The sequence below is a fragment of the Scomber scombrus genome, chromosome 21 (assembly GCF_963691925.1).
Source record: "Scomber scombrus chromosome 21, fScoSco1.1, whole genome shotgun sequence".
Lineage (NCBI taxonomy): Eukaryota > Metazoa > Chordata > Actinopteri > Scombriformes > Scombridae > Scomber > Scomber scombrus.
This window is the reverse complement of record NC_084990.1, coordinates 20,661,830-20,777,532: the sequence shown is the minus strand read 5'-3', so window position 1 is coordinate 20,777,532 and position 115,703 is coordinate 20,661,830. Positions and strand designations below refer to the sequence as shown.

Below are 115,703 nucleotides of genomic sequence, written 5' to 3'. Positions count from 1 at the left end.
TTAAATGTAGAGGGCAATATGTCAGTTAATGCTTTATTTGTATGTGTACATGTGCTTTATTTGGACACCAAACATGTGCAGTAATGCCATATTTATTGCATGTATGGTTGGTGGAGAAGAGTCATAAATAGCAGAGGAAATATCTTCACTTTACTTCCAAGTAGCACCTTTTTTAACATTTATTTGTATATATATATATTTCAGCTATCTTTTTTTTTTGAAGACAATGCCCTCCTGTGGTATCTTCTTTTTCAGCTTTTTTCATGTCGTTTCTTATCTGCCCTTTACTCTAGTGGTGAGTATGAGAAATGTCTCCCGCCTACCAGCAAGCAACACGCACACACACACGCAAACACATGCACACGCACACACACAGCACTTCTATGTTTGTCAGACTCAAATCCGAGGGAGAGGAGCTAGCCGCCATTTTCTAAAGCGTCTCTCCCTAAAACGAGAGAAAAGGGCTCACGACAAAAACTAACCATCGGGATTACATTTCTGCTCGCCGAGAGTCTGGATTTTTTGTGCGGGGGTGGCGTTGAAACCCCTCCACATGTGAGGTGTTTCGGAGTTAGAAAAGGACTGTTTTTTTCACGGCCCCCTCGTCCTTTATATATTCCGGCTCGTAAGCAGCGAGGGCGAAGCTAGTAGCAGCAAAGCAAGCAGCAAAGCAAAAGCGAGGTGTAGCTGGTTGGAGCGGCTGATACGAGAGCTGGGCCTTCTTCTCTCCTTTCTGGTTGCACTTAATTTTTAATTTTTTTTCTTTTTCTTTTTTTTATGGGGACCTGTTTAATGGCTTAGCAATCGAGTCAAGACGTTGTTTTTTTTTGGCGTTGTGTGTGATTAGCAGCAACCCTTCATTTTTTTTCCAACCCCCCCCCCCCAAAAAAAAAAAGCTGCAAAGGGGGGATTGTTGCCGAAATTCCCTCGGATAGTGCAACCTCGTCACGTGGTAGGTTCCTCCTTTTTTCTTTGTTAGCAGAGCTAGCTCAGACACTGACTGGCAGAGGGTCTACTCCCTACCACACGCACAACTTCACACGCTGCTTATATATGTATATATATATTTGTGTGTGACATATCTGCATTAACGCTAACGTCACTGGTTTGATTACACAACCCTCCCTGGCTTTTAGCTTTATTATTATTATTATTATTATTATTAGTGTGGTGGAGAGGAGGAGAGGGGGAGCAAATGACGGTCACCATACATTTACAACAACAGGCTTCCTGTATGTATTTCCTTGAATTTGCAATGCATAACCATGTCTCTCTCTCTCTCTCTCTCTCTCTCTCTCTCTCTCTCTCTCTCTCTCGCTCTACTTTCTGTGTGTGTGTGCGCAATAGTAATGTTTTAAAATAAGTTGTGGGTGTTATTGTAAAAGGGAGGGAGAGAGGGGGTATTAAGATTAAGGCGTGCTATGTTGCAGTATGTGTGTTTTAACATGTGTGGCTTTAAAAAAAAATGTTTAGTTGCATTTTTTTTAACATTGGGGCGTTATTGACTTGAAACTATAGCAGCAAGTCACTTAACATGTTTACTTGTCTTTTTATAAATGAGGGTTTTGTGTGAAGCTGAAAAACACAAATCACCAAGTTGGAAAGGAGAAGCAGGGAGGGAAGGAAGGAAGGGGTTGCTAAAAATGAAAGCAACTCCTTTGCTCCATATATATATATATATTTATATATATTTAAAAGAAATCACCCATATTATGATGAGAGGTAGTGTTAACACTGCAGTTTGCACGCCAGCTTGCGAGCAGGTTTGTGTTTCTTGCATCAGCAGCTTTAACCGAGCTAACATTAGCCAGGAAAGGCACAGCATAAAGGGGGTTATAAAGCCACATAATTCATCTTTTCGCTTTTTGCTCGGTTGATGTGGTGATCGGTGGTGGATTTCTCTATTCTTCCTTGACACGGTTCACTGACACAAACACAAGTGTCTTGGTCGGTTCATGGGTTTTTTTCCGCGGAAGCTGTTGTGAGGACTCAAGGTTGTGAAATAACGTTGTTACGCAGTCTTGATCATAAGCTCCACTCGTCCTTTTTACATTTTTATATATATATATATATTTGACATTTGTGGTGATTACGTTATGGTTGGCTAACAGTGGATGTGGACGGGTTTTTTGTCGCATCTCCAGCCAGACACAATCTTTATGGAGTATACTGTAGTCTGTAGTTGTAAAAAAGCATGTTAAACCACGGTTATCTATTCACTGACGATAGCTGTTTCATATTTCCTCTTTTTATCTCGTAAGCATGAACGGGCTCTCGGTGTGTTTGGAAGCGGAATAGGCGGCTTTTTTTTTTTCTTTTTCTTTTTTTAAGGTAGATGAATTGCATTGCATAATCTTGCTTCGGAAATACCAACATGGCGTAGTGCGCGCTGACTAGAAACTGCGGTGAAATACTGAGCCCCCCATTCATCCTGACCCTGCAGACGGATACACGGGAAGATGCAGCTTCTCTTTCATCTGGCGTTTTGTTTGAAGTCGAGCTTTTTTTAATGATTTTTTTTACAACTTTTATAGGCGAGCCTCTATTGCTATTGCTGATATGTTAACTGGTGCTTCACCTTTTTTTAATCATGGCGTTTGCGTGCCTCATATAGTTATATAACATACTACATGAGATAGTATGCATAACTTATCTCTTTTTAACCATATTAGCTGCTAATAATGATTGGTAAATTAGGAAGGTGTAATAGGTTGAGCTGAAATTGACACAGGGACCTAGAAAGGATGACATCATGTGCTTTGGACTAATGCTGGGGCCTAAATCCACCTACTTACACTCCCTGTGTGGAGCCCTGCTGCACACTGACTTGCCAGGCCACATGTAGGGCAGTGGGGTTTGGACAATTTGCATTGCATTTTCTGCTTCTTCCTTTTTCTTTTGGAATTCCTGAGCTTATTCTTTTGTAGAGGAGCCTTGTAAGTACAATTACAATGAAGGCTTGTTCACACATGCATGGGTGTAAAGTAGGGGGGAATTATTTATTGGCCTGGGATTTAGCTCAGATGTCTGCTGTTATTCCATCTTTATCGTAATAGCATCCCACACCAACAAGGTTAGAGCACATCATAAGTATTTTTGTATTTATAGGAAGAGGATGTTTGTAGCCCTGTAACCCTGATCCATTATTGTGATTACAAAGGAATCAAATTACTCTTTCTGGGTTTTGTTTGTCAGCCCAGGTCAACAAAAGTGTCACCAGTTCATTTGATTAGGCTTTTGTTTTTAGCTGCATGAGTCGTAGACATTTACTTTTATGTGTGAGTTAGTCTGTGAGACTCAGTTTTAAGCAGTGGTATTAATGCATTTACACGGTTTATATTTGGTGTCAAATGTTTTTAACAAATGCTCCTTTCTTATGTGTTTGGTGTTTAGTAATTTTCCATTACTCACTCTAAAAGGCCCACAGAACCTGTAGTACAAGTATTTTAGTTGCATGTTGTTGTTGTTGTATATAATGGTACAGCGTGACTTCATGTTGCTTCTCATAGATTTTCTACTTGAAGGAATGATATGTAATATTATGGAGACACATTTGTAGATAAATACTTCATATTTTTGTGTTAATTTAGGTTTTTGAATCCTCTTGGTCACAAAGCACTTTCATTGTGAGATCAAGCTGTTGTATTTTATATAAATAACATATATTTGGGCTCTCATGTTAGCTATCATTTCTAATTCAGTTGTGTTCTCAATAATTGTGAGTGCATTAATACAAATTAGATTTAGGAAGAGCTGCTGGATTCAGTATTAAATCAAGATTTTAACATATTTAAGGGAGTGTCTCTATATGTTTATTTACACTATGTAGGGGTGTCCATCATTGTGCAAGGTTGGGAATCTTATCTCTGAATTGTTGATAGGAAAATATCTCCACCCGACACCGTCCGATGCCAACTGGGATCAAAATTTGATGCAATAATGTTTTATGTAGACTCAAGTGTTTGGGTTAATTAGATTACTCTGTTAAACTTTATTTTTTGTCTCCCCTCTCTTCCGGCCCCCCTCCTTTCTGTTATTCCCAGGCTGTCCTCTGGGGCAGTAAGCGGGTGGTGTGGAGCAGGCCGCGGTGCCCGTCCCTCTGCACTGCATGGCTGCGATGGCGCCCGCTCTCACCGACGCCCCAGCCGAAGCTCACCACATCCGCTTCAAACTGGCTGCCCCATCCTCGAGTCTCTCACCGGCCAGTGCAGAGAACAACGGTAACGCCAGCAACATCCTCATCCATAGCAGTGGCCCAGCTAAGTGCAAAGCCGCCCCCGAAGAGTGCCCCCTTGACTTTTGCAGCGACCAGGAGCAGCAGCAACAGCAGCCCCAAGCCGACTCCGTGGCCCAGGCCTCGGCCCTGGGCAAGCTCCAGCCACTGGTGGCTTCTTACCTATGCTCTGATGTGACACCTGTCCCTTCAACTAAGGAGTCAATCAAGCTGCAAGGAGTCCTCATTAAACAGTCTGTGTTAAAAGGCCACAGAATACTGCCCAGCTCCCTGCTCAACGGCGGCGGAGACTTCCTTTTGAGGAAGAGGCAGATAGAACTGTCTGGCGGCCAGCTCAAAAGCCTCATGAGTGGCAGCACAAACGGAGGTGGCCAGCCCATGGCACCTGTCAATGGCCTGGCCAAAAAGCTGGCCACTATGTCTGGCTCTGGCTGTGTGATGGCAGTGAATGGTGACAAACCTTCTGCCACCACAGACTCCCAGTCCCAGAACCTGCCCTTGGACTCAGAGACCTTGACAGCTACCTTATCAGGGCATATCCCGGTGAAAGGAACCCTTAAACAGAAGCATTCCTCTGGGGTTTCTCAAAATACAGATGGAAAAAACCTTGAACCACCAGTGCTTCAGTCCGCTGCACTTCCCCCCTTTGCCCATGACAACAACCCTAACCCCTCTATACAAGTAAATTTGGAGGAGGCTGATTCACACACGCCCACCGGTCAGCCGCAGGGTTTGGACAGAGAGAGACCAGGTAGCAGTCAGCAGGGCTCCCCCTCTTACACACCTTCACCGCAGCCTCCCCTTCCTTGTAGTTCTTCCTCGGACAGCCTCGAGGCCCACGTGAGGGAGCGCACCCTCCTCAACACCAGCCGCCAAGCCGAGATCGAAAGCCGGCTGCGGCGCCTGCGCAAACGTCTTCAGGTGGTACAGGCGAAGCAGGTGGAGCGGCACATCCAGCAGCAGCTAGGTGGCTTCTTGGACTCGGCTCTCAGCCGGCTCCTGGCTGGTAACCGTAAAGAGCCGGCGACCCCCACGGCTACATGGAGGACCGGACGCCACTCTTCGTCAAACAGCAGAGACGGTCTCGGCCGCTTCCTGAAAAGTGGCGCCATGCCCTTGGAACTGGAGAGGCTGTATCTGAGTGGGACGGCCAACCTTCACTCAGCGGAAAGCGCCTTTGACTCAGATGTAACAGAAAGTAGCTCTGGAGGGGACTCTGACCTGGAGGAGGAGGAGCTGACCAGAGTGGACATTGAACAGCGGCATGTCAAAATGTAAGTTTAAAGCGTCGCTCGTTTGCTGAGATGTAAAGCTCGCTCAAAGCTATATACATGAGTGCATGGAAAATTCACTCCAGCATAGAATTCAGCATTTATGTGGAGGAAAAGTTGTAAAAATCCACTACAGGATTCAGTAAGAGTTGATTAACTATATTAACTCATATTACTCTCATAACCACGGTGCTTTTAGCTCAACTGTCCTGTTAAAAAGTCCCTGTGTTTCCAGGCCTAGCAGGTGCTCATGACAATTATAACTGCCTGATCTGCCCCAGTAGTGGTTGGTTCAAACTCCAAGGGGTAGGGTAAAGATATCATTTGCCCAGCGAGCATGTTATAGTCGTGTGGGTGGTATCTATCGTCCTGTGGAGAACACAAAAGGCTCAAATGGACTCTTAGTTTAATAAACAACAAAAAAAGCTCCCTCTCGTCACACAGTGCTTCCTCCTGAGAGGGGCCGAGGCTGAAACTGAACGTTCTGTTTATCTGCAGAGCGAACAAGTGAGCGCCCACAGAGCCGGTAAATATTTTGATTTTTAACTGAAACCAAGAAGAAACACTGAGTTTTAGGGGGAGGCAGTGCTGTCGGGTTGTTTTTTTTTGTTTTTGCAGAAGGTGTGAGTTTTAGGTTTCTACATGCATACCTGTTGTGATGTCAGGTTTCCCCTCAGCAGGAGCTTTGCAAATGTATTCCATGGGAAGTTCACATCACAGTCCTCGTTTCTGTGTCATTAGTGTCGAGGAGAGAGGGGAAAAAAACAACAACCAGCAGGTGGGTCAGTGGCGTTAATGGACTAACTGACCTGTGTAGGATTGGGTAGATTATTAACAAAGTGGCTGAGAACACTGATTTTTTTTTTATGATCCCTTTTTCTGTGTTGACTTTAGACCTTTGACCTAAATATTTTTCAATACTAACAGGAAGCTCTCTGTGTGTGTGTGTGCGTGCTGCATGCATGACACAATAGCAAAGGCAGAGTTGCTTGTGTAGTGACTTGTTCATACTTCTCTTATCCCCTTTTAAAGATCAGAGGAGGTATGAGATGAGGGCATTGGGTGTTAAACAGGCAACGTGCACCAGGAGATACATGCATATATACATTTTTTATACCTTTTTAATAGGGGCAACATCCATAATATACCAAATATTTTTTTAAATGAATGGTCGAAATGTTTACTGAGATGCAAATGGGATAACTAGTAACATCACAGTACTTAAAAACAATAATTTTCAAGTAAATTTCCACTCCTGCCTGTTTAAGGGTTAAGGTCCATTTATAGAAAGTTAGTAGCTGTGCAGATTTATTAGACTACTATCCTCCATGATTCAGATATTTTTGTGTTTTATTGAATCATAAATTAGAATTTGACTGTATTTGTATAAAAGCCCTACACCGGCTTTAAAGCCTTGAGTTGGCTGTTATGGATGTACAAAATTAGTCAGACTGATCATTAACATCCACATCAGTCAAGCTTATATATATATATATTGTTTGTCCCTGTAATTTTGTGTCTAAGGATGTCTTAATTATATTTGTGTGCCCCTCAACTGGACACAAGCTCTTTAAATATTGAGTAATTCTGATTAGGATGAGGATCAGTTGAGCTATTAATTATAAGTAAAGGATAAGTGATGATATGAGCGTCCCCCCAATTATAATAAGAACAGCATGGTTCTGTTGTTTTCTGGTAGTCAAAGATGTACTTATCTGGAGGGGCTTTGAAAATCGAGACCCCTTGGGAATAGTAGGTGTTTTCCCACCATTAACAAACGGGTCTTTCAAATACAGTGAGAGCTATAAATCGGTTTATTTCTCTGTGTAAGAGTGAATGTTTGTCAGAGGGGTCGGCTACATAATGCTTGTGATGAAAAAATGGGCAAAGCAGCAACATTTTAAACAGTCATTTCTTCCTAATTTGAGTTTTAAACAGGACCAAGAGTATTTATCATGTGCATATTTTGTGAGCATGTATCGAATAATTAAAATCTCATAAATATAAATACCCTACTAAGGACAAAGAAGTTAAAGCCTGCATTAATTAAAGGCCATCAAGGTGTTATGGTGGGGTGGATGCGTGGGGGGATTGATTTATAGACGTAGGATTTAACCCTTTGTTGTAGCCCTACCTCAGCACAGTCATACATTATGAAGCAGTATTGTGTGTTTTTTTCTCTACATACCCAGAGCAATGTTCTCCTTTCTGTTTATATTCTGTTAAAATAATCTGACTCTGGTTGTTAGCTGTGACTGAGACCAATCATATTTCTCGTAGCCTCTATACAATCCATGTGGCATTACATTTCTTTTTGAAAAGGCCCTCCTGAAAGATGTTTGAGGTATTATTCAGATTTAACAGCAGGGTTACGGGAGCTGCCTCAATGGTACAATGGTAATATGACTCCTGCCTTGGCTTATTACAGTCATTGATGCTTTTGATGCCATTTTGAAAACATTATCAGTAGTATTTTTTTTCCCTTACCTGCTTCAATCTACTTATGTATTTCTAATTTATTAACAGGTAGGATACATGTAGGCTTTGTTATGTTTAAATTAAATGCAACTAATGCCATGAACGTAGCACTTCCAGCCTCAGCTAGTATGCAGTCCGTCTCCCTCGTCTCATTTCCATAGTCGAGCGTGGAGGACTGTCGGTCCGAGCGCTTGATTGGTTTTACTTATCAGGTCTGGTGCTGGATCCAGATACCTCAGCCGTATATCTCCACTCAGCAGAAGCAGCAATAGAAGTAGTTTGTTTAAGACACTCTATGTGCTGTATTTCCTCTTGTGTTACGTTTGGCCTGTGCTTGTCACACCATGCTGATTTGTTTGTTTGCCAACAGGTGGAGTAAATTGTCCTTTTAAAGAGTGAAATTTTTGGCAGAGTTGTTTGATGTTTGTTCCTCTCTAATGCATAGGCGTTGTCCAAGTGTAAAAAAAAAAAAAAAATTACAAACAAGTCATAAAAGCAGGCATACACCCACCTCTCTCTGTCTGTAACTTTCTCTTTGATGGTTTAAGTTTTCCTTTGAAACAGGATGAGATGAAGATACTCAACAAAACGCACCAAAGCAGACAAGAAAGCGCAAGTAATGGTGGTTTACAGGGTAGGGCTGGGTGACATGAAAATGGTTATATTAGTCAGAATTGATAGTTACCACAATAAATGCCTGATCATTATAAGTTTAAAGGCTGAATGTTTGAGGTCAGAACATGAAAAACAACAAAACATGTCACAATTTTGAGGTAAAACATTACTAACAATTAAGGTGATCTTTGTTTTACATCAAAATATGCATGAGTAACATTGATTAAAATCATTCTTCAGCCCTTTTTTCTCAACAAAATGAATATCTTAGTATAAAAACTAAGTGCAGTGTAATACAGCACACATGTAAGACAGCTCAGACTAATTTATACAAATGAAAACAACCCCGGCCACACAGCCTACAGAAATCACCTGACATGTAGTGTGGGAAGCGGCGTGTTGTCTCATTTCCTGTTGCCGGTGTGTTTTGTTTTTTTTCTGTTACAGGTCGTGTTTTGGGTTTTTTTTCTTTGCAGCTCTCGCCCCAGTTAATTTTGCTGTATTCATTACTGCAGCTAATTACCTGCTGTACATTTAAACTTACACCTGTTATGCTCAAGCACTTACAGCTCTCTCTTCTTTTCGTTTAGCCACTTTCTCACCAATCCCACGGTTGTTCTCACACTATTCAGATCTGCTAATTACTTTAGCTTTGCAGTTAGCCACGGCCTCTCTCTCTGTCCCCCCCCCCCCCTCCCTCTCACTCACTCACTGTGTCTTATGTATAGCTAACGGCCTCATTTTAGTTGATAAGCATATATGTAATAAATGTAGTTTTATTCCCGGTGAATTAGAAGTGTGGCTCGTCACCATGGAAACCCAGTCATTACCTGCTATACTTAGCCAGCTCCCAGTAGCCGGTGTCTAATCGAACCAGTGTAGATCTGCTAATTACTTAGCTTAGCAGTTAGCGATGGCTTCACCCTTTCCCTCTGTTTAATTTTGTTATATTTCTATCGAGGAAAATTATATCTCGATAATTGGTAATCGTTTCATTGCTCCCAGCCCTCATGTAAAGGCAGGTGTGGAGCCTTTAAAAAACTAAAATAATGATGATAATAATAACTTAATTTATATATCCCCTTTTTAAAAACAATGTTTACAAAGTGCTTTGACAGACAAAGTAAAAAGCAGTACAGTACAAAACAAGACACACAACATAGAGAGCAGTAGCAAGACCGACATTGACAAGATGAAGGAATAGGACAATCAAATACAGTAAGGAGATGATGAAAATATGTTATAAAAGTATATCAATAAAATAGAATGTGATAAAAGACAATAACAATAAACAAACTTCACATAAAAGCTAGTCTGTAGAAATGAGCTTTGAGAAGTGAAGCTTTCGGCACCCATCTTGCCCCATGCATGATAAGGTTGTCTTCTCTTACAGCAAACATGATGCTTCTTGTTGACACACTAATGCGAAAAGCTTCCCAGCAGCCAAATATTGTGTGAGTTCTTTTTTTTAAAATGTGAAGCAGCTCGAGTATCTCTTCACTGTTATTGTCAGCTGCTAACTCCTCAGTGTGTAGCTGAAGGTCTCCGTTCATGTATTGATAGTTTTTCTTAAGTGGATAAGTTGTGTTTTGTTTTTATAATGGTATCAATATGAAATATCACAGGTGAAAGTGAAAGTCTATGACGAGTTTGTGCAAACATCACACTTTTGACATTGAAGTTTTAAAGATAACAATCGTAGGTTTTACTTTCAGACTAAATTTTCCCCTACCACCACTGCACGTGATAAACAACCCAACCCAACCAAACCAGATGCACTAAGCATTTCTGTTTATAGGGGTAAATGTAACACACCACAGTAATTTGATAATGAATCTAATTGATTGGGGGTTGTGGGGATCAGATTAATTACTATACTATATAACTATAATCTATACATGTAGACCTATATAATGTCCTCCTGAAGCAAATATTGAGACGCTGCCTGCTTCATAATGCTTCTCTTTCCACACTGTCACAATAGCGCACCTCATTCATAGGTTTTGTGAGTGTTTGCCAAGCGGTGGCACATTTAAGCCCCTTAATAACTCCTCTTGTTTCGACGGGAGTGAAAAGCTGCCATTGGGAAATTTTAAACCTGTCCGTCTGTAACGCCATCACGAGCAGCTGCCTGATGCACAATTTTATAATCATTCATCATCATCATCATCATCCAACCGGCAACAAGTTTTAAAAAAAAAAACTGGTTCTCAGCTCTCTCTCTCTCTCTCTCTCTCTCTCTCTCTCTCTCTCTCTCTCTCTCTCCGAGCCCGACACAGGAGAAACCTTACCTCACTGTGATGAACATGGTAGTTTTCCAGGAAGTAGTCTCTCTCTCTGTGTGTTTGTGTGTTTGTTTGCGTGTGTAACCATAATGCCACATTTTCACAACTGAACATTTTAGCCTCAGTCACCAATTAATGGCTTACAGCACCGTGCCGGTAAACACCATAGAAAATGTAACGCCGTCTTCTTCTTTAAGGCGAGTGCCACCTCAATAATTTAACGTCAGCTGAGTTGACAGCCGTGTGGAAAAACAAACAAGCAAACAAACCTATTTTGCATCGCTTGTTTTGGATGCGCCGTATTGCTTACAACTAATCCACCCCCTCCTCTCCCGTCATCCCCTGTCTGTCTATAATGTATACATGGTTTCCCGTATCTTAGAGGATTGGGGGCCGGCCAACATCTGTTGCCGTGCTTACACTCGCTGAGGCCTTTTATGCTCGAGCCAGTGCGTCTGTCTGACTCTGTGTGTGTGTGACGTCCATAATGGCCTCTAGCAGGGTGTGGGTGCTGCTAGCCTTTTTTTAAAATGAATGTAAATATGCCAGTCTCCTTTTCTTTTTTTATACTAGCATTAGAAATACATATTAATGGAGAGGCTGTAATTTAGGCATGTTACAGTAGTTGAGAAGAGAGTGGGCACAGTTTTTTTTCTTTTTCTTTTTTTTTTTTTTTTCTTGTTTCTGAGGCAACAATAAATGCCCATCAGGAAATCTCAGATCTTACATAATGCCTCTCATAGACTTGAACCAATGAAAATGTCTGGAATTGTTATCTGACTAAGCTCTAAAAATGTGCCGGGGGTTCGAAGGGCTCGAGTAGGATCCCAGGCTACGTGTTGCTCGTATGGTCTCTATGCAGTAAGGCTGTTAAAATGCCTGTCTTCCTGCTGCTCTTGAATTAGGGTAACTGGGTTGGCTGAGAGTACAGCGTGCCTTTCATGCTTATGGCTCAGCATTACTCTGCAGTCTGAGTAGCTTACCCATGTTTTTTTTTTCTCTATTTTTCCTTCCTTCTCTTTCCATTCCTTTGTGAGTGTGTGTGTGTGTGTGTTTATGTACGTACATACATATGCGAGCGGCTGTATAGGTTTCTGTCCTGTTTGACACATCTGGATGTGTTTAGCTCAGGCCCAAGTTCCTCAACACGAACCCACAGGCGTTACATAACCCCCCTCTTTTATGTAATGACTGCTGCAGCTCTATCTGGCTGAGTTTGCTCTCTCTCTCTCTCTCTCTCCCTCTAGTTTTTCCTGCCCCACACCCTGTCGGCCTTGCCTTGTTCAATCCTCGACTCCTGAGCAGTTTCTTCCTGTTAAAGAAAGAAACAAAAAAGAGACTAGTTTAACCAGCTGCCCTGTGAAATTCCTACCAGTCCTAATCTGAGAGATTGTCATTTCAGTCCCACCTCCATTACCCCCCTTTCCTCTCCAAAAAAACCCCAATAACCTTTTCAGTATTTGGATAATTTTCTGCTCTTTTTAACATGCTTTTGAAAATCCTTGACTCCAGAGAACAAAGAAATTAGAAATGACAGCTGCTGCTTTGATTTCCCTTGTTCTTGTTACCGAGCATGAATGATGACTGAACGGTTAGTGGAGCATAATTGCAAAGTGGAGTTTTTTTGTTTCACATGGAAAAGCAAAATGTCTGCAGGCTTTTTACCTCTACTCATTACAAATGTTCCTCTGGCAGATTTTGAGCTCAATTATCACAATGTAAAGTGGAAATTATAGAATTAGTGGTCATTTAATGCACATAACAATACAACATAACTACCTTATGTACTGACAGGCTAACCACTTTTGAGTATTTGTCATTAATCCTAATAGACTAGGTTGTTTTCCCCCACTCATAATGTCCTTAGCTACACAGTGCACCATTACAGCCTGAATTAAAATGCCAATGTAGTTTAGATTAGACACATTTGACAGGCCGATAGCTCACTGCTGTGCTTTAATGGCCTATTATAATCCTGTTCTTTTTGGTAGTCCTCAAGAGGAGGTTTTGGTAAACCCTTAACTTATCTTAACCCCTTCCTCCTCTTCCTCCTCAGTCTGACCAATACATGGACTTTCATATCCTGTTTTCAATCAATGATGGCACATCTGCGTAACATTAAAGGGGGACTTATTATGTTCTTTCCTTATTTTTAGTCTCATATATATAATGTTGGATGTTTATTTTGAGCATGTGGCAAGTAAGTAAAAAACAAAACAAGAAAAACAAATAAAGTGAGCAGTAAACATCCTGCAAACTCTCAAAGATTTGGATAAACATCATACATATTACATGTTGGAAAAGGATGTGTAATATAACTAAATTAACGTAATATTCATCATATATATTCAAGTTACAACCAGCTACTCCAGTGCAGTTATTCACAGCCCACATATCCACCCAGTGTTAATCAGATACAATTTAGACAATTACCTCATACTTCATCCTACCCACCCTTCCTCATCATTATACCTCTTATGTCTTTTGTTTTTTCTGGTACATATTTTTTGACCTTATTTATATTTGGACTATGCTTGAGTTCAGTATCCAAACCACGTTCATATTAAACATGATCCTCAGGAGGAGGAGGGGAGGGGGGCTTTTTAAAGAGGGGCTACATAAAGGGGCCAGTATAAGATAAATAGACTCCCAGAATAAAAATGTAGAGCTGGAAATGAGCATAATGGAGGCTAAAAACTCAAACTGTATGTTGTGTTAGAAAGTGGCCAAGCGCAGGTAAATTCACAGAGGCAGCAGCAGCAATAAGTGTGTGATGGACATACACATTGCACGGCTGTTTAGTGGAATTTATGCTGAAAGGTTTGCTTTGTTTCATTTATATTTTGTGGAAGAGGTTTATTGTATTAAAAAACTGATTTATAAGAGTAGCAAACTGATAAAAGAGCACGTCATGTCCATCTTTTACTAAACTGTCTATATTGGAGTGTGGGATACAGTATAACGAGCATGTCGAGCTCTTATTTCTGAATACTTGTCTCTCGCACTCTGCTCAACATGTGTTTAACCTTTAACTTTGTGAGATCACGCCAGAGTCCATCCTGTCAGGCTTCACAAGTTGTGCGCTTGTGCAGAGTCACCACGGATCCTTAAAGTCTTAAAATGTCTTCAATTGTAGGAGAAAAGGCTTTAAATTTGATCTGAGCTGGAGGAGAGTTAATGAGTGTGATTATATGTGTTCAGTTTATTTTATTTCTCATTATTTTACATAACCAACCAATCAACTTATTAATTAAACTTAAAAATAAGATGGAACTATAATGAAACTATATATAGTTGCAGTCCTATATAAATGACTTCAAAATAAGCTTAATTTCAACCTACTACTACAGTAAATTCCTGCTTTTGCATAATTATTATATGTATGTTAGTCATTATATGTGCAGATACCCTGTTGTGGCCTAATAGTGGTTCAGACCACTCAGCCTGTCAAGAACTAACAGCAGCTACAGACGCAGTTTAAATAATAATACTAAAGAATTTATGTAGTATAGCAAAAGAAATAAATTTGTTTAAATTCACAGTTTAAACAAAGCTAATAAAAACATAAAATCGATGAGATAGAAGCGAGAAAAAATATTTAAAAAACAGATTAAAACAAAGAAAACCATAAAAATATAAAAGCAGTCTGTAGACTTAGATATGAAGACAGCGAGAAACTAACATATTCTGACTCATATTTAGTCTTTACACCAATTCACATTCATACATTCTCCATCAGTCATTAATAAATGTTTGATTAATCCTTAATAAAGCTGTCAGAGAGCACAGAGTGTATTATATTTATTTATGGGGCGGGGAAAGACATTTGTAATCATTATTTTATGGTCCATGAGAACATTTTATGCAATATGATGAATGCAGCTGCACAAAAGTGTTTGAATTTCTATTTGTGTATATACAAACACATTAGTAAAGGTCCATCTAGAAGAAATGTGTATGTTGTGTTTTTACAGCTCTCAAATGTAAAAAAAATAAAAATCTAATTTGACCCCAGAACAGTATGTAAGGGTTAATGTAGATGCTGCTTTAGCACCACTTCTATCAGGCCTGGAGGTTTTTTAATATAACTTCATAGTGAGCTCTAATGATTTTGCTTGCTAGCTTTCAGAGTTCATCTGAAACTGCAGCTTGTTGTTGTTGTTTACTCTTTGGCTCTCTCTTACTATGTCATATGTTTTCTTAATCTAATTGATTGAAGTTAGCCTGTTTATAGACAGATGATTCATCCAATTACCTGCCAAGTGTTTTTCTTTTTTTTCCTTCTTTTTTTAAAGTGACCTTTTTCCAGTTTCCAAAGCTCAGTGTTAAAAACCATCTGGTGTGTGTGTGAGGTTATTTCAGCCTACGTTTACCCTCCGTTTTTGTTGCGCTGAGAGATGAAACAATAACAATATATCAGTTTATTTGCCTGAACAAACGGAGAGAAATTAAAATCAGCTCTGCCATTTTTTTGGTAAAGTGCGCTGCAGAATACAAGCGTGTGTGTGTGTGTGTGTGTGTGGAAAAAAACAAAACACACCTCCACAGCTAGAAATGCTAATCTCCTTCCACCAGGCAGTAGTGTCTCCATATGGAAAGGAAGTCCACCACCGCCCTTCCACCTCTCTCTCTCTCCAGTATTAACAAACACACTATGGAGGAAAGGAAGGCAGGAAGATGAGTGATGATGGAAGATATTTCTTGTGTAATAGCCAGCACAGTTGTGGAGAAAGACAAATCTGTAAAAGTGCAGGTTTAACCAAAAGATGATGAACTTTTTGACACATAAATTATGATATAAATGTGAATTTTGTGCATCTTATTGTGAAGGAGCAACCACTTGTCTCTTCCCTTTTCTTGGTAAATTTCCAGAGGAAGGAGAGATCAGGTGAAGACATGTGGCCGGGCTGTCAGGACCACGTTTTTTGGGGGTTTCCCCCCACCAAAGTGTTAATGTTAGTTTTTGGAAAGGGTCAGTATGGTATAGGCGGGGGTTCCCAGTACACCACACCATACAACATATGTGCTGCATCCAGAGAAGCACCACAATGGAGAATGTGCTGACAGCCAGAAAAACGGTGGCTGTAGTGATTGCCGCCGGTGCTTTTGTGTGTGGGAGTCGGGGGTATGGTGGGGGGGGGTGTGGAGGGGTGGTGAGAGAATGAGGAGGAAAATATGTCCTGGTTAGGGGAGGGGGGTGGAGCTCCTACTGTCAGGAGGAGGAATTTCTCAATGCTTCACACTGACTCCTCCTCCTTCACTGTGATGATTAAGGTCACTGGACTCGTAATGGCCTGTGTGTGTGTTTATATTTATACTAACTTCAGATTTCAGCTCTTCCTGCAAGACTTTCACTGTCTCTATTAAAGCTCACCAGCTTTTTAAATGGATCCTGGTGCTGATTTTTGCATTTAAATTAACTTTGCACACATAATCCTTTGTTCAATCCAGCTTCCGAAGTTTAAAGTGTCTTTGCAGTGTAATAATCTGAATGTACAGCCCCGTCTATCCAAGGGATCATGACTCTCCAGTTCACATTACACCTGGCCCCTCTCTCTTTCTTCCTCTCTCTCTCTCTCCCTCCCTCCTTCTCCAGATCGATAGTCCACCCACTGCTCCAGCTCACACTGTAATAATCGGCGCGCTAGACTTTGTGCGCCACACTTTGCGCCACCACCGGTGTTGTTGTTGTTGTTGTTTTCTGCGAGTCTCTGCAGGGACACGCAGATGCAAATGCACTCGCCAGTAATGCATTGATCTGATGCACCAGCCCCACGGGCGTGTTCGGAAGCAGCAGCGTTGCAGTTGTTTGTGAACACTCACCGGTTCACTGTTTGTGCAGAAAGGAGCCAGAGTCTTTAGAACAGCAATAAGGAAATGTTATTTTAGCAGGAAATGCTGCTGCAGCTGTGTTTTGCAGCACTGTCCTTGATGCCGTATTGCAGTGAGAGAGGGAGTTAGAGAGTGAGTGAGCTGAGTCGATTATGAGACGAGCTAAATGTTGCATGTGAGAAAAAAAGGAAGAAATCAAGACGCCTCTCATTGCACTGATTGGTCGCTGATGTCTGCGACAAAAACCCCCACAATAACTGTCCTTCCGCTCGGCTTCACATTAAGACAGGATTCCTGGTTGGATTATTGGTTATCCCAGTGTCTGCTGCACTGTTCTCTGACCCAGCCCCACCCCCATCCACCCCACCTCCTCCTCCAGCACCCAGTGGCCTGTAGATTGCTTTTAAAGCCCGTCTGTTCCTCTCCAGGCTGCCAGAGCTTCCCGGTCCTTGTTGTCCTTCTTTTTTTCTTTTTTCTTTTTTTTTTACGCCCCTCCTCCTCCCCCTTTCCCACCCTCCCTGACGTCTCCTCCTCTCTCTCTCCCTCTCTCTCTCTCAGCAGTAGCTTTTTTTCCTCCACTTCCTCGTCCACGGTGGAGCGCTGAAAATTGAAAACAGAGACACGGGTGTGGGGAGGAGGAGAAAGCACAGAGGAGTGCAAGGTCTATCTTTGTCTGCCATCTGACTCATTATTTTCATTGTTCAGCCGTGGTCACAGAACCAAAAAAAAAAAGAAAAACCTCCATATTTTGATAAAATGGCGCCCTCTGTGGTCGCTGCCACACAGTACAGGAGCAGACATTTTCCTCTCATGTCTGCCTTTGAAATGCCCATTCTGTGTGTCATACTGGTAAAATGGAGTACTCTGCTCTCTGTTGGCATTCATTTCTTTGCCCGTTGAATAAATCTGTGAAGCCGTAACCTCCTAATTTTTACGTCTCTGCTGCACTTCAGATACACGTCTGATCATGTAGTGTTTTTTTATTTTATTTGAAGGCTTTTACAGGCTGCCTGCAGTTGTCGTTGCTGGGAGCTTTTTGTTTAATGCTGATTCACTGACCTCTGCAGTCTGACAGGGGAAATGCTTGGATGCTCATTAGAAAGTGGGTTTTAAATGATCAATTATAGTGGTTTTTTATCAGTATTTTGTGATGAATTTCAATGCCTACTAGGACATTCACCACACCGGTCTGTACACTGTATTACAGCTGTTTAACTCCATTAAGGAAAACATGTAGATATAAACATGTAGAACACATATTTGTTGTGTATGGATGGTTAGGACTGATTCATGCATCGTTTCACCAAGTATGTCATCTGTTAAACTTGAATAAGCATTCACACCCTCTTTTTTTCCCCTTCTTTTTTCCCCCTCCCTCAGATGGAAGCGGGCGGAGAGCCGCTACACAGTGGAGAGAGCTGCCATCATCAGCCACTGGAACTGGCTCCAGGCCCACATCTCGGACTTGGAGTACCGCATCCGACAGCAGACCGACATCTACAGACAGATCCGTGCCAGCAAGGTCAGTATTTGTCTGTGTGTGTTTGTGTGTGTGTGTGTTTGTGTGTTAAATGTTCAAATGTCATTCAGCTCCCACACTCAGTCCTTCTACCAGTGGTTATAAGAGTAGATAGAGTGCTGTGATGTAGATTTTCTCTCATATATCACAGTACATGTCTTCAGGGTGAGATTATGACACTCAGGTCTTGACTCTGCAGGGCTCAGTAGAGTTAGGAGGCGTCGCCCCCAGTGCAGTGCCTGCAGGTGGGACAGAGGTGAAGGCCGAGCCTGTAAACACTCAGGTAAGCAGAGTAAAGGTGGACAGAGGGCGTGTTTTCCACCTGTGCTGTCGTTGTCTCTCGGGGCTTTAAATGCAAACCGAATGATTTTTATGAAGTCAGTGGTCTGTGAGCAGTCAACAGTTCGAGGTTATTCTTAGCTGTCATATGCTTCAGTATTGTGTGCTACATCTGAGTCAGGAAGTCTCACCAGGATATTGTGGAGTGTTTTGTGAATGTTGATCCAACAAAAAAAGGACATTGTGCTCATGTTTCACTTGTTTAAATAAGTGTTAAAGAGAAGAGAAGTTTAAATGATCTTCTTAAACCTTCCTGCAGCTGTAATGTATGTGATCATATTATATTATAACAAATGCTCAGCAACAAGCAGATAAAAGAACATATGTAAGCTGCTGTTTGAGTAGCATTTCAGCCCATTTACCTACATTAACAGAGAAAGAAAATATTAATAATACTTGTAACGAATGAAATGAGAGGAATCAGCCTTCTTTTTGTAAACCTGTGAAGTTCACAGTAAATATTTGATTAAACCAGACTTCACTGAGCACTCCAGTTGTCTGAGAGTTGAATATGAGCTGTTAGACTTGTCAGGTCGACTGTCTGGGTTCATTCACAGCTGCCTGTTAATCAGTGAAACCTTCATGTTGCTTGTTCTCGTAAATCAAAGCATCTGGTGGAAGTTAAATGCTTTTTTTTATTTTTTTATCTGCCCCTCAGGTCTGAAAATTAATCAGACAAAAGAGCTTCAGTGTAATATGCTGCTTCAGCTTCCACATTCAAATAATTGCCAAATAATTTACAACAGGAACGAGTCTGTCTCTGGATACGTCTAAATTGTTTATATTAAAGTTTATATTAAAGTCAGACTAGCACATCTGCAGGTGTGGCTTCTTATCTCGGTTGCTTACATTTAGACTTTGGTATTTTTGATTAGTCATGCAGTCAGTTTTCACTTTCCATCAACTTTAGTTAATGATTTTACTGCTTTGCTGTTGGTTTAAAACCAGAAAAAACAGTTTTCTCCAACAGATTTCTGTATAAACATTATAAAAGAAATAATGAATTTGCAAGCATGGAATTAGTGAGATATAATTAATGTGAGACATCTTCTAAATTGTGATGGCAAGAGCTAGAATAAATTATGTTTGATTGGAAACTATTAAATGTGTTCATTTGTGTGTAAAAAGCTTATGAAGAAGGAGCTCCATGCCATGCCTCTTGATGACAGTGCAGAATAGCGTTTTAAAGTTCGGGGACAGCCCCGGCCTCGCTCTCACGAACCCAGTCTTGAATAATTCAAGGCCACAGGACTGGGATGATTCAGTTTGTCTATTATGTAGTTTCTTTAAATATCCCGGGGTCCGCTAAGTGCCCTCGGTCAGTCTGTGTTCTCATGCCAGTTAACACGAGGTGTAGTCTCACTGGCTTTAGTCTTATCTGTCGATGCAGGATGTCGGTTCAGAACGGCTGGAGCACACAGGCTCCACCCACGTCGCCAACGCGGAGCCCGGCCCCTGGAAAGGTCAAAACGGACAGCCAGTCAACGGCGTCCTCAGCAGGTACAGCTGACGATGATTACCTCTATCTCAGGCTCCCAGAGGGGGAAGCTGCTTTTCTGAAATTCTTGATTAAAATTGATTTTACTGCTGCTACAGCCGGGGTCCCACCGTGGATCCTTAAAAAGTCTTAATGTTTTAAATTTTTAGTTTTTGATATTCAAGGTCTCAAAATGTCTGTAATTGTAGGAGTTAAGGCATTACATTTGATTTGATGCAATTCTATTATGTTATTTTTCATTATTTTCTGATTATTTTACATAACCAACAATCAACTTATTAAATAAGAAAATAATCAGCATTGGAACTATAATGAAACTAATCATTAGTTTCAGTCCTATATAAAAGATTTTTTAATTATATGTCACAGAAATGTTATTATTTTGTCCTTTTAACGAGATATTAAATTAAAAAGGGCTACAGCATCTTAAACTGAAATGAAGTCATCAGGATTTAAATTTTGCATATCTAAATATGATCTAACATGCTGACATAGTGTAAGATGTATAAAGAATAATAATGAGGGACTCTTTCATCTCATGATTATAACTCATGTTGACACTTTTCAGAAAGACAAAGTAGACTTCTACGTGACTTCCACTAATATCTTACAAAGTGTTTGTATTTTATTTAAAAATCTGCTCTGTTGTTTGTCCTCACCACAGGATGGCAGAGGGCGCCGACGCCAAGCACCAGCAGCCGTGTGACAGCACATGTGTGGCTGCACGCACACGACCACTAGTCAGCTGTCGTCGGCGGCGGCTCATTCAGCCCAACACTGTGCCCAACCTCAACGGCAAGGTGAGTTTTCATCGGCCGTCCGTGTGGGTTCACGCATGCTTAAAGGTCTCGTCAGAGCATGCATCAAATGTCTCAATATTAAAAATTCACACATTCAGTACATTCACCTTTTTAAAGGGACTGATTTCATTCTTGGACTTATTTTTCAAAGATCTCAGACAGAGATTAAGAATAGTCCTAGTCTAAACATTCAGTGAACATATCCACTGAGAAACAAGTCTGGTCTTGAACTAGGCTTAATCCCTCTCTGGGAAATCAGCCCTCAGGGTGTTTTAGCCTGCACTTACTGATTAGTTTCCTGGTTTGTAACCAAATAGCTGAGTAAACAAGAAATGCCTGACTTGCTGGTGAAAAACTAGGCCATCTTCCTTCAGAGTGGAAACAACGAAGACGAGTAATCACCCTTGTGACGACTCACAAGTTTTAGTTAAGCAGAATGGAAACACTGGCTGATTGATTGTGTGTGTCAGCATATCTACAGCGCACTGAGGTTTAAAATGTCTAAATGTAAGGCCTTTAAAATGATTAAAATGTCCTAACATGCAGATTTCTGTGCTACTCATTACATGAACAGAACAGTAAATATACAATCCCACTTTTCCTTCAGTTTTTAGTAAATGCCAGCAGGAATCATTACTTTTCAGCCTTTAATTATACAGTGAATTTTAGGTTTCAGGATTGAAGCTGGACTGATGTATAATCTTTAATTGCTGTTTCTGGTTTTAAATTAGTCTGAATTTCATTCCCTGGTGGAAATAATTTGAGGCTTATTCCTGAAATATGGAGGTAGTCTCATAGCTACTGAGCTGTATTACATGGTAAAAAATGCCTTGAAGTAAATGGTTCTTAATTAGAGCCTCACTGATACTGGAGGTATGGGGGAGATGCTGATAATAGAGAGCAAAAGAATTACAATATTGATATATCGGCCAATTAGCTTATATACACAAACATCCCTCAAATGTGGTTATCAAACAGTTGTGACATAGATATGCAATCGAGGCTGTGATTCTTTACAATTTAACATTTAACCATATTGTACAAAATGACATCAGTGCACTGAAACACTGAACTTGAATCATGAAAAAGGATACATAAAATGCTGTCTATATAACTTTAAAGATATTTTAAAGACATCAGCACATATTGGACATATACACTGATACCAATACATCTTAAAAACTCTGATATAGTCAGACCGATGTATCGGTCGAGCTCTATTCTTAACTAATAAATTCCTAATTAGTTGGTTGTGTTAATGAAGTTGAACTATGAATATTTACAGCTTAGCTTTACCACTCTCCTATCCGCCCACAGGCCCAGAGAAGCAGCTGTATCCAGTGTAACTGCAGAGTTAACCCCAGCTGTGTGATGTGCGGTGGCTGGCCCACCCCCAGAGAGGACCCTCAGTTTGAGCTGCCCACCCTGGAGCGCCTGTCAAGACTGGATCTTGGCGTCCACCCCATCCTCTCCTTCCCTGACGGTCAGTGCCGTGCTTCTCGCTCAGAGGAGAGAGAGCATGAGTTTACGCAGTCATTTCCTTCTATACAACTAAGGGAAGACAAACAAGGAGTGGTCGCAGAAATATTTCTCACCAGGAAGTACTGAGAGAACATTTTCAGTGATTTAGAGAATCTCTTATGTCTGTAAAGGGTATTGTATTCCCCTGAATAAGTGTTGCATTCTCAGTGCTGGGGACTCATTAACGATGATGTTTCCTTTTTGCCTTTTCCCAGAGTTTCACAAACACAGGATTTCCACGAATCAAAGTGTTTTTTTTAATTCCTGAGGAATTTGTCTTGTTTTGTTCCGAATGCAAAACACAAAATGCATCAGAGCGATAGATATTTGAGACAAAGCGGTATTTACAACCGCAGGACAACAATGGATTTGGCATGTGCTCATATAGTAGACTGCCTTTGGCTTATTATAAATTGTTCATGTCGTTGTAAATTTCTAATGTTGAACTACAGATGGCAAATCTGAAGTATCCAGTTTACATTGACTTCACGTTTGGTTGCCAGTAAAATCAGCTAATTTGATGTTTTTAATACTTAAACTTGTTTTATTTTCCCTGCAGACGTTTGTATTGGCCTACGTCTGCAACAGGTGATGAAGAGCCAGTGGCAGACCAAGTCACTGGAGAGGAGCAAACCACTGAAGAAGCTCTCCCTCAAACACAAGCTGTCCTCGTCCAAAGAGAAGCACAAGTTCACCAACTCACTCATGGCAGTCAGTAAGTACAGATGCTGCGAGTCCAAAGACTTCTGAGTCACTTATCCTTTAAAAAAAAAAAACCCCAGAAAGGCCTACATTAAAGCTTATAGGAGCTTAATGCCGCTTACTGTATATAATCACATGAATAAACAGTCATATTATGTAATATAACTGACATTGTAAAATAATCCAGTGCTCTTTTAAACCTTGACTCTTTTATTGTGAAATGTTACTTCATCCTGCTGCTTTTCACAATATCAAAGTTTATTGCAGGTTTGAGTTTATTTCACTCCAGCTGTTTTTTTATTTCACAATGACATTTTTATTCTTTTATTATCCTTATTTCTTCATCCTATTAATTTATGCCACAGGGCAGAGGCCGTTATGTGATTGGCTGTTGCTTTGGTCACCCAACCTCTGTAGTACCGACCTGTTCTTATGGGTCTACAACAGCTTTCATTGTTAGTCATTATCGTGATTAAACATGCATTTATTACATAATCACTGTGAATGTCATAAACCTGGGGTGTGTTTTATCTTTTCAAACATTAACCACCCGACCTCCAATGTTAACATGGCTGGTTCCTGGTGTTCCTGGTGTTGCAGGATTGGGCCACTTTAAGAACCGTGCTGAGAAGCCGAGGACAGTGGACAGCAGCGTGGGCGGCGGCAGCAGCAGCAGCAGTGCTGTGCTGAACACAGCCAGGCTGGAGGGCCAGGCTGTGTGCAAGACCGAGCGGCTGCAGGGCCTCTCCACTCCACTAGGGCCCTACGACAAGAACTACAGCCGCAAGAGATTAAGAGAGCCCTCGCTGGACAGGGCTGACTGTAAGTCTGATGTGAATGAATCCCGAGGGGTATACAGTCTATCCAGTGTGAAAAATTTAAATCGAGTTTGTCCTGTTGGGCTCAAAGAAGTCATTTAAATCTCTCTCATCTCGTGTCCTCCAGCCTCCCCGAAACTGTTCCTGGACTCAAGCAGCCTCTGCCCAACACTGGCCAACATGCACTCGTCCCTTCACAGCCCCCTCACGCGCCAGCTGTCCACGTCCTCAGAGAACTCCACACCGCTGGGCCCCAGCAGCCAGAGCGTCCCCAACACACCTGTAAGGAAACACCGGACTGTGTAGTGTGTTCCTCTGTAGCCACTTAGACAGTTACGACTCTTCATCAGTCGAGGAGCCCCCGCAGTTTGAGCCTCGTGGTTTCCGGTCGACGCGTCAGACTTCACAGTTACAGTTTTGTCTTTAACATTTCTTGACCGCAAACTTCGCAGAGCACCACAACGCACGCCCTGCTTCTTCACCCTCTTCTTCACAAGTGTTACAGACACCTGCTAAACCGCGTCTTCCTAAACCAGATCAGACTTCTAGCGCTGCTTCATCTTCTGCTGCTGCTCTCTGGTGTGTTCACCTGCAGCAGAGGCACACTTTTTTTATTCCTTTTAACTGTGTGAAAATCTGATGGTTTTCACATGAGATGATGATCATGTTGAAGGCACTAAAACATCTCTCTCAGAGATAAAAAATGAGGCTTGATAATATTGTAATCGTAATAATAATATTGGGCTAAACTGGCAAATCAGATTCAATTTTAAATTTAAGACTTAAGCGCAGCCTTGTTGAATGAGTGACACATCAAATGCAAATTCAGTGTAATATCACACACAACATAAAGATGACTGTTGACATGCAACACTGCGATAAAATGAAGAAAAGAAAGAAAGAGAAACTCAACTCAAAATGAAACCTTTGCTCATTTTCGTGGCGGTTAGTGAAGCAGAAAAAGCAGCAGGAAACAGAAACAGTCACTCACCGCTTATTTTGTTATCAGACGTGAAAAGAGGAAACTGTAATCTACAGTTGACACATATATGACATGAAATATGCTCAGCCCCACCTGCAGTAAATACTGTGAAGCTTTCATTGTTTTAATATCATTGAGACGATCAGAAGAGTTTATTCAACCTAAGTGATGGTTTAACTTTCTCTGGTGTTTGCTGGATTACTTCACAGCTGTTTATATTATTTACATCCCCTTAAATATTGTTACAGACATTTTGAGTATGTTTACACGTTCCTTTGTCTCCCCCCTCCGCCCCAGCAGCAGCCCATCAAGAGAAGGCGAGGTGAAAGCTCTTTTGACATCAACAACATAGTAATCCCCATGTCTGTGGCTGCCACCACCAGAGTGGAGAAGTTACAGTACAAAGAGATCCTCACACCCAGGTAACGGAGTCCACCAAGGCCTGAGCAGCAGGATGTTTGTCCTGCGGCTTATTGGTCGACACGAGTTTCATAAAAAATCTTTCAGCAACTGCCTGCTTGGTTTTTGTTTTCATTTGTAAAGTCCTTGTGGCGCATGTTTCTGCTGGTTTCCTGCACTCACCTTTTTAAAAATGTATTATTATTTTTGTCTGAATAGTTGGCGAGCAGTGGACATCTTCTCACAGCCCATAACTGAAGACGAGAACGAGCGGGAGGTAATTAGTCTGTTTTTTCATTATGTGATTTTTGTTTTAATTTATCACCAAGTTCCACCTGTCTGCTCACGTGTACTTTATTATTCTACTGAGTGTTTTTATGGGGTTAATGGATTAATGTTCACTGATTTAATGCACTGAATATCACTTCCTGATACTTTAACTCATAAATACTGAATGGCAGTGAGTAAACAGTGACACCTGGTGGTCAGATGTTTGTTGCAAGTTTATCTCCTTTTTACTTAATCCAGTTCAGTGACCTTTACAACTGAAGCAGAGCTGCAACTTAATGATACTTTAATAAATTGATTGATCTGCTATTTCATTTTCCTTATCAGTCATTTGGTGTAAGATTGTTAGAACATGGTAAATAGAAAAAAACAAAGACCCAAGTTCACAGATTTATTTTGGTTGTTTTGTCTAAAACTTATTCGGTTTATTATCATGGAGTAAACAAATCAAATTGAAGAAGCTACAATTTTTTTTAAATCAATTAAATAAATGCAACTACTTTGATAATTGATTAATTGTTTTAGTCTTTATGTCCAGTAAAATGCAGAAACATTTGCTGGTTGCAGCTTCTCAAATGTGAGAATTTGAAGCTTTTATGTGTCACTTATGATGGCTAGACAGATTTTGGACGATTGAACAGACAAAATGAAACATCTGAATAAATCAATTTGGACTCACAGAAATGATAAGAGGCATTTTTCTTTTTTCTGACAAAATGATTCAATCATTTGTCAGAAGTGACTCAGTTAGAAACTGAAGTCGGCTCACTCGCAGCTCCTGATGGCATTCTGTTTGTCTGCAGGTGGAGGATCTGTCAGACGCAGCGTTCACACAGCTCCATCAGCCTCATGAGGACCAGGAGCGGACCCGCTGGACTTGGATGGCCTTGGCTCCCGCTAAGAGGAGAGGCAGCAGGTCAATACAGAGACTTCTACTAAATACACAGAGTCATGCCAGTACTTGAATGTAGACTGTAGACGTAATACTTTATACTGAAGTCCGTCTGTCTCACTGTGAATTGTCTCGTCCTTCAGGTCGTACAAATCTGTCGACGGGCGGACCACACCACTGCTGTGCGGGACCAACCCTCCCACCCCTCAGCCTGCATCCCCAGACCCGGGCCACTGCCCCATGCTCCACGACTACAGCTACGTGCCCTCACCAATGAGTCCGGCCAGCCCCGACACCGCCTCTAACCCCCACACGCCCTGCTCGAGGGACTCCCATCGGCTGCTGTCCAGCGAGGACACGCGGTGCTCTACGCCGGACTTCACGTTCGAAGAAAGGGTGCGTAGTGTGACGGAGGTCTTTTAGTCAACGTCATAAAAGAAGGAATATCAGCTCCCATTTAGAATTAAGTGTTTGTTCTGTCATGGGCTGCAAGCAAAATGTGTTAATTTGTGGTTAATTGAAATCAAAGAAAGAGTGCATTAACATTTCTACCTAATCAGCATCAACACATAAAGCGTGATGCAAATAATTCATCTCTAATTGAATCTAATCTAATCTAATTTAGTTCTGTCAGTCAATCCAACTTTATATATATATATAGCACCTTTCATACAGGTTAATGTAGTTCAAAGTGCTTCGCAGTTGATTAACAAGCTGATAATAAGACTGAACAAGTGTAGTCCAAAGATAACAAAGACAAGGAACCAAAATGCAGCTGTGTTTGTTAACAAGCAAATAAATTCTATACATAATTGATTTGTAGATTCATGGTTAACATTCTTGTTTTAAATCTACTCGTACTCTTGGAGACGTGTCACTGGACCAGACAACAGTTGACTTTTTTTTTCTTTCTTTGAATGAGCAAGAGCTCAACAGTAAGTCGCCATGGAAACATCTGATATTATTTGCGATCTCACTATTCTGTCCTCGCAATTCACACCAACACGAGGCGAAGGAACACACTGCAAGAACCGAGTCCTCCAAAAACATGTTACATCACAGACTCGTTGTACTCGGAGAGGCTTTGCAGAGATGAATTAAAAGAATAAAAATTGAAGTTTGTTGAAATGAAGATTGTGAAACCCTCTGAGACAAATTTATAAATGAAATGAAAAATTTGATACGATCATAGATGAAGCAGGCTGTATCCTGTCAAGTCTGACATCTTTTCTCACCTGAAAGCCCGAACCAAAGTTTTGTTACATTTTACACATTCAATCAGGTTAGTTTGGGTTTCATATTAAAATTATATAAGAGCATTAAATAGCTTTACATGACCTGCATCCCGTCGTCATCGCCTAAGTAGGCTGCTCTCCCTGTACTTGAAACTGATTGGTTTGTAGACAAGCGTGTCTGACATCGGTGTGTTTTCAATTTGGCAGGTAGCCTTTTGAATTAATGGCAAAAAATGAGTGAAACAGATGAACTTCATTGCCACTATATTATAATATAATATATGTACTACAGTTTCTTCATTTCAATGAATATCTTGGTGTCTCCTCCTCCTATCCACATGTTGTACCGCACCTCATTTTTCCTTTTTTCCAGTTCTGAAAAAATACTACCTCTTTCTGCCAACCCAAAGCTCAGATATTAAGTCCTGGTGAGGTTTCACACCTCTAATGTTGGTTCAGATCAAACTGAAAGTTCTTTAAGTCCGGATCAAAAGAGGTAGTTGTGAAAGGGCCCGAAAATCTCTGGATTTTATACTTTGACACCAGTAACATCTTTTCGTTTGATCCTCCCTGCTTCACATGATCAGGAGTGTTATTTCTAAAACCTGACATTGAAATTGAGACATGAGAAGCTGAGTAGTAGTAGTGTAGTAGCTTTATTGTCAATATAAAGAGTCAGACAACAATATAACCAAATTTAGATAGCACTCCCTGAGGCATAATAACAATTTAAGACACTGACTGAAACTGCTGTCGTCCACTTTTTTATATAATTTTACTTTCTCCTGTTTCCAGACGGTGGCGCCGTGGGAACGTCGAGGCTTCCCGTTGCCAGAAGACCCGGAGCCCGAGCCAGAGAGCGATCACCACATCAGGCCCAGAATTCGCAGCATCTCAGGTTGCCGAACAGCCTACGGACGACTGGATTCAGACGACATGGACCTGCCTTGTGACGACGACAGCGGCTCCAAACACAAGGCGTCCACCCACCGATGAATGACTTGACTGACAGGCTGAGGTCTCACGGCTCCCACCCACCCACCCAACCACCCAGCTCCTCTCTGGCATTAACAAGCTGAACCTCAACGCAAGAATGAAGATATTAAAAAAAATTAAGAAAAAAGAAAAAAAATGGGTTATGTTAATGGCAAAAGATATTAAATGGGTTCCTGTTGTTTGATATTCAAACATCAGTCTAATACTTTTCACAGTTTTTAGTGAACATTATGGAGATAGAAGCCTTTCCCTACACTTGTTTTTGTCACAGGAAAAAAAAAGGATAAATGTTGAAAAAAAAAAAAAGTATAAAACAACACGTTACATAAAATGATTTCTGTAGTAGGCTAAACAATGTACATGGGGGCTTAGTGGTGTTTCATATGTCGCGTGTACACTTGTAGCGCACTATGTAGCGGACTCCTCAAAATATGGCCAAAGGGTGTTTTCTATTGACTAGTTTGCTTGTAATTCCCATGTACATTTTTAGTGGAGTGACAAATAACAAAACAAGAAAAAATACCCTCCTACCACCCTCCTCCTCTCCCTTTACCCTTCCCCCTTTCACTACCCTTACACCCTCATCCAAATAAACAGGTACATTTGAGATGTGGCCCCTTCCTTTCTCCTCTTTTCTTCTTCTCCCTCTAGAGGTCGCCTGAAATCACCAGAGCACTTCTCCAACTGCCAAGTCTAGTTTTGTTGGTTTGCTTTTCTTTGTTTTCTTTTTCTTTTCTTTTTTTTCATTCCTGACATGTTTTATTTGTATCTGTTCTGTCTGTTCGAGCGTAACACATTCTTTGTGTTTTTTGAATAGTAAAATCATTCCTTTTACAGTCTCTTTTGGAGAGTGTCAGCTCCTATATCGCCCCCCTCTTCGCCCTCCACTCCGCGCAGCCTCTTGCTCTCTTTCTCTCTGTTCTGTTTTTAAAAGACGGCGACGGCGTGGAGGACTGCGGCGTCTTTTTTTGAGCACTTGCCCGGCAGAAAGCGCTGCTGCTGCATGCTGAGAAAACATGCTAATGTTAGTCTTATCACAACAGCACACAGAAGGTTTCCACTTATGAAAAATAAAAAGAATAAAAAATAAAGGTAACAGGGGATGATTGTACAATCTGCTAATTTCACTCCCTTTTCCTCTTTGCGTACAGTCTTTGCTGTATTACGTTAGAAAAGTCAAATTGTGGCAAAAATAAAGACGTAAAAAATTAACCCCCTCCCTTTCCCCTCCTCTCTTTTCTGGGTCAGCTTGACAAGTTTTTCTCTTGCAGACATTTAAAATGTAGCAGCTCTCAGCTAGAAGCCACCTCAAGCTCAGGTTCTTCGATTTAAGGGAATATTTTCTGCTGTTAAATAGTTTCAATATCAGATTGATATGATCTAAACTACTCTGTTGCAAGAAGGATTTTGATTTTACCATCTCCCCCTTACCCCCCACACAATGTCATAACCACACTCTCTCTCTCTCGCCCCTCCTTAATTAACTAATTGCTATGCAAAAAAGAATCTGGTTGTTTTTCATTTTACACCTGTTTTTATGCCACAGCCATTCAATCACTGTTTTCTTTTGTAGTTAAGCAAGATGTCAATGTACCTGTTCGATTGTTGCAGCAGTTAACCTAATCAAAATTTTTGTTGTTTTTTTTCTTTTCTTTCTTTTTTGTAAATAGTACCATTAAAACATTTATGTTTAACTTGGCTTAATTGTTCTGGCCTCAAGTCATTAAGTGCAGAAACGCTGGATGTGTCTGAAAAATCAATCAAAACCTGATTTAACTTTTGTTTTTCTTGACATAAAAATCAAACTATTAAAGACTCACACCAATTTTATATATTGCAGTTGATAAAATAAAAATGTTCAGAAGCTTAAAACCAACACCTGAATATTCTCATTTAAAAACATGTTTGTTTTCTCATTCATTTACTGATCGCCTAAATAGTCAATTTACATGTAGAGAGCAGGAAATTAAGATTCTGGACATGTTTTGCATCAATAATCCGCAGCGGTGGAAGAATAATTTAGATCCTTTAGTAAAAGTACCAAAACACTAATGTCAAAATACTCCATTACAAGTATTAATCCTGCATAAAAATCCTACTTAAAAGTATAAAAGTATTAGCAGTAAAAATGTATTAAAAGTACTGCAGTATTATGAGTGATGTAGTATGCAGTATTACAGTAAAAGTACTGCAGTATTATGAGTGATGTAGTATGCAGTATTACAGTAAAAGTACTGCAGTATTATGAGTGATGTAGTATGCAGTATTACAATAAAAGTACTGCAGTATTATGAGTGATGTAGTATGCAGTATTACAGTAAAAGTACTGCAGTATTATGAGTGATGTAGTATGCAGTATCACAGTAAAAGTACTGCAGTATTATGAGTGATGTAGTATGCAGTATTACAGTAAAAGTACTGCAGTATTATGAGTGATGTAGTATGCAGTATTACAGTAAAAGTACTGCAGTATTATGAGTGATGTAGTATGCAGTATTACAGTAAAAGTAGTGGTTTGGTCCCTCTGACTGATATATTATTATTATGACATCATTAGATTATTAATAGTGAAGCATCAGTGTTAGAGCAGCATGTTACTGTTGTAGCTGCTGGAGGTGGAGCTAGTTTACACTACTTTATATACAGTTAGCTAGTTTAGTCCAGTGTTTCCCAACCTAGGGGTCGGGGCCCCTCCAAAGGGTCAGCAGATAAATGTGAGGGGTGGTGAGATGATTAATGGGAGAGGAAGTTTTCAGTTTTTGGACTTTTTCTCTCATCTTTGATTTTTGCCGAAATTTTGGATCATTTGAATATTTATTGAAATGAAACCATGTGAGAAGTTTAGAGGGAAAAAAAACACTATTTGGTGGAGCTGTTAACAACTCAGACATCTGAAATGTGAGCCTGACTACACACTGCTTTAAAAGATTGTTATATTATCCATTGTGTGAAATCGTCATCTGAAAGGAACTAAAGCTGATAAATAAATGTAGTGGAGTAGAAAGTAGCATCAAATAGAAAAACTCAAAGTACAAGTACCTCAAAACTCCTCTACTTGAGTAAATGAACTTAGTTATTTTCCACCACTGATAAAATGTGACAATTAAAATAGCAGATAGTAAATCTAGTGAGGGAGTGATTTTGGGGGGGGGGACACTGGTGATGTACAACTTTCACCACGACACTTCAGTGACTTCATAGCATTTATTTTCAAATACACATATACAGCAACAAGAATCATCATAAACCAGTTATTGATAAAATGCACAATAACGAGAACAATCACATTTCCACAACTGTACAGCGTCAGAAGTAACCAAAAAAGGTGATCTAGTTTTTGTTACTGCGGCAAACTCTCCGACCTGCTCCAAGTACATGGAGAGGACACAAACAGCCCCCCCTCCCCCGCCCCATCCCCCTTTTTATTCTGTTCTCTGTGCAGCAGGAGCAGCTCCCATCTCTCAGCACTTACGTCTGTCTTGCACACACTTTTGAGATGAATGTAAAATCTACCTGAACAAAAGAATTTAACATGCAGATAATGTTTGCAAGCGCACCCTTAAGTCCTACGTGTTGTCTGCTTTTCTTTTCTTTTTCTTTTTTTAAACTGAAAGTAGCATCTTTAGCGGTCATAGAGATAAAAAATGCAGTTTTATATCTACGCACGTTGGCAATAACATGTTGAACACACACATACACATACACACACACACACATAGTGGGGAGGGGGGGGACAAACTGTTGGACTCTTATCACCACCGCCTGTGAGTGAAGGGTTGCCCTACATCCGCCCACACACACACATTCACACACATTTTTTCTTTTTTTAGTCCTAGGGTTCAAGATCAGTATATCCTTCCAGATTCAGAGCACATATATAAACAGGATATAACAAAGAGACCACTTTGTGAACGGGAGGCAACAAGCAGACAGCCGTCTCTTACATGAGGTGCATGCAAGAAGTCATATTATTATAATGTGAGCAATAAGTGACGAATCTACTGGGAAATATTGATTAGCAAGTAAAAAAACAACAAAAAAACTGGTAATTAATCTCCAGCTGGTTGCATTAATTTAAATAGAAAAAACACATTTAAAAAAATCTACTAGATTAATTTTATTGAAGCCTTGAAAGACAGAAAAAGTTTGTTAAAAATTGGAAAAACTCCCTCATTATCTTTTCTAATCTTTTCACAAAGCCGGAATATGAAATACAATAAATGGCCAAAAGTATGTGGACGCCTTTATAAACATATACGTGTGTGCACTTTGTGATTTTCGGGACTTTTAGTGTCAGTTTTTAAAACATCTACAGCCTCACAATGCAACGATATTTGCAAGAAAATAAGGTTTAAAATCTGAGCTCTATCTATCGGCCTTTTGTGAGTTTACTTTGAATTATTCTTTTATGAGTTTTTCTAGTTTAATTTAATGTAAAGCTGCTGTTTTACGTTCTCCTTTTAGTTCTTTCATGCTTTAATTAGTATTATAACAATAAAGATATTAAGATTGGGGTCAGGGTCACCACTAGGGGTCGCAAGATGACTGACACTGTAGGAAAACATTCCTGCCACACACAAATCAGTTTGGTTTTTTTTACATTTTCAGACCCCTAAAAGCTACATCAAGCAGATTTTTAGGAATTTTTAGCCAAGAATACGCTTCTAACTGGGTGTTTATCTGTTGTTTCCTGTTTCACCGTGAAATTACACCCTGTGCACAAAACCATGAAAAAATGATGGACCTCACTGACGCTCATCAGGCTCAATGGGAGAAAATCTCTGCAGCTGGGTTACAAAATCAGGTTGAAAGTCGCAAACTAAAAGATTAGAGGCAAATGACACGTTCAACAGTCACATATGGGCATAATATTTGGGTGTCCACACATTTTTGACCATGCAACTTAACTTTACAGGCAACCAGCTGAGTGCCACATCATGTTGAGTCTTGCCGATGCAGATAAATATGTAATAATTAGCTAATTAAGTCATTGCTGTACAGTTTGTCTTGTTGCTTAGTTTAGCAGTCCCTCAAATCCAACCATCACCCATCATACATACATACATCCATCCATCCATCTGCTTTGCAAGATATTCACTCTGGTTGAATATTTTTTCAAGATACTAGCTGTTTCTACCTGTTATGAATCATTATACTTTTCAATAATTGCAATGAACAACAGTCTACCTATCGTTTAAGTGCATATAAATGCAGTTTAAATACTGTAATCAATGATGAGCTGACCCTCTATCCCTCTCAATAATTTGGCCGCCATGAAGGTTAAAAATGCCTTAAGGTTCATTTTTCCTCCTCACAAGTCAAGCTGTAGCGCATTTACAATATAGCAGTAACAAAAAAAAAGGAGGAAAAAAAAGAAAGAAAGATGAACACTGACAGTAGCAGGCACGATACAAATGTTTCTTCATATCAAATACATGTCATATATCCACAGAGTACGATTATAAAACTGTGCCCAACACAAACCGAAGTTTCCTACTCTAGCCCGTTTTTTATTTTTTTTAACTCCAGGTCACACCTCCGTCACCTACAGTAGCGTTCGAGGGTGCAGCACGTGTCGGGACTTCACAAAGCAAAAAGACAGCAGTGAGGTCTGAAAGCTTTTTTTTTTTCTTTTTCTTTTTTTTTTTTTTTTGACTGCCTTTGACGAAAAATTTGCTACGTTTCTTAAAACAGTTTTCCTCCTCCCACGTCGTCCCTCATCATACCCTGTAACTGTTCCCTCTTACTTTAAATCATCCATTTTTCCTGCTTTTTTTTCTTTTTTAAAATTTCCCCTAAGTTTGATATTCTGTATTTGCACCAAAGGAAGGGAGGGGGGGGGGCAACCCACCAAAAAGAGGAGAAAAAAGGGGTTTACAGTCAATGTGACAGGAAACCAATTCTTTTAAAATGACGTCAGATTTACCGGGATATGCATGAAGATAAGATAATTAGTTTCACAAGGAGAATTTTGCTCTGCTGGGGTGCTTTAACTCTTAAAGGGATACTTACAAAAGGTAGAAATAATGGCAAATAAAGAGATCAAAGACCACAAACAGAGAGAGAGAAATTAAACACATTTTGGCCTACTTGTTAATCCTTTTTTTTTTTTTTTTTTTACCTCTGCCAGTAATGCCTCAAGAACAGTTTCAAAGGTTAGTGAAGGATAAACAGTGATGGGTAGCTAAAAAAGTCCTGTGAACATAATGAGGAAGGCATCACAACTCCTCTACGTGGTCGTGTGGTTGGACGTTGGAGGTGGAAGGAAAAGTCGCGGGTGGGGTTGGAGTGCATTCACAAGCCTTGTTTGGCCAGAGAGGCGGACACCTGGTCGGCCAGCGTGGACAGCTGCGGAGATTCGGCCATGTTGAGGCTGCCAGAGGAGGACACGGTGCTGAGCTGGTGAGGAGAGTCTTCCAAGGAGACGATCTCGGCGCCGTGGTCAGTGCGGGCCTTGGCTGTCTCACGGAACATCAGTTTGTGGCTCTCAATCTGGTGGTTCAGATGGAAACGCGAAGGATGAGGCGGGAAATGTTGTAATTATATATAAAATAACATTTAGAGTACAACAATATGTCTGTGAGTGTGCTGAAGGCTTATTTTAGTCATTTCATTTCTAAAGGTGCAGCCAGATTAACTTGCTTTGGGTCTCAGGACAATGGACTAAAATCAAGGGGCCCAAAATTACTGTGTTAAAATTGTGCCCATTGTATAATGCAATAATACAACACTAGGTTAACTTTACCTATCATTACCTGTCATAATTTCTTGTATAAAACGATGCGCATATGACACCCAAAGGATACAAAAGTGATTAATAATCAATAACTGTAAGTTTAAAGAGGGTAGATTATAACAAGCTTTAGTTTGAGTACAATAGAAAATAAAACTATATCTTAAGTGGCTTTGTGGGTAACATTAGTTTTGTATTGGTGCTATAATCACCCAAACTGGGTAAATGAATGAATGAATGCCTTTATTGACATTGCATGTTCTCATATAATGAAATTTGTTGTCTCTCATAAAAGAAAACTGTTTCCATTCACTCTGCTCAAACACACACTTATATACACACAACATAAAATAGAATAACTGTTTATATAAAATATGATCATAAATTGATGTTAAAGTGTAGAATATTAACCCAGTGATTTAATTGTGTATTAAACCTTGTTTCTTTCTAAAAATTGTGGCAAAATGATTCGAGGCCTCAGTTCAATTTGCAAAAAAATGACCTGACCGTCATTTCATCAACTGATTGCCCACCTTGTTTTGTTGGTCTTACATTAATTAGTAGGATAGTAAATTAAATATTTTGGGATTTCAGACTGTTAATGGGACAAAGCGTCACATTGAATGACACCACTTTTTTTTCTCCAGGATATTGTTCTTTTTTAAAAAGGTATCTGATGTTTTATAGACTTTAAAGATGATTAATCCATAATGAAAATAAGCTTTAGTGGCAACGTGAAACACATGCATATAAACATATACTGTATCTATTGTCTTTGTCTAAATGCTCATCTCCATGCAGCTTGTGAGACCAAACTTACATGTAGATGGATGATGAGTTCATGAAACACTTTTTAGTCTCATTTAGTCTTGATTGGTCCCTGCTGTTGGTCTGACAGCCTGTTTATGTCTCATGTTGAATCATGTTGTCTGTAAGTCGCACTAACGATCGTCTTTTGACCTGAACATTCGTCTCATTTACTCACTGAATCACTTTTTGCACATTAAATAAATTGATTTTTTTTTTCATCTTAAAAGCCTCTTTAACGTTTTAATCTGTGTGTGGGCGATCTGTTTCTGATTTTGACCAGAATTACCTGACACCACCGTTTGTGAAGCTTTGTTTAAAGACCGCAAACCCTGTTTCTTTTCTGAAGTATTTTGATTTCACACATTTATTTAAATATCCCGGAAAACATATAAGGAGAGAACTGAAATAAAGAAAGTTCAAAAACTAGATTTTCACATCGGAACACTTAAACAAATAAAACAAATCCAACAAATGCTTAATGAAATGACTTCAGACCAGTTGATACACAGTAGCCCTAGAGCATTAACGACTACTGGAGTTCAGATCTTTTGGTTAAAAAGTAAATGTTGTCTCAGAGCTCCCTAACAGGTTATTCCAGTCATGGTTAAAACAACTCTTCTTGTGAATAAACAGAAGTTGTGTTTATATTCAGTGTACACCCACACAAACTGTATGTGTCTCCTTTAGTTGTGTGTCAAGACATAACCGGATGCACCAGATGGTTTATTACACAGAACCATCTGGAAAAGGGCGGGTGCTTTCAAAAAGTACTTAAATGGTTCATCCGCTCACCTGCCGTCTATCACCATCTATCACCGTCTTTGCTCTCGGATGCAGCTGGATTTGCAACACTGACGGTCTGAACCAACGGCACATAACTTGAAGCCTGACAGGATGGATTCTCACATTTCCTTCCTCATGAAACATTACTTTTTTTTTGTTTAATCAAACTATTATTTACAAATATTTACAATCCTTGACTTAACTTAAACTTGCAGGGTGGAACTTTTGTCTCCCCCTGCTGGCAGTGAAAGTTATTACAGATTATGATGTATGTATGTGGACTCCTCACAGCTCAGAAAACACTGGAGAAAATGTCCAAATAGGCATTATTTGGATAAACTGAACATATACTGAGAATCTAAATGGCTACTTTCTCACCTGAAAAAAAAGCTTTTCATGCATATCTAGTCTATCTTGCAGTCTGACAAAAACCAGAAAGCCGAGCACCCGTTGGGATGACGAACACGACATCATATCCCCAGAAAATCTAAAGGGACACCAATCAATGCTGGTTGACGTAAAACGCATCACTACGGGTGCAGCAGGCTGGGAATGTCATACCAGACACCAGATTGTATCTGTATACTGTGAAATACAGTAGAGATTTATCTGAACTGCAATCAACTGTTGCTACTCTTTACCATCTTGCTGCTACTTTTATTCTGATTGTAATTATTTATTATATCCATCGGGGAATTCTGTAATGTCTCTCAGTCTGTGAGATTGTATTTTTTGTGAGTACACTGGACTGCTCACTTTATCTTTTTATCTATTTATGTTATTGACTTATTATGTTTATTGTGTAGATATTCTTCATTTTATTACTTAAAAAAAAAAAAGAAGATGATCACTGGGACCTGAGTATGATATTTAGTTCTCTTTCATGTATCTACATGGCTGGAATGATGATAAAAATCCTTGATTTATATGAAAGAGTTGTGCAGTCAAGCTTTGACACCACACCCAACTGGAGCTCACCTGTACATCCAGTTAAACCACTGACAGTCAGCAGAAACAAGATTTTCAGAGAGGTGTTAAGTTACTCTTTAAAGACTGGAAAAAGTAATGTAATAATTTCGTATCTCAACCTCAGTGTGTGATTCATATATTGATTTGACAGTTTGGGATGCAACTTGATGCTGTTGTTGTAGAAAATATTGATTTATTAGAAATATTTATAAGAAAATGTATATTTAAACTGCAAGTTAAATGTTTTCTTTTTTAATTTTTTTGATATAGAGTCACATTTTTATGAGCTTCTGCCACAGATTTACACAGAAACTAACTACCAGAAAGCAGCACACAGCTTGTCAGTACTTACAGGAGTCCTCAATCTTTATGAGAGGGTTCGTCAAGATTGGTGTGATGGGTGCTGAGGGGACAGTCTGAGGTGACTGAGGGGGGGTGACACCTGGGGAGGGGATTGAGGGGCTGCCTGAAGTGCTCCCCTCTGCTTCCTTCCCCCTCTACACAGGAAAGCCCCAGCAAGGGAATGACAAGGCATGCAACAAAAATACATGTGATGGAGTTAATGAAAATCAAAATGCAACACAATATAAATGAATATGCATGAAAACCAAATGAAATCTGTTAAATGACAAGAAAAAACAATAATTTATGATGAGAAAACAAATGAAAATCAGCTGGATGGTGATGATGGAAGCGGCTAAAGCTTGCACAAAGAAAGGAAAGAAGTGGAAACTGAGGAGTAGAAAGCATGAGAGATGAGTGAAAGGGAGTGTGAGGGCAGCCACAGTCACCTAGCAGGCCCTCGCTACGCATTTATGTGTGAAAACCCCTCGTAACACCAGTGTTGATCACTTTTGTTGTTTTTTACCTTTTAAATCTCAGATCACATGCAGCATTATGGATTTAGGAAAGCCTACCTGCCCTTTTTAAATGCATGACTCCCAATCTAAAGACAAGACTTAGTTCTTAAAAAGCTGATTTTGTGCAGAAGGAACATAAAGAAGATGTTTCAGTTCCTTAAAGGATGTCAACAAATCTCATGTGCAGATCCAAACCAACAATGAACTGAACGACTTACAAATATTGTGTGTGCATCCAAAGCCTGATATATCTCATTCCTCTGTTCCATAGACCTCTGTTGTTGTCCAAAACATATTAAAAACATATCAGTGAATCAAATCGCTTCACTGGGTGTCATGTTCCTTCATTATGAAGAGTTTGGTGATGGTAGTTTGTTCAGAAACGGCTCCAAAGACTAATAACAGTGAACATTTTATTCTGCAGAGAGTAGTTCTGTGTAGACGCTACTGAGCATTTGTGGGAATGTGATTCACTAGCTTGTCGTGCTACGTATCACAACCTCTTGACTTTGCTCTGTAACTTTCTGAACTTTTAAAGCTAAACACAATCCACAGAACAACTCTCTGGAGACTGAAAATGTGATCGCTTTCCTTATTAATCTTTGGAGCCGTTTCTTAATAAACTCACATGACCGTAATCTTCAGAGTGAATCACAGCACGTCACCCAACGTGACTCATTAATGTGGTTTTATTTTAGGACAAATCTAACAATCACCAAGCTGCTGCTGTAGAAACTCATTAGAGCACCAAATGTGTATTAATCCACTGCTTAAAATAGCCTCTCAACAAATATGCACAATTTCCTCCTGTTTGAGTCGTTTGAACGTACGCTAAAAACTGCAGTGCCCAAACGTTTTAGGATGACTGAGCCTTTTTCTTTTTAAATGACACTATATGAGAGAGATTTATAGCTTCAGTAGGAATGAATAGACTTGGGCCTGAGAGACAGACTAATATAATTGTTGGTTTTGGTATTTTGATGGGATTTGATGACAATAAAGAAATAAAACCATCTGTATCCTTTTTTGGTGCTGACTGTGTTTCACCCACTACTACTAAACCCAAATCATGAGACACATACTGGATCTGTAAAGGATCTGCTACTCATGCTGCTTTCAAGTTAGTTCAGAGTGAAAACTGTTTTTCAGATAGCTGAGCTGAACGAGCTGTCCAGCTATGCAGATGAAGCTTCGACTATGCGACAAAGAAAACTGACAGAAAATGAAAGAAACAGGCGTCGCTACTGCTAATAACAGAGTGTCATCTAATGTTTTTAGACTCGAGTATGGCGGAGATGTTTTTACCCTTCTCTGTCCACCTCCAGGAACATGGCCAATGTTGTCAAGAGAGCCGATCTTGGATTGGACCTTGAATTCCAGCTTCTCATTTTTGATCTCAATATTTCCACCACCTAGTCAAAATATAAATATATCAATATTAAAGTACACATACAAAAAAATAAATACATGCACATGGAATTAGACTCCAGTGTAGTGGCTCTCGGTGTACTTACACAAAATAACATTACATATCTTTGTTTTATAACCACATTTGACGGATTATTGCAAAAAAAAAAAAAGTGTGCTAATGTGCTATCAGCTAATATATTGATATCAGACATTTTGTTTTACTCCCAAATCTCAGCATGGGCTCCAAAAATCCAGCATCAGTCAGGCCCTGATTATAATGAGTAGCATGTAAAAATCAGCAATGTGCTGCATAACTTGCACAATATAACAACATATAACAGTTATATGTAGAGGGTTTTCTCTTTGTAGCAAGAAACGGAGAAAATGCTTTTTTGTCTTGGTTGTAGCGTTACACTGCTGTAGCTTTTCAGTTATTCTAAGATATGAAGTTTATTTTGTCTTTTAACATTTTTTAAATAATATATAACTTCTTTTGTTTTACCTGGTTTATGATGCATGTTGGATTTCGAGCCACATTTAGATGTCACGCTGCTCAGATCGACCTTTTTGTGCACGATCTGAACCTGTGCAGAGGACAAAACAGGAAGAGAAAAACAAAAGAAAACAAAAGGACATTTGAGTTTGGAGGTACACATGTCACTCTCAACTCACCTTCGGGCCTTCAAGCTATATTTCTCTGCCATGCATCACAATACAAGCCTTTAATATGACCTCATCTCAGGGTCTCCTGTCATGGCCATTTGTTTCATAACACAAAGCGCCCAGTCTCTGTCAGCTGAGATCATCACAGTGTTCACGACAACAGGCACAGTTTGGTGGACAGGACAGAGACTCTTTGTTCCTTTTCTAGAGGCTCTTTCTCCTTACATTTTACAGCACAATAAGCTCAATTTTCCATAAAATAAAGTGTGTGATTTATAAGAAACTGATGATTTTATTTAAATGCATTTTCTGTTTGTAAAAAAATATTTCATCTTCAATATCTCTCGACACACAGAGATAAAAACACACACAGGAATCATGCATGTTGTTTATGGGGCCAGTTTGGGTGGTTAACATCTTCTGAACACACTGATCACAGTCAAGCACAGATTCAACAGAGTTATCAAGCTTACAGACCATGAGCATTACATAACGCTGTTAGCCGTGACAGCAGAAGCATTGTGAGCACTAAACCATGACTGTATGCTAATGAAAACACTCATTTACGATCATTAGAATAACACAATAAAAGGAAAGTACTGGTAGTTACGTAAATCTACAGTTTAGTGCTACTCTTGTTAATGCGAAATGCTCATGACTGTTTATAAGTTGAATGATAAAACTGTTAAAAGGAGGTGTTAACAGGTCAGAGTTGAGTGTTGGGAGTATCGAGGTCAGAATGGCTGAACACAGACAGGAGGTTTCGTGCAGTCTGACATCTGCTTCTTTGTGAAGATGCATTCAGGAGAAGCAAGAAGGAGGGCTTTTGGCCACAGCTGCATACCTGCAGTTTGCCATGAGCCAACCCCTTATCTACTCACATTGCCACCACCGGGAACATGTTTTATATTATCTTTGGAGCCACACCGGGACTGCACATTGCTTAAGTCCAGCTTCTTATCAAGAATTTGTACCTGGAAAATCAATACGTGGGGAAAAAAGACTGTTATCCTGGAGGAAGCAACAGCAGCAGAGCTGCAAATGAGGACCATTGCTGGAGAAGAAAATAGATCTTAGCAGGAGGCTGAAGGGAATTAGAGTGATTAAAGGAGGAGGGAAGGACCTCTTCATTTAAAAAAAAAAAAAAGAAAAAGAGGGTTGGTGTGTTGATCGTAAATGCAGCTGAACTCAAGTGATGAATGGATCCTTCAATTATTAACCTCACCACCTCTGTGTACATGTTTGATTTTTGTCTTAGACTTCACATAAATTCAACTTCAGGTAATAAATTGACCTGGAAAAACAAAAACACCATTTTCCATGTTACTGGAGGGTAGGTTTTGATGATCATAACTGCAGAGATGCTCAAAACTGTGTTGAGTTCATCCCTTAAGTTACTCGCATTGCCGCCACCGGGTACATGTTTGATATTGTCTTTGGAGCCACACTTAGACTGGACATTACTATACTCCAACTTCTGATCAAGTATTTTAACCTGGAAAAGTACAGAGGTGAGGGGAAGATAATAAGAAATAAGAAGAAGAAGAACTGAAGAGATGTTTGTATCAGTTATAATGTTGCTGAAAATATAAATGAGACCATGCTTTTCTTCTACTTGTGGCAGATGCATAATAGATGAAGGCTTAGAAAAAATAAACCAGACTCAAATTTAAAGACAATCATATAATAAGTGAAACTTGAGTTAAGATTTCTCACCTTGCCTCCACCAGGCGTGTGCTTTAAGTTGTCCTTTGATCCACAACGAGCTTGGACGTTAGTAAGGTCCAGCTTCTTGTCGAGGATTTGAACCTGGAAAGTGCAGAAAAAGAAACAAATGTTTCTTTTTAGAGATTAAAATGGAAATAGCTGCAGGAGAGGATCAACCCAAAAGGAGGGAATAGGATGTTACAGGGATGAAGACTACACCTGTTCCCATTGATTTCATTAAAGCTGACATCTGTAACTTTTTTCATGCTGTTGCTCTGACCAAGAGAAAATGAACAGAAAGGATGTTTAAACTGCATCAAGTATGAGACAGCTGCCACAGGAGATCATGTGGAAGCAACATTTGGATAATGAATGACTTAAAAATACTCCAGGTCGCAATTTATGCCATGAATGATCTTATTATCAGCATATATTTGCTGCTATTTTGTATATTTAACTGTAAGTGATCATATATATAGGCTATATTAATGATATTTTAACATATAAAAAATTACAAATGCCAGCTTTAATATATTGAATCAGTTGGTTGAGGCTTTAGTGAAAGAACTGATTGATGCAAGAAATATAATTTTAAAAAATATATTAAAAAAAAAATTAAACTGGTCCATCTAAAACAAACAAGAAAGCAACTTCCCTTCTTTTCTTTTCTTTTTATTTTACCAAAAGTTGGTTTTGATGATCATAACTGCAGAGATACTCAAGAGTTTGGTGTTGAGTTCATCCCTCAGTTACTCACATTGCCGCCTGCGGGTACATGTTTCATATTGCCTTTGGAGCCACACTTAGACTGCGCACAACTATAGTCCAGCTTCTGATCAAAGATTTGTACCTGAAAAAATGAAAATGTTAGATTTTAGATTTTTAAGTGTATGAAACAAGAGCTGAGAAGCCTGTGAGAAATTAATCCTACTGATTCAGAGATGTGTTGCAGTGATTTTTGTGTGTCTGCATGCAATTTGAGGGAAGAGACACGTTTCCTCCTCAGTGTAACAGATAAAAAGGTAGATAGATATAATGTATTGATCGTGTCAGGGAAATGATAGCAGCAACTGTAATCAAGAAAAAATGACAATAACATGACAACACATGATAATAAATGAAAAGGCAGAATAGTAATAGTATGTGCAATATATACATTAAAAACAGTAATAGAAGAGAAAAAGAACAATAAGGTGTACAAAACAAAGTGGCAATAAATAATAAACATATTTAATACAACATAAGTATGATGAAAAACAATATTAAGAGATGCAGAGTAATGATGTGTTCACCTGTCACACAGAGGTGATCTATGGTGAATCTAATACTGGGGCTAAATACAGGAAGGGTATTATTACAATAACGGGAGGAATAAGTTTTAATGCCTTGTTGTGATGTTTTTTTGACATATTTTAGAGTTTTCATGATATTTTCTACTTATTTGATCTGCTGTTTAAATATCAGTGAGGTAAAGAGATGCCTGTCCTCAGAGTGGAACTGAAGTTTTAACTTTTATTTAGATATCGTGAAAACCTCTCGATTATTAAGCATTTTTATAAACCCGACACATGCCTGCAGCCTACATGAAATTAGAGTAAGTAATAAGAGTCGCAGAGCTTTTAATGCTAAAATGGATGATACACACTTACACTGACGTACTCACACTGAGGTATGGAAGCACAATGTGTTTTTCACATCAGAAGACCAACTTCAGGAGTTTTATTTCCACAAACATTTCTCAGGAAGCAGAAATATTCTAAATGACTGATTCAGATCTCAGTGGGCAAAGCCAAATCATTTTATTTATTTTTTACTAGGAACAGGGTGGAGGTTTTTGGCACAACTTCACCTACTTCCAAGGGGCATGGAAAAGGAAAAAAAGGGCCTGGAGAAAGGCAAAGCTCCAGCAACACTTGAAGCATAGGATAACTTTATTAACAGACCAATTGGGTATTTAAAAAACAGAAAGAATTAAAAAGGTTAAAAAAATATACAAAAAATTACTAATAATGTGCATCCAGATATGCATCAGCCAATAGGTCATCTACCAAGGCGGCTTGGGTACATGGTCATGTGACTTCAGGCCAATCGTTGTCCCAGACAAGCAGGGAGGCAAAGGGGAAGTATCCGATAAACATGGGTGATTCCATATTTGGTCCATGAACCAGAAAAATACAGCCTAAAAACCCTAATGTATGCATGTATACACATATAAATACATACATAAAAATACCTTCATACATATATAAATATAAATATGTTGTTATTGTGGGATATTTATGCTACATACTTTGGGCTACTATTTCCCTTAAAATAATCTGCACTTCACATATAGTTGGTTTAATTCTAAGCAGCATGTTAGTATGGAGTTTCAGTTTTCATTGTTATTTTTAAACTTTCCATCATGAATCTTACAGTATTATAGGACTGCATTGCCAATGTCTAAAACTAGTGTCAGGAAACATCAAAAACAGTGTGTGACAAGACTGGACATGAAATGAGAGACTGTCTGTCTGGTAGGACGAGCATGTCTATAGGGGACAGACGTCCAGTTTCCTCTCTGAAAAAAACAACAGTGCAGCTCTGGATCTGCCAGTTGAGATTTAAATCAAACAATAAGATTATTTCTGCCTCCAGAGCGGCTCTGTCTCCATTACATGTCTGCATTAATGAATATAAAGCTCCCAGCTGTAAACTGCACTCGAGGTTTGGACTGTGTGCTGCGTGAGATGCACTCAATGTAAAAGCTGAGGTCAGAGTCAGGTTACCTTTCCACCACCAGGCTGGTGTTTCATGTTTTCTGTGGAGCCGATCTTGGACCTGACGTTCTTCAGGTCCGGCATGGCCACTGGAGCGCTCAGAGGAGCCGGTGGGCGGCCCTTAAGGGAGCCTGGAGACTTGGGTGAGGAACGCACCACAGCGATCTTCTTCACTTTGTTGGCCTCAGCTGCTGCCTTGGCAGCAGCCGCTTGGCTAGAGGGAGATTTGGGGGTTCCAGGGCTGTTCTGTCCACTCATTTCATCTTAATCAATGAGAAAGGCAACCAATCAGACGTTTTAAACATATGGAGGTGGAAGGAAAATAATAAATAACACTAACAAAAAAATCAAAAACAATCTAGGAGCTCTGGTGGCTAAAAGCGGACCAAGTTTGATCCAAACAGGATCAGACTGTGGTGTGGTGGCCATGCGACGCTGAAAGTGTCTCTACAGATTTGTGCATTTGCTTTTTTTTATTTTTTACCTTTTTCATTTTTTGGAGTGAGAAGTTTCTTGGCACTAGCTGTATCACAAAAATATGACACATCATAAATGAATCTTACTCCTTTTATAAAATCAAGTAGAGATGGAAATGAGATTTAAACATGTCGTGTCATATAACAGGGTTCATACCTGGCTGAGCTGAAGTTCTGGGGGATGTTTTGGCTCCTGGAGTTTGAGACTTTGCACCAGCAAGACTCTGCAAAGCAAAAACACAACCAAACAACTCAGCAAACATAATTTTTACTGCTCCATGGAAAGCTGCAGGTGCTTTTTTAAAATTATCTTTTATTCTACTCTACTTGCACTTCAAGACATGTTTGGATACAGTTATCACACCAATCATTGTGCAAACATCCAATTTGGTAGAACAAATGAGTGTCAAACAGTAATCAGTGATGAATGGATGAAGCTTTTGTTAGTGGTTTTGATACAGTAGGCAACAAAAAAAAAATAAATGAAATGATTACAGGTTGGAGTGCATTCGAATTGTGTGAAAAAACCTCCTTAGCTGTTATGTTTCCACAATCTCTCAAAAGAATCAGGGAGAGTCGAGGAAACTGAGCATCCATCCATCCTCTCAGAAACCCTGTACTTACTCCGGCCTGCCTGGGCCCTGTGATGCTGGCTCTAATGGGGATCGAGCTGTGGCCGTTTCGCGGGGAGGAAGCGTGTGTTTTGTTGCTGCCCTTGGTGACTATGGTTGGTCTTTTAAGGGAAGAGGTTGGTTTGGTGGCAGTTTGTGTCTTTTTTCATGAAGAGGGAAAAAAATGAATGAAAAAAAACCCAACAAAATAAAAGTTCTAATGACAGTGAACATAAAAACAGAGGAGTGATTTAACCAATAAAAGATGATGGGAAGGAAATATGTCACGAACATTAAGTTAAAGGATCATTCTGGGTCTGATTTTTCTTATTTTAGATGCTTTTCTGTTGTGAAATGTTGAAGATTGTACTCACTAAAATCATTGTTGAGATCTGAGAACATGTGAAGTCTGACAGCACTAAACATGCAACAACATAACATCAAATTAATAGGGGTGTGACGAGATCTCGCAAAGACGTGATGATATTTCTCGTCAAGGTTAATGCTGTGTGTTGTTCTACTTGTGTATTTGTGTGATATAAGATTTGTGTCATTTACTTTTATTTGTGTTTTTTTTTAATTAGCCATAATGTTATAATTTGTGATAGTTTGATTCTTTATTTCATTTATATTTATATACTAGAATTGGTATTTGTGATTGTATATAATCATCTATCTATAAAATATCTATCTATTTGGGGGAGTGGAAGAGGGGAAACCGTTTACAGTGCTTGCATATTGCATATGATAATTCATACTTAGAAAGTAGAACTGAAGTGACATTCATTACAAGATGAATGCACCTGCATTGTTTTGCATTTGTGAATTTCAGTCAAATAACGGACTATTTTTCCAGTCATATATTTCCTCATTGAAGTTTTCTTGAAAATATTGTTAAAATCTCATCTTGTTCTTGTGAACCCAATATCGTGTATCATCTCGTCTCGTGAGCTGAGTGTATCGTCACACCCCTACAAATTATCCAAACCGACAAACGAGTCTAGGCACAAACTACCTTAATGCAGCTGTAATCACTATTTTTATATTAACAATACTCATAAAATGACTTTTTATGTAAAAATAGTGACAAACTCTCAGAGAATTATCACCTCTCAGCTCTCTCATCACATAATTTTCAGCCTAAACAGGCAGCTGCTGTTTTTGGAGAAAAAGCAGCAATTAGCAGCTAAAGAGCAAGATATTTCCCTCAGGAGTTGGTAGAGAGCTAAAAGAGAGTGAATACTGGACTTATATTCACCAGATGAACAGACACATGACTCCAAATGAATGATAATGTTGCTCTGTAACTGATAGATGTGGAAATAAGATCCATCTGCTGACAATTTAAAAGCTGATATGGTAAATGGACTACTTTTATATAATGCCTTTCTAGTTTTCTGACACCTTTAATTGCTTTTACACCACAAGCAACAATCACTCATTCACACACACATTCACACACTGATGGCAGGCTGCCATGCAGGGTGCCAACCTGCTCATCAGGAGGATTTAATGCAATCACACACACATTCTCACACCAATGGCACAGCCTTCGCGAGCCATTTTGGGGTCCAGTATCTTGCCCATGGCCACTTCGACATGCAGACTGGAGGAGCCATGAGTTGAACCACCGATCTTCCGATTAGTGGACGACCAGTTCTAACTCCTGAGCCACATTCGACCCCAGAAAAGAAACCAAAATGTATTTTTGGTCGCTTGTGACTCAGCTATCCACCCCAACCTCTAATAATAACTCTAATAAAAAAAACAACCTTAAGCTATCTCTGGCTTTGCTCTTGACAGACAGTCATAATTCAGACAGCTGTTCGAGGTCCTTGTCAGGTAAATGTAAAACTATTTTGGGCATTTGAACAAACGTTGAACTCTGCCCTTTTTGTCTTTTGAGGTCAAGCTCCAAATAAGACCAGTAAGTCGATTAGACAATAAAGATTATCACAATATCCCTTAATTCATTTGGAGGTTAAATGGACCGTCCATCATTGCACTGGAAGTAAGTATGTTGGATCAAAGCTCAACCAACAGGGGAAGCTTAGGTTATCATTTTTCCAATCATGTTTGAAACCTGTCCAATGGGCTGACCGTTCATGTCGTCACATTTCCAGACATCAGAAATGAACTTAGTGAGTACAATGCTCTCATAATTTATAGAATTGATGGACAAAACTACAAAAATAAGACCCAAGTTGCCTTAAACTAGAATGATCCTTTAACAGTCTGCTGCTAAAAGAAAGGATCAACACATCGTCATTGTTCTCGATCACTTACCTTATCTGCAGATCCGTTATCCATCTTTGCTTGAACTACAGAAAGAAGAGAGAAGCAGAAATAAGATGTTTGATGCTTTTTTAAAATGTTATTTCCTTTATATCCTCCTAAGTGAAATAAAGTAAGACTTTTGCTTCCAAGTGTGTGTCTATTAACATTCACAAATAAATGAAATGAAACCGGTGATGTTAGAGGGATGCAGCATGCGTTGTGACACATAAATGTACACATAGTGATCGTGAGAAAAAACCAATAGGTGGATTTTTTTTTGGGTGGGGGGCTGCATAACCAGCAGAGTGAGCCAGATGGATAGACGATAAAACAAAACAAAACAAAAAAGCTAAAGTGGGGAGGGAGGACAACAAGCTTCTCCTCGGGTCAAAGTTAAAGTCCATTGCAATAAATTCGGAGGGAGAGTGCTGCATGACATACAGTAGAAGCTGCTTTGTAAATCAAAGAGGTGGAAGGAGTTAACTGAGGAGGGCTGGTTCTGAAGTGGTGAACATGACAGCAAACAGACCTTTGAAAATAGCGACCGGCACCATAGACTTTTTGGCTGGAGAGCTTTGGGGGGGTGTTTTCTGGAGCTCAGCCGTACTGGTGGTCTGAGCCACACTGCTCCTCATCTCTGAGTCATTAGAGATGTCAGGCTTTGAATAGCTGCGCCTATGTAATGATGAGTCACCGCTGCCGTTTTCAGTGGCCGTGTCGGATGGCATTTTGGTCATGAGGTTATCCGTCTCGGAAATGTTGCTACCGCTATGTGCTGGATGTTGATCTTCTGAATTGGAAGCAAGGCCAAAATGGGGCAAGTTTTGGGTACATGGGGAGTGTTCTTGAGTTTCTGGAGGGGTATTTTTGGTTGCAGGGCCACTGCAGGACTCTACAGCAGCTCCATCAGCAGTCAGTTCATCAGATGGTTGCTCAGAGGCGACCTCCTTTCCCTGATTAACCCACAAGCGTCTGTCTCCGATGGATGTCAGATCTTCCAAAGCCGCACTCCTGACTAAAGACGCCTCAGACAGGTTGCTCATTTCACGCAGGCACTCGGAGGCATCGAGGCTGATCGCCCTCTGGGTATCCACAGCTCCGCTCCTCTCTGGGCTCCCTCTGTTGGCCAGCACATCTCCTCTAATCTCCAACCCACGGCTGAGGTCTTCAGAGGCCCATAAAGAGTCACTTAGCCTCTTCCCACACTCCCCCACCGCTTCATTTCCGAGGTCCAGGGAGCAGGAAACTCCCATGAAGTCAACGCCAACCCCGTCGGCTCTGTGTGCAGCAGGCTTTGATCCATCACCCGAAAACTCACTGCGGACTCCAGTATCAGGCTTTGCTAATTTGTTTGGAAAGCAGATTAATGATGACATTCATAGCAGTTGTTTTCCATCTCCCCATTGAAAAGGAAAAAAAGAAAAGAAAGACGAAGTGAACAAAACTGGGAACTTGATGTCCATGAGGAAAAGAAAAGACTCCGGTATTTCATTAACCAGAAAAACACCAAACAACCGAAAGAGAGAGAGAGAGCTATAAAAAAAGGTGATAATGCAAGAACCACAAACTGAGAAGTGACATGAAACACAACTCACTCGGTTCACATTGAAACAAAATGAGATGGAAATGGACAGTAATGCATCACACCGGGCTGACAGACAACACATGATGCATTCCAGTGAACATAATGAACGACAGACCACTGAATTATGCATTTTCATAGTAAAAAAAAAAGGAATTTAAATGTGATATTAAATCTTCCTGATCGGATTTTGACACTGTAAAAAAATGTACTCCCCATCATATATCAAAAAAATCTAATCTTTAATCTTAGTTCTTCATGATAAAGCAAAATACTTTAAAACGTGTGTGTATATATGACAGAGTCTGGAGTGTGCCGGTAGAATAAATATGTACTTTAAGAGTGTATAGTATATAATAATAATTTAACAAACAAATAAATAAATCAAAACTTGTTAAATCTCTCTTATTCTGTATTTAGGTTATGAATAAATAATCAAACTTCAAAACTGAATAGCCAATTAATTCTGAAAGGGCTTTTAAATCTAAAGCAGTAGGGTGACAGTCTGTTAGTGCAACACATATTATCACATTATAAAGTTCTTAAATAAAGCAAACCTGTTAGCAAACTACTGCCTATTTACCCATCTAACAGACATTATCATTTAGTTTTAGAATCATGTGCCACCAAGAGCCTTTGCATCTTTCAGTAAAGGTATCATAACTTTACTGTTTTGGTTCACTCTCAGCGCTCTCATAGCATCATTTTCTGCAACAGTAGGCAGAGAAATAGCCCTAAAAAGCCACAGTACACTATCAGCAGCTCAGCACTAAACAGACACAGTTAGCTGTAGACTAGCTGGTAAACATAGTGGAGTTTTTAGCAGCTAAAGAGCCAGTTGGTAGAGAGCAAAAACAGAGTGAATATTGGTCTTACATTAGCCCGGTGGACAGAAACACGACTCCAAATGAACAATAATGTTAATCAGTAACTTCTGAATGTTGAAATAAGCAACTGTTTGCTAACAAGATCAAGATATCAACTTAAAAGCTGATTATATATCAGTGTTGTGTTCAGAACTTGTAAACTAATGGACACAAAATCAGTTAATGGATGTTTGAGTTGATAAAGCAAATGTGTTCTACTTAAATATCCAGCAGTTATGGAGCAACAATAATTACTGATATTTCTTTTTTAGTTTACTGTTACATGGCTTTAGACGACTCTATTAGCTAATTATATTTAAAGGTGCAGTCTGTAGAATTTAGTGGCACCTAGCACAACAGACTTGGGAGAAATTAAATATAACAAGCCTATTTATAAGTATGTTTTAATTAGTGTATAATCCCATGAAAATAAGAAATGTCTACATAGACAGCAGGTCCTCTTCCACAGAAGCTGCCATGTTGCACCACCGTGTTTTCTACAGTAGCCCAGAACGGACAAACCAAACACTGGCTCTAGAGAGGGCCTTTCATGGCCATCATAGGTTCCCCTACACACTTCAATGGTGAGTGGTGAAGGGGAGGGGTATTCGGTTGGTTGCAATCTTCAACCTCACCAATAGAAGTCACTAAATCAGACACACTGGTCCTTTAAACTCTGTAAAAGTCTTTTAATTATTCAGGTGGCACACTGCAGACTCTATATGATCAATCTACCAATATAAATAAACATAGTATATAAAGCAGACTATAGAGCATGGTTCTTCCCCCTCTGGGTTACTTTCTAACCACCTACATTTAAAAGTGTATTGACCCATCTAGTAAATAAATACAGTCTAAGTGAAATCAATAAAATATGTAACAGCCTACCTGTTGAAGCTGCTCCTCCTGCTGCAGTTTCAACATGATGGGACAGATGGAAAAGACATAAGAGCAGGTCAGTAATGAGTTACTGTCATTCAAGAATGATTAATACACTCAGGCACTGCAAAAAAATCGATAGAAAGCCCACACACAGCATGTCTTCAGTCAGCGCAGAAAGAAAGCCCAAAGCTTAAAAGCAAAAATAGATTAATCCGAAAATAAAAAAATACCACACAGGGATGAATATGCAAACGCTCGCCACACAGTTTTGATTTAAGTTTGACATGTTGCAGCAGTACCACACTGAAGCTGGTGCTGGATGTGGTACTTCAGCTGTTTTTAACATTATTCTGGCATTCCCCACAACTGGGAGCAGTGCATCTGTTTAACAGATCACAGGAGTCTTAAATCTGCCTGTGGTTTGGCCATTCCTTTCATTCTGAAATAGCCAGGATGTAACCATCTTTTTGTTTAAAAAAAAAAGAAAAGAAAAAAGAGACATGTTTGCCTCTACAGTCTGTTTATGATCATGTTGCAGTTCTGAAAGCAGCAGAGATTTAATCATCAGAGCAAGCATTTAAAAAAAAAAAAAAACCCAAATGAAGCCAAAGTGAAGACAAACCAAAATCACACTGTAATCCAAACATAGCGCTGAAATAAAAGCAAGGGAGTCAGCTTTATTAAACAATAAATACAAAAGAGCAGACCAATTTGGTCAGGAAACTTAAAGCAAAAGATCGGCATTTCGGGAAAAGTGCTCATTTGCTTTCATGCCGAGAGTTAGAAGACTCCGTTCAACGTGAAGCTATACCCAGCAGCATTTAGCTCAGCTTAGCATAAAGACTAAGGAGGAACAGCTAGCCTGGCTCTGTCCAAAGGTAACAAAAGCTGCCAACCAGCACCTGTGATGCTCAGTGTGTAAAAATAGTTGCATTTTTTAGGGGGTTTATGTGTTGGACTATTTCTTGGCCAGCTGGAAACCTCAAGATGACGCAGAATAGGGATTTCTGGCACAACTTCACCTACTTTCAAGATGCACGGAGAAGAAAAGAAATCTGAAAGAGGTCAAAACTTGTAATATGAAGAACGACTTTATAATGAGACAAGAGTTTTGACCTCTTTAAACTCAAGATGGCAACAAAAATTAAGTTATTAATATGAAAAAAATCAGGCATTAACTTCCTGTGAAACTCCAAATTGTCGTTTTAACACTTCAGATTTTGCACAAACTAAATAAACTAGATAAAAAATGTGGATTGTACTTCATTATCTGACTGGTACCTTGAACAACACACCATCAGTTTTAATGCAGGGCTGTTATCAGTCTGAATAAACCTTAGTTAGTGAGCTTTAGACACTTTTGGACAGAGCTGTTTCGATCTTCTCATCAAACTCTCACCAAAAAAAGCAAATAAGTGCATTTCCCCAAAAAGTCAAACTACTCCTTTTTTAAAACATGCCGGGGGAGAAAACCAAATGAATGCACAAGCGACTACAAGGAGAGAGAAAGAGAGAGGAGAGAGCTCAGAGACAAGAGGCGTACCGAGTTGGCCCTCATCTTCACATGAGGCGCTCTGTATTTCGGAGAGCTCAGACGGAACTTTCTCTGCAGACACTTCAGCTGTCAGACAAATAGATGTCAGTAAATCAGAGAATAGGATTTGTTAAACTCCCTTTAAGCCCCTTATTTAACAGACTTTCCTCAAGTTTACTCATCTTAATCTGCGTAGGAATGACAGCTCCTGACCTTGTGTTTGCAGCGACGGGTCAGCTGTGGTATTTCTCATGTTCGGAGATGTTTAACAGATCAAGGAGCCTTTTCAAACCCTCCCACTACGCTTTGGACAAGCCGTCACTCTCGATACTTATGATCAAAGCATGCTTGACCCAAACTGGAGTGGAGCTACTGTGGCTAATTCTTACAAGCACAGAGAGCCATTATTTCTCTTGTTAGTCAGTGATCTGAGGCTCGTGAAGAGGTCGCTCTACGTGTTCCCTGGGTAATCGGCTCTTATTGCACTTTGTCTGTGGTGACAACACAACTGCATGTGCCTCGCTATCACAAGTGGGCTATAAATATCAGGCAAATAAGCAGGTTCACAGCATACATTAGCACACAGGCAGGAAAACCCATATTTAAACCAAGAGGTGTTAGAGTTGGACAGCTGAAAATAATTAAAAAAACTGTGAGGAAGAATGAAATCAACAAACCAAGAGGAACATTTCTCCGATTTCTATCTCTGAAACAAAGGAGAATTATTTGTAAAGAAGGGAAGTTTTAAAAGTAAAACTAAAAGGTGTTAAAATAAGGGGTTAAGTTGTGTTAACAGTGGTCTTTAGGTGTTCAAGCTTCAGGAGGTGATGCATGCAAGGAAAGGCGTACCGGGCTCCACCTCGTCATCAAAGTGGCTGCTCTCTGGTTCAGAGAGTTCAGACACAGATTTCACCCCATTTTCATTGAGCTCTGCCGCTTCGCTCTCTGTGAATTAAAAGGTAAGTTGGAGGTCAAACTGGAGGAAATCATTGAAGGAGATGAAACTACCAGGAAGCACAGGAATCAAAAAATGGTTAAATAAAAAACCCCATGATGACAACAATCTGTGTTATTCCAGAGTTGTGGGAAAATGTTTGCTTATCTCCGTTTCAGTGAATAAAAAAACACATTCATCACTTAAGATTTGACTCCTAACAAACGGTTGGGACAAAAATCAAATAAGGCACCATTTTAAATAATGTGACAGTATTTGATGAATGATTTACATACACAAGGAATGCAGAGAAACAAGCTTTCATTGTTAATTTCCCTCCAGACCGGTCAAATAAACACAGAAAAACCACATATAAAATACTGCACTTGGACATAATTACAACATGATTTATGACGGGTTTAAACCAGATTTTGCAGACAGTCGTTAAAGGCCTTTCACACCAGCACAGGTGTTTTCAGTTTACGCTGATTGGACTCAGGTTGAAGTTGGGTGCATTTGAAGCTCAGAACTGGTTCTTATGACGTGTTGAACGACCACGTCAGGAATCAAACAGACGATTCGAACAACTTCTCTTAAAGGCGTAGTGAGAAGCCAAACGTCACAGAGTAGAGAGTGTACAGGGGGACGGGGGGAGACGCGATATTGTTTAAATACGAGGACAATGGTGCATATTTTCAGACCGTCTCTCCTGGAAGACGTCGTCATTGTGTCGCACGTTTGTTCACGTGAAAAGTGACGGAAATACCTGTGTCATGAATGAAAAAGGAGATCTAGAGAATGAAGTTCAAACCCAGACACCTTTCATCTCTGTACAGCTGACCAATCACGATGTGGTTGTGGGTATGAATGTCGGCTTGTCCGTTCAGCAAAGTTACAGAAATGACCGTGCACAGACGTCGTAAAAAGGTGCGGGTGGAGAGAGTTTAATGGGTTTTTCCACCGTCAAGACAAGCATGTCTGAAGTAGTATACAGCCACATTTAAAAAGGTGCCAGGCTACAGTACAGGGGGGAACTGAGAGAGGGTTAATTGTTGCAGTTTTATTTCGTGTCCACTTCTCTACTTTAATAAAAAGCAAAGAAATCTTTCTTATTGAATTTGTACCTGCTCAATTATTTGAGATTTTGTACCATGGCTGTTTTGAGTCGCTGTCCTCTAAAGCTTCATTGTCTTAACTCACTTGTAAACGACTCAGGGACACAAGTTTCTCTGCTTACGCACCTAAAATCTGAAATACTTTACCAACAAAAATTAAAGATCAACCTCATTGAAACACTTTTTTAAAAGCCAAGTAAAAACCTAGCTATACAATTAACTTCTTCCCCAACAATTACCGATGTTTGTTTATTGTACCGTTTGATCTTTAACATCTTTTTCATGAATTGTAATGCATTTCTTTTTCTTCCTCTTAAACTTAAACTTGCATGAAAGCATCTGCCAGATTATAAATGTAAAAAAAATCTGAAACAGATATGGGAGAGTTTTATGTTAATCCCAGCTGTAGTAGAGCTCCCACTGTGAGTCATGTAATATCGTCTATGGGAAGTCGAATGGGACTTTTGGAACCAGGGGTGCCTGAATTTCATTGATTTTGAAAGTTTCCCAGCAGGCAAACATACTCTGTACAAACTCATACAGTCCTGAGGAGATGTCCAATCAGACAGAGTGACAGAAAACACCTGTGTGGGTGTGCAGGGACTTTAAAAAGGCCTGAAATTAAGGTCAAATTTAAGTTAAATGTAAGATTCTTACAGAAAATGACGACTCTCTTCAGCACCGAGATGATCATTAAATGTTAAATTACACAATTACTGTTCTACACTGCCCTTTAAACTACCCACACAAACTAACTTTACACTACAAATACTTCACAATGTTCTACTCATCTACGTCTCCTACTCAAACAGGTCAATAGAGATACTCACTATGTGTTTCCCCGTTGATTAATGTGCTGTTTACCTCTGCGGACGGCCCTGACACTGAGTGCTGCTTCCTGCTCGTACATAAAGCAATGGGAAATGGAAACGGGAAGAATGACAGCACTAGTGAAGGCTTTAAACTGGGGAATTCTAAGCTACGTACTAATTGGCCATATGGTTGATTGGGATCAGAAGGAGAAAAACACAGTCTGAAAGTGACTATCGGCTACACGCTGAGCTATCAGGGGCTGTCATTTATTTATTTTACAAACACAGCGGCTCCTCCAGTTGCCGTTTATTCGCTGCTTTCACATTAATAACTCTTTCAGTCTGCTTCTCTATCTTTTTTTTTTTTTTTTTTTAAAGTTGATGCTGCGTTGCACCATTAAAAGCCTGATTGTTTAGCTCAGTCGGCAGTGAGGGTGGAGACAGGGCTCGTTCTGACCCAGATGTTGGGATTACAGAGCACAGTGCAGCTGCAGTCAGGCTCTCAGGGCCAGTCGAGCATGTCTTGTATCCATTATGTAAAGAGGGATTAAAACAAAGCACAGTTGAAACTCTGGGTGCACGGCCTCTGCCCCGACTCTAAATACACTACAGTGTCTTTTAGGAAAACTATACATAGAAATGTAAATGCTCCTCTAACATGAAGCCTTTATATACACTGACTGAGGTCGAACTTTGACCTGTCGACCGCTAATTTATCCATTAGTCAGCTGGGTCAGATGGAAAAGTAGAGAATATATACTAATATTGAAGTGTTTTAACCCTTTTAGATCACATTCCCATTCATGTTTTGCACCTATTAATGCCAAGAAAAACCCCCAAAAATCAGTTTCTTTGCATTCTTGTATCAGAATCCCATCATGTTTTCTTTCTTTTCAAACAAAATATGTCGTGTGCTTACGTAGGCTTGAACCAACCAGTTTCAACCAATGATATCATGACGTCCACTCATCAATTTTCAACTTTTAGCGGCACGGAGATTCATTATGACACTCCCACTTTTCAATGTTCCTCCCGATGTTACGTCCTTTTCTGTCCCGTTTCACTCGGAAATATGTCACGATTCGGATGTGATAATAATCTCGAAATGCCGTCTCAACTGGACTTTAAGCTTATTGATAATAAAATGATGTGCTGTGTTAAATAGTAAAGAATCAAAAGCCGTCATTTATCACTTATCTGCAGATTCATAACTCTTATATTATCATTCCACCAGTTTCTGCTGCTGTATGAATGAATGATTACCAGCTTTAAGTTTTAATTAACACTTATGAGGGAGCTGTTTATTGTTTTTTAAATATAGCATTTATAATACTAATTGTGTGATTATTCTAGATGTTTGCTCATTTAGACTAAATTACTTTCTTTTGCTAGTTATTTGATTAGTTTAATAATTTGTTTGTTTGTCATATCCCCTTTGCCTGCTTATATTACATATCCCATGGTGCATCAGTAACGATTTGACTGAGTTTAATTGAGTTTTAATTCTTTTATTCTGTGATTCACAGACATGAACAGAAACAGTGGCAAAGTTTACGGCTTTGAGCATCAGAGTGATTTAGCATACTTTCACCATATTGTGATTTACTGTATATCTATTATAAAATATATTTAACATTGCTAGAACAGTTTTCCAGCCCTATTATCAAATATAAACTATATAAATAAATGCTATTTATAATCTAATCCTGGTTATGTTGCAGCGTATTCTTATATTTTACTTATTTTCATTGCTGCTTAATATACGTTCAGAATTTCACTCAAAATATAAGCAAATTTAATCAGATGATCTATAAGTAACAAACGTTGTCTATCTTAATATATAACTGTTTTTACCTTTAGTTGCACAGACATTTTTTGTTGCAGAGCACTAATTACTTATTCCTACCTTTATAAAGCTGAATGCTAATTTAAAATAATCTAAATAAATTGATAAAGCTGTTGCCTTGGAAACTGAACACTGGCCTATTACTACCTTTTTATTAAGAGATTTTCATTTTGTGCAGCAAACATGTGGCTTTATCCAAGAGTTTGGTACATTTCTGGATTAAATTAAGACATCAGAGTTGACCACACATCTCTATGATTCATAAATGATGTCAGAAGAATTATGTAATTTTTTTCTATATCCTTCGTGTTTACTGTTTAGTCGTATTTATTGGAAATATTCAGAGTGGCAGCTTCTCTTTGTGCTGGTTTGTCTTTCTTTCTCATGTCTGACCTTTCATTTTGGCATCTCCGGGGCTTCTGTGTCCCATCTGGACCCCGTTCTCCTGGTGGTGCTGCTCGTTGATGGTCATGTTGGCTAAGGAGGAGCTCATGTTGTCTCCAGAGCTGTAGCTGTTGGAGGCGTTGTTCGTGTAGTCCATTGCCAGTCGCAGGTCAGGCTACAACAGAGCACAACCCCAAAGCAAGTGAAGATCAGGACAGGACGTCCAGGACGGGTCACATGATGGGGTTCAAACATATGAAACAAGCTACAAATTCAAAAGTTTTAAGGATTAAACATAATGATGCCGTACTTCATGGACACTTTTATCTTCCGGTGTGCAAAATCCAGGCTGTCACCACAAAATGTAAACAGACACTGCGTCTGAAAAAACAGTTATTTATACCTCCTGACGTGGGGTCGGCGCTTCATGTTACACCCCACAGACAAAAATAGTCCCTCGTGTTCATGTGCACGCTGTCTGCACTGTGATAAGTTGCACTTCCTAAACAACCAATGACCACCTTCTGAACCGTTTCAGTCACTGTCACTTGCGGTTCACGTGGCGCCATATAAAATAAGTCATTAAGGTGCTAACACTGTATACAGCGCCACAGGAAATATACCACACAATCCTGACATGCTCCCCCATCAACCGGCGAGATGTGAATTGTGTCAAATCTCATAAAAAAAAGAGGATTACATATCAGATTAAACCAAAGCCTCTGGTTACATCAGCAGTTTTCAGTTCAAATCATGTTTTTTCTTTTTCTTCACTGCCCTCTCACACAACCTCTGTCTCTATCACACTCATACACACACACACACATATTAAAAAACGCACACAAACAGAGCCCCGCGGGAGCAGACGGCTTATGGCATTATCAGTCTCTGCATCCAAACTGCTCTTTCCGTGTTTGTGTTTGCGATGCAGATTTGCTAGATTCTGATATTTATGTTCAACCTCGTGCCCAGTTTGGCACATCAACATGACTCAGTTTAATCTCTCAGAGCTGCTGCTTTAAAGCCTGTAGATGTAGATGTTTAGATACTACAGGACACTTTCCCTCATATAGTATTCAGTGATGCAACTGCCTATACTGTTGCCGTGGTTACCCAACCCTATAAAAACTCCTCTAAAGGCACACTAGGCTCAGCTATGTGACCTTCCCTCCTGCGTACCTTCGTATCTCCTGACCTTGATGTTTAAACAACATTCCACAGTCGGCATGAATGGGACAAAGCGTCAACCAGATCTGACCAAAAAAAACACGCTAAAGACCACAAAGAGCACAAAGAGGACTCAAAATGCTCCTTAGTGAGACACAGAGATGACAAAAGCCCAGTTTGTTTTAAAGGACAAGTCTGACGCAACTCTGTATTTCTTTATTATTGTTAACAAGCCCCAATAAAAAAACACCAAAACTACTAACATTTTCTGTATCCAAAACCTTTATCTTATTCCTCTGTGTCATAAAAGCTTAAAGTTTATCCAAACTTGTAGTTGGTGACATGTTCCTTCATCACCATGAACACACACTGTAATTTAGTTTGACTCAATCCCACAAACACAATCCTACTAACCCTAAACTTAACCCTGCTGGGAAATACCAAATATGGATTCATCCGCCGCTGAAAATAGTCCCCAGTTTTAGTACCATTTGCTAAAAACCACAATGCCCAGCTGTTTAAGGAAATTACTGAACTTAAAAAAAAAAAAAAACTTTATATTTATGACCCGTTTTCTTAAATATTTAGAAACTCAAACAAACAAGCTTGGCGCAGCCTGATAATCAGACTAAATTCATGTTAGCCTTTTTTCTCTAATCAATTAGTTGCAAGTTACATATCTAACCTACCAATTTCATTTTAATTTCGATACAGCAGTAGAGGCTGTTAGTAGCAGTTAACGTTGGTATCGTGGATTGCAGTAATATGCCGGTTTTAGAGTTGTCAGTTCTGTTAGCGGACTTACAACCTGTGCGGCTGCATCGATCTGGTCCACGATTGTTGTAATTTTCCTGCCAGTTTTTCTGGCTGTGCCACAGGAACATGACGTCCCCATGTCCTAATCCTGCCCACACAGCTCTGATTGGCTCGGTTGGTTTTCCAAATGGTGGAAAAACAGCCGCCAGTGCTGAAAAAGTCGAAGATGTGGGCAGCGATTCAGAGGTCTGCAACCCAGCTATGCTGAGAGCCACAGACAGGGCAGGGAGGTCATAAAGAGAGACGCACAACGACGTGTTTTAGGGTTTTCTTTTATGGGATTTGCTCACAATAAGAAAAATATAGAATAACACCAGCTTAAATGTTCAAAGAGGTCAAAATGACAAAAATAGAGGAAGTCCAAATTTATTATAAATGGCAGAGTGACATTTTTGTGCCCCATTGAAATTCTAATGAATGGCATACTCTGACATCTTCACACAAACACACACAAACACACATACAGAGAGAGAGAGAGCTCCCGGACAAAACTCTCATTGTGTCATTACAAATGACAGAATCCAAACAACAAGAAAGCTGCACCCTTGCCAACAAAGACAATCCCTCTGAGAGGCCGTTCACCCTGCATCCGGGAGCTCCGACAGTTAGAGAGCAAACAAACTCAAGGCTGATAAGAACTGGATCCATGAGCTGATGATTAAACGCACAGAGGGAATTATGTAAGTCATGGTTACATTAAAATCTTTCTCTAATGCTTGTATAAAAGGCACAAAATACTAGACTGCGGAAAAATAAACCTTTTTCATGTGTATTTCTTCCCATGAATCAAGCTTCTCGGAGCGGTCTACTCTTTTTATTTCCATTAACAAACCGGTTTGTCACTCACTGCATTGAGGCCAGAACCTCTTGATAATTTGCTTTAGGCCAAAACACGCACACAAATTTCACCTGCTGCAGAAAGACAACATGACAGCCGTCTTTGTTGCAGTCTCATGAAGGGGAAAAGGCCCAAAGGTCTGCTGATGCAGCTTGTTCCTCTCAGGGGCGTGTGAAAATGTAATCTTGGCACAGGCCCCGGCGTTCTAGCAAACCGCTCAGATGGCTCTGCAAGGAGCTCGGTCAACAGGGATGTTGACACAGCTCCAGGAGCCCCAAGCGTGCTGCAATGACACTGCCTGCAACTGTGTGTATTGCCTGACCTTAAGCACAACATGAAATGCACCAAAGAGGCGACGAAGCATCTGGACCGGAGAAAATGCTCGGTTATTGGAGCTTAAGAGAGCGGAAGAGTTTAGAGTTGGAGAGATGTAAGCATTCAGTAGACAGAGTGGATCTAATGAAAAGAGGCTACTGAGCATGCATTATGTGCATCATCATGTTGCATTATGGGAAATGTAGGATCAAGTGATTTTTGCATACTAAAGACTGAAAGTGAGGATGTTTTAGCTTAACCTATAACTACTAATGGTTTAATGAATAACTTTACAGCTTCCACAGGCCTCTGCCGACTGCTGTTTTCACTCATTTTATAAATCAAAATGGCTTCGAATCGATACATCTGGCATCCGGTAGAGTCACATCATGGTTCCAACTTCTGGATCAGCAATTCTGTGGTGCTGGTAGTTAAAAATGAACATGTGATGAAGGCAGACTGTCCTCCCAGCATCACATGTTTACGTTAAAGGGACAAAGCCTTTTATCGGTCGTAGTAATGATGACTCAAAGGAGGAAGTAGCAGCAGAGGGAGTCGAGGGTGGTTGAACTGTTTGTTCAACAAGGTTTCCTCAACCAGAATGAAGCCATGTGTGAACCTTAAGTAAACATGACCAAACCTTCACCATAGTGTAATGTGTTAATTTTTGCAATGGTGATTTCTATAACTTGTTTGGAAGGCACTGTTTCATAATGATATTATTATTATTTATCACTCTGGAGCTCAACCTCAAACACTATATTTCATCATTTAATTTGACGTGTTGATTGAAGCATTGGCAACAATTCAGTGAGGAAGGATCTGCCCTTTCATATTCTATCTTTATTCCTCTTAGGTGACTTTCTGCTCATTTCTTCTATCAAAATCCCATCAGCATATCTGGCCAACGTTGCTCGTGTTTGTGCATGTCGGTCCCTGGATATTGTTCTTTAAATATCAGCAGCTCATCACCCCAACCCCCATCACCACCATGACCTTTAAGATGTCTCAGGAAATTCATCTGTGATCCTCCATCTTTCACCTAGTGGTCAAATCTCCACCAACACTACCACCCAGCATCAAAACTCTGGGGGATCCTGTCCTTTCTTTGATCTTCATGTGGTCCCGAGCTTAGGGCGAGGTTTCACACCGACAGGGTCTTTCTCTGCTCACCTCTTTCAATTGATCTCTTCCAGATTCTTTTTGGTTATTATGGTCATTTTCAAATAGCAAAGTAGAGCTTAAATTAACAATTAAATTCATTGTTGATTAATCTGCCTACAACAAAATGTCAGAAAACAGTGAAAAAAGCCATCACAAGCTTTCAGTGTGTGAGGTGACTTCTTCAAAATGTCTTGTTTTTTCAAACTAAAACCCCAAAATAATGTTTTTTTAGGTGTTAAATAAAGTTTATAAGCATATAAGACAAAGAAAATCAGGAAATGCTTAAATTTAAGAAGCCAGAAGCAGTGATTTTTTGCCATTGTTGCTAAGCAGTTGATTTATGTGATTCATTGATTATCTTGATCAAATGACTACTCCATTACTCGATACACTGATCAGCAGAATATTAATCAGAAACTACTTCGCTAATCAATTAATTGTTAATGTCATTTTTTTGAGCTAAAAACAGTAACATTTATTTGGTTGTAATCCTCAAATCTGATGATTTGATGCTTTTCTTTGTCCTAGTCGACAGTAAACTGGATATCTTCAGGATTTTTGGATTGTAGCCAAACAAACAGGCAATTCGATGACATCGCCTTTAGATTTAGTAAACTGTAATGTGCACTTTTCATCAATTTATGACATTTTATAAACCAGATAAGACAAGAATCTGCAGATTCACTGGAAATGATGATAATCGTTGGTTGCACAAATTCATTAAGCACTAATGCACATCAGAGTACGCAACTGAAACCTTAAAAAATATTGTGTTTTCAGTCAGGTGGGCCTGAACGGGTTAACCTATGAAATGCCAAAAAGTAGAGCAGCATGCCCCTGAGGAGACATCTTGGAAATGCTTGTTGTGTCTGACCCCCAAAAAAACAAAGAGAGATTCAATTTATGATGATATAAACCAGAGAGAAGCATCAAATCCTTCAGACTCTGGAGGCAAAGCATTTTTTTTCTTTCATTTTTGCTCGATATAAGCTTAAAATTGCTGACAAATTTTACGTCGATCCATGTCTTATCGTGTCAGAGTTAAAAGCCAACAGAAACCCTAAAAACAAAGCGGCTTGTCTGGATGCTGTGTATGTGCCTGCCTGCTCACCAGCGCTGCTTCTAGTGGAGCTCAGAGACGAGGATGCTGCTCTCATGCTTGATTGCTTCTGTATCTCTGACCTACTTTCCTCATCGTTCCCTTTCTGCCTTCTCGCCCAGCCTCCCCGCCTCTGGCAGCCACACACAGACTGACTCTCTACCTTTTCTAATGTGTGCCTGGCCCTGCAGTGTGGAAGGGGGCTGGAGTGAAGGTGGAGCTGCTTTTCATTTCGCCCTCCATCTAAGCGCTGCAGGGAGGGGGAAACATCTCAAAGCACCGACCTCTTGCTCAGCAGCTACAAACAAACGTGTTTAGTAGCTTTTTCCACTTTTGTTTTCATACCTTCAGGATGTAAAACACACCCTGCTACCTTTCCACACATCCCCCTTTCAAGCTTCAAGACATTGCACCTTCTTAAAATCCCATATTTGTTACATTATTATGCTTCCAGTTTCAGTTTGCAGAGTCGACAGTCTTTCAATGTGGAATTCAAAATATTCCTCTCTGCGTTGTCATGGTGCAGCATGTCATAAACCTCAGACACTCCTGCTGCTTCATGTTTCAATATGCACACAAGACCCAGAGCTACATGACCTGATCCGTCAGCACACACACACATACACGCAACACAAACACACGCTTATCTACTGATGCAATGAGCCAAAGTCCTCCATCAGCATGGTGCCAATTAACTGCGTACAAGAATGCAGTTTCAATCCCGCTGTGGCAATTTTTCTTCTCCTTAACGAGGCGACAAAACCGGAAAGACGTCTGAACAGCTTCTTCTGGAAGAACATTCAAACTCTATATCTTGTCTTTTTTCTTATGACACACCCGGATGATGATATTTGCTACAGGATAAGCCCGGGGAATCAATGGGATAATATTCAGTTAAAGGAATTTATGTTTGATGATCAGAAAATGTCAGAAGAGAGGAAGTAGATTGCAGCAGCTAAAATTATCTTCATTATCAATTCATCAGCTGATTATTTCCTTGGTTGATAATTCTGCCTATAAAATGTAAGATTAAAAAAAAAGAATGAAAGAGGAAATGGTGAAAAATATCTGTCACAATTTTCTAAAACTGAAATTGAAATCGTCAAATTGTGTCTTTTGCCCAAAGACACTTTATAAAAACTGCAAATTCTCACATTTGAGAAGCTGGAACCAGAGAATATTTGTAATTCATCAATCATCAAAATACTTGCCAATTAATATTCAATCATCTACACAAATAGTTCCAGCTCTCCAGCAGATATCTGAGCCAAATATAGTATTGAATAAGTGAATTAAAAGCTTGACTGCAGAGCAGCAAAATGAAGTGATGTTGTTGTGTTTGCAGCCTGAGCTCCTTCGAGCAGAACCTTTCAAAAACTGGGCGAGCGGCATGTCGTCACCTCTGGACCGGAGCCCGCCAGTCTCTGCAGAATGAAGCACCTCAGTGTTGATTCATTTCATAATGCTGACGCTCGAGGCAATGTCACTGACGCTGATGAGTCAATGAAATCAGCAGCCAAATGAAGGAGAGTGACTGTTTCAGTTAAGGGCCTCTAACACTGCAATTAGTCTGCATCTTTGAGGATGTAATTATATTCTTCAGTTTGGATTTGTGATGTTTTGGTTCATTAAGTACATTATCATATATTTGTAAAGTCCTGTTACATCATTGTCTCTGGTGTTTTCTCACTTCAAAACATCAAGAAAATCAAGAAAATATGAGGCACTCAATGTCTGAACAAAGAAATATTGGAAATTAAATCCTGGAAAAATTAAAATCATTAAACTAGATGAAAAAAAAATAACTAATAGTTCAAATTTAAAAATGAAAGGATCTGTTCTGACTTTTTCAAATCTGTCTTAAAAGGACACTTCACAAATTATAACCATGGTGAAGATCAGTTTATCCATCACGAGGAGGACCTGTGTTGTATTTACTGCTGTCTAATGTCTTCTGTGGGCTAAGAGGGGCAAGTTTGAGAAAGTAACCCCAGTGATGTCATAATGATGTCATTGGGGTTGACTCTTGGGCTCTAGCTTGGAATCTAGAAATCTTCTGAGTGTCTCCCCCACCAGAGATGGAGGGAGGGCTTGTGGAAAGATGCTGTTGATTTGCATTATTGGAAACGTTGGCAGTGTTTTTGACCCATAATAGGAAATGAAGGGAAAGATATCTCAGCTACTGCTGCTTTGATTTGGACCATTATCTTTTAAATGTATCTTTCACAACTCCTTAGTGCAAAACTAAATCCCTGAACTGCTGCTTTAACACAGTTACGAGAGGTTTTGTTGTTGTTATTTTATGCAGATTAGAGCTGCAACTAAAGATAGTTTTTATCATCCTTGAGGTTCATGAGGACCCGCTCCCTATGTAGATATAAAGGGCTCATTCTAATGTAACAAAAACACAGCGATTTTATTCTATTATATTCCATTTCTGCCAATATATCTCCCTAGTTCTTAAACACACACTGCTCCTTTTATACAACACTCATAAATAGGGGAAACAACTCAAGTTCATACAACCATGTGTATTAAGACAGATGTGAAAAAAACAACAAAAAACTAGATCAGCAATTCTTTGTGAGGGTGGAGCAGATGTGCAACCCCAAAGACCTCACTGTGTGCACACCAGCACATTTCTCCAGCATGCAGTTCATGCCAGCGGCTGCAGAAACTTGCAGAAACCCATCAAAACATGACTAAAATGACACTGAGATGTCTTTCCCTCCTTCCAGCTCATCATCTGACCGTCTGGAATGGCTTCCAGCTGCAGTTACACACTACAACATGCCCGTTTGTTGCAGGCATCAATGTAACAAGAAACAGGATCTTCCCAGGAGGCTGCAAAGAGGTGTGTCCGAGGCAGAGAAAAGAGGACAAGAGATCCTCATTCCCGCAAATCCACCCAGTCCTTCAGACCACAGGTATTATAAAGCACATGCAAACATCATATGGAGCACTTTTGTTTTTCATGTGATTGAGTGAAGGGGGGTTGAAAGGCTTGCATGCACCTTCTGTGGATCAGATCATGTCCACTGAACCCGGGCGGATTACTGTAGAGCCCATATGTGTCAGATAAGCAGTCTGGTTCACTGCTCTGGTTGTGTGACAGCAGATACTCTGCGCTGCTGTGCGGGCAGCCTCCACTGTTAGGTAAAAAATGAAAAATGGGCTTGGCATTTGCGCACAGGCGCTGCATCATTCGGATTCCCTATGTGCTCTCTAAATAATATACGAATATGAACTACACAGAACAGAGAGGCACGTTAAAGCATGCAATACACCAGGGATTGCTTTTGCATTGGATTAGATGTAGAATTTCACATTATAGAATAAAGGAGGCCATTTGTGAGCCACGCACAGCTATGCAGGAAACCCCTTTAGGCCCTCAGATGCAAGAAAGAAGCGAAGGATCCAGAATAACGGAGGTAGAAAAACAACAACGTGAAAAAGCGACTAATTCAGATTTACACATTCACATACACACTGCGCTCAAATCAGACGACAAAGGAAAGAGGTGTCCACTGCTCATAAAGTGGAGCAAACATTACAGATATAACATTACATTATTGTCCTCATGACATCCTTTATTAATGAGATTATAGGCTAAATATTCTGGCGGATTAGTCTTGTCACAGCGGGCAAGGACGATATCCGTGTGGCTGAAGCGAAAGCAAGGACCTGCTCCGGAGGATGATGGAGACATTTTTTTTCTCTTCTCTTTGCTGGGAATGAGCAGAAAACATGCAATATGCCGTGTTAGTGGGGAGGTGACTATTCCTCCTCCAATATCGGAGGCGATGATGGCTGCAACAAAAACACGTTTCAGTGTTTATTGTAGGAGAGGATCGATGGAGATGAATTACGCACGCAATTAAAGTCTGATTTAAAACCCTTTAAGCAAGTGAAATAAGCTGCAGCAGGAGGATCTGTGTTGCCATATGATGTAAGAAAATGTATTTCATTCATGTGCATAATATTTCTATACGTGTAACGCACAGAGGCCCAACCTCTCCCACCTCATGCAAAAAATATTAAGTGACAAGACGAATGCCGATGGAGAATTACGACGCTGCGTTTTGGTTCGTGTGTCGGCCGTCTCGTCGGGGATGTTTTGGTGTAATTGCGCAGAGATTTGATCGGTTAAATAAATGAAATATGTCGGGGTTTCTTACCTGAGTGCAGACAGCGGTGTTGTCTCTTCAGAGGCAGTCGCTCACCGGGCGCTCACAGCTTCTCGTTGCAGTGCAGCAGCAGGCCAGAGGGGGGCGCTGCACGGTGTGGTGAAATGCAACCTGTCTGCTATGAGCTGCATTCACTCCATCAGCTTTTATAAACAAAGAGATGCTGATGGGAACTTTGCAAAGACGGTGTTTCCACAAGGAGAGGAGTTTACATTTCGTATAAACCCTCATGCATCTTATTACATACTTATTTTATCAAAAATATCTTAAAATTACACTTAATTACCACTTTAATACTGTTATATTTCAATGATGTCATTGTTTTATATGGGCTTTCCTTTCCCATTTTAACTGTATGAAGATGAAACACACTGCTGGATGATGCATTATAATATTGAGCCATAAGTATGTAGAAGTATTTTAGAAACCTTTACTTACAATACACTACAATTTAGTAAATTTTAGATTAGTTATATTCTGATTCCAGCTTAATTTAACAGCATTTTTTTCCCAACAACAATAAATTAATGAAAATAAAAGGATTCAGCTTCTTTCTGAATTATCATCCTGGCAGTATGGTTGGAGGCTTTAAAACTAAATCTAAATGCTAACCTGAGTATATAGAAGCTTTATATATCTGCTGATATAAATCATGTGATAGGATCAAACACTCCTAAGAGCAACTACATGGATCCTGTGGTGAGATGTGATGGTAGATTATTTTGTCAATTAAATCTAAATGCATTAAACCTTCATGCTGGGAAACTGAATTTGCAAACATTATAATTCTGCTGGATAGGAGCGTCATGAACACTGGAGTCATTCAAGTGAAGAGAAATCTCAATTCTACAGGATGCAATATGTATTTTAGACATTAATGTGCTTTGATATTTATGGGATCAGCTTGCTCCTGTTTCAACATGATAAACCCCCCCTGCATAAATCCATGAAGGTTAATAAAGATGTTTACTGACCTGCACTGACCTCTGACCTCAGCCCCATCCTACAGGTTCAGGTTGAACTTTAATGCAGACGGAGATTGTTACAGCAGCATATGTCCACATAATTTTAGCCATTTTATGTATGGCATCATATATTTATCATATATCATATAATCTGCACACCTGCTGTATGTGTGTTTGTATGTTTAACTGCAATAGACCACATGTGAAATAAAGAATTGATTTTGACTGTATGATCAATTGACTGTTAGTATGTTTGATTACGTATTTATGAAAATTAATTAAATATTCTTATTTGATTTATTATTATTATTATTATTATTATTATTATTATTATTATTATTATTATTATTATTATTGTTATCTGCTCCTGTGAGGATGTATATCTCATTCTGTCATGTGTGTCTTCTTATGAATGTGGTTTGAATGACATTTCAATAAACTTTAGATATTGAACTGAAAATGTGACTTAAATGGGCCTAAAATATAAAGAAATATAATGTTAATCTTTATTTATATAGCATAAAATCAAAACAAAAGTAATCTCAAGGCACTTTTCACATAGAGCAGATCTAGACCATTCCCTTTAATTTATAATTGTTAAGTCATATCACTAAACACATTTTGAGTTATGTGATCTTTTTGAAATGTGCTCATTAATTCAGTGTTTGTTTGTTTTTAAAGTTTTATTTATTTATTATGTATGTATTTTCAGTTTATGAATACGGCCTGTCTGTTTCTGTGTCATTAAGCTAATGAAATCAAATAATTAACCCTTTAACAGGGTTAATTGGTGTCTGTGCGTCATTATAAACTCATGCTGTGCAGTCAGCTTTGTTCAGAACCACAAAACTTTATTTAAGCTCTGAGGGAGAGCACAGAGTTTCCAAGAAATGCCAAACTAAGGCCTTAGATAAATCAACTTGATGTGAGCATTCATAAATTATTTTTACTGTTTCTTCTTTGTTATTGTTATGTTTGTCTTCGATTGAGCTGCGTCATAGAGGAATATTCCTGTTACGGATCATAAAGTTTCATGAATATTTCAGGCAGGATTATAAAGAAAAGTGTTTAAATAGATGCAAAACACAGCTGCAATATTTCCATCTGTTTGAAATATCAGAAAAAGATGAATAAGTCAAACTAAAATCACATTTAAATGTCATCGTGAGACCAAAGAATTAAAAATATAAATGCCTCCTTTCTAGTTTCTCAATAGAGCACACAGGAAAGGACAAGTGAAAAGTGGTGTCATTTAAATTGGACTTTAAAGGGGGGGGAAATAAAACCAAGCACATCTATTTTAATGTTTCAAAAGCTTTATTTTAAAACATGCAGTGATTGTGTGCGTGAGAGAGAGAGAAACAGGCAGACTGAACAGAAGTACTGTAAAAGATCAGTGTGGCCGGCACACAAAGGTCGAGTCTTGGCACATAAGACAGTGGAGGCCTGGGGGACTGAACAGTGCACCCTTGTGTCACTTCTCTCTCACTGGCCTGCTTGTGGCCTCTCAATATCACACACTGGCTGCCAACTTTTACACTAAGTTGAGAAACCATTCAGCTCCAGAAAACAGCAGTGGAATTATTGACGGTCAGATCTGTTCGGGAATGTTGAGGCGGTCATGATGTGTTGGCTAGACAAGACTCTTTGTGCCTTCTTTCTTTCTCTCTCTCTCTCTTTCTCTGTCTCTGTCTTTCTTTTTCCCCTCTTTTGGAAACCTGCCCAGTACAACAGCTGCCACTAGCTGCGTAGCTGGAGAGGATTTGGATTGATCCTGCGGTGAGAGTTCACTGCGGGCCAGGTGCTGCCGTAGGATCCATCCGAGGCTGAAAATCTCCCTTTACACACCCTTTAAATCCTCATGTGGTGAACAATCTGAGGCTACCTGGAGGAGATAATAGAGGACATTTCCCACCCACATTAATAAGAGTGGAGTTCAGACTAATGGTCTTACATGAAGGTTTAAAGTTGCACTTAAAGGATTTGGCTCTTATTGTCAACAGATCTCATGTTCATTGCCAAACCAGCAATGGGTTGATCTACTTAAGATTGTTGTGTGTGTATCCAAAGCCAGATTTATCTTATTCCTCTGTTCTGTAGACCTCTGTTGTCGTCCAAAAAGCTGTTAAAAACATGTCAGTGAGCATTACTGCTGCACTGAGTGACATGTTTATCACAGAGATAGTTAGTTTCTCTATAAACAGCTCTAAACAATCGCATTTTCAGTCTCCAGAGAGTAGTTCTGTGTAAGGCGGACGCTACTGAGCATGTGCAGGAACGTGGTTTTGTTTGCGGCTTCGCTAGCTCGTTGTGCTACATGTCACACCCTCTTGACTTTGTAGTTTGTATAAAAGTTATGAATGTGAACATAGCCACACAAAAAAATTAGATTTTGTTTGTTCACACAGGCTACAAACACACTCTGCTCCTTCCTCTCTTAACAATCTCAGTCCTCTACAATAGATCTTTATTGTCATTGTATGTATACAATGAAACTACATTTGAGCAGTCCAATTGCATAAGATATGAAATATAAACACATAACACACACACACACACACACACACACACACACACACACACACACACACACACACACACACACACACACACACACACACACACACACACACACACACACACACACACAAGCCAAAACACATCTCGCCCACACCCACTCTAACATCCAAGACCTGCTCATAATGCCCCCTTTAGTCCATGGCTCACTGAGATCATCAGAGAGCCAAGGGTGGGGCTCAGAGCAGCAGGAAATGGAAGAAAATGGCATAAATCCAGAGAGCCCACTGACCTCAGTGACTATCAGTGTATCCTAGCATCATTCCCCCCTAGGAGAAAAACAGCTAAGACCACTTACAATCAGAACAGGATCTGTGGCGCCACAGATGCTCGAAAAAATGTTTTATGCTTTTAACTCACTGCTCCAACCGCCTCCTCCTCTGACCTCCACTCTGCTCACTGCAGACATGTCTGCCTCGTTCTTTTCTGATGAGGTTTCTGCCATCAGTAACCATTTACTCCTCTCATTCTCCCCCTCTGACTGAAGAGGAGGTCTCCAAGCTTCTGTTGGACTCTCATCCCACTACCTGACCAATGGACCTGATACCATCCAACCTCCTACAGGCCATCTGCCCCACATTAAACCCTGCAGGCACACACTTCATCAACCAATAGAAGATCCCTTTATAATACACTGATAACTAAAAGATGGGGGACAAAATCCACAGTCCTCCTTCTGTGTAAAATTTATTTAAAAGTTTATCTGAAGCTAATATGAAGTTACAGCTGTCTAAATGAGTCAAATCAAGTAGATATGTTTCAATGTTTACAGTCTTTTTAGAGCCAAAGTCCCTCTTTTTGTTACTATTCTTCCACCACAGCTCAACATGAAAAAAACAAAGAGGGAATTTGATGCTAAAAAGACTGTAAAAGCGGCAGATATCCACTTGATATGACTCAGACTGCTGAAGCCTCATATAAGTGTCACATCAACTTTTAAACTCTTACACTGAAAGCACTTTCTTTTAATAGTCAGTATAAACAGGAGGAAGGATTACAGCAAGGATTCACTGTTCATATATGGACACCTGACTGCTGTTTTAAGACACACATGAAAGATTGTGATCTTCTCCTTTAACACCAATTCACACCTGGACTCGTGTGACTCTAATGACTTTAACAAATGTCACATAACAAACAGAGAGAGCTAACGAACCTCGTGTGACCTCAACTAACCTGAAGGTGCAAACCAGCCTGCAGAGGTTAAACAGCCAGGACTTCAGCCCAGCTGCTCTTGACTGAACTATTTAGGATAAAAACACATAATAGCATAATTTTTTTGACATCTTTAAATGTATAATATGCACAACTTCATGTATAACTGCATTGTAGATGGTTTAAAACATGCAAAAAAGGAACATCAGCTGTTTCCTGAAGCCAGTGAGAACTCCAGTGAAAGAAAACTATGTTGTTTTATAAAGTGAACACAGACCAGCCCGCATGGTAAGAATGAATGTGCTGTTTACGGCTGAATGATTTACGGGCTTTTTTTTCTTCTTCTTCTTTCAAACTGTAAAAAAAAAAAGAAATTTAGTTGCATTTTTCCCACAATGTTTCTGTTTAGAGTCCTGCGGTGAAACGATGCTGCGCGGATAACATTTTCTGCCGTTGGATAATTACATCTTTTTAACCATGACAGGCATGTTTAGATACCAACAATTCTCTCTTTGAAGCGACGCCAGAGTGAAAGACTTGGCTTAAGTATTTGGGAGCTGCTTGTGACAGTAGATGCAGATCAGTGAGGACTGTACTTCACAGTAAAGCACTTCACATCACAGTTAAGAGTTTTTTGGATGCCAGTTTGGTTTTCAGACTCCTGTCGGTATAATTGTAAAAAAAAATACATGAAGAAGAAACTGACCATCTGCCCCTAACTCAGAGAGGGTTGTGTAACACGGCTTTATCCAAATCAGACTAACAAGTAGTGATAATTCCTTTGGATTGCTGTTAAATAACTCACATTCACTCCCATCATGTCTCTATAATCCAATTAAAGTTAAGTTCAAGGAGGGACCACCAGGTTGCAGCAGCTGTTTGCACATCCATCCTTAAGTTTGTGTGTAAAGTTCTTCCTCAGTTCAACCACAAGCTAGTTTCAAACTTCTGATTCACTCGATCCCTTCACACTTAAGTGATATGTAAGTCAGTTGTTTAGAAACATCTGTAGCGCTGTCAAATAAGAAACCACCAGCTATGTAAACAGGAAGTATCACATCCTGTAACATAACCTCCAAAAAATGGGAGCAAAAAGATAAAATAAACCCTAACTGCCAATCATGTGTGAATGTTTTATTTCTATCAGCATACCTGCAGAAATATGTGTGTTGTAGAATTAGTGGTGTTACTATAACTACTGTATGTACTTGCTCTTCTAACTCATTATTTTTGAGTTTCAATTACTGAATTGTGTCACAGCCAATTTCTAGTCTCACATTTCCTTTTCTGCTTTTTTCCCTCCCTGCTGTGTGTGCTCCTGTTGTTCCAGATCCGGATATTCCCACCTGCCCTGCAGTAACCTCAGTGTTCCCACCATCTCCATCACCTGACCTCCCTCATGCACCTGCACAATTACTTCCATTATCAATAAGTAAGTAGTTAAAAAATGATCATTATTTAGATAACTTATTCGTGCATTTATCTCTAACAGATTGGAGATTTGAGTACTGCAGTACCGTTTTTTACTAACTATCAAAGCAGTCACATGAAAAATGTCAAGTCTTTTAACCAAAGCAAGGCTTCCATTGAAGTTAAAATAAATATTAAGCTTATTTTGCTTGTTTTTAAAGCTTTAAATGATTTTTGGGGGACCGACCTACATCGCTCTAACTCTCTGTCGTTATACAATCCTTCACGAGCTCTCAGATCAACTTGTTTTTTTTTAAATACACACAATTATGCGCACAAGAGAATAGGTAGTGCAGCTTTCTTTAATTATGCTCCAAAATGATGGAATACTCTACCTAAATCTAGAGATGTGGGATTTGTGAAGATTTTTAACCGACAGCTGAAAACGTATTTATTTATATCGGTCTTTTTGATTTTAAACTTGTTTTTTAAGCGTCTAATTTTTTTTAAATTTTTTTTTAAACTAGAAAATATTCACCTTCGAGAAGCTGCTACCAGTTAGTTTCTTTTGTGGCATTTTTGCACTTAAATTAAAAAAAGATTGATCAGTAATTAGAATTATTGTTTCGTCAACCACTCAGGAAATGAATGAGGACAATAACCTGACTTGGCTGATAGTTGAGGAACAAATGTGATATCAGACACTAGAGGGAGACACTTCACAGCATCAGTGGTTCTTGTTCCACATTAAACCTCCTTACAGCCTCACTGCTGCTGCCTTTACATCCCTCACTGACATGTGTTCAAAGACACATAAAATAGTCTGGTGTAGTCTTTCCACAAAAAGTTCAATTACCTCATTAGATATTATTAAAATGACATCTCCTCCTTTTCATCTAAAAGATAAAAAATTCATTTTTTGCCTCAGAAAGATGACTTTGATACTCTGAAGTAGATCTACAGTGTTGGATAGTGTAGAGTATCTCTGGCTGCTCTCCTCATCGCTGCTCTGGTTTGTTCTGCTGCTTCAGGTTTGTTTTGAAGTTAGCAAACTTTTCAACAGGGGACACAAAACATGATTTTTATAGTTAGATGTATAGGAGCCCTGAAAGACAAGTGATCTTTTTTGTTTTTTTCCTGGAGACCCAATTTCTCCTGTGTATATGACTCAAGAACAAGTGGAAAAAAAGGTTTTGCCAGGATAATATTTCCAAGTTCTTTTTTTGTTGGTTTGTTTTTTTTCATCTGTGAAACAGGCGGAAAAAAAAACATTTTGCCATGTGATTTTTTCCCCCCATGTGTTTGTTGTTGTAATGCTCATTTCGGCCACAAGAGGACACAATTACACCACTACCTCTTGTACTAAACAGGACAGAGAGCATTCATGTTTTTACATTATCCACATGTTGCAGAAACCAGTTACAACGTTTTTTTAAAAACACCTGAGCTGATTATTTAATAATTAATCTAGATTCATATTTTAACCTCATGGTCTTCCTGAACATCAGCAGGATCATCGTTCAGAAGACAAAGGCCACACAGGTGAACCAGAGTGAGACTCACCTCGACTTGTGTCTGTTCATTGGCTCCAGTCTCAGTTTCTCTTACTGTCTTTCCTTCATCCTGTCATCTGCTACTCAGGAGACTCATTCGCTCCACTCTGCAGCTGATCTCTCTGTTTGGAGTTCACTAAATGGTGTTTGCTGTGTTTCCAGAACATGTTGGCATGAGGCCTCAGCTCTGCTTGGAATTAGTGTTCAGCTCCTTCAAGGTAACAGACTATTCATACCATCAGCCAACAGGTAATCATTTATCTGGTTAAGTGTCCTGTACAAGTGCTGAAACACTGTTTGATAAAGTCTTTTAGAGTGCTAAGACCTCTTTCCTAACTTGGATTTTAAATGTTCTAACAAGGTTTTATTGTTGCTGTCACAGGGAATAACAGGATTAAAGATAAATGCAAACTTTCTTCATGAGTGACAAAGCATGTAAAGCTCTGGAAATGTGATGTTACATCAAAACTGCATCAATTGGCTTAAACACCCTGTTTGTTGTTGAATTTTCTGCTCAAATCTTGTAGATTAAAGTGTAAACTCACAGAATGTAGATTGCAATGAATGAAAACAGTAAATAAATTATTTTTTAAAACTCAAAGCAGAACAGAAAACAGTATTAATGTCTTTTTTCAGTTTTACATGATCTTTTTCATGTAATATCGAGATAGTTTTATGTTATACTGACATCCTTTTTTGGTTATTAGCAGCATAGATACTAAATTATTCAGTTTTTACAATAAATATTTCTTGTAATGACAATATATCAAAATGAACATGTCTCATTTAAACACATTGTTTTCATTATAACAAGAAATGTTCAAGTCGTCAGAACAAGATAAAGACCCATTCAGTGCCTAAAGGTCAGATTTTCTATTAAAAAAGACATTTCTTATTAAAATTGAATAATTAAGTATATAGAAATAACAAATATGGTTTCTCATTATGACAATAAACTAAGCAGTTTTTAATATTGCTGCCATAATTTGCCTCTCTGATGGAAAATGACTCCACAGTAGTGAAACTCAGTTTAGTGTCATCAGTTACAGACTTCAGCAGTGTCTCCTCATCCTGCTGACATCTAGTGGTCAACTTCTTCAACTTCAACTTGTTCTATACAGCACTATTGTATTACTTTATTTTATTTTATCTTCTTTGTCAGGCACAGACAAAAGTTAGAGAGAAGTATGTTGTATGCATGTAAAATATCATGAAACATCTGGAGCGCTCTGCAGTCCAGGGCCAGTCAGCTGGTTTGATTAAGTAAGTTATAATAATTATAATATTTATCAACAAAACCTCAGTGGGAGAATTTCTTGGTTGTGTGGTTTACCCAATTTCACAATGAGAAAACATTTTTTTTAAATGTGCAAATTATGAGCATTTGATTTGATGCCCTGCATGTACAGTATTTGCAGATGTGATTTTTGTTGTTGTTGTTGTAACCAGGTAGCTTAAAGGTTGGTTTCTTAACTCTATCTTAAAACTCAAAACAGCAGTCAGGTGACTAAATAAACATTGAGGCAGGATGTTTTCGCCATAATCATATCACTTCTGATCATACTGACCATTAATAGATCCTTTTATAAAGTACAATGTAAGTGATGGGGGCCAAACTCCACAGTCCTCCTCCTGTATAAAAAGATGCAGTGTGTAGAATTTAATGGCATCTAGTGGAACAGACTTGGCAGATATGGAATATAATATCCTCCAGTATGTTTTAATTAGTTGCTTTGTTTTCGTTACCTAAGAATGAGCCTGTTATATCTACATAGGGAGTCCACCATGTTGCACTGCCATTTTTGTACAGTAGCCCAGAGTGGACATACTAGACACTTGCTCTAGAGAGGACCTTTTGTGGGGTGTTATTTCTTTAGCCAGTTTAGCAGCCACTGTTGGTTCTCCTACACGCTTGGAAGGGGGAAGGGTATTCAGTTGGTTGCAATCTTCAACCTCACTGCTAGATATTTGAAAAACTGTGAACCTGTCCTTTAAACTATGAAAAGTAACAGTGACCAGAGAAAAGAAACTATACACAATAATGCACCCTCACAATTATTATTATTATTATTATTATTATTATTATTATTATTATTATTATTATTATTATTATTATTATTATTATTATTATTTGTTATTATTATTATTATTATTATTATTATTATTATTATTATTATTATTATTATTATTATCATTATTATTATTATTAGTAGTAGTAGTAGTAGTATTGTATTAGTATTAGTATTAGTATTATTGTTGTTGTTGTTGTTGTTATTATTATTATTATTATTATTTGTTATTATTATTAGTAGTAGTATTAGTATTAGTATTATTATTATTATTATTATTGTTATTATTTCGAAATAATAATAATAATAATAATAATGAAGTAATTTAATTCATTAACTGTCACTCATATTATTTTTTAATTTGGATTCTCTTCAAAATAATTTGCTTTTATTGTCATTAATGTTTTCTATTTTTATCTTTTGCTTTGTATGAAATGCGCTTTTCTTCTTCTTCTTCTTCTTCTACTTCTTCTTCTTCTTATATTATCATTATTATTATCATCATTATTATTATTGTTAGTATTATTATTATTATTATTATTATTATTATTATTATTATTCAAAGTAAATCAAAATGCAGATCCTTTGTTTATCATATATTACTTTCATTACTTTCTATCTTTTTTGAATGGTTTTATATCTGAGCTCTGACTTGGTGGTGAAAATACTGCGTTGGCAGGCAGCTCTGTGTGTACACAGCCACGGGCGCCCCATCAGAGACCTCAGGGGCCCCCAGGTACAAAGAAACAAAGACTAAGCATGAATGAATCGACGGAGGAGCTTCAAAGTAACCCTTTGATGAAATTAACGCTCTGCTGTCTGATTCGAGGACAGCTGGAGGGACTGTCAGAGAGAGTTTGATGAGTTCAACATGAGCATCTGAGGATCAGGGAACACTCAGCACGGGAGGAGTTAAAAAAAGTGTCTCCAAGAAGAAGAAAAAAAGAATCCCACCCTCCCCTTGCTTGCCTCTGAATGGTCTAACCCTCTGGTTCACATGGTACCCTCCCCCAGTGTGTGTGTGTGTGTGTATGAGTGTATGTTGTCTTTGCCTTATATAGTGCAGAGTTATCCCGCTGCACTGCTTTGGGACTGTGAGATTACACCGCAGCTAAAATCTGCTCCACAATCTGCCCGTCTTTCCTATCCAGTTTTGATAAGAAGGACGCATCTCGTGCTCTTAACACTCTCCCATCACTTCTGCTATCTGTGTCCAGTTCACACCGTGTCAGGAAACTTTTGAAAGGGGCAAAATGAATGGCACAACGGAAGGGAACTACGACTGCTTCCTCCAGGATGGCTCCTTCATGTTTACCTCTGAGTCTGTGGGAGAGGGACATCCTGGTGAGTAGAGGACTCCATGCAGCCTGTGGAAGCGTGCTTTTCACCTGCAGCTGGAGAGTAGTGCTAATCATGTGTTAAACACTTTTATGTTTCAGTGATCATTGATGACTTTGTGGAATGTGCAGAATCCTGAGCGCTGCATGAAGGCACCGCAGCATAAAAAAGCAGCTTAAAGTGTGTTTTCTATTTCCTAAATGCACATGTGGTGTGAAAGTATAGTTTGCTGTTTTTCAACATCCTCAATTAATAATTACTTATGTAGCCCAATATCACAAATGTGCTTCAAGGGGTTTACAATATGTACAGCATACAACATTCTCAATTTAAGGAAGGAAAAACTCACCAGAAAAACCCTTTTAAAGGAGAAAAACATGTGAGAAAGTTCAGGAAAAGCAATCGAGAAGGGATTCATCTTCCAGGACAGACATGCATCACAGAAACTTGTACTCTAGCTTGCAAAAAAAACCAAACAACTTTAAACCAAAGTGCACAAAGTGTTATGGATGGTTTTGGATGGGTGAAGTATTGTGTTGACATGTCTCATACTTTAAAAGTGGTCACGGCCTGTATCCATGATGTGGCATGGAATTCAATTCAAAGTGCATCAAAGGCATAAAGAGGTAAAAAAGAAACACGTGGTGATATAAAGACACACATACAAAGAGGATTTAAAGGGTCAAAGGTGCAAATAAGCTGTAACTGAATATAAACAAACAATATAGTGAAAGATATGAATGAAAAGCTCCAAATTTAATTTAATAACATGCAGAGGAAAACAGAAAACAGAGCTGGAGTAAATCTCAGGCTTTCTGGGAGTTTGTTCCAGATATGTTCTGGGAAAGAACTCCAGCTTTAATTTCCTGGATGCATCTTCTGGAGACAGTACACCAAATCTGTCTCAGCCCACATGGGCGTTTTTTGGACAGCTTTTGGACAGCAGATCATGGACAAGTTAGTGCTTTATAAACCTAGCAAAGATGAGAGCTGGACTTTCTCATGGGCTCCAGCAGCTGCAGGTGTCTGATTGACTGGTATTAATAGCCACACGTGACTCTTGCTTCACTATATGTACTTGACATTTAACTAGACATGTTAGTAAAGTGTCAGCTGACACAAAGGCCACTAACCTTTAAGAAACTAGCACATTATCAGCTAGTTTGCAGTGTGGTGAGAATAATCTTGCAGATACCACACATCTGATTGGACTACATCTGTTGCATGTGCAGTATGCAGACTCTCAGTCTGATGCTGACATGCATAACAATGGTGCTGTTGCATAAAACACAGGTAACCACATTTCTCCAGGTAAATATGAACCCTCCTCCCCATTCACTCACACTGACACATAAACAAACCTTTACATTATTGACTATTTGACTATTCCCAAAAATGATGATCCTTCAGTCATCTTTGAGGAGGTAATTGACTCATTTGCAAGTGTTCTGCACAAAAATAATTAACTTTTTATGTATTTCAGTACAGTAAGCTTATAGGCTTACATTGCACCATGTCACACTTGCATGCATTTGCCCTACCAGGGTTATTCATAGGCTCATAGCTCCTATTAGGAATGATGTGTAGTACTCTGATGGAGCGGTGAAATGGGATATTTTCAGACTCTGCCCAGATGAGGAATCTGACGTGCAGCAGAAGGTCGCTTGAGGAAACGACCCAGCTGGCACATGCAAAGATGCAGATATATTTACAGTGTATATTTATATCCCATTCTTGCTTTCCAGATAAGATTTGCGACCAGATCAGTGATGCTGTGCTGGACGCTCACCTGAGGCAAGACCCGGATGCTAAGGTAGCCTGTGGTGAGTAATAATGTGTTGTCCTCCAGCAAAGAGAAGCAGTAATCCTTACCGAGAAATCCAAGAACTCCAAGGTCCAAGAAATACAGTGTACAGCATGATTACATGTTGCAACATATTTGGGAAAGCAAGCAGAACAAACTCACTGAAGCTGACAGCAAACCCTCTTGTTATTACTTTTTGATACAACTTATTGGCAGATTTATTGGGAACTATCTCTGTTTTGATATTAAATATCCATTAAGATGCAGAACAGTCTGGAGTCAATGTGGTGCCCACTCTCTCTGTGGAACGCAGATCTTGAAGCTTTTGCGTATTTGGACACAATACGGATTTTAATAAAAAGAAAAATGCAAGAAGAAAAGTTAAGACTAATAATTTGTCACACAGTGCTGGTAATTATCTGCAAGCACTGTTTGAACCTAATCTGGTTTGTAGGCTTCCTTAAAGGTGACATACAGTATCATGCTTGTTCTGATCTTCAGTCATTTATATACTGTTATGATGTTGATTGTTCAACATGGTCAAAGTTAAGTCAAATGCTTCTAATACTTAGGATGTTTTAAATACAGAAACTGAATTTCACTGTACAACCGTATGTGTGACAAATAAAGTATGTTTACCCCTTACCTTACCTTAAGATAAATGTATGAAGAAATTCTCACTATAAGTCAAAAGGGTTTCAACCTCCTCTGAATACTTTATGTGCAAAGTTTCCTCTACTTTCTCCTAATGATGCCATCAAGTTGTTTGTGTGTCGCCTTGTCACTAAGATTGTTCCACAATAGTATGAAAAAGAAGTCAAATACTGTTTTTTAGCAGTGTTTTTGTAGATAATGCAAAGGTATTTCTCTAAAGCCCAAGAATGAAAATTATTGAACTGGAAATGTGCATCATATGTCCACTTTACATCACTCTGGCACAGTCTGCGCTTCAGATGTAAGAAACTATCGAAAACAAACAGAAATAAACAAACAAAATAAAATAAATGTACATGTGGTTTGAGATAAGTTCTTAGTAGATGAGAGCAGCAGAACCAACACTGATATCATGACATTAATCTTATAGAGTTTTTCCCCCCAAAATATACCTGATATAAGATCAACTTTAATGTCCCAAGGGAAATTTTTCTTGTACTAAAGTGTTCACAGATCTGCACTCAAGCAAATCCATACAATATAATACATAGTCAACTACATAACTGACAAGACAATGCAGTGGTGCACTAATGGAAAGGAAAAGTGCTGCACCCGGCTGCAATCACACAACACATTAATGATTAATGAATACAGCAGCAGTGCGTTCATGCCAAAAGTGCTGCACTTAGCTTTAATCAAACAATAAGCAAACACATGACCAAACAATCAATGTAAGAACATGACATAGCTACTGTAGGACAACCACACAGCATGCAAGAAACAACATACAATATATAAAACCAGACAACAAACGATCAGGCAGGATGAATCAAAAATATAAAACATAATAAAGTGATGTGATGTTGTCTGTGTGCTGAAACAGAGACCGTGTGTAAGACCGGCATGGTGCTGCTTTGTGGTGAGATCACGTCTCGGGCCAACGTGGACTACCAGCGGGTGGTGAGAGAAACCATCCGACACATTGGTTATGACAGCTCAGAGAAAGGTGAGCTTGATTCTCCATTTAAGTCCAAAGTATAACTTTAATTTATGTGTATAAGTTGATTCTGATGAGCTGACTCTCTCTCTCTCTCTCTCTCTCTCTCTCTCTCTCTCTCTCTCTCTCTCTCTCTCTCTCTCTCTCTCTCTCTCTCTCTCTCTCTCTCTCTCTCTCTCTCTCTCTCTCTCTCTCTCTCTCTCTCTCTCTCTCTCTCTCTCTCTCTCTCTCTCTGTTAGGGTTTGATTATAAGACCTGTAATGTGCTGGTGGCCCTGGAGCAGCAGTCCAATGACATCGCACAGGGAGTTCATATCGACCGTGTGGAGAGAGACATTGGAGCTGGAGACCAGGTGAACAAATATTTTCTTTTCAGTTAAACTTCTAAACTCAGATTTCAATAACTTGTGGTCCTAAAATCAAGTTGTTACTCCCAGAAATGCCTGATTCAAGATGTGTTTCTACAGTGCAACACCCACATTCATTTCACAGACTTACTATTCACTCTGCGTAGCTAATCTGCTTAATTTCTGCCTTTTCTGTGTGGACAGGGTCTGATGTTTGGATATGCCACAGATGAGACAGAAGAGTGTATGCCCCTCACCATAATGCTCGCTCACAAACTCAATGCAAAGATGGCCGAACTGAGACGAAATGGGACGGTCCCCTGGCTCCGCCCGGACTCCAAGACACAGGTTAGTAGGATTACAATACACTTAAGCAGTATGCACAGAATTGGTTTTAGGATCCAGTTTGCATATAGTCTCAAAATGTATCTTTAAAGCAAACTTCCCTTAAAAAATGTGTTTTTCTTCTTGTTCTTCAGTTGGGTTTTGTTCTCTTCTATGTGCAGATTGATGTATGTAGTATGTAGTTACTCTGTGTCACCTTAAATCGGACCAGGATTTGCGACATCGAAAACTAGTGTGAAAGCTAATTGTGGTCCAGTGTGACGTGGAAACTTGAAGCCTCCAGTGCACAAACACTGAGAATGAAGCAGGAGGGTTAGGGTTAGGGTTAGGGTTAGGGTTAGGGTTAGGGTTAGGGTTTTTTAAGTCTCTGTACACCTGAATATTCAACAGGTTTGTTGGAATAAAGCACAACTTGAGTAAAAATGAGAAAAACTCCCACACAATGTCTCACTTACAGCTGGAATATGTGTTCGATTACAATGTTTTGGTCATGATATACCCGATGAATGTCGGACAGAAGGAGTAGGTATCACTGTAAGAAGTCTTTACCTGATAATTCAACATTTTTGATATAAAAAAAACCCCCAACACAAATCAGCTATATCACACATTTTGCAATCTGGAGTTCTTTCTGCAAACATGTCTGCAGGTGTTCTATCTGAGTATATAGAGCATGCTCTGCTCACTAGTAATTGGGACAGTGATAGTGACCCTAAGAATGTGCTTACCAGCAGACACGAACCAGAAAAAGCTGGTATGCAACATGTGAGCTGGGAGACGCCTTTCCAATAATCCACCAACAGTTCCAGCACGTGCGCTCCCTGTGAGCTCACTGTACACGAGACACCTCAAAAGTTCACAAAAGTTCACACAAAGTTCAGACAAAAGAGGAATGTTGGAGATATGAAAAAGCTAGTTTATTTGCTTCACATGTGTCAACACAGGAGTTACATCCCAGTTTTTGGCATATTACAAAGTCTGTCCTCCTTCTTCCCTCCACTCGCTGCAGGTGACAGTTCATTACGCCCAGGAGAACGGCGCTGTGATCCCAAAGAGGGTTCACACTGTGGTGATCTCAGTGCAGCATGACGACTACGTGAGCCTGGAGGAGCAGAAGAAGGTGCTGAAGGAGAAGGTCATCAAGGCTGTGGTTCCATCAAGGTACCTGGACGAGGACACCGTCTACCACCTGCAGCCCAGCGGACGCTTTGTGATTGGTGGACCACAGGTAAAGGCCTTAAGGTGTCCCAGAAGCTTACAGAGTTTACGGTGAATGTCTCAAAACTTTATGGTTGATTTTGTGTGATGATGTTTATGTCATATTTTGTTGTATTTTGTTGTTCGGAGGCTGCAAATATCTTGCCTTCTAGCCTTCCCGTAGAGCTTGTGTGGGCTGTATTTTCACAAGATCTGTAAAACACCCTCACAAAGGCCTTGTGCCAAGATATTGGTGTAAAACAAAAAGATTCTTCCAGCTGGTTAGGCGAGTTGTTGTTTCACTTTGGTCCATTGTTACTTAAGCACCTGATTCAACAGTGGAGTATAATATTGCATAATTGCATAATATGATGATTTAGTGCTCTAAAACAAATTATTTAATAGAACTGTCTACAATTTGAATAATATTATCATGAAAAAATGCCAAACATTTGCTGTTTTGGCACCTCAATACAAAAATTCTCTGTTTTATTTATTGTAACCTAAATTTTCAACAAGCAGTCATCTTGCATTTATGTTGAGCATCATCTGAAGTAACTGAATCCATTATCTTCATGCAGCTGCTCATTTAAAGCTCATAATTCCTTCACAAGCATTTCAAGACCATGTTTGTGTTCCTCTCTGTCAGGGTGATGCTGGAGTGACGGGCAGGAAGATCATCGTTGACACGTATGGTGGTTGGGGGGCTCACGGGGGCGGGGCCTTCTCCGGGAAGGACTACACCAAGGTGGACCGCTCGGCTGCCTACGCCGCCCGCTGGGTGGCAAAGTCTCTTGTGAAGGCCAATCTGTGCAGGAGGGTGCTGGTGCAGGTGAGACCATTAAATCCCTCCCAACATGTACCAGGCATTTATTATATCTGGTCTGGGTCTTATTTCAGCTTTTCTTTAATCTGTTAGATGACTAATGCACAACACCAGGTGACAGACTTTTAATGTTCAAATAATTTCAGAATATTAAATTGCATTTGTTGCATTTGCAAATGCTTTTGTTTATTTGCACATTCCTGATTATTTTGCACATCCTCTTCTTTTTCAATATATTTTGCAAATCCAATATAGTATGTTTCTATTTTATATTATTTATGATGACTTCTCTTTTGCAATTTTATATTTGCTATTATATTTTATATTTTTCTCAATATGCACCACAACACCAAGGCAAATGTATGTTCAAAGCTTCTTGGCAATAAACCTGATTCTGACTCTGATACAATAATATTTTTTCCAACAGTGTTTTTTCCAACAGTTTGTGATTGTGATTTTAATATAGGTACAATCTTGCACAATGTGACATGTAATAAACCCATATGAACATTGTGTTGCAGTCCAAAGGTGCATTTAGTTTCAATGAAGGGAAATCTTAATGCCACAGTATACATTAATAAATATAAATAATGTGTTTCCAACAGTTTGTCTCTTTCCTGTTTCAACACAACAATCTCGCTTTGCAAAGGGCCAACTCAGTAAAGAAATAGTATTCCCAGTTTGGTGTGGAACAAGTCGACCCCTGACCTCAGATTTTTGGTGTAACTGAGACTTATTTTTCCCCTCACATGTCCTCAGAGGTTAACTGTGTGTCCCTTATCGGTGTTTTCAGGTGGCGTATGCGATCGGAGTGGCTCATCCACTCTCCATCTCCCTGTTTACATACGGCTCTTCTTCCAAAACCGAGATGGAGCTGCTTCAGATCGTCAATAAGAACTTTGATCTCCGACCCGGCGTCATTGTCAGGTTGGAATTTAAACTAATTCTGCATCTGCTGCTGTGGTTGTGAGACATGCACCTGTAATGAATTGTCTGATTGTGCTGCAGAGACCTGGACCTGAAGAGACCAATCTACCAGAAGACGGCCTGCTACGGACACTTTGGCAGAAAGGACTTTCCCTGGGAGATCCCGAAAAACCTCAACTTCTAGAGTTTCTAGAGTTTCTATGTACCAGTGTGTGTATATATGTGTGTGCGAGAGCGAACGAGCAGAGTGTCAGTGATATATCGACAGCTGCCCTCATGCTCCTGTAACCCAATAAGAGAAAGGCAGCTGCCAGTGAACAGGAGAGGGGACGGAGGGGCGGGTCGGGGGTGGGCTGCAGATCAACTCCGGTCACTGGATGGGGTGAAGATCATTCGTCTGTAATTTATGACTCTGAAGCCCCTCAATGGTAACCTGAAATATGAGTGATGTGCTTGGCATTTTAGTCCTTTAGATTCAGTGTGCAATCACATGCATGCAGTTTGCTTTAATTGGTTTAGAAAGTTGTTGTTTGGCTTTTTTTTTGTCCAGAAATAAGTGAATGACCAAATCTTAAGGAAGAGTAGCCATGCATACGTTTGCAGAGACATTTCAAAGCCACTTCAATGTCTTAAGTACACTCAAGATGTGGGAAACAATTGGTGACTTTGCTGCATGGTTCTTAACATTTACTCTTTTTTTTCTTATTGTTGTCTGTATTTTTATATAATACAATAAATAGCTGGCTGCAGGGTATAGCAGGGTGTCTACAAGTTTCAGTGCAACACTAAGCTTTTAAAAGGTTTTAAAGTTCTTAAATACAAGTTTTCAAAGGTCTTTAAAAGATAGCTGCAAAACAAAGATAAGACGTGATCTCAAAAGGAGGAGAAACAGAGATATCCCAAAGACGTTTTAATGTCAGTGATTCATCAAGTGGGAATTAAAGACATGCTTCGGAACATTCATACAGTTTTTTATATGATAGATCGCCGACAGCAAGGTGTAGTTTTACTTTGTATGACTGAAGGCCTTTAAAAGTCAAAATGACAGTACTGACTGTGAGTCGTCATAGTTTTTAGAGGTGTATTTGTTGTTTTTCAGTAAGAAATAAATGCAAAAACTTTAACTTGCATTTAGAAATTGTAGATTATTTGATACTAAAAACTTCAAAATTTCCACCGAACAGCAGCAAAACAAACATACTTCCTTAAATATTATATATATTTATTATGAAACTTATATGGTTGCTGACAGCAAGCCCTCAGGTTTTAGTCGGATGACCTAAAGACTAAAGCTCTTAAAAGCACAATAAGTATGTTTTTATTGTTTTCAGAATCATTTTATATTTTGCATATACAATCATTTACTCTCTATCCTCCTCCAAGCTCCATCTTTGAGATTAAACACTTGTTTAGGTTTTAAACCATCTGGTGTTACTATATTATGAATTTCATCAAGACCTGCAGACACATGATCTCCAGCAAAGATGAAATGTGATCACCAAAGATGGGAGATACACAGGAGCAGATTTCCCAAAGAAGTTTCAAATGTCAGTAAGTAAGTGTGGAATCAGAGAAAACCTGCCTCAAGATCTTGATGATGTAACTACAAAACATTTTTATGAAAAAAACATTTAATTCTTTAACAAACACAAAATTATGAACAAAAAGACATTTTCCCCATTTATTTATTTCTTTGTTCTCTGCATACATTATTATATTCTCTGTATACAATCAAATACAGCATTCTTTATACTTTGGTCCCATTAAAGCTGTAAAACGTCATTGTTACTGAGAGCAATGATACAACTTTTTTTTGGCAAAGAGCTGAAGTGACAACAAAATATACAACAGAGCTTATTTAGGCAATAACAGCTTTTTGGGTGATACTGCGAGTTGAACTCAAATGAATTATAAAGATAAACTTAGAAAAACACTTAAAATTGTTCAACACAACGACAGATATTCCTGCCATAGTTTTTTGGCGAACACATAAAATGTCTTATCAAAGTAGAAGCACTTTTAATGGATAAACTTATTCTTGGCAGACAGTATCTGTTCCTCTATTGTCAGGATTTTTGGAAAACTTCACCTTAACTATTGAGGTAAAGAGTGAAAGCTGATGTTGCTAACAAAACTTCCTGAGTAAAAAAAACAAAAAACGGAGCTCAGTGTCTGAACGTCTTAACATGAAAAACAAACACCGACACTGACGCTGCGGAGCGACATCTGAGGCACTTTCAGAATGTTCCATCTGATAAAAGTCAACTGCGGCCAAGAATCCACACGCTGATTGTTACATTAAGAGAATTAAAACAAACATCCAGGAACTGTGTGTGTCTTTGCTGGCCTTTGAGTTCAAAAAAGGCACTTCAAATATTGTGCAATGCGTTGCAGTGTCGCCTGCACTTTTACAAAGCAGCATTAAAGTCTATAAAGTCTGTCTGTCAGTCTTTGGTCACTACTGAGGAGAGCAGCTTTGGCTTTGTGCAATAGTGAGCTTGGTGATATGTAGAGCTTCCCGGCTCTAGACGTTGGTCCATGTGTTGCCCTTTGACCTCCAGGGGCGCTGAAGCACGCTGCAGTTCAACTACAGTATTGATAAACTCTCTGGCTGGTGGCGGTTGGAACCTCCGCCCACCTCTCTTTTGTGTTCAGAGGTGGAGAAGCTGTGTACTCCCCCTCCTCTGGAAAGAACCATCAGGGTGTCCCCCGACATGCCCCCGAACTCAAATGCAAAAGTCCCGTAGAAGAGCATGATGAGCGAGCAGTAGACCCACTCAAAGATGGCGGAGGCGTGCTGCAGGCTGTAGCTCTCCTGGCAAAAGAAAACTCCACCTGGTGATCGGAGGTTAAGGAGAAGAACGGCAGCAACACATAAAACCCAAAATCTTCTGTGAAAGGATGTTAAACTGTTGGTTCACCAGCAGGGGGCAATATAACACATCATAATTTATCTACCTAACCTCTCAATCCACTGGCAACCTAATTTATATATCATAAATTAAAACATTATAGGTCAATTTGAACACTTGTACTTCTTCCTTTTTCTTTCATATGAACTTAATATGAATTATTGTGAATGTGAATTCATACAAATTATAAATATACAATACTCTGCAAAGGTTTTAGGCACTTTAGATGTTTAGATTATTATCCATCATGCAGCACCATCTGGGAGGCGTCTAATTGGTCCCAATTTATTCTACAGCATGACAACGAGTCCAAACATACAGCCAGAGTCATAAAGAAATATCTTCACTAACAAGGAGTCCTGCAACAGATGGTTTGGTAATCGTGTGCAACTTTTCCAAACAAGCAAGGTAACAGCCGGTAGTTAGTTTAGCGAGCTAAGCTACTAGCAACAAAACAGCAAGAAAGCCGTAGATATTTAAGACACTCATGGATGGACGTTCGGATGTTTGAGTTGGACAGGGTGATTGGATCTCGATATGGATGCTGGAAACATTAATAGCAGGTGTAAATGTAATCAGGTTAAATCATATCTAGATACAATCTGACAAGGAGATGGTATACTTTTTGCCAACACTACAGCTCCTATAGCTGCTGCCTGAGCATTTACATTTGCTTCATGTTGGAAGGATACTGAGCACCAGGGCGATAAGAGCCAGCAGGGCCATCCCCACACGGAGGTGGCCTATCCGGTACTCCTCCTGAGTCTTGGCCAGTCTGTAGGTCAGAGCCGACTGCAGACACACAAACAGCATGCTGGAGGGGAAAGCAACTCCAGCTCCGACGTAGTGGAGGACTTTGGCAAAATCCACCTAAGAAACAGACAAATACACACACAAAACATTTAATTTCTACCGTCCGTCAATCTAGAAAAATATTGAGTGAAGGTTGATACATCAGAGAGGTAGAATACAGAGTGATATATGTTGGAAAGTAAGCAGAAATGTACATTTTTGTGTTTTTGCTCTGTAGTTGCTGTATTTGCTTAAACATTTTTGAGATTTGGCGGTCAACATTTAGATCTTACTATTTTACGATCACCTAAACTTTGTCTGCTTGGAGATATTTTATAGCACATATACTAACATTACAAACAGTCTTTCATACATGTGAGCATCATTGTACATCATCAGTTGCTCTGGTTTCTTACTTTTGTTACTCTGTCTGCACAATTTCTTGCATTTTTAGTTACTTTTCTATCTTATTTTTCCTCTTTTTAAAAGACCTGTGAGACAAATATTAAAGAATATGAGAAGGAAGGAAGAAATTGCAACAAGGTACAATTGAAACAGACATAGTGAATAAATGACGACATACATAAAGTCTGTGACTTGAAGATCCCTTCCAGACATATTTTCCAAATAATATGCTTTGAATAATAATCTGTGTCTGATTTGGGTTTTCCACAAATAATTTCAGCTTCTCTTCTTCTCTCTTTTTAATGAAGTCATCTTGTTGTGTCCCCTACTTCTGAAATGGTTTAATGGCACTGACTGGAGAATTAGCGCCACCTGGTGTTTACCCTTAATCTTTACAGCAGTGAAAGGAAACATTTTCTGTCTTGTTCTTTCTGAAAATTTTGCCAAAATTTGTAGATTTGAGTTTTCAAGTTTTGTCTTGTTTTCTCACATGTGCTGTGCCCAAATATTGAATGCTTTCTCCTCCTCTTTAGCAGAACATTAATGTGTTTTAATACTCTAAAACATGCACAAAAACCTAAAAACCAAGTCCAACCCTCAAACCTGTAAATAATTTCTATTACGATGGGATCCAACAAACAATCTGCCACATGTGAGCATAATTTTTTGTGGGAACTTCTTGTGGATCTGAAGGCACGATAAAAAAAACCCACACACACACCACGGTCATCTAGACCTTAAACTCACACTCTGAGTAATCACCTTTTTAATATCTGACAAAGAATGACACAGGACAGGACAATCTGCACCGCTAAAATACAAAATATGAGAGAGAGTGAGCGTGAGAGAGAAAGAAAAAATATGGAAGAAAAAAACTGTAATGACACCAATTTACAAAAGCAACAAGAACATCTCCATTATCACTTCTCACTATGAGAGAAATGACGCATGTGTCAACTTGAACTGATAAGCAGAGAGATGAGCTGTTATTGTAATGAATGCAGTAACAGAGGAAGCTCATCTTCCCTACATTTATAAATATAAAAACCTTCTGTGTTTGTACATGTATTTTCAAATGCAGCAGCTGGTATGATGATGACACATCCTGCACATGGATTTTAAAGTGAATGGCAGAGGTGCATTGTGGGAGACATCACAGCTGTTTAAAGAGGCGTAATTACAAGGAAGAGACACAAAGACGAAGACAAAGTACACCCCGCTCGATTTATGGGTGTGCTGCTTCTACAATAAACACCCAAAAGTTCATCGTTCATGTCTTCTGGGAAGAAAATCAAGAGTATTTTACAGAGCGTTGGCTACATGTGTTTCAGAGCAGATATTATATGCTGACTCCACCTTCCCAACAATTACAACCTCATGCTGTGCAACTAAATTTTATTCAAACCCATATAACATCCCACAGTTTCAAAAGATACCAAATATATTTGGGAAATGCAAAATGACACATACGTATAAAAGTGGGAACTAGAGCTGAAACAAACAGATTGACAGAACAGTCGATCCACAGTAAAATAGCTGGCAACAATTTTTGATTAACTATGAATTGCTTATAAATCAATTATCAAGCAAAAATCACAAACTTCCTCTGGTTCCAGCTTATTCAATATGAGAATGTGTGGCTTTTCCCCGTTATCTATATCACTGTAAATTAAATACCATTGAGTTTTTGGACTGCTTGTTGGTGTCTAACTACATCACTATTGGCTCTGGAAAGATGTGATGTTCATTGACAAGGTTTAAGAGGATTTATCATGCACATTTCAAAGTCTACATTTATATTCTGGGGCTCTACTGGAATATCTTTGCATGATTTACAGTTTAAAATGTATCTTATACTGGCTCTTTATGCAGCCCCTCAGTTCAGCCTCTGTCTGAAACAAGCCGTTTTAGCTCATCCCTCTTTAAGACCCCCTTCCTGATGAGCCCACCTTGTTCTGATGAAGCTAAGCAGATTTCACTTCTTTTTTCTCATTTTTCATCAAACTATACATTTCTCAAATTAGTCTGTACATGTTCGAGCCTGAGCAGGTGCTAATGATCTGACATCATCACATGGAGGAAGTAGAAGTAGCTTTGCAAATGGAGCGGGAGCATTCAGAACAGATTTTTGACTTTCAGGCAGCATTTTTACATATGTTGACCTCAAGTTTTGGACCTTAGACCATGTTTAAAAGAGACATCCAACATTATAGCAATATATAAATGACAGAAAACCTCAGTGAGCATGATATGTCCCCTTTAAAGTGACTTAAAAGAGAAATAAAAAAGAAGAACTGCATGTTAAGAAACTACTAAATCAGGCCTTAATGGATTCTTACTGAAAACATACTTGATATGTCATAACACTACAATATATCCCCTTTCTGCAGCCTCTCTTTCACCGTTTCATTCATGATTTCCTGAAACTTTCATTCAAAGTCAAAACTGAATCTCCAAATTGTAAACAGTGGCCCTCGTGTGTGTCTGTGTGTGTGTGTGTGTGTGTGTGCACGGCTGTTTATCGCACTATCGCAGATGTGGCGTTTTCCAGTCCATCACACACACAACTCAACTCAAGGACTCCTGCTATGTTTACTGTGAAGCAAACAGTGAGGTTCATTATATAAGATTAAGCGCAGACAGGGAGGAGAGAGTCCTGCAGCCAATCAGAGAGAAGAGGAGGGTCGGCCACTAGCCACTAGCGGTGAATTACATGATGGACCCCTAAAAGACTGAACTGTGTCCTGCAATGTATGTGAAGGGGCCCAGACGTGTACAGACACACCAGGAAGAATCTGAGACGGCAGCATCACACACACACACACACACACACACACGCACACACACTGTACAAAAGTGACCTTTGAAACACACACAAATGCTTGAGTATACTTGCTTAGATCCTAAAACATTGATGGTTGATACATCACACACAAACACACTCCCATCTATCAAATATCACTAGAAACATGCACATGTCACATCATTCATAATGTTTACAGCTGTGGGCAAAACATCAGGGCATCTCTAACAAGAAGCTCAACAGATTTTTTGAAAGCCCCCCTGGTCCACCTGCACAGGTGTCTTTTCTTATTTCGCCTGACTGAAATCTGCCTGGCAAAATATACTTGGTGTGGCCAAGAGCATGGGGGACAGGAAATAGTGTGGGTGGGGTTGTAAACATAAACTCAGGGCGTTAGCGTGGCTAACGTGCTAAAAACAAAAGTCATAAAAAGGTGTGAATTATAAAGTGTTTAAAGGATGAGTTCACAATGTTTCAAGTCTGTCTTAAAAAAGCAGCCAGGAGCCAAAATGAACACGGAAACCTGTTTTTCTTGCTGTAATCATTCTTCTTGTTCATACTGATGATGCCCATACAATGTAAGTGATGGGGGGGCAAAATACTCCATCTGTGCAAACATTTATTTAAAAGCACCTTTTTGGTTGACATGGAGCAACTTTTTATACACGGTTTGATAATTTAATCTATATCAATGCATTCTATTTCATGTTTTGTGCTGTCAAATACATATAGTGAAGTAAAAGGTGAAATATTTGCCTCTGAAATGTAGTGGAAGTAAGAAAGTAAGTAAGACTAAAGTAAAGTGCATGTGCCTTGGAAATGAACCATCACTGCACATGCCTGAACACATAAGTGTCACTGCAAATCTCAGTTGATGAACACATGCATGCTGAGCTACATTCCTGGCTAAAATCCACAGTTAGCACATGTTCGGCCGCAGGTTTAGCAAAGACACAACCTGGGGCGATGAAAACTCTCAACACTGGAAGTGAAGAAGTATAATGCACAGTATGTGTGTGTGTGTGTGTGTGTGTGTGTGTGTGTGTGTGTATGTGTGTGTGTGTGTGTGTGTGTGTGTGTGTGTGTGTGTGTGTGTGTGTGTGTATATATATATGTTCCTGTGCTTCTGAATCTCTGCAGTAAATCTCTGTTAGTCTGTCTTTATTTCAACAGCTATTTACAACCGGTAGGGTAATTACAGCTATGACAAATCAGCACAAGAGGGCATGTCCATAAATTGAACTTCTCTTGACTGCAGCAAGGACAGGAACAGAGACATAACAATCAGCCTAAATATCTATACTTAATCCTGGAGCTCTACTAGAGTAGCTTTGCTTGATTCACAGTTCAAAAAACTCCTTTTTTTATCTTTTCTTATATTGGCCCTCTATGCAGCCCCTCAGTTCAGCCTCTGTCTCTAACAGTCAGTTTTAGCTCCTGCCTCCTTAAGGTCCCCCTCCTGATAAGCCAACTCTCTTCTGATTGGTCAGCTTTCTGCAGAGGGGCAGCCACAGAGTCGCGTTAAGTTACTGCCGATGCAAACCCGACATTTACTGCTTTACTTCAGGAGATGAAACATGTTCCTCACCAAATCAGTGGAGCTTCGTTAGCGGTGCTAAAAACCGTCGACACAATAAAATATGGAGAAATTTGGAGCTCTTTCCTTAGCAGTGTAGTAAGAAGTAAAACTAGGGAAGAGTAGGACCATCAGAAACAGCCACAGTGAGATGTTTTACGGAGAGCTGCAGATCTGCAAGCTGCACTTTAAATCATACTACCACAGAGAGGCTGTTTCCAGACAGAACAAACAGAACATCAAAAGAAATTTGCCTGGAAGGTCTACAAAGTGCTGAAAGACTGCAGGGGAGAGGCACATCAGAGAGGCTGAGCAGCCACGACACAGTGGAGTGTTATTCAACCAGCAGAGGAATCACATACATGTGTTTTTAGGATGTAATCCAATGGATTACTCCAATTTACTGATAGAAAAGCTTCCTGATTTTGTAAAGAGGACAAAAGCTTTGACTTTGACGCCTTTGCACACAGACGCCGTAGGCTAGACCACAACTGATGTTCACCTCCTCAAATATGCAGCTACAAGTCAGGGCTACGGTATCTGCAGAATACCACACGGAGAGCATGAGAACTGAACAGCTTGTGCTTCTTTTTTTTTTCTCCTACAAGTTATTGTTGCCAGTGGATACAGATTGTTGATAGTTAGGACAAGACCAAACAATTTGAAGAATTGGCTCAATTATCTTCTAATTTTCTGAGATTCACAACCACACACATACACGCCTGTATTTGTGACAGGTGCATCGAAGGTAGAAGCACAACTTGGATAAAAATGAAGAAAAACTAATAAATATTTGAGTAGTAAGCGAGATAGTGTGTAGGTGTTTTTTTCATTTTTATTCAAGTAACACACATCTAGAAATGTTTAATAACAAAATAATATGCTCAGTAGTTTCATGGCTAGATTTCCTCTAGTGTAACAAAAATTGATGTGACGGAGAAAAGATGTCTTGGACAGATAGAGTGACTCACCAACATGGCCAACCAGCTATATAGAAGTTTCCATTTTGAGTAAAGAAAGATATAAATAATTAAAATCCCCTTTTTTAATTATTTATATCTTTCTTTACTCAAAATAGAAACTTCTTAAATACATCCTGACATGTTCAGGCCTGAATATGATTGAAAATATACAAGTCGACAACGCAACCCCAACCAGTGAAACACCTATATCAACAACCTCAGCAACCAAAGTTAGAGGACAGACATCTGTTTGTGGGCATGTGCGACAGCATGGAAGAAGCAAGTGCAAACAAAACACTCAGAGCAGGCTAAAGGAAACATTTTTTCCCCCACATACATTCACTTTAAGTTTTGGTCTTTGAACCATGTTTAACATCCGACATCACCACAGTATATAAATGACAGAAAATCTCCTTTAAAACAATGCAGATGGTGCAAAATTCCAATTGCATTGGCAAAAACTAATTCCCCTTTCTTTTTTTTTATTCCGTAGTGATGAAATATGAATAAATCACTGTTTTTGGCTGCAGTATTTCCACTGGGTATAGCAGTAGGTGTGATGGTAAGTGATGCAGAGAGTAGCAACCAACACTAAAGATGATTAAGTGCAAATCTCTGACCTGCAGCAGAGAGCTTGTCCGTGTGTTCATTCAAGAGAGGCAGGATGGTCTCAGCTCCCTTGTGGCTCTACTCTAATGTGACCTCCATATTGTTTATATCACATGGAGACCTCCTGCTTTCAGTTGCCATGGCACTGACCCATAAATCATGTGAAGTCTTATCTAACCAGCAAGCTTACAACACTTTACGAAGTCTGTCAGAAAAGGGCGTTAAATAAGTGATGATTTTCAAATTCTATTTTATTCTTGACAGTAATAAGTGCAAAATTGGATAAGCATTTAATAGATGTTATACTGTTCACCATAACTGTATAAAGGCCATAATTTACACTCCTACAATAAGAATATTCTCCCTAACTAATGTAGATACTGTGCAGAAAAGATCAAACATCCAACTCAAGTTCAAACACTTTAATTGTGATTCACAATAGCCGGAGGTGGTGAAAATCACCAACAGTGAGATAGCAATCCCCCTCTGTGAATGTCTGGATATTATGTAAGAAATTATGTAACTAACAATTTAGAAAATGTGGCCCTTTTTGGAAGGAGATCTATTAATTATTAGTTTGATTGTTTTTATTAAATTGTTTTTTTTTTAGCTGTTAAACAAAGATTGATTGTTTGCTCCAACTTTAAAAGATGTAATTAAAGTAAAATAAAGATTTATTCTTATACACCAAGCCAAGTTTTCTTTGGAACATTTCAGCATTTCATAACAAATCTTTTCATACCCTAACCCTTTTTGTTACTATACTTCCACCACAGCTCAACAGGGAAACACAAAGAGGGAATTTGATGCTTAAAAGACTGTAAATGTGTCAGATATCCACTAGATATGACTAACTCAGACTGCTGAAGCCTCATATAAGCTTCACATCTACTTTTAAATGACTGTGTGGACACACTGTGGATTTTGGGCCCCAACACTTCCCTTGAAAGCACATTTGAAGGAGATCTTTTAACAGCCAGTGTGAACAGGAGGAATTTCACTGTTCACGTGGAAACCTGACCACTGCTTTAAGTCCTATAATGTGACTAACTGTGATTACCTGGAAGTTTCCGACCATGATGAGGCCGGCGGCACAGATCCACGCGGTGGAGAGGCCGGCTGTGTTGAGAATACAGTTCTGGTGCTTCTCGATCACATGAGCGTAACGCAGCAGGCCGATCATCATCACTGGAACAACAAATGTATAGAGACAGAAGAGAGAAAAATTAGAAGAGAGAGGATGACACATTATACAGTTCAGTAACCATGTTGGCACTTCTTCTCTTCCAGGAACTGTGTCCGTACTACAAACTGCATCTAAAATAGTTGTTTTCCTTCTTTCTGCTTAACAGAAGACAAGAACCAAACAAGATCCTTTGCATCCATTTAGATTTAAAAGTTATATTTTATATTGCTGCCCACCTTTCATCATCTTTGTTTATTCTCAAAGGAGAAGCACCTGTTACAGTGTTGATTGCAGAGTACACAAGTGTCATTTCTACTTTCCACCTCACTTTTCAAAATCCTCATTCTGTCCAGTTTAGAGGCTATAATACAGAAACAACTGCAGATTAAACAACCACCTCATCTGTTTCCTGTCACTCACAATTAGAAGCTACAAGCAGCAGCAAGCTCTTAATGGGCATTTTTCCCCCTGAGTTTCACCTCTCAGGCTGCCTACACATTCATCTGAAATCTATGGAGATTTTGTACCGCTTGAAAGATAGATTTACATCTTCAAGTTAACGACACACATAAATTAAAGCAGTTAACAAATAAAGAAAAAATGTAAAAAATTATTTATTGTTAAACCTAATATTTAGGGGTTTTGGCCACTTGTGGGCAGCAGAAATAAATTGAAAATACAAACAGTTTTATAATGTTGCATTTTTTGTGTGCAAACTAATGAAATAAAACAAATGGATTTAATGAAATGTAACAAATGTATGGGCTGCAACCAACTCATTATCTAAATCTTATCTAAACCTAAAATGTTTTGTCCAACTGGAACAAGATAAATTTAGCTTTTTTATTTTTTTGACATAAAGCGATAACTTAATGATCAAAATAGTCTGCAATTCATTTACTGTGGATCGACTAATCGATTAATTAACTAATCATTGAACAAATTTCCTGAAAATGGAAACCCACTAACAACACTAATGACACAAACCTACTTCAAAGCACTAAAGCAGAGAGAGCTTAACTCTTAAACTCATAAAGCAGCATCAAAAGGAGCGATGTAAAGACGATGCTGATGCTGCAAATCTTTGTGTGAGCAGACTCCTGACGTCTGTTTACCAAAACGTTCCATCAAAGCCTCACAGCAGTTTCACGCCGCTCCACCGCTCTCCCAGCACATCTGGCGCTCACTAGGCCACAGACTGCAGAGAGCGACTGTTTTGATGTTCATATTGGGAGACCAGCAGCAAGCACAGTGGTCAGTTTTTGATGACTGAGTGTACGCAGCGATAAGACTCCTTGTTTTGGGTTGTGGGTTATCTGTCCGGCTCACTTGCTGCGACACAGCGAGGGGATGTACTTTCTGATCCGGCAGGCTCCAACAATTACCATTCTTCTCATCTCCACTCACACCACACCTCTGAGTTAAATAAACTGCCCCGCAAACATAAACGGAGTATTGTTTATGAGAGTGGAATTTTAAAAAAAAAAGAGAGGGGAAAGCTTTTGATGTTGGAGAAATTTTCAGAGTGTGTGCATGAACTTTCATTTGAGGTGAAGCAATTAGTCCATCAACAGAAAATTAATCAGCAAATGTTTTGACAATTGATTAATCGTCATTTTTAATTGAAAAAATAAAAAAAAAAGTCAAGATTTTCTGCTTTTCTTTGCCACATATGATGGTAAACTGAATATTTTTGGACAAAACAAGACACCAAGGTTAGCCTCTGAAAAACTGTGATGAGTATTTTTCACTAATTTCTCCCATTTTATGAAAGAAGTTTATTGCAGCTCCAAATTTAACTTGGTCATTTATTGCTTGACACCTGACCTTTGACCCTATGTGACACGACCATAGCACACAGGTTTTGTTTACACTGCTGCATCATTCAAAAATGTGGATATTTTGCTGATTGCTGCCTGGACAATTTAAATATAAACTGCTTTCAAACAAAGATAACATTTAAAAATATTCCTGTTTTCACTGTAATGTAAGTGTTAAACTTGTGAAGCCTTAAAAAAAAAGTGGCAGGACACAAGAAAAAACATTGAGCAGCGACAGGTTAATGGGCTTGTTAAACGTTCCTGAATTCCAGCATGTTCTCAGAAAAAGAACCAGGTGTGCTCTGGTGAGAGGTCAGATAGACGGTAAACAGCCTGAACGTTTAAGGAGAGTCGGAACACTGACGTCAACATTTTCAGTTTGTAATCTGCAAACGTGATACTCCAACATGCAAACTGAGCACAGACTGTCATTTTTTCTTTTTTTAATATTTGTGTTTTATGAGCTAGTTTTAATGATGAGTGATTTTAGCTTCCCTCATGGTGTACTGATGGAAGTCTACCATGAGCTGTGTGTCGTGCTGAGATAAGCCTACGTGATCCGCAGCACTTCACACCACATTCATCCACAAAAGCCCCCCCCCCCACACATCTCCTCTGAAAAACTACATCAAAAAGTCAAACAGCACTGTTCAAACAAACACATCTGTGTGACAAATTACAAAACACTGACTCTATAAAACTATTATCTAATAACCACTTCAACGCCACCCTTTTCTATTCTAATGCTTTTTAGAATTTTGTTTAGACAAATTAAACAAAGCACAAAACATCACAGTACCCTCTGTTCTGTACTCTACAATGTAAACTGATATTTTAAAAACTTAATTTGTGCTTCTCTCAAGATTTGAAAAAGAATTTAAAAAAAAACAAGCCTCGTCCACAGCAGAGGCACAATTTATTTTTCTTTGAATTTGTGCTCACAATGTCTTATTGTCAGAGTATTATTATTTATATAATTTCACGCCACATTCTGACGGGGTTTACAGATGTGGGTCGTAGCAACAGTGTAAGAATTTGATGCTAAATTTTGTATAATGTTACGGTCGGTTTATTCTATAATATGTGAAAATCGTAAGTGTTTGTGGTTTTCCTTAAAAACTACAATTGAGGGCAGAGTGAAAAGTCAGGGAAGCGACAGATGCAGTTTCATTCAAATACGAGGATAACAGCACACATTGTCAGACAGTCTCTCGCTTTTTGACGACCAAAGATTTCACCCTTTTATTCCCAATATTATGACCTTTGTCTGGGACAGCTTAAAATCTCACTGTTAAAAGGTTTAAAAGGGGAAAAACTACCCATGAGGGAAAATGATGTAGAGCGTAAGAATGAAAAGCATCAAAATCCTACAAAGCAGCTACAGAATACATACAGATTGTAAATAATCACATTATAATATTATTTTTCTAACCTCGTATCCCTGTCCCGCTCTTATAAATACTTTCATCTTTAACTCAAGCCCTGTTAGGAATGCAGCCTGGATTTATATTATTGTAAATTCAGAGATGCACAAAATTAACTTTGGATGCAAAACCAGAAAAATCCCGCTAACTGTTTTCTACTTTGGAAGTAATTACATGGTTCTGCACGCTGTTAAACTTGCACTTGTTGGTGTGAAATCCCTGCAAACCTCCAGGAATTAGTGAACACACAATGCCAAGTTACACCACTAAATAGATATGAGCCCATTTAACGATCTCAGTGGACCAAAACTTACTACGGTAAATTCCCAGAATCCAGACCAACTTTGGGAAGCAAACACAGAGAAAAAAAAAATCTATAGGCACACAAAGAAAATCTATATATGTCAATGAACCCTGAGTCAACTGTCCACAATTGATGGTTTAAAGTAGTATTTTGAAAAGCAAAAGAGCTGCCCTGATGGTTCATGGGTGAACGCTTGTGGGTCATGTGAGGCATAAAAATGCACTATTCATGGCATAGAGTAAATTTTCCCCTCAGAGCGAGAGAGAGAAACAGAGGGGGGGGGGGGGGGGGGGGGGGGGTGGTGAGGCAGGACCTGGCAGTGCATACTGGGGGAACAGAGTCTTGGCTGGAGTCACTGCAGCTGAAAAAACAAGCCCGAAGTCTTGAGAGGAGAGAACCCGGTTCAACCGAGAGCAGCAAGATGTTTAAATGTGTGAAGGTAAAAAAAAAAAAGTTTTTCTGTTTAGATGCAACTACTTTTTTAAGGATTATTCAGCCCTTCTGTAATGTTACTTCACTCCCCAGGTGAAACTATTTTAGTATTTATGGAAGACTCCACAATGACTCTTCCCAACTGCCCCGTACTGATACTTACCCATAAAGGATCCGGTGCTGCATATGAGGCTGAAAAAGCAGCTTTCAGGTGGCAGGGTTCCACATTTACTGTAGTGGAAACAGACAAGACAGGAGAGGAGAGGAGAGGTGGTTAGTATGTGCTGGCCTGTACACTCAGTAGGCTAAAGTGCAACGTTCAATCAAGTTCTTGTGAGTTTAAAGTTCAAATGACATCCGTGACCACCCGTGCTAGTTGTTACATATCCTCTCTCATTGTTTGTACTGTGCGGAGGACTAAACTGCTGTAATCTCAGGCAGGAATTCCTCCAAAATAGTAACAAGGAGTAGAAAGGCCATATATGTGACTTTTTTGTGACTCTGTGGCATCAAAACCAGGCCAGCGATTTTTTTCTTGGAACGTGGTTTTAGCTGGAGAAACGATTGTCTATAATTGGAAAAGAACGGTCTCGCTGGGAGGTCGAGGAAAGGAAGACGCTGACATCTTTATCTTTAGATCATTAGCACCATAAAAAGGAGTCGTAATCTACAGTACAACGCTATTTTCCCATGTCTTTAGGAGCAAGATAAAACTCCTTATTCATCATTCTGGGTTTCATTGTATGCGGATGGAAGGTGGTGGTGGGTTGGGGGGGGGGGGGGGGGGGGTTCCTTATGTTTACATTTTGCGACTCAGTGTGTCAACATTTCAAAGAGCGGTGAAGGATCCACTGCACACAACAAAAGCCTCTTCTTCCTGTCTAGGTGAAGAGGTTTCCTTCCCCGCTGACTGCGAGCCTCACAGCCGGGCAAGTGTGGGCTTATCTCACATGTCAGCGAAACATGCTCTCCACTGCAAGATGCTTGCCAACTATCAGAGCAGTTTAACAACTCAAAACACAAGAAATAAGATTCTGAATACCTTTTTTTTTTCTCATGACTGTAAAAACTGTCTGCTGTTTAAGACTTGAGGATGAATTAGTGCACATTTTGTGAATTAATCTCACTAGCAGTATTAGCATCAGTACAAACTGTCCAAAAAACCACAATGTGCATTTAAATATTCTTGTTTTTCTATTTGTCGTTTTGGTCTTCAAACAAAAGACACACAAGAATTTTTAGAAAAGACTTAAAAATAAATACGACTATTTATTGCTAAGAAAACTAAACCAGACATAGCAGAGCGCACAAGAAGAAACCACAGACCGCAGCGAACAAACAGCTCTCTTCACATCACTGGATATCCACGGTCACATCATGCATATATCAGTCAGTTTTATAATGAAGTTTACCGCCGTGGTTTTCGAGCAGCTTCACCGTTGGCAGCGACTCAGTGTCAACAATACACCATTGTTTGGTTCATTGAAGATCACATGCAGGAACCAAACCAGGCCACTTACTCAAATACTACAGTGGGATACTAGAGTGGAAAATCCAACCACACACTGACCTGATGAGCGGTACGTTGTCCAGGGTGCAGCAGAGTACGGGACCCCTCTGGAGTGGAAGCTGCTCTGCGCATGACTCATTATAAAGCCTGAAAACACACAAACACAGTTACACAATTTAACAGACTGTCCATGTACTTTTCCAATAACAGGAAATAATCATAATTTTCTTTCCTGTTGCAACACGACAATGCCTCCATGCACAAAGCCATTATCTGTGCCAAACCATTAAGAAATGTTTTTCACAGTTGGGTGTGTATGAGCTCTGACCTCAACCCTATCCAACACCTTTGGGATGAACTGGAACACCCATCATCTGTTGATCACAACTTAGTGTTCACAATGAAAACAGCCCCCTGCATTTAAAAAAGTGCACAGATCTTAGCTGGGTAAGGTTTTTAGGCACTGGTGAGATGATGAAATAAAAGATAAACAGAAAACAGTGCAACAGGGTTGACCTTTTATGAAAGATTAGCTTGTTTGTGTGAGTGTGTGTTTTTTGCAAAGGCCTTAGTCATAGGCCTTGTAATTCCCCTGCTACATCAAATGAAGTAGTTTGTTTAGTATCCTGGTTATGATTGGGTTTTTGGAATAAACACTTGTAGAGTAAACAAAGTGTAGTTAACACTTTATCCTGCTTTCAGAAAACTGGATAAGGCCTTATGTCAGTTTTGAGAAACGTGGATATACTACCTGGAATACTCAAATAGAAAACAGGACACTGTTGCATTTAAACACCTTATCCAGGTTTCTGAACACTCATTGTTGGTACAAAAACATGGCGGCTGAGATTTGGATAAATCTAGACACAGCTGCATTCAAATGATCAAATAGGATTAAGAATAACTAGGTGTGTCATGTTCCCTTTTAAACACTATATATGCCAAATAGGATTCAAGTAGTGCTAATGTTGGTTTGAAAGCGACCTACAATGTTCTTGTGACTGATTGGGAGTAAATCCCTGCAGCCAGTTTTCCAAGAAGAGCGAAGGCTGTTTAAGCAGCAAATTAATGTTCATGGTTTTAGGAGATAGATGTTCAACACATGAGTTTAATGTTCAGGTGTCCACATATTTCTAATGTGTACTTTACGTCAATCTAAAGACGGATATTGTATGTACAGCACTGATAAAGAACTGAAGAGATTTTTACAAAAGGCTGAAAAAAGTTAGATTTTCAAATTCAAAATTGGATACATTAAAAGGACCAGCGTGTAATGTGATTTAGTGACATCTAGCGGTGAGTTTGCAGATTGCGACCAACTGATTACCCCTCCCCCTCCTCATCCAAGCATATAGGAGAACATACGGTAGCCACGAAACTTGCAAAAGGCCCTGTCGTGGCTACTGTAGAAACATGGCAGTGCAAGATGGTTTAAAGTTTTTATTCAAAAATCACCATTTTAGGTTAAAATTGTACTTTTACCCACTAACAGCCAGCTCAATGATGCATAATGAATTACTCATATGCAGGGCGACTAAACCAAGCAAACAGCTGAGTTAAAACTGTTAATGGTTGAGTATCAGCTCTCACACTTGGAGCATCATAGCTCCTGCTCTACGCAAAACACAGTAGAATATTAACCCAAAATATTTGTAGGTGAGAGGACTCCTAGATAAAAGTTAAATGCTCGGCTGCATGTGTCGTTTTCATTACAAACCTTCACATTTTGTCACTGCTGCCATCATCAGAAAGGAAAACTCTGAGTGGCAGTCCTTTAAGGTGAATTTAAACTTCTTCAGATATCTACAGACAACTACAGTGGTGTCGGTTTATTTCATGTTACACTGTCTATAATAAATCTCGGTCACAATCTGTGTCAGACTCTATGATGTGATATCATTTTGAGGCTGTCAGATTATGTGATGAACGATGTTGGTACGTGTACAGGCGCATCCACATTATTTTGCAGACTTGCATGGAAATAAAGCATCAGTTGAACTAATTACACTACATTTTATTTTATATAGGTATCCTTGTTGTGTTTTTTTATGGAATGCATACTGGACTGCATTTATAAAGCGTCTTTCTAATCTTAATGAACTAATTTTATGCTACTTTATATCACCTACTTTCACACACACATTCAAACATGACAGAAGCTGCCATGCAAGGTGCCAACCTGCTCATCAGGAGGGACACTGCACTTCTTATCCAAAGCTCCCCACAGTGTTTCTATGCTCATTCACACACACTCAGGAGTAATTTGGAGTTCAGTATATTGCCCTAAAGACACTTTGACATGTGGACTGGAAGAGCCGGGGATTGAATCACTGATTTTATGATTAGTGGACAACCTGCTTGACCTACTGAGTCACAGCTGCTTCATGGTAAACACTGTTATTTATAGAAAACATATTGTAAATCTTTGCTTTTATGTAAAGCATTTTGTGTTGCATCTTCATTTACAGTTTATTAAGATTATCATCAACAGTCTCCACAGTGTGTCCAACAGGTTAACTGAGGTAGTGCAGGTGTTTTGTCTCTGCAGAAGGTTTTATCTTGCTATAAGATAAACTGTTATTCATACATTTTAGCCAGTCTTTGTGTTTTTGTGTATCAGCTGGGAAGTTACTATTATTAAATGAAACAAGCAGATGATGTTTAAGTTTCACATACCACAGAAATCAGTTGATGTCAAAGATTAATCGAGCCGCAGCCCTGACACGAGTTTGGCTTCGACTTTGTTTGCAGCAATCTGTTTGCATTCCTCGTCTTGGCTGAAACTTCGATGTCACTCCCTCTTAAAAACACACAATCACTCCTTTTTTACATCTTCTTCCCTCAAGCCAACATTTGCCCCTCACAGCTCTTTATTTTCTTTATGTCCACTCCCCTTCCTCCTCTTTCCGTCCCGTGCCTCACTGTGTTTGAATTGAGACTTGACAGACTTGGCAGGAAGTGGGGAGCGGGATCTTGTTGATGTAGGTTGAGAAAAGAATCCTGGTGCAAAGTAAGCCTACCGTCAATGACCTTTTTCCTGAATCGGTGTTAGATAAACACACCAGCATCAGCATGTTTTTACTTCTGTACTTTTCACAGTTTTCACTGAGGGCACATGTGTGGCAACGAGTTATTTTCATAATAAGTGAGTTATTTTCAACTCCAACACACACACACACCGTGGCGTCAATTTGCACCACCTTGGGCAAATTCAAGCCTTTCCATCGACTTTATGTGTAATCGCACAGCCTTGAATATTTGCTTCTCATTCTTCCTGAACTGTATGTGATTCTGTACCTGTATTTGTATGTGTGTGTGTGAGTACGTGTGTGTGTGTGTGTGTGTGTGTGTGTGTGTGTGTGTGTGTGTGTGTGTGTGTGTGTGTGTGTGTGTGTGTGTGTGTGTCTGTGTGTGTGTGTCTGTGTCTGTGTCTGTGTGTACATGTACATGTGTGTCTGTGTACGTGTGTGTGTGTGTGTGTGTACTGTACCAGTTATTCACAGGGCAGACGTGCTGGTTGTACAGGGCCATCGCATATCTGAAAAGTAAAAGGACAGAAGACACTTTGATCACAGAACTGAACAGGACAGATATTTATTTACTACACAATCATTCATACAATATCTACACTTGTATTTGAAAGTACAGTGAGATAAATGCCAGCTCAGGATGTAAAGTACAACATATTTTTCCCACTAACACACGTCACATGAATTATTCCCACTGTTGCTTTTACAGACTTTCTTCCTCATACGTGTACACAGAGCCTGCTGGCTGTATTTTAACCTGCACTGTGATGCCAACTAAACAATAACCACCTGAGATAATTCATTATACACTTCATTACACTATGAATCAGATTATAGGCCTCTGTGGAGTGTCTTGTCCAGAAGACAGACAGAGCAGCAGGCTTTTCTTTGATTTGTCTGTCAGCTGAAGGCAGATGGTCACAGTCTGCTATCAGAGGCTTGAATATATCAGGAGAGACTGTTTCAGAGCAGCTAAAAAGACAAACTGTACCAGAGATAAGATACACGCAGGAATCAACAGAACAGAGGTTAACTGAGGAACGTAGGAAAACTTAGAATTAGACGTAGAGTATTGATTGCTGATAAGATGGGGACAGTCAGGTCCTAAGAAGTGATTTTCCTGTACTTGAATCAACGAAAAGTTTTGTTTGAACTCACTAACTGCAGCAGAGGGGATCACATCATGTTGGTTTTAACTACTTACTGATCATTCCTGTAAAGTGTGACATAGAGCTGCAAAGATTAGTCAATTACTATTAAATTAATTGCAAACTATTGTGATACTCAATAGCTTTGAGACCATTTTTAAGAAAAATCTAAATTCACGCACATTTTCTATTGCACATATTCCATCAGGTTTTAGTGTTTGTGTCAGTTTAGTGGATTCATCATCAGATTAAAAGTTTCTTCTGTCATTTCCAAAGATACCAAAAGCATCAGAGTCAACAACCAAATGAACAAGGATGAAAGAGATGCTTAAAAGGATCCTCTTTTTCCATTTGATTTAATGATGCCGTGACGAAATTAATACTCAGGGTTTGAATATTTTACTTTGTTGAAGTGTCATAAAGCTTCACTGAGATGCTCAAAAAGTCAGATGCAGAACATACAGTGCAGCGTATGTGACTAAACTGTAAGAAGGACTTTATTCACAGCCATATCTCATAATTCTGTCCCATAAAAACTTCACAAGCTTGCCAGAGTCAGAGCTCATCCTACACTTGTGTTTCTGGGTCATTATGCATCATTTGAAAAGGCACAAGCAGGCAGGTGTCAACGTGTTTGAGAAACGACACGTCTGCAACAATGAGGTGGGGGGGAAGGTGGAGGTGGGGGTTACAGACTTGTCTCTGACAGTGAAACCTTTGGAGACCCGGTGTGAGAAATTCTTGCACCCACTTTACAGAGGCGTGAAAGGCTTCTTAAAACAGAGAGGAAACTGTGTCAATCCACTCACACCGAGGAGAGAAAGGAACAAAGGAGCTGTCGAGGAATCAACGTAAAGAGAGAAGTTGAGGTGAAAAGCTGCGTCAAGTGTCTTATTGGTGATACCTTATAACTGCCTGTGTTAGAGGAAGTACCCAGATTATTTACTTAAAGTCACTCTCCGCTCAAATATATCTTCTTGTGTCTACAGTTGGATGTTTGGGCCTCACTGTGCAGAATGATGTATGTGTGCAGAGTTTGACACTTGAAGGATGTTTTCACATTCATCTGCTAGAAGTGGAAAGTTTCTCTGAGCTCATTAAAACATCGGATTTTAAAAAGGGCAGACCTATGAGCGTCATTTGTGACATCACAACTAGTTTGGAAGTTAATCCTGGTCCAATATTCAACTTATACAAATGTGATGTGGCAACTTGAAGCCTCCAGTGCACAAACACTGAGATTGGACTTTACAGGGATTTAGTGATTTAGTGTCCAGCTGTTAAACTCCTCAAATTAAATATATTTGCATATTTATAGAAGGGAAAAGGAGTAGATGCCATTTTAACCATTTCAAAGTGGTAATTATACTTTTTTTGTAGGTTTTGTACGTGTTTAAGTATGTATGGGGATCTTTGGATAAAAGTAGCTATAAAACAAAGTAGAATATAAGTTTTAAATCCTGCAGATAAAAAGGACATTTGTTCTCTCCAGTGCTTTCTCACACTTCTTTTATCTAGTTACCAATGCATCCTTCCGTAAATATCAACCATGTTTAAAAATACTCTCGACTGGCAGTGAGTGGATCTGAAGACGTAAGATTTGAATCTTTGTATATCATTCATTATATGACTTTATTAAGACTGGCTGACAAATTCATAAACAGCTCAACAGTAGAAGCTGTTTTTAGATGCCAAAACACTGCACGAGTTTATATTATGAGTCAGGAATCACAGAGACAATCATTTCATCTTCTCTTTCCGCAGTAGAAATTATGTTCAAATCTAAGGATTGATCGGCCTCCGCGGTGACTGTCAGACACAGTTTCAACCTCTTTGGTGGACGACGCTGCAGGCTTCTTACTGTAACATTTGTTGTGTTCTTTCCTTCCAGCACTGAGGTCTGTCTGAACACAACCTAATCAATCAGCTACACTGATCTGATATCAGCACCTCTGTTCTCTCTGAGCTTCACAGGACAGTTTACTACAGTGCTCTCCTACTCAGAGCTCCTCCAGGTGAGTGAAGGCGATTCTCTTTATCTCCAGATGAAACGGAGAAATCCAAACACTCACCACAGACCACTCAAGAAGAATCAGGCAACTATATTGATGCCTCAGCTTGGACACAAATGTTCAGGTTCAATTGCAGCCTTTTTTTATTGTTATTCCATTAATCTAATCAAGGTTAAGATAGTAAATGATGTGTTAGAAATGACCGACAATGACTTTAAAAGTTGTTATAGCTTCTTGCCTCTGATATCTTCCTCTCATCATCTTTCTCTAGCATGAAAACAGAACTGAATGTACAAGTTTTTATGTGTTAACCTTAGATTTGGGACCTGAAATGGTCATAGATTCATTATCTGTCTACATCTTACACAAAATGTTCCTTCGATTCCTTCCTCTGTCATATCAAATCATGAAGACCGACAGAAAATAAGACGGGCATAAGACAAGCCTTTAAAAAGAACGAATATGCCCACATTTTTCTGTTACATTCTGTGTGTTTATGGACTATTTTAAGCCTGAACCCGCATATAAAACCACTAAGACTTCTCAAAATGTGGTCGAAAAGACAAACGCAACATTAAATAAAGACTTTTAAGTGTCTTTAAGTTGATACATTTACAGTAAGTTAAGTATATTTACTCAACTATGCCACTTTATACTTCTGCTTTACTGTCTCAAAAAAGAAATATTGTACTTTTTACTGCACTACGTTAATTTGACAGCTTTGTCTTACTGATTAAGATTTTACTTACAAAACCAGTGAGTTTATATAATGGAGGCAATATTTTTTTCAAATGAATGAACATTAATATATCACTCATGTTCAGGTTTAGGCAACAAAAGCACTTTGGTTCAAGTTAGTGAAAGATTGTGTTTCATTTAAATGTGAATAAACATGTTGTGCTGATGCCAACAACTTGATCTCTCCTGAAACTCAAAGTGCTGCAGTGTCTGAACATAAAACATACAAAATAATGCTGTAGTTTGTACTGGCAGATATTTCTCTGCAAGATTTGATGTTTTTGTTTAATATCATTTCACTCATATGTTCAGTATCAACGTTATTGCAACTCGCCAGATGCTATAATGGATATTTTCTCATTCTGTGAGAGAAAACATGACTCAGCCAGTGTTACGTTTCCAGCTAAATGTATTTGCTGATGAGTTTCAGTCACATAGGATTTCTAGGAGACGAGGTTGTTTTAGTCCCACCACCTGTTGACTCCTGCTGGTAGTGTGACAGATGCTGAATGGCTCAAACAAGAACAGCTCTGCTCGCTCATTTCCACCATAAAAGCAGCTCTTATTGCTCCTGTTGTCATGTGAAGAGCTATAGATGTGACTGCTGTGTGTGGGCAAGTGACAAGTGAAGTAAAAAAGAAGGGGAAAAAAAGAAAAAGAGGGGGAGGTGGGTATGCGGGGGGGGGCAGATGAAGGGACACATGAACCAGACAAGCCAGCAGGAATTTCAAGGATGGGTGCACTCCTACACGATTGTAGAATAAACAGAAAGCTATTACGCTTTCCTTCCAAAAAAGGAAACGCTTTCACATATGTGAACTTTGTGCAGTCGTTTTGAGGTCATCATGGTCAGTGCAGGGATTACACACGGCCTGACTAATGCATAGAAACTGGAATATTGAGCTGTAGGAATACATGAAGCTCCTGCAACACAGCACATGTTTATGTTTATTTACGTAACTCTGGAGGTACTTACACAACCCATATTCCAGTGATGGTGAAGACCGGCAGGCTGACAGGAAGGATCATCCACAGGGACATGATGACCACCTGGAGAGCTCCGCTACGAAGAACAACAAACATCAGTGAAGAGCTGCAGCAGGCCATAAAACCAGAATCACTTTCAGGAGGTTCATGTGGTCGAGTTTGTTGCAGAAACAAAAATTATAGTTTACTTAAAACTCACTTCAAAACATGCTGTTATTTTTACTTCTTATCTGCACAACTGCTCTATCAGCCTATTTGGCACAAGTTTTAGTAACTCTGCACATTTTCAAATACTTTAAGGCACTTCCACTTATCTGACCAGCATCAACAGTTATGCACTAATGGCTTCATCAGTTTTAATCATAGCTACTTGAAAAACTTTGGTTGTGTTTTCTTAGATTTAGTTTTCTCTTTACATAAATGTTGCTTAGTATCTTTTAGTTGGGTGGTTCTGCTGCAATGTGTGAATTTCCCTCTGGATAAATAATCTATCTATCTATCTATCTATCTATCTATCTATCTATCTATCTATCTATCTATCTATCTATCTATCTATCTATCTATCTATCTATCTATCTATCTATCTATCAATCAATAACTTGTGAAGCTTCTCTCTGATTTATATGATTGTAAATTGAATATCTTTTGGATTGGTGGTTCAAACAAATAAAGACATTTAAAGACGTCACATTTGGGATTTCTTACTATTTTCTAAAGTTTTTTTTTAAGTGAAATGATTGATTGAATCATCATTAAAATAATTATTAGCTGCAGCTCCAAACACACACACACACAACAAATATAATCTAAACAGTCTGTTACATGAAATCTGTATAAATGCAGCAGATACATGACAGGAGATAGGAGAGAGATAGGAGTGCTGCAGACACATTGTACATTTACCAGTATTGAACTGTTTGAGCATCACAGAACAAACACTAAATGTACGGTACTTCATTGCAGATTACCCTGCTGGGAGGGGGCCTCTGCTGCTGGGCCCCTTTTGACCTCCCCCTCCACCCCCTGCCGCTGCCATGTGCACTGTATTGTTTTAATGTATACTACCCCTGATTGGCTGTGCTGCTATTTGAATACACATTTAAGAATATGCAACATGTAGGCACAAAAGTGAAATAATGAAAAACTGGATTTTGACACAGGAAGATGACCCTGAGATTAAATAATAATGTTTGTTTCTACATTAAAGGCCTCAGTATCAGTCAGTGCACATTGTCAATATTCTCAAGTATATTTTTAATTCTTTGAACTTCTGCTTTTAAGCCAACATAGCTGAGAAGAAACACAAGAAGAAACACGAGAAGAAACAAGAAAGTAACAAGAAAAACTGTAAAATGTAATTTTTTAAAAAACCTCTAAATTTGCCGACAAGCATCATGTGATGTGATTGAAAGCTCCAGAACAGCTACAATTTGGTGAGATTATTTTTCCAAGGTCATGACTAAACTTTGAACATAAACCAGCAGACACACACTGTGAGACTGAAACTTTTGGGGCTCTGTGGTGGTTCGCTCTACTTTCCCTGTTGGTCATACAGCCCAGCTCTCCATTTATGTGTTAAGTAGATTAAAATGTGAAAATAGTGAAAACATTTCTTGATCAACTAACAAAAAAACTTATGTCATGTCCGAAAATTGTCCAATTTTGTCTGGCCAACAGTAAAAACAAAAATAAAAGTGAAATATGGAAGAAATGGTCATTATTTTTAGGAAGCAGCCACATGTTTGGCAGCTGTACTTTATAAATTACTCACAAACTTGTCATCAATAAATGTTCTGTCCAATCTTACATACTTTACATTACTCTGCAAGTTCAAACAACAACAAAGACAAACAGAAGACAGAAAAATCAATTAAACATATATATGCCTATACATGTTCCTGTTATATCCAGTGTTTAATCAAGTTTCTTTGAATAAACTTGAATATCCAGTATGTTTCTACACTATGTTAAGTCTGAACTCACACATCAAAGTATGACAACTCCTTAAAAAAGGTCTTAAAACTTGCTCAAAAAGACAAACTTTACATGAAACTATCAATAAATAATTAGCAAAATACACTTTTAAATGTCTCTGATTTCTTTATGTCCATTTTATGCCACTTCACTCCTCTCAAAAAGGAAATATTGTACTTTTTAGTTAATATGATGCATTGTTAAAGAGGGGACAATCCTGCTGCATAATGAGAACATTTACTTTTAATACTATAATTACACATTTCTGATAATACTTCCCAACTTTTACTTAAGTGCACATTAAACTATAGGATTTTTACATTGAATGGAGTATTTTACATTATGGCGTAGGATCTGAATACCTTTACCACCACTGTTTATCTCCTTCATTATTACTGGATGACTGAGTCTTTTTTCCCCCTTCTTTTAAAACCCTAAACACCTGTAGAAGCTGCTCGTTTTTACCTGCTAATGCGTCATCTGTGCGTAAACATGATTATAACTCCATCTGGGGAAATCTGCATGCAAAGGTTGAGTTTTAAAAAAAAGTTTGATCTTCTTACCTCTAGGAATGAAAAGCTTCAAGTTCAGCTCCTCCAAACTCGGGGAAAAGTTGGACAAAGTGAGCCCGGGCTGCTCTGCTTGAGCTCATCGTCAAAAAAAGAGACGGATAGGATGTGGATTTATTGCTCCAGGATCAGGAGAAATAAGCGAAGAGAGTGTAAGTGTGTGTGAGTGTGTGTTTTCCCCTGTTTTCCTTCATCACAGAATCCAACAAGTCCTCCTCCTCCTCCTCCTCCTTCAGCAGCCTGATTGTTGTGACCCGAGTTGGAGGAGCAGCTGGAGTCACTATAACTTTTAACTCCTCCCAGATTTACACACTGATGGGCTTTTTTCCTCCAGAAAAAAAGAAGGAAAAAAAGAGGGACAGGTTATTATTTCAGTGCACGTGCTTCTTGTTAAAGCCACATTTTCACTTTGAAAAAAATGGATAACTACTGATCTGTTTGCACGTGTGTGTGTGTGTGTGTGTGCGCGCGCGCGCGCGTGTGTGTGTGTGTGTGTGTGTGTGTGCGCGCGCGTGTGTGTGTATGCATGCGTGCGTGCGTGTGATCAGCTGTTCGTGCTGCTCCGACTGTTTTTTCGATCATTGCGATCATTTTGTTCTCCGTCTATTTCCTAGAAACACATTTCACAACCCAACACATCACTTAGTGGTGACTGCAGAGTGTAGTCCATGCTCTTGGATTTCATGTTTTGTTTTTGGGTATGTGTTGGGTTTTTCTCCCCTCTCAAAGAATTCAGTTTTCCCAGAAAGAGGATGCTGCCTTCAAGTGTTTACTTGTAAACTCGTCTTTCAGAGATGGAAGTCCTTAATGAGTTCTGTGTAATCTTTTTGGATGTAAATGTTTAGGAGTTTTTTCTTTGTTTGTTTTCTTTTCCCATCAGTTTGTTTGGGAACTTCACTTAAACCCAGGAATATGTTTGTTATGCAGCAGGAGTAAAAATTGGATATTTTCTTCAGTTAAAGTTTGAGGCCAACATGTTCAATGCCTCCAGGCTAATAATGCTTAAACGTGAGTGTGTGTAGACTGATGCCTCTTTGATAATTGTTATTTTTGTCACAGTTTTGTAAGTTTCAATGTTTGTTTTGATGTTTGCTTTTTACTTTTGAAACATTTTGTTGTCCTTTACACTTAAAGCACTAATGCAAAAAAAAGAGTGAAACAACTGTCACTGAAGCATCTTGCAGAGGTTGAAGGAATAAATGATTCAAAATCATAGTCACACATGCCAAATGCTCCTCAAAACATGGCCATATTTGTGTTTTACGTATTACTGTATAAATATGCAGCATATGCACAAATGGTGCAGTCAAAACACAAGTTAACTGGGTTACACTGAGGTTTTCCTAACTGGCTGCAGATGTGAAGATGCTCAATTTGGCCTTGTGATGAAGCGGTCGTCGTTTTTACACAGAACATTTCTGTTTTTGTGGTTGAAACTCTGATAAAAAAAACATTCAGGGGATTTCTTTGCTAAGCACAGACTGTTCTACTGTGAGGACGATTAAACATGAGAGGAGGACAATCAGAGGCATTTCTGTTGGTCTCTTTCTGCATTTTCATACACAGTGCTGGAAGCATTTAGATATTTCACTAAAGTAAAGTAAACTTTTAAGTGAAGTAAAATATGCCAAATATCAGGAAAATGTACTTAGGCATCACAAGACAGTACTGCAGAAAAGACTATTATAGAGTGTGTGTACAGTATATTATTGGTACACTGATGCCATGCCTTAACATACTTACAGTATTTTCAATGCTGTAGGTGTTTGAGGTGGAGCTAGTTTGAATTAAACATATAATGCAAGTTAGTGTTAACAAGTGAGTATGGCTGTCAAATAAAGACTATAAAAGGTGAAATATTTGCCTTTGGAAATAAAGTCAAATATGTAAATAATCAAGTAAACTGCAATTACCTCAAAAACTAACTTAATGTGCATAAATAATCATCTAATTCATTACAGTTTCTGACAAAAAAAAGCATGACTAACCTTAACAATAATCACGTTTGCAAAAGGGGGAAAAAATCAGAGTCATGAATGCTCATT

At 39.2% G+C, this 115,703-nt stretch overlaps 4 protein-coding genes across 11 annotated transcripts; 2 read left to right on the top strand and 2 right to left on the bottom strand.

Annotated features, from left to right (window-relative positions):
- The first annotated feature begins 348 nt into the window (after positions 1 to 348).
- LOC134003292 (KAT8 regulatory NSL complex subunit 1-like) lies at positions 349 to 30,403 on the top strand. Of its 2 annotated transcripts, none has more exons than XM_062442437.1 (15): positions 349 to 952; positions 4,044 to 5,508; positions 18,096 to 18,237; positions 18,434 to 18,517; positions 19,964 to 20,073; positions 20,736 to 20,871; positions 22,189 to 22,354; positions 22,952 to 23,107; positions 23,695 to 23,916; positions 24,040 to 24,194; positions 25,192 to 25,316; positions 25,513 to 25,570; positions 26,385 to 26,497; positions 26,617 to 26,869; positions 28,504 to 30,403. In XM_062442437.1, the coding sequence occupies exons 2-15, from the start codon at positions 4,109 to 4,111 to the stop codon at positions 28,702 to 28,704; spliced, it is 3,321 nt and encodes a 1,106-aa protein (XP_062298421.1). In that variant the 5' UTR covers positions 349 to 952; positions 4,044 to 4,108; the 3' UTR covers positions 28,705 to 30,403. The 2 variants fall into 2 exon arrangements, with proteins under 2 accessions (XP_062298421.1, XP_062298422.1); XM_062442438.1 differs by having other exon boundaries at positions 351 to 952; positions 25,195 to 25,316.
- Positions 30,404 to 31,893: 1,490 nt separating this feature from the next.
- Positions 31,894 to 68,334, bottom strand: mapta (microtubule-associated protein tau a). Of its 7 annotated transcripts, XM_062442462.1 has the most exons (15): positions 68,295 to 68,334; positions 58,727 to 58,892; positions 54,476 to 54,571; positions 53,636 to 53,713; positions 52,099 to 52,119; positions 48,772 to 48,806; positions 46,499 to 46,645; positions 46,032 to 46,098; positions 45,408 to 45,661; positions 43,397 to 43,489; positions 42,649 to 42,741; positions 40,772 to 40,853; positions 40,165 to 40,271; positions 38,352 to 38,496; positions 31,894 to 35,196 (listed from the first exon to the last, which is right to left on the bottom strand). In XM_062442462.1, the coding sequence occupies exons 2-15, from the start codon at positions 58,872 to 58,874 to the stop codon at positions 35,192 to 35,194; spliced, it is 1,371 nt and encodes a 456-aa protein (XP_062298446.1). In that variant the 5' UTR covers positions 58,875 to 58,892; positions 68,295 to 68,334; the 3' UTR covers positions 31,894 to 35,191. The 7 variants fall into 7 exon arrangements, with proteins under 7 accessions (XP_062298446.1, XP_062298448.1, XP_062298449.1 ...); XM_062442464.1 differs by lacking the exon at positions 43,397 to 43,489; XM_062442465.1 differs by lacking the exon at positions 46,499 to 46,645.
- A 10,910-nt stretch (positions 68,335 to 79,244) lies between these two features.
- On the top strand, positions 79,245 to 86,807 carry LOC134003316 (S-adenosylmethionine synthase-like). Its single transcript, XM_062442476.1, has 9 exons — positions 79,245 to 79,376; positions 81,116 to 81,193; positions 82,712 to 82,834; positions 83,065 to 83,177; positions 83,376 to 83,519; positions 84,526 to 84,744; positions 85,363 to 85,545; positions 86,333 to 86,466; positions 86,548 to 86,807. The coding sequence occupies exons 1-9, from the start codon at positions 79,286 to 79,288 to the stop codon at positions 86,648 to 86,650; spliced, it is 1,188 nt and encodes a 395-aa protein (XP_062298460.1). The 5' UTR covers positions 79,245 to 79,285; the 3' UTR covers positions 86,651 to 86,807.
- Positions 86,808 to 88,229: 1,422 nt separating this feature from the next.
- On the bottom strand, positions 88,230 to 113,878 carry LOC134003324 (transmembrane protein 150A-like). The gene is made up of 8 exons (XM_062442485.1): positions 113,653 to 113,878; positions 111,105 to 111,191; positions 106,692 to 106,739; positions 103,262 to 103,348; positions 101,855 to 101,922; positions 97,586 to 97,713; positions 90,071 to 90,248; positions 88,230 to 89,301 (listed from the first exon to the last, which is right to left on the bottom strand). Exons 2-8 carry the CDS (start codon positions 111,167 to 111,169, stop codon positions 89,054 to 89,056), a joined length of 822 nt encoding a protein of 273 aa, XP_062298469.1. The 5' UTR covers positions 111,170 to 111,191; positions 113,653 to 113,878; the 3' UTR covers positions 88,230 to 89,053.
- Between the last annotated feature and the right edge of the window lie 1,825 nt (positions 113,879 to 115,703).

What these genes read in the sequence shown, in the direction of transcription:
- LOC134003292 (XM_062442437.1), top strand. Translation starts at nt 4,109, where the DNA reads ATGGCTGCGATGGCGCCCGCTCTCACCGACGCCCCAGCCGAAGCTCAC. An exon ending in GAACAGCGGCATGTCAAAAT is followed by an intron (nt 5,509 to 18,095) that starts GTAAGTTTAAAG and finishes CCCCTCCCTCAG; the next exon opens with ATGGAAGCGGGCGGAGAGCC. An exon ending in AAAGAGATCCTCACACCCAG is followed by an intron (nt 25,317 to 25,512) that starts GTAACGGAGTCC and finishes TTGTCTGAATAG; the next exon opens with TTGGCGAGCAGTGGACATCT.
- mapta (XM_062442462.1), bottom strand. Translation starts at nt 58,874, where the DNA reads ATGGACTACACGAACAACGCCTCCAACAGCTACAGCTCTGGAGACAAC. An exon ending in CGGAGATGCCAAAATGAAAG is followed by an intron (nt 54,572 to 58,726) that starts GTCAGACATGAG and finishes TTTAATTCACAG; the next exon opens with AGAGCGAAGCGGCAGAGCTC. An exon ending in TGATGACGAGGTGGAGCCCG is followed by an intron (nt 53,714 to 54,475) that starts GTACGCCTTTCC and finishes TTTGTCTGACAG; the next exon opens with CTGAAGTGTCTGCAGAGAAA.
- LOC134003316 (XM_062442476.1), top strand. Translation starts at nt 79,286, where the DNA reads ATGAATGGCACAACGGAAGGGAACTACGACTGCTTCCTCCAGGATGGC. An exon ending in TGTGGGAGAGGGACATCCTG is followed by an intron (nt 79,377 to 81,115) that starts GTGAGTAGAGGA and finishes CTTGCTTTCCAG; the next exon opens with ATAAGATTTGCGACCAGATC. An exon ending in TTGTGATTGGTGGACCACAG is followed by an intron (nt 84,745 to 85,362) that starts GTAAAGGCCTTA and finishes CCTCTCTGTCAG; the next exon opens with GGTGATGCTGGAGTGACGGG.
- LOC134003324 (XM_062442485.1), bottom strand. Translation starts at nt 111,169, where the DNA reads ATGTCCCTGTGGATGATCCTTCCTGTCAGCCTGCCGGTCTTCACCATC. An exon ending in GACAACGTACCGCTCATCAG is followed by an intron (nt 101,923 to 103,261) that starts GTCAGTGTGTGG and finishes TTTCCACTACAG; the next exon opens with TAAATGTGGAACCCTGCCAC. An exon ending in CAGCACCGGATCCTTTATGG is followed by an intron (nt 97,714 to 101,854) that starts GTAAGTATCAGT and finishes TTGTTGTTCCAG; the next exon opens with TGATGATGATCGGCCTGCTG.